Raw genomic sequence first — 144179 nt, 5'->3', positions numbered from 1 at the left:
TCGACCATCAAACATGGCTTCTTCCATGGAACCCAACTCCCTCCACCACAACGTGGCCACTTTCATCAACACAACCACCACTAATCTTCTCTCTTTCCTCTCCCCTCCCAGTAAAACGACGCCGTTTGTCACCATCCCTTCCTCCAAGCTCTCTTTCCCGCTTCTTAAATTCACTGACTCTTCAGTTCGTTCACCCCCCGACTCCGCTCAGCCCGAATCACTCTCCTCTCAATCCGACGTCAAAGGTGTCTCCTCCCCCGAGTCCTTCCCATCGACGGTCAGGATATCCGGAATCAATTCCAATGGAAAGGGCGGTGGGCCCGCCTTTGTGGGCCAGGTTTTCAGCATGTGCGATCTTTCTGGGACCGGCCTTATGGCCGTCTCTACTCACTTCGATATTCCCTTTATTTCTAAAAGGTATTTTTTTTCTTCCCTTTATCTCTTATCTTTTAGTCTTTACATTTACTGTTATGCTTACGTGTCATGTTGATATTTGGATACCATAGTTTGGTTCAAAGGTAGAAGCTTGGTTATTTTTGCACGTTTGAATGTTTTATAGGCTAAATTGTTGTGCTTTTTATACGTGTATAAAGAAGTTTCTTAATGTTCATTGGCCGGGGAGGGAGTGTAGTGGCTCAATTTGATTCTACTGGAAGGGAAAAAGGGTTGCAAAAAATATTCTATGTATTACCAATTTTCATATGATAAATTTGATAGAAGTGCCATTAAATTTACTGTTCCTTTTCCAAACACAAGACAAAGTGGAACAAGAAGAATAAAGACAAGCTTTACATTTGAATAAGAGTTCTAATTGGTATTTTAATGAAGACTGAAGCTATTTTTGAGTAATACTATAAACATAAATAAATTTTTCTAGTTTATCCATACGAACTGACATAGCTAGACGTGATTAGGTATTTTGAAGTGAGGGGCAAAAAAAAAAACAATTATAAACCCAATCACATATTATCATGTTAGTTTGTATGGATAAGTTAGTAAGATATGTTGGTACATGTAGTTTCATTCATTATTTTTATATCACCTTAGTATTTTTCACGTTGTTTTTTTTGTCAAATTCCAAAAGAAGGACCAAACTCTTTTTTAGAATTCAGTAGATATATTCATTGGTTCAAAACATTAGTGAATGGAATTCTAAATTTGGTCATTTGAATTGGCCAGTGATGAATGTATCAAGGTCTGGACCCCAGTTACTTGAGAAAACTTATAAGTTATGTTTGGACATGTGTGTATACGCATATATGTACGTATGTGCACACATGTATAGATGTTGCTTATTTCTGGTCTTTGTGTCCCCTTTGCAATGAATATAAGCATTTTTATAGTTTCATTAGGAGTATTAGGTGTTGTTTTTCTTACTTGATTCATCTTCATATTTTAAAAGTGGTTGACTGATTCTGTAATTATTTTGTAGAACACCTGAGTGGCTAAAGAAGATGTTTGCAACAGTTACTAAGAGTGAAAGGAAAGGTCCCGTCTTTCGCTTTTTCATGGATTTAGGTGATGCAGGTATGACTTGACGTTCTATTGGTGTTTTGTAATTTTATCCAATGAATTGATCTTGAAAAGACAATTCACAAACTCAAGTAAAAGGAGCTCTTCACCTTTGAATAGAATTGTTAATGATCCTTGGAGATACTGGGTCTGTTTGTTTCGGGTGATTTGACCATTTATTTTGGTCTTTTCCTTTTTTTGACATTTTCCTCTTGATGATCATCATAATCAACCTAACTTCTCTCCAGCTGGAAAATATCTTGCCTCCTGATTAAATGTTTGTTTTCAGTTGCATATGTTAAGCAGCTGAATATTCCAAGTGGTGTGGTGGGAGCCTGCCGACTTGATTTGGCATATGAGCATTTTAAGGTACTGCTCACTTCATTTGAATGGATTATATCCATCCATATGTTCAAGTTGGATAATTGATTTTGAACCTGTGTTCATCAGCTCAACGTCCTTTATCATTATCATATTATTGAAGAGATTAGATTATCAAACTGCATTTTGTTTGCTCTCTTTTTAATGCATTTGGATGTGATTACTATTCATTGTTGTGTTAGTGGTGCTATGAGCTGTGGTATAGAATGTTTGAATCTCATAGAAGCTTTAAAAAATAATGATGTTTGAGATTAATGGGATCAGCACTGTGCTTTGGGAACCCCAAAAATTGACCCATGTGAAGAATAATCTGGGAGGTTCATGTAAACATTGTGAGAACATTTTTCTCTGGTCTAGGTGGTAATATGTGTATAGATCTGTTTGCCTGTTATGTTATATTCTTGAGCAGCTCTTAGAAGGATATATTACTCATTTTAAATTATTTCATGCATTGGGTAGAATTTATGGGCAGCATGATGCAGCCTTGGGAAAATATAAGCAAATTACCACTGGTTTGAAAAAAAAAATTTGCTTCAAGCTGGCCTTAAAAATTATGTAGGGAGACAATTTTAACTAAGATTACATAGTTTAAGTTAGCACAATTTTGGAACACTATTTGTGTAGTCAGCAAAAATTATCAAGATTGAGGTATGTTAATTTGAGTGATGTTTCCAAAAAGTCATATCTGCAATTTTGTTTTGGTCCTGAAATAGAATGTGTAAACATGCATATAGAAAAGTACCAGATTTTTCTTGCTGTAAACTTTACAAGTAATATACTTAGTCAACTTCTTGTTCATGTTAAAGTTTTAAATTATGAATATCTTCATTGGATTATTTTCTTTACATTCCTTTTAAGTTATGGTGAAAACCTTGCTTGCATTTGCTTGTGATGATATTTCCTTTTGTGATTCTCCAAATTCTATTAATCATCTTTATAATGTGCTATGCAGGATAAACCTCACTTATTTCAATTTGTACCAAACGAGAAACAGGTAACGTACATGTAATGTGTTTCCTTTTTTGTTTTTTATATATGCCTCCTGTAATATTCTGGGATTCATTTTGAAAAATTAAAATTGTTTCCCTCAGGTTAAAGCAGCCAACAAGCTTCTAAAGACAATTCCTCAGAGTGATGGTAGAAGAAAGATTGATGGAGTACCTGTTTTCAGTGCTCAAAATTTGGATATTGCAATAGCTACAGCTGATGGAATAAAATGGTGTGTCCTCTGTGTTGTATAAAAACAAAGAAGATTAACAGTTAAAGTCAGTAGACTGTATAAAATTTCTTTGTGTAATGAGACCCAGCTGAATGAGGTTACTTTGACTCAAATTTTTTATTTTTGGTACATTGAGAGCCTGACTGATTGGCTATTCATCATTTTCATGCTTAGAATGGATCAATATGTTGATATCCTATTATTCAAGGGTACTTAGCCTATCACATCATTATTCATATAACCCTACTTTCCTCAGTTTTCTGAATTCATCTTAACATATTCTTATATCCCTCTACAAAGTGTCTGATGCTTAGTGTTATTGTTTCTTATGTCAGGTATACTCCATACTTCTTTGATAAAAACATGCTAGACAACATTCTTGAAGAATCTGTTGATCAGCACTTCCATACTTTAATTCAAACTCGACACATGCAGCGCCGACGTGATGTAATTGATGACAACTTGGCAGCAGAAGTGATTGAAGAGATTGGCGATAGTGTATGGGAGCCTCCAGAGGTACTAAATCTTTTTGTTCTCCATGCCACTGAAAGCTGGAAGGCCAGTGATGGCAGTAAATTTTGGTTGGGGATTAAGAAGTAATTATGGTTGCTATTATGATTATTCTTTAATATTTTTATATACGAATATTGACTAACTCTAGAACTGCAATTTTCTTTGTCTTCACAGGATTTGGAATTAGTTTTTTATTGTTAAAATTTTGTTTAGGATGATTACTTTTATTTCAAACAGCAGTCTGTGTGCATTGTCTTTGTTTACATAAATTTCGGCTTTATTTTTTTTAGACTGACAGTGGTATCTCTGCAGGTTCAAGAAGTGCTGGATGAGATAGGCCATCCTGGAATACCTTTAAGTGTCATTTCAAAGGCTGCTGAAATACAGCTTCTTTATGCCATTGACAAAGTACTTCTGGGTAATAGGTGGTTGAGGAAAGCTACTGGCATTCAACCAAAATTTCCTTACATGGTTGACTCATTTGAGAATAGGTATATCTTATGCAACTTTTGACAGGTCACATTTTAATATTTATATAATAAATGATACGTTCCTTTACTTGCGGATCAGAATTCCTTGTTACCAATTGCATGGGGTATGTTGGGTTAGCAGTTTAATGTCTTATGTGAATAGGTTCTGAATTTCTATAGTAGTTGATTATTGAACTTTCCTAACACTTCATGTTTCGGCCATTTTATGATCTTGACGTAAGAATCATCCAATTGTTTTGAAAACTCATTCAGACAGATTGTTGCATATTCATTAAATTAAATATAAATTTTCTTCATACGTTTCTTTGCGCAGGAGTGCAGCATCGTTTCTAAGAGCTTCTGACTCGACCAGCTGCCTTGCCAATTCTGAATCAGATAATGGCACTTCAGATCATCAATCAGAAGATAAGAGCTTAGGAAAACACAGGAAGAGACCAGATTTTCAATTCCCGCAACCTCAGAAGGCATCTTCTAGAGCAGACAGTTCATCAATAGAATGCACAAAGCAAAACTTGCAGCCAAATCCTTTTCTTCCAAAAATTACAATGGTGGGAATCTCAACAGGGGAAGCCGGGCAGATGAGCAAATCTAGTTTAAAGAAAACAATGGATAACTTAACGCGAGAGTTGGAGCAAACTGATCAGGGAAATGCCACCACTGGCAGTAGCAATGAGCTGAAAATGGAAGATAGGGATCCACTCTTTGTGGCAAACGTTGGTGATTATTATTCGAGCCTGGCAAAGACAAGGTCAGCTGCTCGGTTTGTTCGTGGAGGAAGCAACTAAATGAACCTCACTAACCAAATTCTTTCGTTTGGCACTATAAGGTAAAATTATTCAAAGTTGAAAAATAATAGTAGATGTAAATCTGATAAGCATTGTTCAAGAGGTCATAAGGTCATATATCAGTTATTTCCTAGCGAGCCTGATGAATCAGGTGTGATGTATATGACTGGATGGTCATTTTGCTTGTGCTGGTGCTGCCCATATGACCAGACCTTAAAGTTCTGGGATTTTGGTTCTTTATACATGCAATTATTATCACCTCATCTTGATCTTTGGACTCTGATAAGCTATTTCTTCTGTCCTCTTGCATTCAATAATTTTAAAGTTCCAGAAGGCTTTTAATCCAGTGTAAACGTTTCAATTTTACGTCCCAGTCATATTTTTAGAAAAAAAAAAAAGACATAAGATTTTGATCAAGCAAATGCAAAGATTCCCAGCTAAACAAGACCATGATAAATGGTTTAAGACCTTCACTTAAAAGATGGCATACAAGGGTGGATGCTGTCCAAGCCGGTTTAGGCTTGGCTGGTTGATCTGATTAAATAGGTTGAACTCGAATTAAAATTTTAGTTTATCGGGTTCTATTTGAGATTAATGTTTCGTCGGTATTGTCCTATTATGTCTTTTCTTATCCATGATTCATTTCTTTTTATAATATTATCTAACCGCTTTTGATGTCATTAATTGAACAATTTGAATTAAGCAAATTTAAACCTAAATTGATTATTTTAGATTTAAACAAAACTTTTAACTAATACTTATTTAGATTTGACTTGTATTCAGTTGGACATCAATATAATAATTAGAATAATATTTTATATAAATTTTTAAATACATAAATAAATATATATATATATATATATACATATAATATATTATTATATAATTAAATATTATTTTATTTATAATTTTAAAAAAAAGATTTATAGTTATACATCGTTTATTTATTTAAAATCATGTGGTTGAATGTAGAATAGCCTTGCGTGTCCCTTCGTTGGCAGTATGTGGGCTCCATCAAATCACAGAGATGTGTCACCACGTTTCTCTGATCAACGCTCAGGATTTATTTGCCTCTGTACACGAGTAACTGCCCCGTGAGGCCGTGTCTCCGGACACTGCAACGTGACAAACAAGAGCTTCAAGGTTTTGCACTGAATTTCAGTTATTTTTTCTTTTTCTTTTATATTTCTCCGTATACAAATACAAATCTCCAACCAGATCTCGAGTACAAAGAAAGTAGAAGGCAGCGTTTAGGGTGGTTTATTAGCATAGAGGAACCCAACCACTTTTCTCTCTTATTCCGTCATTGGGTCCCTCTTTGACTTTAAGTAACAGTCAATGAAAAAAAGAATGGTCTGGCTTCTTCTCCTTTCTTCATCATTTATAAATAATTAGTCATTACCTTCTCTCTTCTGAAAAAGAGTCAGGAACGTCGTTTGTGGCTAGTTTCAAGGTTGATTTGTGTGCTCAAATGGGTGAGAGAGTTGTTGCAGAGAACTGCCATCTGGACGCGGTGCTCAGAAGTTGCAGTTCTGCCGTTGATAAGAACTATGAAAGTTCTAGTGTTTCGGAGAATCCTTTGTCGTTTTTGGCTTCTTTGAAGTTTGAAGAAGAGGAAGATCCATTTTCTATTTTCAATATAGTTGTACAGGAGAAGAACAATGGTTTTGAAGAATTACAAGATGCTTACACTAACATCACTAGCAAAGATGGAGCATTGACCGGCCAACAACAACAAGAACAAGTTAAAACAAGCTCACCTGATCTTTTTGTTTTCGGAGAGCCCAAAAATCAGCTATCATCACGACATGTACAGCAACAAGAATTACAGCCTGAGCAGCAAGATTTGCAACAGAAAGAGCACCAGCATCATGGTCAATCTGGGGCCATTTCTTTGCGGCCCATGCAATGTCAGCCACCTCGATGTAGAAAGAGGTAAGTAAAGTTTTCTTCTTGTTGTTGTTGTTGTTCATGGCGGAAAAAGAGGAACGCATAAAATCGTCTGTTTTCAACAGGAAGTACCCGCAAAAGAGAATTGTATGTCATGTCACGGTCGAGGATCTCTCTGGTGATTTGTGGGGTTGGCGTAAATACGGGCAAAAACGCATCAAAGGCTCCCCATATCCGAGGTTTGTTCTCTTTTAGCCTTCAAAGTTATGCGGACGGCTCGAATCAAACAAGCATGATTCAAATTAAATTTGAATTAATTTTTTTATTCAATAATTCAGCTTTAATCATTTTATATTGATACTATTTATCATATTAGTGATATTATTTATCATATTTATCATATTTTATATTTCGTTAATTATACTATTTACCCTATTAATAACGAAATTCATCACATCATTAACTATTTTATGACATCTTTTATTAGTTTAAATTCGATTTGAATTATTTATAATAGATTTAAACTAAACTTGAGTCGGTCTATGTTTATAGTTAACTCCATTTGAGTCAATTCTATTTTTATTTTAAAGATAAATTTGGTATAAACTGGTTTGTACTGAATACATGATTTAGTTTGAATAAGATGATTTCAAATTAAAATAGTTTGATATTAACTTAATATTTTTATTTAATAATACTATTTATCTTTCCGATGACATTGTGTTTAAGCTCAACAGTAATATTATTCCTCGGTTTGAACTAGAGCGGACGTTATGTGGTTGAACTTGATTAACGTATGATTAATTTTATTACGCAGAAACTACTACAGGTGCAGTAGCTCAAAAGGCTGTGCAGCAAGAAAACAAGTGGAACGCAGCAGCACGGATCCCAACTTATTCATTGTGATCTATACAGGCGACCACACGCATGCTCGTCCGGCTCACAGACACTCACTTGCCGGAATTACACGAAACAAGTTCTCCACGACTCAAACTGCCCAGCCGCCTGCAACAAACAGTAACGCTTCATGCTTCTCTCCTGCCTCGTCCACAAGCCGCCCGCCAACGGCCATGGAGGAAGCGAAGAATAATCAATACGAGAAAGCTGACGTGGAGGGTGGTGAGATGGTAGAACCAGAAGAAGAGGCTGATGAAGACGATCTTCTTATTTCCAACTTAGCAGCTGTTTTGAATGAAGATATATTCAAAGGGCTTGAGGAGCTCAGTTCTTGCATTGCTAGTGGTTGAAGCAATAGTAATAGTAGAGGTGGAGAAGTAGGATAAGAGTGCAGCAGCAGCCCATTTCCCGCCGCAGGGTGGTTAGTCGCTGGAGCTGGGTTTCATATATAAAATCAATAAAACTATATGTATATATATAAATATATATATATTTGTATATATTATCGTATGATTAAATAATTTTAAATTAAAAAATAATAATTAATCATATAATAATACATATAAATGTATATATATTTATATATTTATATACATATAAAATATGTTATGGTTAAGTACAAAAATGGTAAACTTAGATAATTTTGTAACTCTCAAAGTTAAATATCTTATTAATATAACATCAATAATTACATTATTAATAAAAGAATCTTCATATCCACTATAGTGAACAATCTGTAATGTTCATTAGTCTCGATTGTCCTATCTCTTTACTAATTGATGGACTCATAATCTTGACATATTAATCTATAGATTTCTTTTTTATATTTTGATAAGTCCTAAACGAATCGATAGACACAAAATCTTGACAATTTTATCTCTGTGTAACAAAACCAATCAACAAACTATACCCTACCTACACGTGTGTCTCTGTTAAGGGTACAATTTATAATCTCATATTTTATGTATCGTATGTGTTGACTTATAATTACTGCAAGAAAATAAGCATTCAGTATTTAGGCAAATAGTTACTAAAAATTCAAATTTAGTTACAAATTACATTTAAGAGACGTTTGATTTAAGTAATATTTTATTATCAAAATAAAAAAATTACTTTGAAGATAGATTACTTTGAAGATTACTGGATATAAATGAGTACTATGTCTGATAAAATTTTGTAGGTATAAATAATTATTATATTTGGTTAAAAATAATAAAATATTACTAGTAAATTATTTTACTTAAATGTCTTGAATATAATTATTTTTAAATATTTTTTATATTATTTATCATATTAATTCAAAATAAATTTATTTTTGTCTCAAAAAATTAATAAATAATAATATAATTATAATAAAATTAAGATTATTTTGATAATCTTTAAATACCTAAGATGAATGTGGTAATTAGATTATCACCTATATTATCTGTCACATCAATATTAATAATAGAATATTACTATAATTTTTTATTACTGACAAACCAAATATGAGAATAAAAGATAAATTACTAAAGTAATCTTCAAAAATTAGAACCAAATGACCGTTTAAAGTCTATTACAAACCACTGACCTAAAAAACATGTAACAACTAATTTCAAATAGTTGCTAAAAACTATTTTTAATAACTAATTTTTTAATTATTAATTATAATTAAAATAGTTATAAATTAATCTAAAGAATAATTTATTTTTATTTTAAATGAATATCATTAATAATTAAATAAATTAATCATAAATGGATGCTACTAATAACTAAAAAAATTAGTTGCTAATCAATATCATTATTAATTAAAAAATTATTTGTTGATAGATGTCGTGGACGTCCTCTCCTTGAAATGTGGTTGTATTTGTTGATGACATGTGATTTGTTCAAGATGGGACAAGCGGTAACCATTCCTTGAAACGTGGTTGATCATTAGTGAGAGTTGTGTTTAAGACAGGACAAGTGATTTTTGTATTCCCCATTTAAATAAATAATAAAATAGTATAGAGGTTAGGGCTGGACTCGAGCTGAGCCAGCTCGAGCTTGAGCTCAGCTCGGCTCAATTCAAGCCCAAAATGAGTCGAGCTCTGCTCGGCTCCATCGAGCTCGAGCTGACTCAGATTAGCTCGGTATATATTTTTTTTAAATTTTTTATACAAAACGACATCGTTTTGATCCATATATATATACAAAATGATGTCGTTTTGATATAAAAAATAAACCGAATCGAGTCAAAAATGAGCCAAACTCGAGTCGAGCCGAATCCGGCTCGAATCGAGCTCAAACCGAACTCGAGCCAGCCATAAATAAACCGAACCGAGCCCGAGCTGGCTGTGAACTGAGCTCAGCTCGGCTCGAATCCAACCCTAATAGAGGTGTTTTTAATATATAATTTAATTTTATATATATATATATATATATATATATATATATATATATATATATATAATATTATTATATGATTAAATATTTTATATACATTAAAAATATATACACGTAATATTATTCTTTGAAATATATCTTCGTTAATACAATAATAATGAATAATGGTAAAGTAGTAATTTTCAAAGCTTAAAAAAAACTTATTCATTGATTTAATGCTAAATTCCATATAAATAAGCCTCTAAACTTGAAGTTGTTTTTTTGTAGGTCGTTAGTTGTTGGATGTTGTTAGTTACAAAAGATCTATCCAAGGTCACAACTTTTAAGAATTGATTTTTCAATAAAATCATATAACCAAATAATAATTCGATATTTTGATTATTATAATGACAAGGTAATTAAGTTAACAAAAACACTAATAGAAAAAAGCACTATATATATTTTTAATTAGTATATATAAATAATTATTATATTTAATTAATAATAATTAAAAAATTATGATATTATTTTATTTAAATATTTTCATACTAAATTAAAATTAACGTAATGATCTCTTGTTCATCAAACTAAACCGACCCATTGAAACAACTTCCTTACCTTTGATAATGACTTTATTGTCCATTTTGAAAGCCCTCTAATGTTCTTGTAAATGAGGGACAATTATTATTGCTAAAACTCAAATTGAATCTGTTTAGTTTCATTTTCAAGAGTTCAAGTTAGAAGAGTTAACTTGTTTAGAAATTAAGTTAAATTTAAGTTAGAAAAAGTTTAATTTAATTTGGTTTGAATTTAATTTAAATTAGTGGCTTAAATTTATAGTTAAGATTTATAAATCATTGATAAAACGATGTTGTTTTTTTTAATAATTATGTTTTAAAAATTTAATAAGTGAGAATACAATTATGAAAGGTGGACCGAGGAAGTAATAACATGAACTCTTATATGATATGCCCCATCACGTTAGTAACAAAAAACAGATTACCAAAGAATTACGTGTTATTGTTAGAGGTAAATATGAACTAAGCTGAACCCGAATGCCCCTTAGCTCAAATGAAAAATAGCTCAATTTAAATTTGTCAAACTAACATTAAAGGTGGTTCAGTTTTGATTTAAATAAAAATGATTTGATTCGAGTTTGACTTAAATTTATATTTTAAATTCATAACTTGAATATGTAGCTCAAATTTATGATTCAAATTTGTGGTTCATTAATAAAATAATACCATTTAATAATTACTTAATATAATTTGAATCGAGTTATGAACCAAGTTCGAACTGAATTGAATAATCTATTTAACTCGCAAACCAAATATCTCAAATTTAGCTCAGTTTTCAAACAAATCGAATCTTTTAACTAAATTTTGATTCAAATTTAAAATAAAAAAAATTCAAACTGAATCAAATAGAGTTGAGCCAGTTTTTAAAACCAAGTCAACTCAGTTGTGTCTTGCATTAGTTACTGCAAACCAAATGTCTCCTTACTTTAGTCTCTAAGCTATAAGTGAAATGGTTTTCATTTTAGGACAAGTTGAAAGCCCAATGCATGGTCCATTGGGCCTATCCATCATTTTTCTCATTTAAACGACGTCGTAAAAGCAATTCTCCATGTCCAATTCCAATTGACCCTATAAATATACAGTAAAAACAACGCAAATAACGTACTACGGCACCTGAGAAGGGAAGGGAGGAGAAGAGAAGAGAAGTGTGAAAGATGTTCCTACGCGTGATCGGACGGCCATTGATGGCCAAGGTGAAACAAACGACGGGGATCGTCGGACTGGATGTGGTTCCCAACGCAAGGGAAGTTCTTATCAATTTGTACAACAAAACCCTAAAAGAGATCCAGGTTGTTCCCGAAGATGAGGGATACCGTAAGGCGGTGGAGAGCTTTACACGACACCGTCTCAAGGTCTGTCAAGAGGAAGAAGATTGGGAAATGATCGAGAAACGTCTCGGATGCGGCCAGGTTGAGGAGCTTATCGAGGAAGCCCAAGACGAGCTCAAACTCATCGCCAAAATGATCGGTCCGTATACTTACTCTTCTGTAATGTGAAAAGTTTTATCTCTGAATTAAATTAATATTTTATCGATTTAAAATTTATTATGTTGTTTGTTATTCCGATTAGCTTTCCGGCTCTTTTGTTATGAGCCGAAATATGATTATCTAGGGCGATTCCTTTCCATGCAAAATTGCAGATTTTGATCGGAATTAACTATTTTATTGGCGTCCTAAAAAATATGAGATGCTGTGCATGAATTCTAGTAGGCTTAGTGATTTGAATGTGGTCAAAATATATTTTTTTGGTGTGATTCTCTCAAGTTTCAGATCATATGGTATAAAAGTTGTTATCATGTCTCCTACTTGCAATCATGTCCTGGTGATAATGCCTGACATTATAGTTTTTGCATGGGGTTAACAAAGAGCTAACGCTTATTCAACTAGTTTGAGTGTCAGGGTTGTGGAGTGTGGTGGTGTGCTAAAGACCCAAGTGCAAGATATGAGATTCAGATCCCACATAAGAAAGTAAGGGCTTATGTCATGAGGCTTATATGACTTAAGGCTTTCTAAACTCAACAACTAGTTTTTGGAGTGTGGTTCTTCCAAGGTTCGTATCATTGTATACGAATTCTTGTACGCATAGCCTCCTTGGTAGATCATTAACTAGTGGAGTGTTTTTCACCACTAACAAAATGTTGTTGATCAACTGGGTGTCAGATGTGGAAGTGTTATTATGAATGAGTTTGGATATTTCAGAGTTTTAATCATTGGAATTTAAGCTTCCTGTGTCAGTTCATAGTGGTGCTATCAAAGAAACTCAAAAGGAGGAATAGAAGAGCTTCTCGATGATCAAAAAAACATTTTTGAAGCTTTAATTGGAATGCAAATTTGCACCAGAAAAAAGCCATACAAAATGGGCTCATAGCCTACTTCTTCTGTTCTTCCCAATCTAATTTTGGGTTCCTTGGATGATTTAGTTTCTTTTCAAATTGATTCTAGATGCTGCTGGATTTACCTACTGGGCTTCCCGATGAGTAAGGAATAATCACTCTAAAGATGGCATCTAAAGCAGCATACGAGTTTGTGAACTGTCTGGAAAAAGGCTCTTTTCATTTTGTTCCTGTTGCACCAATTCTGTTTGATCAAATTGAAATTGATCCTTTTGTCATTTGACACCTTTGTAGCAGAATTATTATTATTACCCTTTTTTATCAATTCGGTCTTCAAGTTCTAGGAATGGTTTTGAGAGTGCTCAATACCGGGCAATTTTTAAGCAAGTGCTATATATATTTATCAGATGAGGAACCTGACTTTCTTTCTTGTATGATAATAGTAAGTTTTGATAATTACATGACATGTTTAACTTGACACCTTTTATGTAAAAGATTGTAATGTTCACTTGTCTAGACATGAGGCTGATGTTTTCCATTTTCTTCTAGTTCTTTATAGTAGGGCTACAAACATAATCAGTTAGTCATAACAAAATTACACCTAAAATTTTCGTCTACATTAGATTTTTGCTACCTGTTTTGGTATCATTTTATTCATGGAAACAGCTCACATTTGTTAGTAGCAGTGTATAATGTGCTGTGGTTGATTGCAGAGTGGGATCCTTGGGGTGTTCCTGATGACTATGAATGTGAAGTTATTGAGAATAATGCGCCAGTTCCCAAGCATGTTCCTCTGCATCGACCTGGTCCTCTGCCTGAGGAATTCTACAAGACGTTGGAGGCTGTTACCACAAAGGATGCTCCTGCTGTCACCTCTGGTGAGTCACTGTCTAAGGAATAATATGCTGCCTGGCACTTGTCTGGAGGAACAATTAGTCTCATGGTTGAATTTGTTTTTCTCTTGAAGATTATCTTGTTGCTTTGTGACCTGCCTGTTTTTGGGTTGAATAGGGTTTGATTTATGAGACAAACTTGAACCATTCGGTTAATAATCTTGACATGACCAGGTGTTACAAGATCTTTTTTGTTTTTACAAATCCTATTTGTGCATCTCTGTGGAACTAATATTACTTACTAGTCTGGCACAATCATTCTTTGGCTTTCAAAGTTAGCATCTGGCTGTTGTGTAGAACCAAACTTGTTTATACTTATATGATCAACCTCATTGGCTCGAAAGTTTGTAAATATCTGTATCTTGATTTACCCTGAAGTTGATGGTGGAGTGTTGCGAAACTAGTGAAAATGATGTGCACTTAGCTCAAGCTTCTTAGAAGTCAAATTGACAGGTCCGACCATATCTTTTCTACTATTAAATGAACTCAATCTCATTATGTTTAGCCTGTTTACGACTTGACTCGGGTATCTACTAGGCCTGGATATGAACAAATCCTGACTATGGACTGGTTCAAGTTTAGCTCAAATAAATAATAGGACAGTGCAAATTCAGCTCAAGTTTGTTGAGTTGTATTGAAGGGGAGCTTGAGTTTGTCTCGGCGGGGAAGTTCAAAACTCAAAGTTTGACTCGTTTTTGTGGCTTGTTGATTTGACTTGAGTTTTAATACATAAAATGACATCATTTCAAATATTAAAACGATGTTGTGTTATCATAATTAAAATGTTGAAATAACATCGTTTTGATAATTGTTTGAGTTGATTCAATTTAAGGTATAAATCAAGCTCAAACTAATTTTAACTGAATGATTAGCTTAAAAGTTAGATCAAGCTAAACGTTTATAACTTAAGTTTGGTTCAATTATCAGTTAAACCTAAAACTCTGGCTTGAACTTGATCCATATGAACTTGACACGAACCAAATCAGCCCAACTAGTTCTACTATCATCTTTCAGAATTCAAACGAGAAATTTTAAATGGAACTGAACTCTTATTCCTCTAACTCGTAAGACTTCATCTGACTTGCTGATTCAGCAACTATGAAACTATGACGTCAGATTATGCACTAAACTCTTCCTTGCCTTTACCCAACAAACTAAATGCAGGAAGGCGTATTCTCCATAGTGTGAAGAATCTTTTAGTACAAACTACTTTCATTGAAGTCAAACATGGAGGATTGGGCTTCATTTGTTTACCGTTGCAGAACTCATCAACTTAGGACGCCAAAACAGAACATGTAATTCAGAACGAGCAACGAATTTTCCAAAGGTTTACAGGGGCTAAAGCCTCTTGAAACTTAATAAGCCCGGCCATTTAGAATGATTGATACAATACCCATCAGCTTCGATTCAAGCTGCCAAACTGTTGAACATCTCACAACTCTTTTCCCATTTCTCCTCGTGAAAGAAAATGGCCTTGTCCAAACTGGAGAAGTGGAGAAAGAGATAATATCAGTGTTAACCTGACTGGGAAATGATCCCCAAGTTCTTGAAAAGTTAGTTCCAGAGTACAGACTACCACTGATCCTTGCATAGGCATTCATCATCAAGAAATGGAATCGTTTTCCATGGCTCACAATGCTCCTCAGAGTCCATGTCAGTAGTCTTTGTATTGATATATGTGATTCTTAAACTCTGTAATAGCTCAATCTATTTTCTTCATGAACGCCATCTTCATCATGTCCTGCAACTGAGAGATGAATCTTCTTACCATAATCCTTTAAGCTTGCATCACGATTCATCAAACCTCTTTCTCTCATCATTTGGAGAGTATTCACAGCTAGATCAGAATGCCCAGTATTATTATACAGGCTTGCAAGCAGCACATAGAATGCTGGATCTGAGGGATCAAGTTCTAGCCCTCGCCTTGCTATATCTTCCCCAAGAGGTACATTCTTATGCATCTTGCATGCGCCAAGTAATGTTTTGTAGATCAGAGTATCTGGCCTAAAAGGCATAGTTTGTAGCACACCCATTGCCTCTTCTAGCCTGCCTGCCCGTCCAAGAAGATCAGCTAAGCGGACATAGTGGTCAAATTGTGGCACTAAATTATACAGTTTTTCCATAGACTGGAAATACTCAAGACCCAAGTCAACCAACCCAGCTTGACTACAAACAGAAAGCACTAACAAATATGTAACCCAATCAGGATTGACTCCGGCTAACCTCATATCGTCAAAAGCTGAGAGTGCAGAGGAGATTTGTCCATTTGAAGCCAATCCGGATATCAAAGCATTCCATGACACGACATCTGGCTCAGTTATTTCCTTGAAAGCTATGCGTGCATCAGATAAGGATCCAGATTTCCCATAGAAGTCAACTAGGCTATTTGAAACTGAAATCCAGGTCACTAATCCAGATTTCATGGAATGGCAGTGAAGTTGCTTTCCAATTTCCACCGCAGCCAAGCTTGCTGATGCAGCTATGAAGCTGGCCAGGCTAAATCCATCCATCTTGACATTGTCATTAAACATGTGAGATATGATGTTCAATGCCACTTCATGATGACCCGTCTGATTCATTCTTGTGGCTAAACTTGTGTATGTGGTGGCATCTCGGTGACTCATCATGCTAATCACTTGCCATGCATCACCTGCTAATCCCAACCCAGCATAAGCATTTACTAAAGCATTCCCAATGACTATATCATTATCTGCTTCTGTTTTAATAACATATCCATGGATTTTCAATAGCTGGCTTGCAAATTCTACTGTACTGCAGGCCCTGAGGATACTACTGAGTGTAAAGGAATTTGGTTGCACTCCTGAAGCCTGCATCTCTGTGAAAAGTTGAAAAGCTTGTCGATGAAAACCATGTTCTACAAAGCCAGCAATCAAAGAGGTCCAAGATATGACATTAGGTGAGGTTATTGCTCTAAATGCTCTCAAGCCATTTTCAATCACATTGGAACACTTCATGTACATATCAACAAGTGCATTTCCAACAGAGACATCATCCTCCAATCCAGCCATAATCACTCGCAAATGAATCTGTCTTCCCAGATCCAAAGACAGAATTGACGAGCATGCACCCAAGATACTAGAATACGTGAAGTTATTTGGTGCCACTCCACAAACCTCCATATCCTGAAATGCAGCAACAGCCTCTCTAAACTTCAAGTTCTGAGTAAACCCAGATATAATGGTAGTCCACAACAACACATCATATTCAGGCGTCAAATTTGAGACCTTGATAGCATCTTCCATCCTCCGACATCTCGAATACATATCAACCAGGGCAGTTTTCAACACCACATTCATCTTCACTCCCCAAACTATCATGTGACCATGAACCAGTCTTCCATAACTTAAACCAAGAAAACATGAAGCAGCTAAAAATTTCACAAAAGTGAACTCATTTGGATGAACACCTGCCTCAAGCATATGAACATAAAACTGCAAAGCCTGGCTCCACTTTCGCTCTTTCACAAACAAAGAGATCATTGCAGTCCATGAAACAGTATCACCATTCTCCATACAAGCAAACAACTTAAAAGCTTCATCAGTGAAACCCCATTTGGAGTATAAATCGATCAAAGCACTGCTCGAAATGGGATTTGATTGAAACCCATGTTTGATAACATAGGCTTGAACCCGAGTTCCATAGTTGAAATCACCAAAAGCAGAACACGATTTCAAGACACTCGATAAAGTAAACTCATTGGGATATTGTCCTGAAATCATCATAGAATAAAACAATTCAAGTGCCTCGTAATGTTTTCTGTACTTAACATAAGCAGTCAAGATTCCAGTCCAAGAAACAACGTCTTTCTGAGGCATTTCATCAAAGAAGTGGCGGGCATTGTCTACTCCGAAGCATTTCCCATAAAGGGAAAGCAAATTATTGTTCAAGTATAAATTATCTTGCAGACCCAACTTAATAATTGGGCTGTGAATGCATAAACCTTCCTTGAAAGACTTGGAGTTGCATAATGAAATAAGCCGCGAACAAGCCTCTTCGATTCGGTATATTTCAGTTCTGTTTACGATGTGGGTTATTGATTTTGATATCATCTCCTGGTTTTGTTTGTGTCAAACTGGACGCACAATGCATGAATTAAACTTGAGTTAGCAAGGCGAAGGCGGGCATTGAAGATTTCCTTTACAAGCAGTAAATGTCAGTATAAAAAACTGGTGGCGCCTATATGAAGTCTAAATTGAGATTCAATAGGATAAAAATCGGATCCGATTGATTGATCTAATTAGTTTAACCGTTAATTATCAATCAAATTAATTGAATCATATATAAAAAATTAAATTTTTTTTCAATTTATTATAAAAACCATGACCAAGATCTTGAATAAATATAAACTAAATTTATTTTAGTTTAAGTAAATAATATAAAATTTTTTAATATTATTTTTGAATTATTAACTAGTTTGACAGTTGATTAACTGATCTAACTCACCCTCTCTATCGAATTGATAACTGTTCTAGTTATAAAAGCATGATTAGAATATATAAGTGTAGGTTTGTGACGGAGAAGATGGTTTTAACTCAAACGAAAAAAATTTAACTTTAGATTCAATTTATGTCGAATCGAATTTAATATATTTATGAAAGAGTAGTGTTATATACATAATTTTTTATTCAAATAACGATGTATTATTATATAATTAAATAGCTAAAGATTAAAAATAAAATAATATATAATTATATGATAAGATATTATTATTTATGTATAAAATTGTGTACAAAAATTATATACATAATTTTATTGCTTATAAAAATAAGTGTAATATTTGACTTAAATTTAATGATTTTGAGTTCATTAAGATTAATCGAGTTTAATGTAGACTTTTATACGTTTTATTCAAATTGGACCTGAATTGAATCCCCTAATTTTCATAAGAGAGAAAAATAAAAATAAGATAAATAAACAAAGATTAGTTGGTCCAATATCAAAAATCAATGATAAATCTAATTTGAGTTGTGACTGAGAAATCTCATACTCATCAGAGTGGATCGATTTAAGGTTGAAATTTAAGTAAGGTGAATCATGTCAAATTATGATTCAACTATCGAATCAGGCTAATTTGACTATTATGTCAATATTATATCGACATCGTAATTTGCCAATGAGTCAAACTAATTGGTTTTTTGACTAGGCAGCTAAACTTATCTAAAAACATTGCTACGTGCTAGAGAGGGTGAGCAATGAAAATATGTTATTCTGTGTGTCCTCAGACAGAAACATCATTATTGATGACTGAAGATGATGGTCAAAGAGGAAAAGACTATAAACATTAGGTTTGCATGGGGGAGAATATTACTTTTTAAACTTGAAAAACTTTATATAAGGATGAAATTGTTAGTTTTTAAAATTTTTGAAGGAATATTAAATTTTATATTTTTTTAATATGATTGGTAAAATAATAATTTTATTTTTTTAATAAAAATTAAATAAAAAAGTGAGACTTTGATTTTGACTGGGTCAAAGAGCTATGCTTATCTAAAAACATTGGCCGGAAAGTTGCATTGCAGCTTCATGGATTCTTGTAAGAAGCTTCAACTTCCTTTCTAAGCACCATCACCATAAAAGTTTGAATTTAAAATAATCTTAAAATTTAGGTTGAGATAAAATATTAATTTTTAAAATTTAAAAGAAAAATAAAATAAAATAAAATATTTTTAATATTATTATTAAAAAATAATTTTATATTTATATTTAATGATATTTTAAAAATAAATAAGTATTTAAATTTTTTATGTATTATGAATATATTTTTAAGATTAAAGGAAAAGTTAGGTAAAAAATTGCCTTTTCACCCCAAAATGAAATTTCCTGGGTGCTTGGATAAAGATGAATGTTGACTCTGAATCATGTGATTGAGGGAATGGAATTCTCCAGAAACGAAGGCGACTGCAATTGGCATTGAAATGGGGCCACTTTACCATCAAACAAATTTAGATAATAAATGACAAATATATCCGTTGCAAAACCCTAAATATTTATTCGAATTTTAGTTGGTTAGAATATATTTGTCAATTTTTTATTATAATTATTATTTTATTAATAATATTAAAATTATATTTTTTGATTTAAAAAATTAATAATTTTTAATTAAATTTTAAAAAATTTATTTATTCTTTAAAATACTAAATTTAAAATTTAGTCATTTTTTTTATAAATAATAAATAAAAAATATAAAATCGTCTAAAAGATAACTTTTAAACTACGAGTATTGTCCAAATTTAAAGGTATTTTATTGTCAATTTTATATTATAAGTGTTATTTTTGTTAGATGACGAGTATTATCTAAAAAATATATCATAATTTATTGTCGATGAAGGATAACAAATATTATCTAAATTTATATATTAAAATAATATTTAATCATATAATAATATATTATTTATTTCTCTTTTATATATAAAAAAAAAAAAATGCTACCATGGGATCTCATCAATCAAATTGAGAAGGATCAAACCGGATCTTTCACCTGTTCAATTATAAAAATACTGGTTTCGAATGACATCAACTGAAAAAAGGTCCAAAGTTTGAGGGTAAAATGGTCAATGTATACCTTATTATGGACTAATTGGTAATTTTAGATTTATTCGCTCATCGTCTTTATAATATAATGAAATTCAATCGTATTCTTTACCACTAATACACCACACAGTCGCTCCTCCGATTTGTCTTCTCTTCTAGACTCTTCTTTTCTACTCCTTCTCTGCAAACTACAGCTCTCTTCAATGGCTACCGATCTGGAAACGAAAGCCAAAGAAGCCTTCATCGACGATCACTTTCAGCTTGCAGCCGAACTCTACTCGAAAGCCATCGAGATTAGCCCTAATAACGCTGACTTGTATGTTGACCGCGCTCAAGCCAACATCAAACTTGGAAACTTTACTGGTATCTTTCTTTTCACGTTCTTTATTATTCAGTATCCTGGAAATCTATAAACTTAAGTTTGTTAATTGTCTTCTTACGCGCAGAGGCTGTGGCGGATACGAACAAAGCAATTGAGTTGAACCCTTCAATTCCCAAAGCCTACTTGCGGAAAGCGTGAGTTACAGATGCGAAATATCTGATCTTGATGGGTCTTTTTTTTTTCGTTTTTAGTTTTTTGTTGAGAAGATGTTCCTCTTTTAATTATTAATGCTAATTATAAAATCGTTTTAGTCATTTAATCACATTAATGGATGAATCTTGTGTGCTTATGAACTTGTGAGACATTGGACTGCCTAAGGAGTTAAAAGGGGCAATTAGTGAGCGACTCCGCCAGTTTTGTTGAAAATTTGAAATTCCACTTGTTTAATCTTTGCATTCTATAAGCTGAATGATGAGTAATGCTATGTACAGCTATAATGAATATCAATTTGGATCCTAATGATGATCTGTTATAATGTGATTTAGTGTTATTTTATTCTAATCATTGCGACCCAAATTGATACTCATTATAGGTGCACATAGTGTTACTGGCTGAATGATTTAGTTCTATTGGGGTCCAAATTTGGGTAATAATGATGTTTTCAGGGCTCATTATGGTTCAGTAGTTTTAAGGACCTTCAGTTACAGTTACAATTGCCATTTGCCAATTATGTTTTGAATAGAAAAATAAAATTGTGTGTTAGTCCTTTATATGGGTGTCGTGTTTTTTATTGTTTGACTATCATTTTCTGTTTATTGATATGATTGAAAGGTAAATTTTGTGCTTTATATGTTGTTCTTTTTTCAAATTCTATGTAATGGAATCTTGCTAATTGATCTTCCTTTTTCTGCTGTTATCATTTGCAGCCTTGCCTGCATGAAGCTTGAGGAATATCAGACAGCTAAGGCAGCTTTGGAAACGGGTGCTGCCCTAGCACCTGGAGAACTTAGATTCACCAGCTTAATAAAGGAATGTAACGAGCGCATAGCTGGTTTGTAGTTTGCTTCTGGCATTTTTGTTTGTTTCTTTGTTTCTTTGTGTGAGCAATGAAAGCTGATTGACCCATATCAACTGGAGATGTTGCTGAACCATTTGGGAACCAAGAAAGTTTGGGCAGAAAAAATAAATACCAAAGAGTGATTTTAGATTAATAAAAATATCTGGTGTCCTTCTAATCTTAGTCAAGGATTTTGCATTCTTTTCAGAGGAATGTGGTGATTCGCAAAAGGATTCATCGGAAAAGACCCCTGAAATATCTACAAAAGATGCTTTGGCAGAGATGAACCTTTCCAACCAGGAGCCAGTGGTACCAGCAGCCAAACCGAAATTCAGGTTCGTGTTCATCTGATGTTCTTGTTTAGGCTTTATGAATTTGGTATGGCTTGTACATGGAGGATTCAATATCATCTATTCTTCATAGTTTTCACATTCTTATTTGATAGCATTTACATTTTGTTTTTTCAGTGTGAATGAATTATGATGTTATTTTTTAATTCTTTCGCAATGTCATTGTTAGATTTGCAAAAGGACTAGAAGGAAAGGAAAACAGATTGAGAATGAAGGTGATTTATCTCTTTAGAATAAGGAGATAACCTTAATATAATGATCAACAAATGTTGAGAAATCTACCTAAGGAGTCTTGGTTTCATATATAACCCAAAATCTTATAATCTATCACTCCCCCTTAACTTGGAGTAAGATATCCAACATGTGCAGCTTGTTACAAAAATTAAACAATTGACCTGTACTCATAGCTTTGCATTCATGCCTACTAACTTATCTTATTGTTAGAACATAAGTTTTAAAGCATGCTTTTTAATTCCATTTCACAACAAAATGATAATTCACTCTTGTGTATTCTCTCCCATGACAAAACAATTCTAAGGGCTTGCCACAGGTCAGCCGCATCTCATGTATAATAGATTGCATCCTGAACTTTGTACAAGTTATGTTAACCTTGAATTTGTATTGCAATACTATGGTCAATTTATTAAACAAGTGAAGGAAAGGAAAATTGACTGATATAAGGACTGCGATTCTTCTAATTTGTGCTTTTAACTGTATAACAATTAAATTTGTGATTGGAAGTTAATAAAAAGGTTTAAGACTTGACTTTTGACCAAATATTGCCATTGTGTTGTTGTCACAATTTTGTATATGCTTGAATTAAACTTTAAAAGCTTATTCTAAAAGACGATATAAATGATGATGTTGAGTTGTTTCATTAGAACAGGGTGATAGTAAACGCATGCAAGTTTCCCAGTACATATCCATAGGGTATTTATTTTATTTTATTATGTCTAACTGGTTTTATGAATTTCTGCTAAAAATTCACATCAGATAGTACCAGTTGGTCAGAGTCACTTTTAAAGTCAATTTGATTTATTATTCCCTCAATTCCAATAAATGCAAATGGATCTAGCATGTATGAGTTGGAAATAGCTTTATATATGGATAGAATTTATAGCAGTATTTCAGAGTTTTAGATTAATATTTCTGTATAATAACTGTATTGGGATAGTTGGTTAACATATTAATCCACCTGTGCAGGCATGAATATTACCAGAAGCCTGAGGAAGTGGTTGTTACCATATTTGCAAAGGGGATTCCAGCCCAAAGCGTTTCTGTTGAGTTCGGTGAACAGATAGTATGATACACAGCAACTCTTCATTCATTGTGTTGTGGTTCATTTTTTCAATGTTTTTAGGTAAATATAGACATATCAGAGAATTGCTAATTTTATTTTTTTCTCTACAGCTAAGTGTTAGCATTGATGTTCCTGGCGGAGAGCCATATCATTTACAACCTCGCTTATTTGGAAAGGTATTGTAGTAGTTATTGGTTTCAATTAGTAATCAGAAGTATATCAACACTTGTGATTTCTTATTTTGTTGTAGAGAATTTCATCAGATGTTGACAATGATGTGGGATTAAGAAAAGAAAATCAATTTAAACTGAAGTTGTTATTTCCATGTGGAATAAATTCCTCACTCATGTTTAGTTTAGCCAGCAGTGGATTTATCTGGCATTTATTTTTTGGAACCATTTATCTGTTTAACTTATTTTTGTCTTTGATCCTTATTGTACTTTCTGGTGTTTGGACTTGTGCAAACAGATTGTACCTGCCAAGTGCAGATATGATGTCTTGTCTACCAAAGTGGAAATCCGTCTTGCAAAAGCTGAAACAATATTCTGGACATCTCTTGAATTCACCAAGGAAAATACAGTTTTGCGAAGGGTTAATGTATCATCTGGTAGGCTGATGTTCTTGTAGTATAACCATTTCTTCGGATCTTAACTTAATATCAAGGTTATCTTGCTGATGGGTCTCATTTTTGTCAGTAACTTTGCTTACGTAAAGACTTTACCGCACACCGTGCACATTTAATTAAAAAACTTAAAAGAAGACTACTTACTGAATCAATTTATAGGTTACTTAATGGAGTTCATGATGTAAATCCTTGTGGAAAACTACAGTTTGCTTTTAAATTCCTAATTGGTGGTCAGGGAAGCTAGGAGGAGTTCTTGTCTATTGCAGTAGTTTAGCAAAATTTTTTCATTGCAGACCATGGAACTTGTAGGCCCGCCTTTTGTTTTTGTTTGTCAAAATGTGTATAACTTAATGCTAGCATTATGAATTTTCTTGTCTCATGTATTTCAATTAAATATGGTAGCCGTATGTATGCTCTGCTACCGGACTGCGTAATGAAAATTTTATTTTGACTGGTTCACTTTGAAATTTGAATGGGCGTTTTAATGTTTGGTAGTCATACACCATTAATGATAAAATGGACTAGGTCTTTCTATCAATTAGTGAGAAAATAATAGAGGGGAGTCCATTATTTATTCTTGAAAATGGAAGGAACTGTTTGTGATGTTTGACAAACTGCTTAGTTTCAGGGTTTATGAGGGAACCCAATGGGGTAGACTAGGCTTTTTGGTAGCTAACGAAAAGCTTGTGCCTGAACATTTTTGTGGTTGCTTCGGTATTGATGTTGTGATCAGCTTTCCAACATGAACATTCTGCTTATATCCCTTTCAACAAGTATCATTCTTTCTACTGTTTTTGCAGTTACTGGATCTCAACGTCCTACTTATCCATCCTCAAGACCTACCAAAGATTGGGATAAGCTTGAAGCTCAAGTGAAGAAGGAGGTGTGCTCAAAATTTATTTGCTTTTAAATTGGTTTTTCTATTTATGAGTACTTCACTCTGTCAAAGGCATGATTCTTGGCCACCTGTCTTTCAGGAAAAGGATGAGAAGCTAGATGGTGATGCAGCTTTGAACAAGTTTTTCCAGAACATCTATGCTGATGCTGATGAGGACACAAGACGAGCCATGAAAAAATCTTTTGTAAGAAAATTTAGCTGTATCGATGTGTTAATTGTAACCTGTAATATATGCTAGATCTTAATGTAGTTGATTCTATTTTACAGGTGGAGTCAAATGGGACGGTGCTCTCGACAAACTGGAAAGAAGTTGGTACCAAGAAAGTAGAAGGAAGTCCTCCAGATGGTATGGAAATGAAGAAATGGGAGATCTAGACTTCTCCAATTGAATGTACTTGTATTTTAAGAGTTTGATTTTTGGTGTGAAGAAACTTGTCATCACTTGTGCTCAAAACCGGACATTTTTTATGTTTGGATGTCGACCTTTTTCTTTTTAAACTCATTACTCTTTGTTGATCTATCTTTAAACTCGCCCATGAAGGGGAAGAAAACTTGAAGAAATAGGTATAGGGATGGATTCTATTTAGCTTGAGTACAAACAAGATTTAGGTTGGGTATAACAAAGTCTAGTTATCATGTCAAAAATTTGATGAATTTTGCATGTAATGGCTTGAATAAGTTGATTGGGGGTTAGAGTTTTAGTTCGATAATTTGTTTATTTGAAGATAGCAATATTCATGACTTTGGTAGCTTTTTAGTAATACTATACATTAGTTCAGATTGATTTCATCCAAAAGACATGGCATTTGAGAGACAATATTTCGATGATGCATGGCATCCAAGACATAGCGATTTTTAGAGTTTAGGGTTTACTAATTGGGAATGATTTATATTTTGAAAGCTCATTGATTATTCAACATAGAATAATTTCACCACATTCAAATATTTCTCGGGTGGGAACAAGTCATTTACCCAACATGATTAGTTCCATAATTTTTCAGAGTTAGGCCCACCAACTATACCTATCACTGGCAAATTTTCAATGTAAGCACCAGCTACAGCATTCAGTACACTTAGTCCACCGACAGTGAACGTCACCACACACGCGCCCACGCCCTTGGCACGTGCCCATCGGCAGCATACCCAGTAACCCAGCGTTGAGTTCGTTACAGCAGCCAATCAAATTCAACCCGGGCTCTGCTATACGATGATCCAAGAGGGTCTCTCTCAGAAAAAGGCATAACATATCCATGGAGGCCATAGTTATGTACCCATCACCAGCCATCGGTCACCTCATCTCCATGGTTGAGTTATCTAAGCTCATCTTCAACCATAAACCATCTCTTTCCATCCACATCGTCATCTTCGAACTGCCCTACAACGACGGCTCTACAGCCCCATATGTTAACGAAGTTTCAGCTTCTCTTCCTTCCATTATCTTCCACCACCTTCCCACCATTGCCCTCCCTCCATCGACTATCTCCTCCTCCTCCCACCGTGAAACCCTCGTCTTTGAAGTCCTTCACCTCAATAACCCTAATCTTCACCATACCCTCGTTTCCATTTCCACAAATCACACCATCTCTGCTTTTATCGCAGACTTCTTCTCCGCCTGTGCTTTGCCTATCACGCGTGAACTCAATATTCCTGCTTACGTCTTCTCCACTTCTGGTGCTAGCGTTATGTCTTCCTTCCTTTACTTTCCCACGATTCACAAAAGCACAACCAAAAACTTCAAAGATATCGATGCTATTCTTCATATCCCTGGAGTGCCGCCCGTTCCCTCCAAAGATATGCCTATGCCGTTACTTGAACGGGATGATAAGGCATACGGGTTCTTTCTGGATTGCTCGATTAATTGGTCAAGATCGGCAGCGGGAATAATTGTAAATACTTTTGAATATCTTGAGCAAAGAGCTATCAAAGCAATAAAAGAAGGAAGTTGTGTGTTGGATGGCCCTACGCCACCCATTTACTGCATCGGACCTTTAACCGCTGCAGATGATCGGAGAGGTGGCTCCGGTGGAGATGAAAATCATAAAAGGCCCGAGTGTTTGACGTGGCTCGACTCACAGCCAAGCAAAAGCGTAGTTTTTCTGTGCTTTGGTAGCTTAGGATTGTTCTCTGTGGAGCAGTTGAAGGAAATTTCCATTGGGTTGGAGAAAAGCCGGCGAAGGTTCTTATGGGTGGTGAAAAATCCACCTTCTGAGGGTGAGACGGTGGCCGTGAAGAAACAAACAGAGCCGGATTTGGAAGTGATTCTTCCTGAAGGGTTCCTGCAGCGAACCAGTGAGTCGTTCAAAAGTCGTGGGCACCACAGGTGGAGATACTGAGTCATGAATCGGTGGGTGGGTTTGTGACTCACTGCGGGTGGAACTCGGTGCTTGAAGCAGTGATGGCTGGTGTACCAATGGTGGCTTGGCCTCTGTATGCTGAGCAAAGAATGAATAGGATATTCATGGTGGAAGAAATGAAAATAGCTTTGCCGATGTTGGAGTCTGAAAACGGCTTTGTGAGTTCGGGTGAAGTGGAGAAGCGAGTCAGAGAGCTGATGGAGTCGGAGGAAGGTGAGTCGATAAGGAAACAAGCCACTGAAATGAAAAACGAGGCGAAAGCAGCTCTGAATGTGGGCGGATCCTCTTTAGTTGCCTTGTCCAAATTGGTTGAGACACGGAAATGAAGAGATTTCCAATGCATTCAAGAATTCATTTGGAATGGCAGCTTTGTTAGAATTCATTTGGATCTCAAACTCCAGTTAAGAATGTCGGCTCATTTCTGAATTAAAGTCCAAACTTATGTTAGAAAAAGTTTAGTTTAGTCGGTTTACAAATAAGATAAATAATTCGATTTAGTTTAAATTTGGTTTGAGATTCAATTTTAGTCATATAAAATAATTATCAAAACAAAATTGTTTGTTTTATTATTAGATTAAACAATATCATTTTGTCAATAAATCGTAAATTTTAATCACGTATTCAAATTACAAATCTAAATTATGAATTTGAATTGAACTTCAAATTGGTTTAATCTTAATATAGAGCTTTAATTCAGTAGATCAGTTCAAAATTGATTTATTTATTTATTAATTTTATTTATTTATTTTGATAATATTATTTACCTCATTAATATAATACACTAATTCAAATAAATTTAAATTAAGTCTTATGAATTTGATTCGAATTTGATATTATGAATTTAAAATTGTCTCATTTATTCATTATGTATCAACGTCCACCCCTCTGAATATATTGTTCTTCCATTAGGTAACTTTTCAATGACACAATGTACCAGCTCAAATTCGCTGAATCTATCTCTAAGTTTTACTTATAAAGTTGTAAGGATATAAATATTTTCCAATGAAATATGTGGATCCTCTTGTATGTTTTACTAAGCTTTAGGGATGTTCCATAGCTAATGTACACATCCAACTCAACACCGTCGTCACCGGCAAAGCCAACCCAGCGTCAACACCAGAAATACCACCACCGCCATATCAAAAGATAATGTAAGTACCCGCTCTTAAAGTAAAGCAGGAAGATTTTATGTTGAAACAAGCTTATGAATTTCTTGCGAAAGCTTCCCATCCTTCGTGTCAATTAGGCAAGCAAGAGAACAGTTAAAAAATCATAATCAGATGGGCGCATCCCAATGCAATTACCTGGCTTCAGTTTAAATATTGACTCCGTATGTATATATGCACACACAATTTTCGCTGAAAGAGCATTTTCATTCCAGGTTTACTGTATTTTTAAATTTTTATTAAAAAAATTTTAAAACCTTAAAAATTTATTTATTATTTAATTTTTATTAAAATTTTTTGTTTGATGTGAAGATAAAATTATTATTTTATCAAAAAAATTAAAAAATTAAAATTTCATCTTATTTTTCTATCATAATTTTAAAAATTTACAACTTTTCTTCTATCATACGTTTTAAAAAATTATAATTTTTTTTTATAGTTTATTTTTCTTTTATACCTTTTTCGACCACCAGAATTCCATAGACAGACTATCTTCTTTAGCCTAGTATCTCTCCCTCTCCGATTAGAATCCCCCCTAGGTTACCTTCATCATGTGTTGTCAACTCAAAAAATCGTGAGACGAAGATGCAACTAGAAGATGTCGATTCATGACCATGAAGATGCTGATTGTGAGAATCGATTTTGAAGAAGAACAACAAAGAGCCAAGTTGAGACGAGATGTTCGAGATGACAAACACTGCCTTCTTCTTGTGCCAATGATGCACGATGAATGAACCTTGGAGGGTTTCTAGTCAGATAGCGGGATTGTTGGGAGGGAGAGAGATTGGGCTTAAGAAGGTGGCTCGTTGGTTTGATTTTTATAGTCTAAAAATCTTTAAAAAGAAAGTCCTAAGAAAAAAATTAGAATTTTTCAAAATTATGTTAGGGAAAAAATACTAATTTTTAAAATTAAGATAAGGAAATAAAATAAATTTTTATTTTTTAATTTTTAATAAAATTATAATTTTATTTTTATAATTAAAAAAATTTAAAATATATCAAATATTTGATAAATATTTAAGTTTTTAAAATTGTATAAATAAAAGTCAAAGAAAATAGGCTAAACGGTGGGTGGGCACAATTTTGGCCCAAAATCAATAAATTACCATTATTGCTTGGCATGTACAAATCAATAGAATATCATCATTGCTTCGCCGAGCAAGAAACATTCAGTGGCCTTAAGAGGAGGAGAAATTTGATCAACTGTACCTGAAAAAATACGTCTCCAAGCCCCATGGACGCCATAGTCATGTACCCATTGCCGGTCATTGGTCACCTGAAATCCACGGTTGAGTTAGCTAAGCTCATCCTCAACAATCTACCTTCACTTTCCATTCACATCATTGTTTTTAAACCACCTTACGACGATGGCTTGAATGCCCCTTTTATTAACAAAGTTTCAGGTACTATTCCTTCTATAATCTTCCACTATCTCCCCACTATTACCCTCCCTGCATCATTTATCTCTTCCATTAGGACCCCTGAAACACTCACCTTTGAAGAAGTTCTCCTCCTTAATAATCCTAATCTTCACCAAGCCCTTGCTTCTATCTCCGAAAATTGCACCATCGTTGCCTTCATCGCTGATTTCTTCTGCTACGCTGCTCTCTCGGTTACCGCTAAATTCAATATCCCTACTTACGAATTCTTCACTTCTGGTGCTGCTTGTCTCTCCCTCATGCTTTACCTTCCCACAATTCACAAAAATACCACCAAAAGTCTTAAGGATATGGATATGGATACCCTTTTTGATAATATCCCTGGCATGCCACCCGTGCCTGTCAAAGACATGCCAAAGCTATTACATGAACGGGATAGTAAGATCTATCAGTACTTGTTAGATGCGTCAATTCAGTGCCCAAGATCAGCAGGAATTATAATCAACACTTTCGAGCCCCTTGAACCCAGAGCTGTCAAAGCCATGACAGACGGGATAGCTGCACCAGACGGCCCCCTTTTATCCCTTCCACCCCTCTACTGCATCGGACCATTGATTGTATCAGATAATCGGGGAGGTAATATAAAATAAAATATATTCATTACTATTTTATCTAATTCTAACTTGATATAACTCTGGTTCGTTAAATATTATTTAACCTATTTTCAACTTTAGAAATTAGAATATTATATATCATACCATAATAATATTTATTCAATTCACGATACAATTCATAATTCTTCAGGTAACATCGGTGGTGGTGGTGAACCAGAGTGTTTGGCGTGGCTCGACATGCAGCCGAGCCAAAGTGTTGTTTTTTTGTGCTTTGGTAGCTTAGGACGCTTCTCTGTAGAACAGTTGAAGGAGACTGCTGTTGGGTTGGAGAGAAGTGGAGAAAGGTTCTTATGGGTGGTGAAGAATCCTCTTTCTGAGGAAAAACCAGACACGGGTTTAAATTTGATACTGCCAGAAGGGTTCTTGGATCGAACCAAGGAAAGGGGATTCGTTCTCGAGTCTTGGGCTCCACAGGTGGAGATTCTGAATCATGATTCGGTGAGTGGGTTCGTAACTCACTGCGGGTGGAACTCGGTGCTTGAAGCAGTGTGTGCTGGTGTTCCAATGTTGGCATGGCCTCTCTATGCTGAGCAAAGATGCAACAGGATATTGCTAGTGGAGGAGATGAAAATCGCTTTGCCAATGGCGGAGTCTGAGGACGGGTTTGTGAGTTCAGCTGAGGTGGAGAAGCGAATCAGAGAGTTGATGAACTCGGAAGAAGGTAACTCAGTTAGGAAGCAAATTATGGCGATGAAAAATGAGGCAAAAAAAGCAGTAAGTGAGGGCGGGTCGTCTTCTGTTGTGCTATCCAAATTGGTTCAGTCATGGAAGTTAAACTGAGTTGTGTCTCCACTTGGTTCACAACTCGTATCGCAGTGCTGTGTTTACGCCGTCGTTTTACATTGATATGAATAAGTCCGATGATTAAGTAATTGAAAGCCCTAAAGCAGCCAGCTATACGGCATTGCTAATGCTCCACTCGAGCCGAATCGGATTCTACTCAGTTATTATTGACTCGACCTTGTGTTTGAATTGGAATTGTTTAAGTATTTAGTTTGAATAAGATGTTGCTTGATTTAGTGAATTTGTGAGTTCAGTGGATTGTAAAATATTATTAAATTTATGAAAATTTAAAATATTATATTTATACTCGTAAAAACTTAATTTAATATTATAAACTTTTATATGTTAGATAAAAATTTTAATACGGACCTTTCGATTTTCAAAATTTATATGTATAATTTAATATTAAATTTTAAATATGAGGATCGAACCTGCAACTCTTAAGTTAATCGAATTCAAGTTTGAGCCTTGCATCTACTCTATTGAATTGAACTTGAACCCAACAACATTTGGCTAGACTTGATTACAACTTTACTCATAACTGCAGTACAGAATTGAATACTTGTTCGAAGGATTCAAAGGCAATTTGGTAAGAAAGTTGTCTAGTCCATTGTAGTCGAATTGGGTATCATACTGTATATCAAAACTTAATATTTTGTATTATGTATTATATATTGTATCATATAATACATTTTTAAAAATAAAATAATAAAATAGTAAAAAGTTTAAATTATCATTTCATTATCTTGAAAAATATTATAAACATTCATTAAAATTATAAATTTTCTTAAATACATTTATATCATATTATCATTATTTTAAAAAATATATCAATCTATTTTAATAATATGTATTATATTATATATTATGTTTATTGTATCGTATTAATTTTTAATACAATATAAAATATATATTACTTTTCATATATATTATATTATAATATATATATATATATATATATATATATATATATATATATATATATATATATATATATATATATATATAAAATAGAATATTAATAATCTCATTTTTTTTTTTAAATAATTGAGAAGAGTTTCCTCTTTGTTGACTTTATTTAATTTAGGGTAATACTCAAGAAGGTAATGATTATAAGGACAACATTTAGCTTATGTAGTATTTTAGGGAAAAGGACTATGTCCCACCCAATTTTTAGCGTAATTTCAAACTCACATCCACGAGAGATGAAAAATCTAAACTTCCACTTATGACTAAACTATCATCCAAATTTTCAGTAAGGGATAGAGATAAAATCATTATTTTATCTATAAACTTTAAAACTATAAAATTTTACCATTTACCCCTTTCAGGTTTTAAAAACTAACACTTCAATCAATCCTCAAAGTTTGAAAAGTTTAAATTTCATCTCTAGGGTTTGCTTCATTCTCTGGCTACCACCGACGACCGACGCATTCTATCGATCTCTTATCTTCGACTATAAAGGATGACAAAGGATGACCCTTTATCACTCAGATATGAAAGAACAGATGAAGGATGACATTTTATCATTGCATATAGATGACGCGATGAGTGACGAAGGACGACGAAACGTCCTCCTTCGTCGTCTCGGTGGAGTAAAGAAGAGAAATCTCTTCGTCGCATCGTGTGACGAAGAGATCTCCGTCTGTGCGTCGCATTGTGCGACGAGGAGATGAAGATCTCTTCATCACACCATCGTCTTCACACCAGAAGAAGGAGGAGGCTGGAGACGACGCTAGAAGATGAAGTTGAAGAATAAGAGTGAAACTGCTATTTTTAAAAGATATAGGGGGCGGTTGAGTTTTAAAAAATGTGAAAACCCTAGGTTTGAGGGTGAAAATGTTACTTTTTAAAGTTTAAAAACTTTAAGTAAAAGTGAAATGTTAGTTTCTAAAACCTTGGGGGTGAGGAGTAATAAACTTTATAACTTTTTAATATAAATAGTAAAATAACTATTTTACCCCTCCCTTTAACAGAAAAAATTAATAAAAGTTTGGCTATAAGTGGGAATTAGAGTTTTCCATCTCTCATGGGTATAAGTTTGAGAATGGACTAAAAGTTGAGTGAGAAATAGTCCTTTTCCCAATATTTTATTATCAAAATTGGAAGATTATATTAAAGATAAATTATTTCTCAATATTTTTATATCTTAAATAAAAATTTTAATATACCCCTCAATTTTTAAAATTTGAATATACAATCCAATTTAAAATTTTGAATATACAAGTGATTGATAAATTTATTAGTACTAAGTTTTATTGTAATTTCTTGAGTTAAGTTCAAGTAAACAATTTCTTCCTCAAGTTTGAACTTGCAACTTTTGAGCTAATTAAATTCGAGTTCGACCCTTGTATCTACACGACCAAGCAAAACTTAAGCCTTACAATACTTGCTTAGACTCGATTGCATGTAACTTTACTCATTCCTGTAGTATGAGATTGAATATTTCATCAATGAATTCAAAGGGAGGCAATTTGGTGAGAAAGTTAATTAGTTCATTGCAGTCAAATTATGTGTGATATTGTTTGTCGAAACCTATGTTTTCATATCATAACACTCATGGTATTGTATAATACATTTAAAAAATTAATAATAATAAAATAATAAAAATTCTAATTATCATATTGAAAAATAATATAAATACCCATTAAAATTATAAAATTTCTTAAATATACTTTTATCACGTTTTCACTTTTTCAAAAGGTATATTTATCTGTATTAATAATATGTATTGTATTATATAATAATATTATCGTATTAATAATATTATTATATGATTAAATATTATTATATTTTTAATTTAAAATTATTTAATTAAATAATAATATATTATTTATATATTAAATTAAATATATTAGATCATTTATATCAAATATAATAAACTTTAAAATTATTAATTAATTTTATAATTATTAAATTAAAGAAATTAAAATTTTAATATATTATTTAAAAAATTTAAATTAATTAATACAACTGTCGTGGTAGTTAGACTAAATCTGAATTAGATACGACAGGTGAGGTGTTAAATCTCTATATTAATTACACGGTTTTCTATTATTGGAAAGCATTTCAATGAGTACAGTCCTTGAAGGTTGTGCCTCAGAGTGAGAATTTTGAGAGGATTCAGATTTTTTTTTTTTTTAAATTTCATTCATTAAGAAAGAATATTAATATTATAGTTCTCAGTTGAGGTTGGTGATGTTACAAGGGTTGACACTGGGAAGAGGTGGGCTGAATTTCTTATTCAGTATCCCCATCTCTATTATGTGAATGATTGAAGGTTTCTCTTTCACGAAAAACACGTTTTCTTAATCTTTTATAAAAAAATCTTTTTTTTAAAAAAATAATTAGATATAGTATAAATATATTAAATAATAAAATTAATTAAAATTAATAAAATAATTTTAAATATATTAATTATCTTAATATGTAAAATAAAAACATAAATAAAATTTAAAAAATATAATAATATAATACTATAAAGATATATTAGTATTTAAAATAAATACATTAATAAGCGACGGGGATGGAGATAGAGATGAGGGCAAGACGGGGAGGAGATAAATTTATTTATGTCTTTGTTTACAGAGATATTTTTCATCCTTATCCTCATTTCCTTTTTATTTCTATTGGAGAATTTCCTCCTTGTTAAGGTTGAAGATCCAAAATTTGGATCGAGATTATCATCTCTAGAATTTACTTGCATTTAAAATTAAAAAAACTACTTGGAATACCTTTGATTTTAGTTTTGATTTGAATGAAAAATGAAATGGTTTGAGTTCGATGAACTTAGGTTAGAGATAACTCAAATTCAATTTAATTCGTAAGTTTGAAGTTTAAAGTTCAATTCAAATTCATAGCTCAAACTTATGACTTGAATTCGTGATTTATTGACAAAATAATGTTGTTTTACTATATGTTAAATTAATGACATTATTTTACCAAACAAGGAATAAAACAACATCGTTCTGATAATTGTTTGACATGACTCAAATCGAGTCATAAACCAAACTCAAATTAATTTGATCCATCTGTTTGGCTCGCGAGCCAAATCGAATTAAACTCTTTCTGATTAAAATTTGATTTAATTTAAAAAACAAGTCAATCTGTCCAATTTAAACTTGATTTAAATGAATTCAAGTAAAACTAAATTGAATTTGGGCTAGTTCAAACTGTAACTAACTACGACTAATTATTAATGGTTTTACATTTGAGAAGTAATATGATTTTAGAATTATTAATCATAATTAATATAATAATCAAAACAAGTACATTACTCAAAATTATGAACCTTGAAATGCTTAAAAATATTCTTAAGAAAAGAAAGCAATTCGTGCAAGCTTAGATATATCCCTTAAACTAATCTAACAAATCTTGATTAATTGAAAACCTAAACTTTGATACAAGCCTTGTCAATTTGCACACACTTTCTTAATCTTGTTCATGTTGTTGACGTCTCCACATTTTTGCATATCTTGAAATAGGATTAGATTTGAATTGATTTAACGTAAATTCAATAATGAACTCAGCTCAAATGATTTTGAAATAAACTTCATTTAGGTGAACTCAAATATAATAGTTTAATATTATAGAGAGTTCGAGTTTAAGAGGCGTTTGGTGTAACAAACTTATGACTTTGAAAAAAGTTTTATTTAAATAAATTAAGATGATGTCATTTCAATTAATACATATAAAAATAATATCTTTTTTATTTTTTTTATTCAAATATAATATTGAGCTAAATTCAAGTTGAACTCAACTTGCCATTATAGAGCTGAACGAGAATTAGAATTTTAAATAAAGAAGTTTATTATTGATCAAATAATAGTTTTTAATTGAGATATTACAGTAAGATGATTCATATTAATGAAAGAGTAATGTTATACATATCTACTTACGAGTATATATATATATGTGTATATATATATATATATATATATATATAATGTATTATTATATGATTAAATATTATTTTATATTTAATTTAAAATTATTTAATTATTTAATATAATATATTAAATATATATTTATGAATTTATTAAAAATTGATAAATATAATCGTATAATCGATAAAATCCATATAAATTCTATTTTAATACTAAAGGTAAGTAGATTCTGGTCGAGCCGATTTTGGCGTGCGTTTTTCAAGGTGCATTAAGAAGCCCCCCGGTACTTGGTTTTCATGTAAGACGTGAGAAGGAATTCTTTCCTTCTATATGAGTCTAACTGGTACCACCCACGCCTTTCAATGACACAATATATTAATTGAAGATGGGCAGGACAGCAGAATTTGATAGTGTTACGAGAAAAACCATTAAACCTCTTCCCCAACGCCCAACGAATCTGAAATAAATTTTGGCCAAAAGACTTGGTACTAATCTTGAATTCATTAATTCTAATTTTTAAAAATTTCAATTTTTGTCCATTAATAAAATTTTTGCTAAAAAGCTTATTTAATGTTAAAAAAATTATCATTTAATAAAAAATTTAAAAAACTAAAATTTTATTATATTTTTTTCTTTAGTTTAAAAATATAACAATTTTCTTTTACTTAAAGTTTAAAAAGTGATAATTTTATCTAGAGGTTTAGAACCATCACTAGAGATGACGAAGTTTGCCATCTCTGAGTACGTTAGCCTCTCTCCCAACTTATCTCCTCACACCAATTTGTTTCCATCTATCGAAGACAGTGATTTCTTCTGATAAAGAAGTTCGTCCTAGACGAAGACTATCTTTATTTGAAATGAAGATAATTTCGTCTTCATTAAAAATAATTGTCTTAATCGATGGGTAGGAAAAAGTTGGTAGAGAGAGGTAACCTTGGTGGGTTCATCGTTTCCAGCGATGGTTTCAAAACCCTAAGAGTGAAATTGTTTCTTTTCAAATTTTGGATGAGAAAAAATTTTTAGATTTTCAGACTGAAAGAGGGGGGGAATATGATAAAACTTTAGTTTTTAAATTTTTTGCTGTTAAATGATAGTTTTACTCTTAATTTTAATTGAGAATTTTAACATAATTTTACTTATGGGTGAAACTTTGAGTTTTTGAAAGTTGGAGGATAGAAGTTGGGCATTAAACCTAACCTTGGGTGGGAACAAGTCTTTTGGCCATAAATTTAAGATGCCAATGAGCCGTGCCAGGTTGGCTCCAGATGGCTCACCATTTCTAATTGTGGGTTGTGCCCCAAAAGGGTGTTTAAACTATGTCGCGGGTTAAAGCAAGGAAATGAAAAAATGAATCAAGTGATACCATACAAATAAATAAAAAAAGAAAATGATTCAATTCATAGTTATCAATATTTTCTGATATCTAATGTATATTTTATGATACAAATGAAAAATAATACGTATTATAAGATATACCAAATTAATATGATATAGTGAATGTATCATACGATATAAGATAAGACGTATTATACGATATAATACATATTATCGATACGATTAATACATATTTTTAAAGAAAATAATAATGTGTAGAGCTATATATAAAAAATTTTAAAATTTTTTAGGTGTTTATGGTATTTTTTTAAAATAATGATATGCTAATTTTATTATTTATTCTTTAAAATGTGTATCATATAATATGACATAATATATAATATAAAAAATTAGGTTTTGATATATAATATGATATACGATTCAATTACCCCAATTCAAATGCTTTAGAAATCTCCACCTAAGACTACAAACTCAAACTCTCAAAGAAAGCAAACGAGAAAACGAGCTAAAATACTCAACTTTTTTTCACACAAGCTGGTGCATGGAAGTACGATGAACACATTCTGGACCTGCGCTTGAGTCTAAAGACACAGTTCAACCTTAATATGTTAACACAGCATTAGATTTCCTAGGGCTGGATTCGAGCCGAGCCGAGCTCGGCTCGGCTTTTTAAGGGTCGGCTCGAGTTCGGCTCGAGCTCGACTCGAGCCGAATTCGGCTCGGCTCGTTTTCGGTTCGGTTCGATAACGGCTCGTTTCGGCTCGTTTATTATATCAAAACGACACCGTTTTGTATATATATATGGATCAAAACGACGCCGTTTTGTATAAAAAAATTTTTTAAAAAATATACCGAGTCAACCCGAGCCAGCTCGGGCTCGGCTCGAGCTCGATCGAACTGAGCTGAGCCCGGCTCGTTTCGGACTCGAACCGAGCCGAGCCGAGCTCGAGCTCGTGCTAGCTCGGCTCAAATCCAGCCCTAAGATTTCCCTTCCCAGGATTCATTAGTGCCTTCAAATATGTAGCAAAAGGAATCGTATTTAATACCGCAAATATCATTTGCCTAAGGGCTAAATTTGCAAGTAATCGTGGATTCAATCATTACATCCTGGAATTTATTTGTTCGACGAAATTGAGTAGAGTTTCGGTCATAAAAACAAAAATTGCAAGTGTGTCAAAACCAACTCAAGTAGAAGCCATGGCAGCACTCATTTGAAAATTTACAACCAAAGCTTCAATATCAAACTAGGGGGCCTCCAAGACTATTAATTTGTTAATGCAATCCATTAACATACGTACACTGGTGGATTCTTCATTGCCAGAGAACACATTACGAAATATTGTAGGACACTTTCCTGTCCGGACGAGCGAGAAGAAGTTAGAATTGCAATTGGTTTGTGAATTAAGAGAGGTAAGGAAGAATTTAGAAGAAAGGGTTCACAAAATAATTTTAAAGAGGAAGAGTTTTGACATTGGTGATTTATTTAACGTATTTAGGGTTAGATTCAAACTAACTGAGCTTGAACTCAAACTCGACCTCAGTTCAAAATAACCCTAGCTTGACTCATTTCAAAAAAGTCAAATTCGAGTTCAGTTTAAGTTTGAGTTTGTCATGAGCTTTGAGCTCAATTCGTTAATAAAACAACTTACCTCTAAAGCTTGAGCTAAAAAATATTAAATTTTCAGGTTCAAGTTCAAGCTCGCTTAAGCTGAACTCGATTCTTACAATAAATCCCTCAAATGTTGTTCCATAAAAAATTTTAATAAATTATTTGGATCCTCCAACATAATTCATTGTGTTGTCGTTACCTTGAATTCATTTTCTTTGGTAACGAACTGATGCATAACCATCTATTTTAATTATCAATCCTGCAATGACAAGTTTTTGAAAATAATTATTCATTTATAATAAAAAATCTATAATAACTATGTAAAACAGTCTTATAATTATTAATTTCAAAAAACCCCTCCAATTTTTTAATATTTCATTTAACCTCCTATAATTATTTAACAATTTATGTAACATCCTCGTATGTTATCTTGTATCAGAATGCATCTATATATTCTTAACATTCCATTTAAAACGTTTTTACAATGTTTAATATCAAAATACCCCATATATTTTTTTAATATTTCATTTAACCCTTTATAATTATCTAATATTTTATTTAATACCCAAATAATATCTTGTATCAAAATGTATCTATCTATTCTTAATATTTCATTAAAAACGTTTTTACAATGTTTAATATAAAAATAACTTATATATTTTTCTAATATTTTATTTAACCCTTATAATTATCTAACAATTTGTTTACCTTGTATTAAAATATATATATCTATTCTTAACATTTCATTTAAAACGTTCTTATAATATTTAATATCAAAATACCACCCATATTTTTTAACATTTTATTTAGCCCCTCATACTTATCTAATATTTCATTTAATACCTTCGTATGTTTTTTATTAATCAAAATACATCTATTTATTTTTAACATGTTAATTAAATCCTTCATATATTATGTAATATCAAAATACCCCTATATTTTTCTTAACATTTCATTTAACCCCCTATAATTATCTAACATTTCATTTAACACCATTTTATGTTGTCTTGTATCAAAATACATCTATCTATTTTCAACCTATTATTTACATCTTTCATGTATTATGTAATATCAAAATACCTCATATATTTTTTTAATATTTATTTTACCCTATATAATTACCTAACATTGCATTTAACACCTTTACATGTTGTCTCATATCAAAATACATCTATCTATTTTAAAATTTCACTTATAATACTTTTACAATGTTTAATATCAAAATGCCCCTCATATTTTTATAACATTTTATTTGACCCCTCATAATTATCTAACATTTCATTTAACACCTTTATATGTTGTCTTGTATCAAAATATAGCTATCTATTCTTAATATGTTATTTAAATCTTTTATGTATTGTATATTATCAAAATAACCCCCCATATTTCTCTAACATAACATTTAACCCTTATATTATTATCTAATATTCAAGTATCCCATTTACATGATATATAAACTATATTTAATAAATAAAATTAAGTTTTTAGGTTAAGATTCGTATAAATACTTTTTTATGAATAGTTTTTTTGATTTGAATTAAAAAATACGAATTTCTTCTATCTAAACAAATCTTTACTAATTGATATTGAGTAAAAATGAGAATAAAAATGAGTGTTTGAGTGATATAAGAAATGTGTGTAATAAAAGTGAGTGAGAGAATTTATATAATATAGTAAAGGATAATTTTGATATTTAAAAAAAAATAAGATATTTTTATTTAAGGATAGAAAAATTAGATACTTTTACTTAAAAATAAGAAAATTAGATATTCTTACCTAATAAAAAGGTAAAAAGCGCATTTAATATAATTTCCCTATTAATATTCTACAATATCATTATTGCTTGGCTGAACAGGCATGTACAATCAATATAACATCATCATTGCTTCGCAAGACGAATTTAGTGGCCTTAAAAGGAGGAGAAGCTTGATCAACTGTACCTGAAAAAATACGGCTTCAAGCCCCATGGACGCCATAGTCATGTACCCATTGCCGGTCATTGGTCACCTGAAATCCACGGTTGAGTTAGCTAAGCTCATCCTCAACAATCTGCCTTCACTTTCCATTCACATCATTGTTTTTAAACCACCTTACGACGATGGCTTGAATGCCCCTTTTATTAACAAAGTTTCAGGTACTATTCCTTCTATAATCTTCCACCATCTCCCCACTATTACCCTCCCTGCATCATTTCTCTCTTCCATTAGGACCCCTGAAACACTCACCTTTGAAGTTCTCCTCCTTAATAATCCTAATCTTCACCAAGCCCTTGTTTCTATCTCCGAAAATTGCACCATCGTTGCCTTCATCGCTGACTTCTTCTGCTACCCTGCTCTCTCAGTTACCGCTAAACTCAATATCCCTACTTACGAATTCTTCACTTCTGGTGCTGCTTGTCTCTCCCTCATGCTTTACCTTCCCACAATTCACAAAAATACCACCAAAAGTCTGAAGGACGTGGATATGGATACCCTTTTTGATAATATCCCTGGTATGCCACCCGTGCCTGCCAAAGACATGCCAAAGCTATTACAAGAACGGGATAGTAAGATCTATCAGTACTTGTTAGATGCGTCAATTCAGTGCCCAAGATCAGCAGGAATTATAACAAACACTTTCGAGTCCCTTGAACCCAGAGCTGTCAAAGCAATGACAGACGGGATAGCTGCACCGGACAGCCCCCTTCCATCCCTTCCACCCCTCTACTGCATCGGGCCGTTGATTGCATTGGATAACCGGGGAGGTAATATTAAATAAAATATATTTAATCTGATTCTAATGTGAGATGACTGTAATTCGTTGAACATTATTTAACCTATTTTCAATTTTAAAAATTAGAATATTTTATATTGTGAATTGAATAATATTTATTCAGTTTACGGCACAATTCACGATACAATTCATAATTCTTCAGGTAACATCGGTGGTGGTGGTGAACCAGAGTGTTTGGCGTGGCTCGACATGCAGCCGAGCCAAAGTGTTGTTTTTTTGTGCTTTGGTAGCTTAGGACGTTTCTCTGTAGAACAGTTGAAGGAGATTGCTGTTGGGTTGGAGAGAAGTGGCCAAAGGTTCTTATGGGTGGTGAAGAATCCTCTTTCTGAGGAAAAACCAGACACGGGTTTAAATTTGATACTGCCAGAGGGTTCTTGGATCGAACCAAGGAAAGGGGATTTGTTCTCGAGTCTTGGGCTCCGCAGGTGGAGATTCTGAATCATGATTCGGTGAGTGGGTTCGTAACTCACTGCGGGTGGAACTCGGTGCTTGAAGCAGTGTGTGCTGGTGTTCCAATGTTGGCATGGCCTCTCTATGCTGAGCAAAGATGCAACAGGATATTACTGGTGGAGGAGATGAAAATCGCTTTGCCAATGGTGGAGTCTGAGGACGGGTTTGTGAGTTCAGCTGAGGTGGAGAAGCGAATCAGAGAGTTGATGAACTCGGAAGAAGAAAACTCAGTTAGGAAACAAATTATGGCGATGAAAAATGAGGCAAAAAAAGCAGTAAGTGAGGGCGGGTCGTCTTCTGTTGTGCTATCCAAATTGGTTCAGTCATGGAAGTTAAACTGAGTTGTGTCTCCACTTGGTTTACAACTCGTATCGCAGTGCCGTGTTTACGCCATCGTTTTATATTGATATGAATAAGTCCGATGATTAAGTAATTGAAAGCACTAATGGAGCCAGCAATACCTAATTGCTAATGCTCCGCTCAAGCCCAATCGGATTCTACTCAGTCATCATTGACTCAACCTTATGTTTGAATTGGAATAGTTTATTATTTATTTGAGTTCGGATAGGATGTTACTCGATTTAGTGAATTCGCTAGTTGGGTCAGTTTTAAAATTTCATTAAATTTATGAAAATTTAAAAAATTATATTGCACCCTTTAAAATTTAATTTAATCTTATAAACTTTTATATCTTAGATAGAAATTTTAATATGGACCCTACAACTTTCAAAATTTACATGTACAATCCAATGTTGAATTTTAAATATGAGGATCGTACTTTCAACTCTTAAGTTAATCGAATTTGACTTTGAGCCTTGCATCTATACTATTGAATGGAGCTTGAGCCCAATAACATTTGGCTAGAGTCGATTACAACCTTACTCATAACTGTAGTACAAGATCAAATACTTGGTCGAGAGATTCAAAAGAAGACAATTTGGTAAGAAAGTTGTATAGTTCATAATAATCGAATCATGTATCATATCGTGTGTCAAAATTTAGTATTTTGTGTTATGTATCACTTATTATATTATATAATGTATCTTTTAAAAAAAATAGTAAAAAAATTCTAATTATCATATTTTTATCTTGAAAAATATTATAAACACCCGTTAAAATTATAAAATTTCTTAAATACATTTATATCACGTTATAACTTTTTAAAAAGATATATCAATCTATATTAATAATATGTATCATATTATATGATAGGTCTATATATTATTTTTCATATATATTATATTATAATATATTGTATATAATAAAATATTAATAATCTTGTTTTTTTTTTTTAATAATTGAGATGAGCTTCCTCTTTTGTTGACTTTATTTAATTTAGGGTAATACTCAAGAAGATAATGACTATAAGGATGTATTTGGTTTATATAATATTTTATTATCAAAATTAGAAGATTATATTAAAGATAGAGTACTTAAAAATTTTGGTTAGATTATTCTTATGTTTGATAAAATTTGATACATATAAATAATTATTGTGTTTGGTTAGAAATAGTAAAATAATATTAGTATATTATTTTACTTAAATATCCTTGGGTATAATTATTATAAAATATTTTTATATATTAATTAAAAATAAGATTATTTTTGATATAAAAATTAATAAATAATAATATAATTATAATAAAATCAAAATTATTTCGGTAATATTTTAATATGGTAGAGTTGATAATAAGATTATTTTTTATATTACTTGTCACAATATCATTAATAATAGAAGATTATTGAATTTTTTTTATTATTGACACATTAAATAAGATAATACTAGTAATATAAGATAAATTATTAGAATAATCGTTAATTACTATTAAGTGAATGCCCCCTAACAGGAAACAAACCAAGTCTATGAAAAGTAAAGCATAAACATCATTGAGTGAGGGTGGGTAGGTTAGATTCGATCTAAGCAACTCGAGTTTAAATTTGAATTTAAATCACATAAGTTGAGTTTAAGTTAAAGATTGCATTTGTTTCCATAAACAAACTGATTCAAACATTCATGCACATAACATTGATCTCGACTCTAGCTCAAATGAACCATTTCATTATTAGAGTTATCGTATTATATTTTTTTTAAATCCTAACAATGTGCATACATTTTGTATTAATTGACGTCATAATCACTAAACTTATAAAAAATTTAAAATTTCTCAAACACCCCTATTACATCATCATTTTTTCTAAAAAGTGTATTGATCTGTATTGATAATATGTTTTGTATTATATGATATATCTATTATATTATATTAATTATGATACATTTCATGATAAGTATCGTTTTCTATCTGTATCATATTGTATCATATGATATTGATAATTATAAATGTAATATTATGTTTGAGCTGTTATTTTACATTTACTGTTAAGAATAACTTCGAGGTTTAAGTAATTGAAAACATGAAAGGAGCCAGCCATACTAAGGCCCCACTTATCTCTAATCGAACTCTACTAAGGTATTATTGAATTGAATTTGTGTTTGAGTTTGAATAGTTCAAATATTTATTTGAGTTAAGTTCGAAACTCAATTTAGTGAGCTCGAGTTCAATGAATTGTAAAATACCATTGAATATCTAAAATTTAAAGTTCTTACACCTCCTAAAATTTACATTTACCTTCCAAAATTTTTAATCTTAAATGAAACTTTTAATATACCCCTCAATTTTTAAAATTTTTAAAATTTGCATATATAATCTAATGTATAATTTTGAATATATGAGTGATTGATAAATATATTAGTGAATAGTTGTATTGTAATTTCTTGAGTTAAGCTTAAGTAATCAATTTCTACGGCAAGTTCAAGCTTGCAACTCTTGAGCTAATTGAATTCGAGTTCAACACTTGTATTTTAGAGTTTGATTTTTGGTGTGAAGATACTTGTTATCACTTGTGCTCAAAACCGGACATTTTTTATGTTTCAATGTCAAACTTTTTCTTTTTAATCTCCCTACTCTTTGTTGATTTATCTATAAACTCGCCCATGAAGGGGAAGAAAACTTGAAGAAATAGGTATAGGGATGGATTCTATTTAGCTTGAGTACAAACAAGATTTAGGTTGGGTATAACAAAGTCTAGTTATCATGTCAAAAATTTGATGAGTTTTGCATGTAATGGCTCGAATAAGTTGATTGGGGGTTAGAGTTTTAGTTTGATAAATTGGTTTGAGATTAGTTTATTTGTTTGTTTATTTGAAGATAACAATATTCATGACTTTGATGGCTTTTTAGTAATACTATACATTAGTTCAAATAAATTTGAACTGAGCAATCTGAATTTAATCTGAGAGTCGTTCTATAGTGAGATTAAATCAGACTGAATTCATCCAAGACATGGCATTTGAGAGACAATATTTTGATGATGCATGGCATCCAAGACATAGCAATTTTTAGGGTTTAGGGTTTACTAATTGAGAATGATTTATATTTTGAAAGCTCATTGATTATTTAACATAATAATTGGGAACTCGGTGCTTGAAGCAGTGATGGCTGGTGTACCAATGGTGGCTTGGCCTCTGTATGCTGAGCAAAGATTGAATAGGATATTCATGGTGGAAGAAATGAAAATAGCTTTGCCAATGTTGGAGTCTGAAAAAGGCTTTGTGAGTTCGGGTGAAGTGGAGAAGCGAGTCAGAGAGCTGATGGAGTCGGAGGAAGGTGAGTCGATAAGGAAACAAGCCATTGAAATGAAAAACGAGGCGAAAGCAGCTCTGAATGTAGGCGGATCCTCTTTAGTTGCCTTGTCCAAATTGGTTGAGACATGGAAATGAAGAGATTTCCAATGCATTCAAGAATTCATTTGGATCTCAAACTCAAGTTAAGAATGTCGGCTCATTTCTGAATTAAAGTCCAACTTATGTAAGAAAAAGTTTAGTTTAGTTGATTTATAAATTAAATAAATAATTCAATTTAGTTTAAATTTAGTTTGAGATTTAATTTGAGTCATACAAAACAATTGTCTCAAAATGAAATCGCTTGCTTTATTATTTGATTAAACATTATTATTTTATCAATGAATAATAAATTTGAATAACGTATTTAAATTACAAATTTAAATTATAAATTTGAGCTAAACTTAAAATTGATTCATTTGTTTATTCTGTATCAATGTTCACCTCTTTTAATATATTGTTCCTCTATTAGGTAACTTTTCGATGACACAATGTACCAGCTCAAATTCATGATTTTACAATCATGATTTCAAATTGATTAAAAGAAGAGTAATATATTGTTTTAAATTTAATTAGGAAAAACAATTATTTACTATTCAAATTATGTCGGGACAATAAGTTTTTACTTGAAAGTTAAACAATGGCATATTCCCATTTTCAGTCCATTTTTCTGTAAAAAAAAAAAAAATCAACTTTTCAGTCAATTTTGCGGTATTAAAATGATTTTAATTATTTAATTTTAAATATGAATTATAAGTAAAAAAAAAAAAAAAAAATTGATCCGTCCAATTCTTCTTCTTTTTTTTTTTTTAACCTTTCTCCGGCTTCTTCTTCCTTTGCACTGATCCAACTCAACAGCGTCAGCACCACCAGAGCCAACCCAGCTTCAACACCAGAAATACCACCACCGCCATAACAAAAGATAATGTAATTGCCTCTTCATAAAGTAAAGCGGGAAGATTTTCTGTTGAAACAAGGTTATGAATTTCTTGTGAAATCTTCTCATCCTACGTATTAATTAGACCATGTTTCTGTTTGCAAGCGAGAGAACAATTAAAACATCATTTTCGGCCCAAAAACTTAAATATTGACTTTTTTATATATACATGCATGCGCACGCAAAACCATTGCCAAAAAACTTATTTCCACCCAAGGTTTTATACATTTCCAAATTTTTACAATAAAGTTTAAAAAACTTAAATATCTACCTATTATTTAATTTTTATTAAAATTTTATATTTGTTGTAAGAATAAAATTATTATTTTATTAAAAATTAAAAAAATAAAATTTATCTCATTTTCTCATCTTAGTTTTAAAAATTCATAATTTTCCTTTAATCTAAGTCCTAAAAAGTCATAATATTTTCTTAGGGTTTATTTTTCTTTCTTACCTTTTCTAGCCACCAAAATTCAGTCGACAGATAGCCTTCTTCAGCCTAATATCTCTGCCTCTTGGCGCTCTCTCTCTTCAATGAGAATCCCTCTTGGGTTCATCATGTGTCGTTAACTCCAAAAATCGTGTGACAAGAATGCAACTAGGAAGATGTTGATTTGTGCCGATTTGTGACGAAGAAGATGTCGATTCGTGAGACAACGAAGATGTTGATCGTGGGAGCCGGTTTTGAAGAAGAATGACGAAGAGCCAAGTCAAGACTAGATGTTTGAGATGGGAAAGGCCACCTTCTTCTGAATCCAATGATGCATGATAAATGTAGCCTTGGGGGGTTTCTGGTTGGAGAGAGGGACCATTGGGTGGGGCAGAGAGCCTGGGCTAATGAAGTTAGCCCATCAATCGGATTTTGATGGCTACAAAATATAAGAAAGAAAAAAAAATCTTAAAAGAGAAATCCTAATTTTTTAAAATTTAGGTTATGAGAAAAATTATGAGTTTTTAAAACTAAGGTGAGAAAATATGATAAATTTTTATTTTTTTATTTTTTTGGTAAAATAACAATTATATATTTATAATTATTAAAAAATTTTAATGAAAGTTTACTAATAAGTTAATATTTAAGTTTTAAAAAATTGATGTAGACAAAAATTGACAAATGCCGTAAACCCTGGGTCGGATTAAGACTTTTGAACCAACCAAAATCAATAGCATACCATTATTGCTGGTCCAATCAATTGAATATCATTATTGCTTCGTCAAACAAGACGCATTTGGTGGCCTTAAGAGGAGGTGAAAATTGATCAACTGTACCTGAGAAAATGTCTCCGAGCCCCATGGACGCCATAGTCATGTACCCATTGCCGGTCATTGGTCACCTGAAATCCACGGTTGAGTTAGCTAAGCTCATCCTCAACAATCTACCTTCACTTTCCATTCACATCATTGTTTTTAAACCACCTTGCGACGATGGCTTGAATGCTTCTTTTATTAACAAAGTTTCAGGTACTATGCCTTCTATAATCTTCCACTATCTCCCCACTATTAGCCTCCCTGCATCATTTATCTCTTCCATTAGGACCCCTGAAACACTCACCTTTGAAGTTCTCCTCCTTAATAATCCTAATCTTAACCAAGCCCTTGGTTCTATCTCCGAAAATTGCACCATCGTTGCTTTCATCGCTGACTTCCTCTGCTACGCTGCTCTCTCAGTTACCGCTAAACTCAATATCCCTACTTACGAATTCTACACTTCTGGTGCTGCTTGTCTCTCCCTCATGCTTTACCTTCCCACAATTCACAAAAATACCACCAAAAGTCTGAAGGACATGGATATGGATACCCTTTTTGATAATATCCCTGGTATGCCACCCGTGCCTGCCAAAGACATGCCAAAGCTATTACAAGAACGGGATAGTAAGATCTATCAGTACTTTTTAGATGCGTCAATTCAGTGCCCAAGATCAGCAGGAATTATAATAAACACTTTCGAGTCCCTTGAACCCAGAGCTGTCAAAACAATGACAGACGGGATGGCTGCACCGGACAGCCCCCTTCCATCCCTTCCACCCCTCTACTGCATCGGACCGTTGATTGCATTGGATAACCGGGGAGGTAGTATTAAATAAAATATATTTATTACTATTTAATCTGATTCTAATGTGAGATGATTGTAATTCGTTGAATATTATTTAACCTATTTTCAATTTTAAAAATTAGAATATTATATATTGTGAATTGAATAATATTAATTCAGTTTACAGCACAATTTATAATTCTCCAGATAACATCGGTGGTGGCGGTGAACCGGAGTGTTTGGCGTGGCTCGACATGCAGCCGAGCCAAAGTGTTGTTTTTTTGTGCTTTGGTAGCTTAGGACGTTTCTCTGTAGAACAGTTGAAGGAGATTGCTGTTGGGTTGGAGAGAAGTAGGAAAAGGTTCTTATGGGTGGTGAAGAATCCTCTTTCTGAGGAAAAACCAGACACTGGTTTAAATTTGATACTGCCAGAAGGGTTCTTGGATCGAACCAAGGAAAGGGGATTTGTTCTCGAGTCTTGGGCTCCGCAGGTGGAGATTCTGAATCATGATTCGGTGAGTGGGTTCGTAACTCACTGCGGGTGGAACTCGGTGCTTGAAGCAGTGTGTGCTGGTGTTCCAATGTTGGCATGGCCTCTCTATGCTGAGCAAAGATGCAACAGGATATTGCTAGTGGAGGAGATGAATATCGCTTTGCCAATGGCGGAGTCTGAGGACGGGTTTGTGAGTTCAGCTGAGGTGGAGAAGCGAATCAGAGAGTTGATGAACTCGGAAGAAGGTAACTCAGTTAGGAAACAAATCATGGCGATGAAAAATGAGGCAAAAAAAGCAGTAAGTGAGGGCGGGTCGTCTTCTGTTGTGCTATCCAAATTGGTTCAGTCATGGAAGTTAAACTGAGTTGAGTCTCAACTTGGTTCACAACTGGTACCGCAGTGCTGTGTTTACGCCGTCGTTTTACATTGATATGAATAGTCCGATGATTAAGTTATTGGAAGCACTAAGGAGCCAGCTATACGGAATTACTAATGCTCCACTCGAGCCGAATCGGATTCTACTCAGTTATTATTGACTCGACCTTGTGTTTGAATTGGAATGGCTTAAGTTTTTATTTGAATTGAGTTCCAATAGGATGTTGCTTGATTTAGTGAATTTGCGAGTTCAGTGGATTGTAAAATATCTTAAATTTATAAAAATTTAAAATATTATACTTATACCCCAAAAACTTAATTTATATGGACCCTTAGACTTTCAAAATTTACATATACAATCAAATATTAAATTTTAAATACATGGATTGAACCGGCAACTCTTAAGTTAATCGAATTTGAGTTTGAGTCTTGCATCTGCTCTATTGAATTGAACTTGAGCCCAACAACATTTGGCTAGACTCGTTACAACCTTACTCATAACTGTAGTGCAAAATTGAATACTTGTTTGAAGGATTCAAAGGAAGGCAATTTGGTAAGAAAGTTGTCTAGTCTATAATAGTCGAATCGGGTATTATATCATATATCAAAACTTAGTATTTTGTATTATGTATTATTATATAATGCATTTTGAAAAAAAATAATAATAAAATAGTAAAAAATTCTAATTATTATTTTATTATCTTGAAAAATATAATAAACATCTATTAAAATTATAAAATTTCTTAAATACCTTCATATCATATTATCATTTTTTTTTTTTAAATATCAATCTATTTCAATAATATGTATCATATTATATGATATGTTTATGGTATCATATTAATTTTTAATACACTATAAAATATATATTACTTTTCATATATATTATATTATAATATATGATATATATATATTGTACATAATGTTATAAAGTTAATTGATAGATAGTAATGATAATTGTAAATCAATAAAACTATGTGTATCCATTTTTGGTACACAATTTGTGTATACAGATGAGGTGTTATCATGTGATTGGATATTTTTTTATCATATGTTGACACATATTTTAAAATCACCTAATTACATAATGACACATCATTGTATACATAAATTATGTATCAAAAATAGGTATACATAGTATTGCTCATTGCAAATATATATAAAGAGAGAAGAGAATTAAAGAGAGAAAAGAAGCAGAAGCAAAAACAAAAATTAAGGGAGTGGTTTTATGAAAGAGAGTTGAGTGCTTTTTTCATATATCCACAAGTGATAAAAGGGGGGTTTATATAGTAGTTTGCCGCCACCCTTATCACCTAACACAATTGACTAGTTCTCTTTATTTGTTTTTCCCGCGTTAGCCCTCAACATTTTTCTTCCTCCATGTGCTTGCAATAATAAACGATTTCCCACCATTTTTTCTTGACTTGATTAGGTGGAAAGCCACCTGGATATGTAACACTCTCTCTTAGATTTTTATCACTTACAGATAATTATATTAACATTATTAAGAAAAAAAACTCAGTAGGATAAAAACCAAAGTAAATGAACATAATTATTTAATATCTTGTAAGTTGATGTTGAACGTGCGTAAACTGCCGTATTAAAAGTCTTACTAGAAAAATTCAGTGGGACAAAACCTAGTCAAGAAAAAGAGAGTACAGTGTACATTTTGTCTACAATATGATATACTTCAAAAATTGGTCTGATAAATGCTCCCTCTGATAAATACTCTTTCTCTTTGTAGTGTGATTAATTTGGTTATTTATTAAGCCGCTGCATACCAATGTTATACACTAACTTCTCAAATATTGATGTCGGTAGTGTTTTGGTAAACAAATTTGTCAGATTCTCATTGGATCTGATTTGCTTGACATCAATTTTTTTGCCCTAATGGAGCTCATGAGTGTAGAAGAACTTTGATGAGATATGTTTGGTTCTGTCTCCTTTGATGTATCATCTTCTAATTTGGGCAATACATATTATATTGTCTTCATATAATATGGAAGAAGTGTCTATTATAGAAGGAAAACTGCATACATTCTAGATATGATGGATAACAGATCGTAACCATATATATTCTCGATTGGCTTCATGGAGAGTTAAAATTTCTGAATGATTTGAAGATGTTGTAACCAAAGTCTGTTTGATAGAGCGCTGCGATATTGTTATGTCATTATAAGTAAAAACATATCCCGTCTGTGAACAGGCCTTATGAGGCTCAGAAAGATAATCAACATCTGAATATCTAATCAAACTAGGATTTTTAGGGGATTTGACAGAGTAGAATAATCTCAAATATTTAGTTTCATATAGGTTACGAAGTATGTGTTTAATTTCGTTCCAATGGTGACGGGTTGATACAGAGCTAAATCTGACCAACAAATTAACTGTGAAGGATATATCTGATCTCGGCACTGGGCCAAATTCAATAAGACTCTAATGACATTAAGATATGGTACTTTAATACCGAGTATTCTTTCATCTTCTTCTTTAGGACAAAATGGATTATTTTATCGATCAAGAGACCGAACAACTATTTGAGTGCTCAAAGGATGAGTCTTATCCATATTAAAACATTTTAATAATTTGTCAATGTATGCTAATTGATAGATAAGTATTCTATTTGAATTGTGCTCAATTTGTAGGCTAAAACAATATTTTATTTTCATCAAATCCTTCATTTCAAATTCTTTTTTAAGATATTCAGTAGTTTTTGAGAGCTCTTCAGGAATTCTAATTAAATTCATGTCATCAACATTAACTGCTATAATGACAAATCTCAATTTTGACCTTTTGATAAAGACACAGAGACATATAGGGTTATTTACATAGCCCTTATTTTTCAAATATTCACTGAGGTGGTAGTACCACATTCGTCTATATTGTTTTAATTTATTAATAATCTTTGTAATTTGATGGAGTACATACCTTTTGGATTATCCCCTTTCACTTCAGGTAATTTATATCCTTCAAAGAGTTTCATATAAATTTTAATATTCAAATTTTTATACAAATAAGTAGTAACTATGTCCATTAGATGCATATCTAGTCTTTCATATATTGTTAAACTGATTAAATATCTTAATGTGATTATATTCATCACAAGTGCATATGTTTCATCATAGTTTATACCGGGCCTTTGGGAAAACTCTTAGGCTACAAGCTTGACTTTATATTTAACAATTTTATTTTTCTCATTTATTTTTCTTACAAATACCTATTTATATCTAGCGGGTTGTATGTCTTTCGGTGTTAGAACTACAGACTTAAATACTTGACGTTTTGCTAGAGAAACTAATTTTATTTGAATTACTTTTCCCATTTAAGCTAATCATGTCTTTGTTTGCACTTATTTACAGTACATGGTTTAAAATCATCATTATTCAAAATTTCAATAACTACTAAAAATGAGAATATATCATTAATTATAATTGTTTTACGATTCCACATCTTTTGTGTATAAGCATAATTTAAAAATATTTCAATTTTCTCATTTTTCTATTCTTTAGGATTTTATACCACTTCAGAAGCTTGTGTCACTTCAGGGGCTTGAGTCTCTTTAAGGATCATAACATCTTTTGGAGGAATATTAGAGAGTGTAAATTTTTTATTTATCGTAGGATCATCATGATTGTTTGCCTTTCTTTTTCAAGGAACCGTATCCTTCGATCCAATAAGTCTATCAAGCTTCTGACATATAGTAGATTGATCAGTTACGACACGAATAGACTGTTTAACAATCACATTGATTTTTGCTAGTGTATTAGCAGTTGAAACATGTGATCTTATCATTTTTACTGTATCTATAAATGTATTAGACATTTGGTTGATAATAATTTATAGACACATTATCCTCTATACTTTAGTTTCACTTTAAGATGTGCGAAGATCTAAATGAGACATAAGAGATACATACCAAATAAGTTCATGTCTAACTTCAAGAAACATTTTCTTTTTTCCTAAAGATGAAAAAGTTGTCTCATCAAAATGACAATCTATAAATCGTGCCGTAAAAAAATACCTGTTAATGGTTTTAAGTACTTGATAATGGATAATAAATTATATCTAATATATATTCCCAAACGACGTTAGAGTCCCATTTTTGTGTGTTGAGGAGATGTAATAAGGACATATATAACACAACAAAATATTCTCAAATAAGATATATCAAACTGATGATCAAAGACCAATTGTAAGGGAGAATATTAATGATAAGAAGAATGTCACAAACGAATTAACGCTGCAACATGTAATATAGCATGTCCCTACATATAAGTTGGTAATTGATTTTTTAGTAATAAGGTATGTGCAATTACCTGAAGTTGTTTTATAAGAGACTCAGCTAATTCATTCTCTATGTGGACATGCGGGACTAGATGTTCAACCTTAATCGCCATAGACGTGTAATACTTGGAGTTGTATTGACTTGATCGAATAATCTGTGAAATATGCCTTTAATTTGATAATTTGTGCCAACAATTTAACAAATATAACATTTCGAGTAAACAATAAATAAACATAAGATCATTATATAGATGCATCAATTAAGGCCATAAAATAACGAAATAACCTACTTGGTGGATTAATGGGTCCACATATATCCCCTTGAATCCTTTACAATAATGATGAAGATTCACCTCCAATTTTGGAGGGAGATGATCTTATTAATAATTTGCCTTGACAACAGGTGGTGTAAAATTTTTCACTGGACAATAAAGTTTTATGATTCTTTAATGTTTGTCCATGTGAATTTTTAATAATCTTTCGCATCATTGTAGATTCTGTGTGGTCTAAACGATCATGTCAAAGCATAAATGCTTTTGGATCATAGAACTTTTGGTTTGATATCGCATAGATTTCAATTACCTTTATGATTGTATAATACAATCTAGATGATAAAACGAATAATTTTTCTAGTACATGGGTTCTTTCGGAGGTATTATTAGTTATACATAGATATTATACACCATTTTCATTCATGGTTTCAATATGATAATCATTGTTTCTTATATCTTTAAAACTCAGTAGATTTTTTTTGGATCTACTTGAATATAATGCATCATTAATATCTATGTATTATGGTTCTTTTAGAGTCTTCAATCATATTTATTGATCATGATATAATATTTACTGTTGGTGATAAAGTTAAGAAGAATTTCTTTTCTTTTAATATAGTGTGGGTGGTTACATTATCGACCAAACACATATTTCCATCACCAGCTTTTGAAGTTAACACTTCAATTTTGGAGTCAATTTCCTTTCATTTTAAAATTTACATTTGCCATTAGTTATTACAAAATTTGAAAGGAAGAAATATATATAATACTAATTATACACTATAATGTACATAATCTCTTAATCTTGAAGAAATTCTGAAATATCGAAGTTTGTCAAATCGATAGGGTCTGGATTATCAACACAATTTGATTCGATCTTTTTGTCTGCATTTTTAATATATGTTTGATATAAATCTATTAAATATCTTGACGTACGATAGGTACGCGACCAATGACCTTTAGAACCACATCAATAATATTTACTTTCATGGTTTTGTGATTTACTCTGTATCATTTTCCCTTTATCCTATTTTGCTTCATCTCTGGTCCTTTGAAGGTGGAAAGATTTTCTATTATAATCACCTCTGAATCAAAACTTAGTTCATCGAAGACCTCATCTGCGCCCACGATGACTATTACTAGTAGTTGTGTTCACTTCAGGAAACGACACAGTACCAAGGAGGTGTGTCTGATTGTTCCTTAATAATAATTCATTGTTTTGCTCAGTCATCAATAAACAGGATATCAATTCAAAATATTTTTAAAAATTTCTTTTCTTATATTGTTGCTGTAGGAACATATTTGAGGGATGAAATGTAGAGAAAGTTTTTTCTAACATATTTTCTTCAGTTATTTTTTCTCCATATAGTCTCATTCGGGAGATAATTCTGAACATAACAGAGTTATATTCACTTATAAATTTAAAATCTTGTAAGCGTAAATAAGTCCATTCATATTGGGCTATTGGTAATGTTATTGATTTATGATGATTGAATTTTTCTTTTAGATTTCTCTATAATTCTAGTGGGTTTATAATATCCATGTATTCTGTTCGTAGCCCTTCGTGGATATGATGACGAAGGAAAATAGTAGTTTTAGATTTTTCTTGCTGGGATGTGTGATTCCTTCTTTTATTGTTTCTCTTAGGCTCATTGATTGTAAATAGAGAACTATGTCCAAGGCCTATTTAGAATAATTTTTTCTATCCAATCGAAGGACAACATATTGAAGTTTTACAAGATTTGTCATTTTCACCAACTGTAAGTTGATGAAAAAAATAAAAATTAGTGATGTGATAAGGAAAAATTATGTGTGAACTTCGAGTTTGTATTTGTCATATATTCACAAAACTTCTAGTTTTATGATTAATATTTATAATATTATAGTATGTAAAACTTACATAATATTTTAGGCTTCTATTTCATTATTTTCATCACTTATGCAATTTTTAGGTTGCAAGTGGGATATAGTTATAATAAATATTTCAATGAAATTTAGGACTTCAGACATATATATATTTTCTCATATTTTGTGATCTTCAGGTTATAAATCATACCGCTTAATCATATTTAGGACTTCAAATCTATATTCATAATTGTGTAATTTCAGGTTACAAATAATGTTTAAGACTTTGGATCCAAATTTATGATATTTTGAATTGTAAATACGATATAATTATAATTGAAAAATTAAATAAAAGTATAATAAAAAATAAAATATATATAATAATTAAGAGATTATAATAATATATCAGCGTAGATTGTGTTGATAATGTGTTATAAAGTTAATTGATAGATAATAATGATAATTGTAAATATATATAAAGAGAGAAAAGTAGTAAAAGCGGAAACAAAAATTAAGGGAGTGGTTTTATGAAAGAGAGTTGAGTATTTTTTTTTATATATCCACAAGTGATAAAAATGGGTAAAAAGGGTGAGGGATTTTATACAACAGTTTGCTGCCACTCTTATTATCTAATACAATTGGCTGATTCTCTTTATTTGTTCTTCTTGCGTCAGCCCTCACCATTTTTCTTCCTCTATGTGCTTACAATAATAAATGATTTCCCACCACTTTTTCTTAACTTGATTAAATGAAAAACCACCTGAAAACGTAATACATAATAAAATATTAATAATCTTGTTTTTTTTTTCTTTAAATAATTTAGATAAGCTTTCTCTTTTGTTGACTTTATTTAATTTAGAGAAATACTTAAGAAGGTAATGATTATAAGGATGTATTTGATTATCAAAATTAGAAGGTTATATTAAAGATAAATTATTTAAAAGATTTGATTAGATTATTATTATGTTTAATAAAATATGATAAAATTTTATACATATAAATAATTATTGTATTTGATTACAGATAGTAAAATAAAATTAGTATATTATTTTATTTCAATACATTTAGGTATAATTATTTTAAAATATTTTTTATGTTACTTATTATATTAATAAAAAATGAGATTATTTTTGTCATAAAAATTAATAAAATAATGATATAATTATAATAAAATCAAAATTATTTTGATAATATTTTAATATATAAAGTAAAGTTAGTAATAAGAGTATTTTTTATATTACCTATTATATCACCATTGATAATAGAAAGTTGCTAAATTTTTTTATTACTGTTAGTAATACAAAATAAATTATTAGAATAATTTTTTATTATTACTAAACAAACACCCCCTAACAGGAAACAAACCAAGTCCATGAAAAATAAAGCATAACATCATTGAGTGCGGGCAAGTAGAGTTAGATTCGATCTAAATAACTCAAGTTTAAATTTGAATTTAAATCACACAAGTTGAGTTCGAGTTAAAGATTAGATTTTTTTTTTTTATAAACAAACTGATTCAAACATTTATGCACATGACATTGATCTCGACTCTAGCTCAAATGAACCATTTCATTATTAGAGTTATTGTATTATATATATTTTATCCTAACAACATGCATGCATTTTGTATTGATCGATGTCATAATCACTAAACTTATAAAAATTTAAAATTTCTCAGACACCTTACTACATCATTATTTTCTCTAAAAAGTGTATCGATAATACGTTTTGTATTATATGATACATCTATCGTATCATATTAATTACGATATACTTTATGATATGTATTATTTTCTATCTGTATCATATCGTATTATATGATATTGATAACTACAATCGTAATGTTATGTTTAAGCTGTCGGTTTACATTTATTGTTAAGAATAAGTTCGAGGTTTAAGTAATTGAAAGCATGAAAGGAGCCAGCCATACTGAAGCCCTACTTATCTCTACTCGAATTCTACTAAGTTATCATCAAATTGAACTTGAGTTTGAGTTTGAATAGTTCAAACATTTATTTGAGTCAAGTTTGAAATTCAATTTAGTGAGCTCAAGTTCAATGAATGGTAAAATATCATTAAATAATTAAAAATTAAAAATTCTTACGCCTCCTAAAACTTTGCTTACCCTCCAAAATTTTTATATCTTAAATAAAAATTTTAATATACCCCTCAATTTTTAAAATTTGAACATACAATCCAATTTAAAATTTTGAATATACAGGTGATTGATAAATATATTAGTGATAAGTTTTATTGTAATTTCTTGAGTTAAGCTCAAGTAAGCAATTTCTTCCTCAAGTTTGAATCTGCAACTCTTGAGCTAATTGAATTCGAGTTTGACCCTTGTATCGACACGATCGAGCAAAACTTAAGCCTTACAATACTTGCATAGACTTGATTGCATGTAACTTTACTCATTCCTATAGTATAAGATTGAATATTTCGTCAATGAATTCAAAGGGAGGCAATTTGGTGAGAAAGTTAACTAGTTCATTGCAGTCGAATTACGTATGATATTGTTTATTGAAACCTATGTTTTCATATTATAACACTTATGGTATTGTATAATACATTTAAAAAATTAATAATAATAAAATAATAAAAATTCTAATTATCATATTATCATCTTAAAAAATAATATAAATACCCATTAAAATGATAAAATTTCTTAAATACATTTCTATCATGTTTTCACTTTTTCAAAAGATATATTTATCTGTATTAATAATATGTATCGTATTATATAATAAACCTATCGTGTTATACTAATTTTTAATACACTGAAAACCATATTTAATTTTTTATTATGTATTATATTATAATATGATATATCATTATGTAATTGAATATTGTTTTATTTTTTATTTTTAATTATTTAATTACATAGCGATACGTTATTATTTATATACAAAAATTATGCATATAACATTATTTATAAATTAATATTAAACTCATTCATTTAGAATTTCATCAAATTTTAAATTTAAAAGTCTGTTGCATCGTTCCCCCCGCTTACTAGCATAAAACAATTTTTTTCATAATTATTTTTAATAAATCAATTCAAAATATTAAAATACTTAGAATAATTTCCACATAATTTATCATTCATTTCTAAATTTTAATATAGTTATATTAGTTTAAAAAAAAAAAGACTTGTTACCAAAATATGATTATAAGTTTAGAGTTGATTCTATGGATTTAGATATCAACAAAACTATATGCTTAATTTTTGTGTATAATTTTGTACATAAATAACGATATATTACTATATGATTAAACATTGTTTTGTTTTTAGTTTTTAATTATCAAATTATATAATGACATATCATTATTTTTTCATAAAGTTGTGTAAAAAAATCATTTACATATCACTACTTTTTAGATATTTGAGTGAAGGATTAAGAAAATAGTTTTTAACTGGTAAATGAACTCGGAAGAAGGTAACCCGAACGGGAAACAAAACAAGCTCAGGAAAAATATAACATAAACATCATTTGAGTATGGATGGGTAAGGTTGGATTCAATCTGAATAATTCAAGTTTAAGTTTGAATTTAGATCAAATAAATTGAATTCGAATCGAAGATTAAACTTGTTTATTCAAACATTCGTGCATATAACATCGGCCTCGACCCTAGCTCAAATGAACCATTTCATCATTATGAGTTATTACATAATTATTCCTGTTAGAGTTAATCATATAAATTTTAAAAGTAATACATTGTGTGTTGATGAAATGTTATTATATGGTTGAATATTATTATATTATTAATTTAAAATTATTTAATTAAATAATAATATATTATTTATATATTAAATTAAATATATTAGATCAATTATATCAAATATAATAAATTTTAAAGTTAATAATTAATTTTATAATTATTAAATTAAATAAATTAAAATTAAAATTTTAATATATATTTTAAAAAATTAAAATAAATATTTTTTATATATAAAATTTTGTCTTTTTATTACTCAAGACTGAAGGTTCCAGATGAGTGAGAATTTTTATATCTTCTCTTTAAGTTTTATTGTTTATATTAATTACTGTAACTGTCATGGTGGTTAGACTAAATCTGAATTAGATACGACAGGCCAGGCGTTAAATCGCTATATTAATTAGACCGTTTTTATCTTTATACCCACAAGGAAGAAAATTTCTTTTACATCGTTATTAATAATATAAATATATTAAATAATAAAATTAATTAAAATTAATAAAATAATTTTAAATACCATAAATAAGATATATTAATTATCTTAATATGTAAAACAAAAACATAAATAAAATTTAAAAAATATAATAATATAACACTATAAAGATATATTAGTATTTTAAATAAATACATTAATAAGCGACGGAGATGAAGATAGAGATGAAGGTAAGACAGGGAGAAGATATATGTATTTATGTCTCCGTTTGTAGAGATATTTTTCATCTTTAACCCCGTTTCTTTTTTATTTCTATCAGAAAATTTTCTCTTTGTTAAGGTTGAAAATCCTAAATTTGGATTGAGATTGTCATCTCTATTTGACTTTAGTTTTGATTTTAATGAAAAATGAAATGGTTTGAGTTCGATGAACTTAGGTTAAAGATAACTCAAATTCAATTTAATTCATAAGTTTGAAGTTCAAAGTTCGGTTCCAATTCATAGCTCGAACTTATGACTCGAATTCGTGATTTATTGATAAAATAATGTTATTTTACCTAATAATAATATGCTAAATTAATGACATCATTTTACCAAACAAAGAATAAAACAACATCGTTCTGATAATTGTTTAACATGACTCAAATTGAGTCACAAACCAAACTCAAATTAATTTGATCCATCTATTTGACTCGTAAGTCAAATTGAATTAAATTCTTTCTGATTCAAATTTGACTTAATTTAAAAAATAAGTCAACTTGCTCAATTTAAACTTAATTTAAATGAATTCAAGTAAAACTAAATTGAATTTGGGCTAGTTCGAACTATAACGAACTACGACTAATTACTCTAGTTCTTCTTATTTAAGACCAACGATGACTAAATGCTTTGGCTTTTCTTGTTGAAGACTAATTACGACTAGAACACAATTAATTTGTAATTTTACCTTTCAGAAGTAATATGATTTTAGAATTATTAATAATAATTAATATAATAATCAAAACAAGTATATTACTCAAAATTATGAACCTTGAAATGCTTAAAAATATTCTTAAGAAAAGAAAGCAATTCGTGCAAGCTTAAACTAATCTAACAAATCTTAATTAATTGAAAACTAAACTTTGATACAAGCTTTGTCAATTTACACATACACTCTCTTATTCTTGTTCATATCTCATTGACATCTCCACATTTTTACTCTCTTTAAAATATGATTAGATTTGAATTGATTTAACTTAAGTTCAAAGAACAAATTTAACTCAAATGATTCTGAAATAAGTTTAGGTTAGGTTCGCTCAAGTATAATAGTTTAATATTTTGTAGAGATAGAGTTTAAGGGGTGTTTGGTTTAGCAAACTTGTGACTCTGAACAAAAATTATATTTAAATAAACTAAGATGATATCATTTTGATTAATATATATATAAATAATATCATTTTAATTTTTTTATTTAAATATAATATTGAGCTAAATTCAAATTAAACTCAACTCAACATTATAAAGTCGAGCTCAGACTAGAATTTTGAGTAGAAAAGTTTCTTATTGATCCCATAATAGTACTAATTGAAATGGGCAGGACAGCAGAATTTGATATTGTTAGGTGAGAAACCATTAAACCTATTCCCCAACTTCCAACGAATCTGAAATAAATTCACGCCAAAACAACTTGTTCCCATCTGTGGTTAAAGCATAACCTTAAATTCATATTTTTTAATTTTTAAAAAATTAAAATTTCACCTATTAATAAAATTTTATTTAAAAACCCATTTATATTAAAAAAATTATCATTTAATAAAAAATTGAAAATTTATTATATTTTTTTCATTTAAAAATTTTCTTTTATTCAAAGTAAAAAAAAAAAACAATTTTATCTAAGGTTTTGAAACCATCACCAAAGATGACGAAGTTCACTGTCTCTAATCGCGTTGGCCTCCCTCCTAGCGTATCTTCTCCCATCGACTTATTTTCCACCCATCGAAGATAGTGATTTTCCCCAATAAAGAAGTTTTCCTTTGTTTGAGAGTATCTTCATCAGAGATAATTACTTTAATTTAAATTGAGAATTTTAACATAATTTTACTTGTAGGTGAAACTTTGAGTTTTTTAAAGTTGGAAGATGGAAGTTTGAGATTACACCTAACATTGCGTGGGAACAAGTCGTTTGGCCATAAATTTAAGACGCCAATGAGCAGTGCAAGGTTGGCTCCAGATGGCTCACCATTTCTAACTAGAAATTGTATTGAATACCGCAAATATCACTTGCCTAAGGGCTAAATTTGTAAGTAATTGTGGATTCAATCACTATACCTTAGAATTTATCTGTTCGACAAAGTTGAGTAGAGTTTTGGTCATAAAAACAAAAATTGCAAGTGAAAGTGTGCCAAAACCAACTCAAGTGGAAGCCATGGCAGCACTCATTTGAAAATTTACAGCCAAAGCTTCAATATCAAACTAGGGGGCCTCCAAGACTATTAATTTATAAATGCAATCCATTAACATACGCACACTGGTGGATTCTCCATTGCCAGAGAACACATTACGAAATATTGTAGGACACTTTCCTGTCCGGATGAGGGAGAAGAAGTTAGAATTGCAATTGGTTTGTGAATTAAGAGAGGTAAGGAAGAATTTAGAAGAAAGGGTTCACAAAACAAGTTTAAAGAGAAAGAGTCTTGATATTGGTGATTTATTTAACGTATTTAGGGTTAGATTCAAATCGAATTGAGCTTGAACTTGAGCTCGACCTCAGTTCAAAATAACACTAGTTTGACTCATTTCAAAAGAGTCAAATTCGAGTTCAATTTAAGTTTGAGTTTGTTATGAGCTTTGAGCTTGACTTGTTAGTAAAACGGCTCACCTCTAAAGCTCTAATTAAAAAATATTAAATTTTTAGGTTTAAATTTAAGCTTGCTTAAGCTGAACTCGATTGAACCGAGCTTAAGCTCTCTTAAGCTGAGTTCGAGTTCGAATAAACTTAATTTGAATTTAACCATATACGTATTGTTAAACTTGATATTTAAATATATTCCTCTTCCATTGGTGGAATTGTGAATGCAGGCAGATTACGTGGAGCCAAATTAAATATTTTGTCTTTTGTATTATTGGTGATTTATTTTATATATTGTTAATCTTGACACATGATATGCGAAGAATTCCTATCAACCAGCAAAATGATTTATTTGAATTAGCCAAAATTTGCAAAATAAATATACATAGAATTCAAATATGGTCATTTACAGAGAATAAATAATATAAGTGGATGATATCCACATTTCAAAATCAAGGATATATTTGTTAAACCTCAAAGCAAAAGATCAAACATGAATTAGAAATTAAAGTTACAAAAGAATGAAAAAGGATAAAACAGTAAAATTACATGCACTCACTTTTGAGTACTCAGTTTGGAATTAAGATGATATTGAATGATTTTGAATTACGGATAAAATAATATTTAATCAAATGATGACAACTATCTGAGTACTCAATTCAAAACTTAAAAATGAATGCACATCTCATCGCTCAAAATGAAATAGAATTACTAATATATGTTAAGATCAAAACTGAGTGTACTTAGTTTTTAGTACCTAATTAAGTACTCAAATAATGTATTATCATGTATTGAGTGATTTAGAATGAAGAATAAATTAATATTTAATTATATAATGACACATCATCTGAATAACCAATTGGGTACTCAAATATGGGTGCATGTAGCATTATTCAAAATCAAATAGAATTACTAATCCATGTCAAGATCAACCAACAGCCAGAAATTAAGAAATTGCTAATTAATCTTCATTCCTAAAGACGTGAAACAAACCCTAAGTGATTTGGTACTGACAAGGCACTTGGATTGTAATCTGCAAATGCAAGCAGCTCTGGATCATGTTCAAACAAAGCCATGTCTTCTTGACACAAAGTCACCAACGCTTCTAACCCTAGGCCATCGCTGGTGGACACCAGCATAACCATATTATGCCTGTAATTTGGAACGCTCACCCATAACGGTCGTCCCCATCCATAATCTATTTCGTATGCAGGAAATCTACTAATATCTGAGAACATATAGAAATCTTTATGTTCATTTTCCACTTCGTTGCTTAACTCTTCTGGGTTTGTCAGACTTTTGTTCTTTAGAAGAATTTGAAGACCCTTTTTACGAAATTCTTCCTTTCCTTTCCTTAATTTTAAAACCAAGTCTTCTAAATCTAGCTTCTTGTCTTTTGTTTGAGCCAGAAAGTCCCCTATAATATTACCTGCTGCATAATTCGGCAATGGCGGCACCACCATTTTTCGTAAATTCATAGAGTGTGATGTTTGAGATACCCTTGGAAATCCCCGGTTGGCCCTAGCGGCGGTGGTTACACATTTCCAAATGAGCGCTGTTACAGCTTCTACACGGGTTGGTTTAGGGACATTTGCACTGGAAACTTTAGCCCTAAGGGCTGCAATCTTTGATTCATATAAAACAAACCTCTTGGTTACAAAATTAGAACCGATTACATCCATGTAAGGAGCCAAAGAATGATCAGGTGGAAAAAGCCCAGAAGCTGCAATGAATAGAGGAATCAACGCCTTATTAGACCCGCGAGAATTTGCACCCCAGCTAGTGAGGAAGAAACCTGTTGTATTTCCATCTGCCATTTTGTGTGAAAGGCAATTTCCAAGAGCAACTCCGCCACATTTGAAAAAAGTTGCTTGAACAAGAAGCAGCGGGCCTGTGCCAGCTTTTGGAGATTCAATCTCAGTCGGAAGGAATTTTCTTAAAAACTTTTGATCAGGTTTATGAAGAATATCAGATAAACAACAATCTGCATAAGCTTCAACGAATACAGCTCCATTGTCATTACATTCCACCGTCTTATGATCTTTAATGCGCCCAGCATATGGATAAAAGCTCGAGAGAGTCCGTGATAATGAAGTCTTCAAACGTTGAGATTTTTTTGCGGCATTATTAACATCCCCATTGCCCGTGTAGAAAAGAACCACAGCTGTGTATTCCACAGGCACAATTTGATCAAGAAGGGAGAGGTTAAAGTTTCTCAGATGATCGGGAGTTGGAGAAGATGGCTTGATCATTTCTGTGGTGCCCTTTATCTCCACCTCCAATGGCTTATCCATCTTAGAAATTTGCAATGGTTTGGCCTTGTCAATAAGACCGGCCAAATATAAATCTTTATTCCTAAACCTGCAGAGACAAAGAATATTTATATATATAAATGTTTTAAATTTAGAGCAACCCTTCAAAAAATGCTATCAGGCTTAATACAGAATTGTATTATAAATAGAGTTCGCGGATTTTTAAATATAGATTCTGCAAATGAAATGTAGACCATTTATATGTATAGGCACTTTCTTTTTTCATGCTCTGGTTATCTTTTTATTGCTTTCAATCTTAAAACGCATCCTGGAGTAAGTTCTTATCCTCCCTTAATTATGTCTGTTCGAAAAGAAAACACACCTTCTCCAATTTTGGAAATTCTTTTTATTTTCTTTTTATATTTTCTATTCTTTGTATGGACCTTATAATCTTTTTTATCTTCATATATTCTCTTGAAATATCATTAAGGGGAAATATACTATTACAAATTAAAATTTTTTCAACAAAAGGTTTTTTTTGATAACTGGAGACTTTGTCTATATTTGTTGAAAAGATAAACCCAAGACATGGTGACCGAATTCACAACTACTATATCGAATAAATCAAAGTTTTATAAACGTGACAGAGACTCTAATATAGACCTTTACCTTGAAAGTTCTAATATTCCATCAGTTTTACTAACCCTTGAGATCAATAAAGTTATTTTTTTGGTTAAGACTTAGGTTTATAATTAAAACTAAAAAAGATTTAAAAAGTATAGATCAAACCCCCTTATTCCTACTCGTTTCCTTCAACTTGCTTTCACTAGTCCGCTTCCTTCAACTCAATTCCTTTAGCATGTAGATGTGATGTTCACTTGAGTGAAATCACTAATTCTGAAATTTTATTTTTTTCGGTCACTGGAGTGAAATTTTATTCTGAAAGTGAAGGAAAATGAAAGCAATGAGCAGAGACAATGAGCAGCTATCTTAGGCTGTAACTTGTACTGATACAATAAAGGCCAAAAGATTTGTACCCACCCAAGGTTTGATATAATACAAGATCCTTTTACCAATTTTCAAAAACTCAAACACCCATTTATGAGTTAATTTTTGTTAAAAATATCTATTAAAGTTAGAAGTAAAATAATCATTTCATAAAAAATTTTATAAAATTAAAGTTTTATCATATTTTTTCCTCTAGGTTTAAAAATCTATCATTTTCACCCCACCTAAGTTTTGAAAAATAAACATTTCCCCCTAAGGGTTTGTTGTTTTGCTTGCCACTACTCTTTCGATGACTGGAGCCGACCAACAACCACGTTAGCACTCCTCACTCTCTTAGAAGATGACAAATCATTGGATTGAAGAAGAAACAAATTTGTGTATCACACAAATTTATTTCTTTTGATCGATTTGTGTGTCGATCAACATACATATCTACAAGAAGAAGACTTTATTTCTTGTTTTGGTTGATCTATATGTCGATTGAAAGAAACATATCTATGCGACACATAAATCTGTTTCTTCTTTAAGTCGGTGAATCATCGACCCATCTCTGATTGGCCGACAATTTGTTATTGTCCGAGAGAGGGAGGAGAGATGGTATGGTGGTTGGCCGGCTCCGACCACTAGAGGAGGAGGAGGAGCAAGGCAAAACAACAAAACCAAGGGGGAAAATGTTTATTTTTCAAACCTTAGGTGTGGGTGAAAATGATATTTTTTAAACCTAGAGGAAAATATGATAAAACTTTAATTTAAAAAAACATTTTGTTAAATAACGATTTTATTTATAACTCTAATTGATATTTTTAATAGAAATTGATTCATGGGTAGATTTTAGGATTTTGAAAGTTGGAGGATGAAACTTTGGAATTATATCAAACCTTGGGTGGAAACAAGTCTTTTGGCCCATATTAAATAGTCTCAACTGCCAAGTCCACCTCATTTAGATAAACGATTGATCATATATGGACATTGAAACCGAAACTTTAAAATTTGTTGATAGGGCATTAGAAAATGATGTTAAGTCTCTTCCATCCAAAACTTAACATAAAAGGTAAAGACTTTCCTTAGCATTTAGATAAAACAGCATCAGTCTGATACCATTCAAAGTAAACTTACACTCCCAAACCAAGGAGTAAAAGGATTGAAACCTTCTCTCAATTAGACCACTAGAGATAAGACTGAACTTAAACCGAGTCAAATTGACTTAAATTAGTGTTCTATTCAATACAAATTGAATTTGAGTTAAAGTTTTAATTTAATAGTTTATCTTAAATTCAATTTGAATTCTCCTCTGATGATATTGATTACCTGTCAAAAATACTATTTATTCCATCAGTGATAATATTTATTTGTTTGTAATATTATTTACTCCACCGATAACATTATTCATCCCGTTGACGACTTTTCAACAAGTAAACATAAATTTAGTTTAAATTTAATTTGAATTACCTATAATAGATTAAAATTAAACTCGAACCAACTCATATGCATGTTTGACTCAACTCAAATCTAACCCTAGGCCTATCTAGGGATCGGTAGAGTCGATGCTAGAATTACAAATACCAAAAGCTTCCCCTTTCTCGGATTATTCTTTTGTACCTTGGTCTCTGATGTACTAACATTAATATATGCAAGATTTTCCCTATCCAAGCTTCACAAACTACCTCTGCATCTCAAGAAAAGAGAAGAAAAATGAAGCCATGGTGAAGGTCTTGATACATACACTGAATAAAGATTAGAGAGATTGTGATGATGCCAATTCTTCCATAACATTCTTAGCACAAGCCCAACAAAGCAGAATACATAAACTCCATAACACAATCAAATAACTTTAACAGCAGAAAGAAAGAGCTCAAAATGATTACCTGATTAATGCAGTGTCACTGCCAAATGAGCTTCTTTTTGTTCCAAGTGTTGAAGTAAGTGCAACTATGATTCTGCAGAATCAAGAAACTTTCTTTTTTTCAGTACGAAATCAGCAATGGCCTTATCTGCGTGCAATCATGGTGTAAGCCCATATCAGTTTTGAGTGTTGATTGATTTGAATCGTTCATTCCTGATAAGATGTGGTGAAAGGGAACCTTACAATCAGGGTGATGACAGCATGTGGCTCCATTAACACCCTGGAGCTTCCCATTTTCACCATTCATCAAGGCTCTGACAGGTAGCCCACGTGAAATAACTAAAAGTCTTAAAATAATGACAAATGCCTGTGTTTTTTCACATGTTTGTTCTATATTTACTTTTTTACCTTACAACATTGTCGAAGAATTAATATTTTCCATGGGATTGATAAGTGTTGGCAGACATATGATTTAAAGTATAACGATTTTTTAGTGGATAATGAGTTGATAAGAGGATGGAAAGCAGTTATGGGGTGCCTAAGGGTAGCTTTAGTGACGAAAGATGATATGTTTATTGATGATTTTTATATAATTGACATGTACTTGTTTAGTATATTCATTGTGTTATGTAAGGATTATAAAATCGTACTAAACTGATGGATTGGACTGATCAAATTATAAATAAACATTTAAAACGGTTTTAATGCATAAAAAATAAATCATTTTCTTCAACTTTCCAGGCTAGGCGACAGCTAGACCGCCGGTGTAACGTCGATTCGCAGTCTAGTCTGGTTCAATGACTTAACTTGTCCATTAAAATTATGATTTATACACGTTTTCCACCGTTTTATGGTTGAAACTTTTTATAAACTAGTATTTATACACGTTTCCGACCGTCCCATAGCTCGCCGCCCAAGGTTAATAGATCGGTCGTTTTCTTCAGGGGTGGGAAAGCTTCCTTAACAGGTGGGAAGCCACCTCATATTACAACTTTTATATCATCATGCTTGAGTCAAAACATTAATTCTGCTACCACTAAAACTTATATAATTCTGTGTAATTCCGCATGATTATATAAATAATGTATGATAAATAGTATTATTTTAAATAGTATCATTATTCCGAGATCAGTGGCCTTGTGCTTGACATAAGTTTTAAAGATTTTATTTATGGTAAATAATATAGGGAAATTCATTAAAATATACACCAAATTTTTCATCTAATTTTTTTTGGTAAACTCGGAGTGATTTTATTTTTTAAGTAAATTTAATTTTTGTTTCAGTAATACTCTTTACCTTATTACTTCATATTTAGAATATTTTTTATTAGACAATTTTTTTCTCTAGTATCATTATATTGAATATACAAATTAATTTTTGTGTAATTGTTGATATTTACGAATGAAAAATATATTAATTTATGATGCAAAAGTTGATATTTACAAATCGTAACAAAATAATAAACAAAACTATACAGAGTGCGTGTGGGTGCGAAAGTGTGCATGTGGGTGTAAAAAGGAGCAAACGGGTGTGAAAAGATGTGTACAAATGCGAAAGTGTGCAAACAAATGCAAAAGAGTATGTGTAGATACAAAAGATTACAAATGAATCGGTGAAAGTACAAGTAAGTGCATGAGAACACATATAAATATGCACAATATATTTATATAAAAGAGATGCGAAGAAGTGCGAAGGGGTGCACACACTTCTTTGCACCCCTTATTTATATAATTTTTTTTTTACATATATATTATAATTAATATATATAATATAATATAAAATATATTATATATAAAAATATATATTATATTATATTTTACATATATATATATAAATAAAATCAGAGTGTAAAAATGTAAAGGGGTGCGTGCACACTTATATGCATTCTCATGCACCCGCTCACATCAACATGCACTTGTTTGCACCTGCAAGCATCCTCACACATCTGCTTACACTTTTTCATATCCGCTCGTATCCTTTCGTACCTATACACACCCTTTTATACCCAAGTGCATCATTTCACATCCGCTCACATCTTTTCACACTCGTGTGCACTCTTTCACACTAGTACGCACCATTTCACACTCACATGCACTTTGTGTAGTTATATTTATTATTTCGTTACGATTTGTAAATATCAACTTTTACATTAGAAATTAATCTATTTTTCATCCGTAAATATTAACAATTATACAAAAATTAATCTGTATACTCAATATGATGATACCAAAGAAAAAAATTGTCTAATAAAAACTATTTCGAATTTAAAGTAATAAAGTAAGGTATATTATTAGAATAAAAAATTAAATTTGTTTAAAAAAATAAAATCACTCCAAGTTTACCCAAAAAGGTTTAGACAAAATTTCGTACCTATTTTAATTAATTTCTTAAAAATTTAATTCTATATGATTGAATGATTATAATTCCTTAGTTATTAAATACAGTGATTATAATTCTACCACTGCATGACTATAAATTTATAATTAACTTTTATTGTAATTCTTCAAATCACGACCAAGTAAATTTTATTGCATGATTATAAATGTTTCACTTGTCATGAAAACAAGTTCTATCATTCTCTTCATAGGTTTTATAAATGTTCAATGCATAGAGGACATATAATCAGATCAAATTTTTTCATACTTTTATATAAAACTGAAATTTTGATTGGATTAGTTGATCAAAACCATCCAATCAATTTTACTAGAATTAGACCTTAAAATGATTTATGGATCGATCTAGTTATGAAAACCTTAGTGTTGGGGTAAATCAAAACATTTATACTTGTCTAGGTGCATCATGATTTTTAAGTTTTTAGCCAAAACTCTTTCTAAATTTGAATGATTATTATAACCAAGAAAAATTTAAGCAATAGATGATGGAAAAAATTTAGAAAGATATATCAGTAATATTCGGTCCATTAAAGATATTATTTGTTATCTCCGCAAAAATATAAATACCATTTATGGAAGTGTTGTTTATGGCTCATTTGAGTCATTTCTTTTATAAATTCATTCACTTTCTGCTGCATGTTCAAAACTAAATACGAAAATGGAGAGTTAGGCTTTGACTGGTAAATAATGACAGAGTCTTGAAGGGTCAAAGACTATATTATATTTTATTAATATTTAATATAAATTATAAGAAGACTATACTGTTTGATATGATAAAATGGTCTAACTTTCCGTGACAGAAATTAATATTAAATCAGTGACAGTGGTAGGCTTGGATTGTGGGACATGATATGGCTAACTTAAATGGAAGACAACCTGGGTGGAGTTGGTATTGTCTTTTAGAGTTCAGTTTCTACTGAAGAACCTCTGGAGCTGGTAGACCATAAACTAGATGACAATGAAGTAGTTGTTATGTACAAAAATTCAACTCATTTTCTGGCATTCTTTTCCACAAGAAACCATGATTGACGGTGTGTTTGGTCTTGCTATGACAAGATGGATTTGACACTTCCATCTAGTCATAGTTCTTCCTCTTAGATTATAAAACATCGTCTTAAAATCTGAATCAAATTTATAGACTCAGCCGATGATTTACAGTTCGATCATCCAGTTGCAGCGATTAAATCGTTATTGCTAGAATGATCATATTTCTACAGTTTAATCATCGGCTCACATATTAAATTGGTTAGTTCAACCGATTTAGATAAAATTAATAATTTATGGTTTAACTGTTAAATCATAGAGATGAAACCATTATTATTAAAATGATCTCATCTATACGGTCTAATCATCAAGTCATTAGGATTAGAGTGTTATGCCAAAATGGGCACATTTCTATATATAATTGATTAGGTATTAATTTTTTTAATTATAATTTTATGATTGTCAAACCATTAAATATAAATAACGTTTTAGATTTAATGATTAAATTAACAAATTTTTTTAAAAGATTATTTTGATATTTATTTAAATAATTTATCGATAGCTTAATAAAATAATTCTTTGATCCGAACATCGGTTCGACAGATTAACCTGACAGTAGACTCATTTCAAGAGGGTTCATCCACCACGTTGACTTAGTCATCCTTGTTTAAATGATTCGGCTAACTTGGCTAAGGCGACACGAGATGACCCACCGTCGCTGGTGGCCGCCGCAGCTCCCTCTTTCATTGCTTTGACCCGCTCTCTTACTGCTTTACCTTTGTCCCACTCCATCAATTCAGTGACTCGTTTCTCTAACTCGGCTGCACTCACCAACCCCTCCTCTGACGCCTTAACTGGCAAGGCTACCTTCATCTCCTCGACCAAGAAGGTTTGATTCATCTTTTGCTCTGCGTATAATGGCCAAGCCAACATAGGTACCCCAGCACACACCGCTTCCAGAACTGAGTTCCAACCACAGTGACTGACGAACCCGGCTACTGAGTCATGACTCAGTACAGCCACCTGTGGCGCCCATGATTTCACTACGTGTCCTCTATCTTTTGTCCTCTCCAAAAAGCCTTCCGGCAAGAAAGACTCTGTGCTTGGATCAGTTTCTGCTAACTTTTCCACTGTCTCATCGTTCGGCGGTGGAGTACGCACCACCCACAAAAACCTAATGCCGCTTCTTTCTAAACCGATTGCAATTTCTTTCAACTGCTTTGTAGAGAAAACTCCCATGCTTCCAAAACATAAAAACACTACGCTCTGACTCGGTTGATTGTCAAGCCAACTCAGGCACTCGTGTTTTTCTTTACCACAGCCGTCATTCTTTTCATTCACCACCGGGCCTATGAAATATACTGCTGGCATAGTGTCGTCTGGTGCACATTCTCCATTGGCTAGTGCTCTACAGGCTCTTTCTTCAAACAATTCAAACGAGTTTACTATTATCCCTGAAGATTTCGTCATGTTGAAGGCAGTTTCCACGAAGCATCGATACTCATAAGTCGTACGATCAAGCGTTATTTCTGGCATGTCTTTTGCTCTAATGGATGGTGAACCGGGGACTTCTAATTTCATGTCATCAAGATCTTTCAAGCTCTTGTTTAAGCTTCTATGAATCTTGGGGAAGTAAATCAAATATGAAAAGTTGTTTGCTCCAGAGGTGAAGTAATAATACGTTGAGATATTGAGACTTGACGAGACTTGGAACGAGGCATTGCAGAAGAAATCAATAACAAAGGCTTTGATATTTGAGCGCTTGGAAATAGCCAAGAGGGTTTCATAGAGATTAGGGTTGTTGAGTTGACCAAGCTGGTAAACTAGGGCTGGGAAATCCTTTGCAGAAAAGAAAGCGTTCTGAGGGAGAACGACGGATGGGAGGTGGTAGAAGGTGATGGAGGGTATGGCAGTGGATACGGTGGCTATATAGTCGTGAGTGGCAGCGGTTTCAAAGGGTGCCGTGGGGATAATGATGGAGATTGAGAAAGAAGGATGGTTGGAGAGAATAAGCTTGCCTAGCTCAACCATGGAGACTAGGTGGCCGCTTCCTGGACAGGGATATAGAACAATTGCGCCGTCCAACATCGTTTTAGTATTTGAATAGAAACTTGAATTTCAAGAGCAATATTATGTCGTTGTGCTCGTAATGCTTTGTAATTAGTCTGCTTAAATAGAGTTGTTTGGAGATTTCAAAGGATCAAGGTTAATAAAAGTAAAATATAGAAGGATTAATTAAGAAATAACAATAATATGTGAAACCTACTCATCCATACATGTCATTACAAGATTGAATATTATTTTATATTTAATTTAAAGTTATCCATTTATATAATAATATTGTATACATTTATATACTAAATTTCATAAAAAATCTTGTGTAAAGTTCTATAAAATTTATAGAAATATTTCTTATGTAAATAAGTCACTAACAAAAGATAAAATCAATATTAAAAGAGGAAGGATTTGTTGGAGTAGTGAATTCCTCAAAATTCAGTAACATTTGAAAAAATATAATGTATAATATTTTATATGTAGTTGTGTTTATTCATCGGAGTCTTTCAACCCAAGTCAAGCAGCCCTGAGTTTCCATGTATAAGATAAAATTCTTTATTGCTTAACTTGGACTTTTGTGAAGGCCATGATAGTACATTTTTCTGCAATTTTCCACAAAAAACTAAATGTGAGAAAAAGAAGTATTTACTTTACATTGACTTGGCCCATTCAATGTGTATCTTTGGAGAAGCATCAAATTGTCTTCTACTAGCATCGGCTTTGGGCATGGGAAAGGGGAAGAGACTTTTGTTAATTTTCTTAACCGCATTTCCTATCATTAGATGACCGCAAACCTTGGATCTTACATATTTTTTGCATACTAGTTGAAGCCATGACGTGTTTTGTCGTGTAAAAAAAAAATAGTGAGTTCTATTGGAATCTTCCTCCTTCTAGAAATTAGATTTGGGATTTTTTAATTTAAACAACTGTATTTTAGAAGACTTTGGGGTAATATTTTATAATATCTTTTATCACCAATCGAAAGTACGGAATTTTGAATCTCTGTACAACACTGTTATATCTATTATATGAGAAAAAATTAAACTGCAGCCAAATTGGACATGATGAAGTTTTTTAGGTAATCGACTTGTTATAAATAAAGCTGGAAGAATGGATGTCCTAAAGAGGATGCAGATGATTAGAGATCTCTAGTTAGAATATTTATGTTTTTAGGAGGGTTTCCTCATCTATCTATAGATATCTTTTGAAAGTTTATCCATGGATGCTTGTCCCTTCCTTTTGAATAATCTTTTATATTTCTAAGATGCGGAAGAAGTGTTACAGTTCTGTTATAATATTTACCCAAGATTTGTTGATTATTCAAGATTAACAGAAATAAGCAAAACAAATAAGCAACACAAGCGAATATTTAGTTTGGATTTCGTAAATAAAATCTTACATTTAAGGCAAAGGTGTTTCCTTTAGTCTAATTTACTAATACCAGTTTAGTTCAACCATACAATAAGAGTTCCCAAAATTAACAATGCAAAATTACAACAATAACTAAAACAGAAATGAGCAAAGGAAGACACGATCTTCTCACCAGATTGAGAAACTCATAACCAATGCAATCATAGCAAACACTAAAAAAAAAAACGTTATAACGATAGAAAAATTAGTTATTAAAAATTAATAGAGAAATGTATAATGAAATGAATCTACGTAGATAATGCATGAAAAGATGAATCAAACGGCAGTGCCATGTCTCATCACATAGGTTTTTTCTCCACTAATTAATCACTTAAAGAACCATCCACCAGAAACGTACCAACAAGTCCTGGTATGCTGCAAAATATTGTGGATATCTTGCCCTCGGTCCTCCAAAAGCTTCTTGCCAAGTATCTATTAGACTCAATATCTTCTCCTTGACGTGAAAGTCAGGCTACAATACAGAATCATGAGAACCATGAACAAACTTCGACAAAAAGAAATAAGTAAACCACAGAAACACAACAAAAACTACTCAAGAAACATTCTCACCTTTTTCTTTACTATTTTAACCATCTCATGAAGAACATCTCTCTCTGCCACATGCATATGGGCAATGTCCCCACGATTCTTCAAGATCGTTTCCAACAACAACAATGTAGCCACAAGAGTAAACTTAGATAAGTTTACCTTGTTAAAAATAAAAAGACATGAGAAGATAGACAATAACTTTCCATCAGACATAACAACTCATTTATACTCTATATTTGGATCAGAAAGGATATTTAAGGATTAAAAATTTTAAGCTGAAAGCCCAAGTATGCGTACACAATATGATCATTGATGGCAAATGGCATATATACCTTGTAGTTAAGTTCTTCAATCCTCTTATCATATCCCAAGCAGCTGAAACAATGAAGTGTTCCATATAAACATTTGTAATGATAAATGAGGAAAAACAACCGGTAATGTGTTAGGGTTTCAACAGAGCATCAAATTTACAAGCAAACACTATGAAAACATTTTCAACTTCTTATTCGCAAGATCGGCAACAATGTGTCAGGGTTTCGACAGAGCATCAAATTTAATCAATGTTCAACTTCACAAACATGTAACAAGCTGAAATTTCTAAAAAAAAAAAAGCATAAAATCCAAAAAAACCCACTCACTCATACGTGTCATCACATAATTAAATATTATTTTATCTTTAATTTAAAATTAGACAATTATGTGATGATATGTGTATACAAAAAATAGATACATATAGTTTTATTATTTCAAATTAACATATTAGTCATCCATGCACCATACTTCAAGTAAGTTTATAGACAAAATTCCATAGTCTTTTGTCATTATGGACACATGGGTACCTTTGTCATTCTGGTGTGGGTTTTTTTATCGTCTTCATTGTCCCTCTTTCATCATCGTCGTCTAGATTTGTTTTTGTTGCTATTGTAGGTTCTAAATTTTAAAATTTTAAAGTTTAAAAGAAAAACATAAATTTTTTAAAATTTAATTTTAAAAAAAATTTATTAATTGTCCAAACTAAGGGTTCAATTGGAATCCTTAGTTTGGTTAGTTTTCTTAACCGCATTTCCTATTATTAGATGACAGCAAACCTTGAATCTTATATATTTTTTGCACAGTAGTTAAAGCCATGATGTGTTTTGTCGTGGAAAAAAAAAAATAGTGAGTTTAATCGGAATCCTACTCACTTCTTCTAGAAATTGGACTTTGCGCTCACATATTGAATTGGTTAGTTTAACCCCGATTTGGATAAAATTAATAATAGAGATTAAATAATTATTATTAAAATGACCTCATCTGTACGGTCTAATCTTCAAGTCATCACGATTAAAATGCTATGTTAAAATAGACACATTTCTACCGATCAACCGGTCAGTAGACTCATTTCAAGAGGGTTTGTCCACCACGTTGACTTAGTCAACCTTGTTTAAATGATTCGGCTAACTTGGCTAAGGCGACACGAGATGACCCACCGTCGCTAGTGGCCGCTGCAGCTCCCTCTTTCATTACTTTGACCTGCTCCCTTACTGCTTTACCTTTTTCCCACTCCATCAATTCAGTGATTCGTTTCTCTAACTCGGCTGCACTCACCAACCCCTCCTCTGACGCCTTAACTGGCAAGGCTACCTTCATCTCCTCCACCAAGAAGGTTCGACTCATTTTTTGCTCTGCGTACAATGGCCAAGCCAACATAGGCACCCCAGCACACATCGCTTCCAGAACTGAGTTCCAACCACAGTGAGTGACGAACCCGGCTACTGAGTCATGACTCAGTACAGCCGCCTGTGGCGCCCATGATTTCACTACGTGTCCTCTATCTTTTGTCCTCTCCAAAAAGCCTTCCGGCAAGAAAGACTCTATGCTTGGATCAGTTTCTGCTAACTTTTCCACTGTCTCATCGTTCGGCGGTGGAGTACGCACCACCCACAAATACCTAACGCCGCTTCTTTCTAAACCGATTGCAATTTCTTTCAACTGCTTTGTAGAGAAAACTCCCATGCTTCCAAAACATAAAAACACTACACTTTGACTCGGTTGATTGTCAAGCCAACTCAGGCACTCGTGTTTTACTTTATCACCACCGTCATTCTTTTCATTCACCACCGGGCCTATGAAATATACGGCTGGCATAGAGTCGTCTGGTGCACATTCTCCATTGGCTAGTGCTTTACAAGCCCTTTCTTCAAACAATTCAAACGAGTTTACTATTATCCCTGAAGATTTTGTCATGTTGATGGCAGTTTCCACGAAGCATTGATACTCATAACTCGCACGATCAAGTGTTAGCTGCAGCATGTCTTTTGCTCTAATGGACGGTGAGCCAGGGACATCTAATTTCATGTCGTCTAGATCTTTCAAGCTCTGGGTTAATTTTCTATGAATCTTGGGGAAGTAAATAAAATGAGAAAAGTTGTTTGCTCCAGAGACGAAGAAATAATACGTTGGGATGTTGAGACTTGACGAGACTTGGAACGAGGCGTTGCAGAAGAAATCAATAACAAAGGCTTTGATGTTTGAGCGCTTGGAAATAGCCAAGAGGGTTTCATGGAGATTAGGGTTGTTAAGTTGACCAAGCTGGTAAGCTAGGGCTGGGAAATCTTTTGCAGAAAAGAGAGCATTTTGAGGGGGAACGACGGGTGGGAGGCGATAGAAGGTGATGGAGGGTATGGCGGTGGATACGGTGGCTATATAGTCGTGAGTGGCGGTGGTTTCGAATGGTGCAGTGGGGATAATGATGGAGATTGAGAAAGAAGGGTGGTTTGAGAGAAAGAGTTTGCCAAACTCAACCATGGAGACTAAGTGGCCACTTCCCTGACAGGGATATAGAACAATTTCGCCGTCCGACATCGTGTTAGTATTTCAAAAGTTGAGTTTCGAGAAAAAAATTATATTGTTGTGCTCGTAATTCTTCATCACGTCTGCTTAAATAGAGTTGCTCAAGTGACATAAGGATTTGTAGTTAAAGCTTCCCACCATAGTGGCTGATCGAAACATAAAATTTTTCTATAGCATTGTATAAAATTATGAGATAATGATTTCAATTGTAACTGAATGTACGAGTGTGTAGCCAAACACCCCTCGGCTTTAGTTAGACTCGTATTAAAAAACGAGCTAAATTTTTTTGCTCGAATTTGATTCAAATTTTATCAAATGAATTTGAGTCAAGCTAAATTAAGACAAATCAACTTTCGAGACCGAGCTGACTCAGGTTATATCCAAACCGTATTAGAAATTGAAGATCATCTCATCTCTACGTCCAATTGAAATATTCCAAAAATGACCTCCCTATTTAAAGGATGATAGGACAAAAATGAAATCTAAAGAATATAAAAATATAAAAAACAAGTTTGAAGATAATTTGATGGAGTTCTTACTGTAGTAACAATTGAGTCCCCACAGCAACAGTATTTGCACAAGAAACTATACTAGGACATTATTTAATCGAGCTGAATTTGAGCTAAACCAAACCAAACACCCTTTGACTCAAATTCGGCTCTAATTAAAAAACTGACCAAATCTTTTGATTCAAGTTTAGTTTAAATTTTAATCAAACGAATTTGAGTTGAGTTAAATCGAACTGATTCGACTTTCAAGATCGAACCAATTCGAATCATATCTAAGCCTAATCCTAGACATAAACAGTTGTATACCCTTTTTCGAAAAAGTCCAATGTAACATATTACCCATTTGGTTGATATGATGTCAAATGAATATGTGTGCAACTATACCCTTTATGCATATCCATTTATTAGTTTAAAATCCTCTAAATATGCACGAATCAAGCCTTAACCTATGTCACTTTCACATATAAATATAATTACATAGGACAAATTATTTAACCATTGAAACGCTCCAGTGAGTGCTACCGACACTAATGGTAGGGCAGTGATCAATTGAAGATAAGAGAGCGACCTTCTACCACAAAAATAAAAATAGCAAACGAGTGGCTACCATTCTTTCTCTGCACCTTTCATGGCAAATCAATGCCACGTCCTCACTTTTTTGTTTTTATTTTAAAAATATTTCTTTAAATATTGTAAAGACTATTAAATTTAATAATAACTAATTCTAATTTATGTATATTCAATGTACTTTTCAAACTTGCGTCTCTTAGTTGTAAAAATGTTCTCCACTTATTTATAATGAATTATCACTGCTCCTAAATATATTACTTGACCAATTAAATTATGTATATTTATTTTTTTATATAATTTATATTTATAATTAATATAATTTTATATTAAAGATAAAATAAAATTTAATTGTCGATAATATAATATTTATATACATAAATTATATATCAATTTTTGATATACAATTTGTTATTCTATTAAGGGAAAAGAACTATTTCCCATTCAGGTTTTAGCTAAAATTAAAAATCATATCCATAATAATTGAAAAACCTAAACTCTCACCTATGACTTAATTTTTTATAATTTTTTTGTTAAAAAATAAAAGTAAAATTGTTATTTTACTGTTTATATTAAAAAGATATAAAATTTATTACTTTTTCTATCATAAGTTTTAAAAATAACAATTTTACCCTTGCTTAAAGTTTTAAAACTTTAAAAAGTAACATTTTTACCCCAAACCTAAGGTTTTCATATTTTTTGCATTATTGTGTGACAAAGAAAGTCTCTTTGTCGCACTCTATTGTGACACCAAGAGAATGATGAGGTTAGAGAGGACATTAAAAGAGATGTCGAAAGCTGAAATTGAAAAGTAAAGGTGAAACTATTATTTTCCAAGGCTACCGGGGGGTGATTGAGTTTGAAAAATATGAAAATTTTAGGTTTAAAGGTAAGAATGTTATTTTTTAGAGTTTAAAACCTTTAAACAAAGATGAAATATTAATTTTTAAAGTATAGAAAAAAAGAATAAATTTTATATCTTATTAATATAAATGATAAAATAATTATTTTACTCGTATTTTTAATAAAAAAATTAAGTTATAGATAAAAGTTTTAATTTTTTAATTGCTATGGGTGTAATTTTGAAATTTAATTAAAATTACGTGGGAGTAATCCTTTTCCCTTCTATTAATAAAATATTAAAAGATGATGGCTGGGTGCAGAATCCAAAATGTCGTCCTCGTCATAAATTGGGTAAAGTAGTGCTGTTGGGTCTCGAAATCTTAAGCAAAATTTGTTTGCTTTCGTTGTGAATCAGTGCAGGCTCACGGGCTTCCCTTTCTGTGGTCACATGTGAACTTCTCTAATGCCTGGCTTCTCCTTCATCAAGCATGCTTATAATGTTAAAAATCTCATTGACATAGACCCTAATATGGTATTCGACATATGTATTATATTATGTATTAAAAATTTATTTTTTTAATCATGCATCATATCAAATGTTTGATTTTAAAAAATAAAATATAAAATATTATAACTTGGTTGTTTTTATTGCCATCATGGGTGCTTTTGTCGCCATCTACATTTGCTTTCATTGTCACTTTGGATTCTAGATTTTGAAATCCTAGGATTTAGATTTTGGGGGGAGGGGGATGGTCCGGAAAAAATAAATTTTTTAAAACTTAATTTTAAAAAAAAATTGTTAATTTTTCAAACTAAAAAAAGAATAATATAAAATTTTAAACGTTTAATGATAAAATAATAATTTTATTTTTATTTTTAATATAAAATTTTAATAGAAATTAACTTAGACTTGTGTGATGGCCATGATTGTACATTAGACCACAATTTTCCACGTAAAATTAAATGTGAGAAAAAGAAGTATTCAATTTACATTGACTTGGCCCATTCAACATGTGTCTTATATCACCAATTATATTTTTTTGTGGTGGAAAAAAAAATATAGTGAATAATATTTTTTTATCACCAATTAGAAGTATGCAATTTTGAATTTGTGTAAAATATGGTTAATAACAGTTAGAATTAACTAAAAAATCTTATATCTATTATATGAGAATAAATGAAAGTGTGACTGAATTAGATATAATAAAGTTTTTTATGTGATCGACTTATTGCTCGGAAGTTGATGTCTACAATGTTGTTATTTAGCTTTGGGAAAATATTTTAATATAATATATAAAATTGAAAGAATACATGTTTTAATGAGGATGTAGATGACTAGAGATCTCTAGTTAGGGTATTTACGTTTTTCAGAGGGTTTCCTCGCTTATCTATAGATATCTTTTGAAAGTTTATCTATGGATGCTTGCCCCTTTCCTCTAAATAATCTTTTATATTTATAAGACGAAAAGAAGGGTTACACCTCCATCCGTTACAATTCGAGAATTAACATCTTATCTCATTTTGCTAAGTAAATAACTCATGTTTAAGTGATTAATTAAGATCAATCATAACTATGGATGTAAACTCCTTGAGCATCTAATATCATAATTAAGATCAGTCTGATTTCATCTTAAATTAGGTGACAAGATCTTTGAGTCAAGCAATTTCCCTAGAGACTTTTCTTTAGAGTCAAGTCCTCCTTTGGACACTTTTCTTTAGTCTCTATACTTACTTTATCGAAGTATCTCCTTGAGTATCCAATATCATAACTATAAACGTAAATTCTCGAAAAACAAATTAAATCATGTTAAAAAAATCATTTCATGTCCAATTTTTCCATTATATCTACTTCAAATAATGTGGTAGATATTAGGCCCATTATCATATTCCCAACTTTACTACCTACCATAATCTATCTTGTATAATATTTTGAAATGCATAAGTCAATTTGTCACAAGAAATGTTATCAACAAGATGCATGTAATATCTTTTATTACTTGTTCTTAAGTTTTTGGTGTGAGAGAGATTTTTGGTATACAATTTAGATAAACAGATAATGTGTTTTTATATTATTGGATAATTTTGAATTAAAAATAAAATAATATCTAATTATATAATGATATATCAACTATATACTTAAATTATATATAAAAAATGTATATATATAATATTACCCATCTGAAAATGATCGAATTTTGTGTTAAGTGTTGGCAGATAATAGGGCAAACAGTTATTTATTTAAAGAAATTAGAAACAGAAATGTAGGTCCAATTGTTATACTAATTATATAAAAACCCTCAAAATATAATTATTTAAATTAAAAACCTGTTTTATAATGTCTTAATTAAGCCATAGATTATAATAAAAACTCGTGAAGAGGCTTGATTGAAGAGCCCAATGCATTTCTTTCATGAAGTTGCAATCTCTAATAATGAAAATATCATAATTACTTGAGTAGGACTTTGAATTGAAATGGTTTCAGTTCAAATTCGATTTAAATCAAATTGAATAATGATTTAAACCCGATCAGACTCATTCAAAACTAGAAATACACATATTGTCGAGTTAGCCCTTGAAGGTCTGAGTCTCAGAGGTGATACAGATGATGTAGTTAACAAAATTGTCTCTTTTATTATCATATAGATGATTCTAGGTACATTTTTTATTAGGTGGTGCCATCACTGTATTATGAAAATTGATTTGAAATTGTCCATACATAAATTTCTCTATTTCAAAATATAGACTAGACTTATTTCAAGTTAGGTCTCCATTATTGGGTTAGAATCGGCATTTGGTTTGAACATATCGAATTTAATTTAGACTTTTAGTTTGATATCTTGATTTGAGTTCAAGAGTTCTTCTACAACTTTTCATTGAAACTTTTCTTTTCCTTTTTTTTCTGAAACTTTTTTCTCCAGTGAATTGATCTCTTCTTTATCAAACAAGACAAACTTTAAATTCAATGACTAACCTCACAACCATTAAACTAGATAAATTAATAATTTAATCTTAATATATAGTCAGAAACAACTTGAACTCATATTCTCTTGTACATAAAATTTCCTCTTTTACTATTTAAGTTATTTCTTAAAGGTTTTTTTTTTTTTTTTACAATTATTCTTCTTCTCTTATTCTTATATTACTATTCTCTGGCCAAATCACTGTTTACCAACAAACCCGAAGTAAACTTTTTTGTATTCGAATTAACCTTTGTTCGAATTTGGTCTAACCCAAATCAACCCGTATCCATAATCCGTTTAAACTAGACTGGATTAGGTTGTCATCTTCAGGATCCATATCAATGAGAGTTTTTAACATGATCAACATGCTTGACGAAGGAGAAAGCAAACTGACAAGACGTGAGAGAAGCCAGGCATTAGAGAAGTTCACATGTGACTACAGAAAGGGAAGCCCGTGAACCTGCACTGATTCACAACGAAAGCAAACAAATTTTGCACAACATTTCGAGATCCGACAGCACTACTTTACCCCATTTATCATGAGGACGACACTTCGGATTCTTCACTCAGCCATCATCTTTTAATATTAATAGATTGAGACCCGTGACTTCAAAGTTCCAGAAAGAATGGGGTCACCGATCTTAATGAACTTATCAACTATCTTTTTCTAAATAATTTGAGCCCACTTTGTTATTCTATGCTGTTGAGAAGATGGGTAACATTCTTGTAGAGATCTCAATTTCAAAAGTTTTGGAATCACAAATCAAGAACAAGCAATACGATAAACCGTAATCGAATTGTACCAAGATTAGAAAATTAGATAAAAAAGAAATCAACCCCATATATTTGATGAATCACTCAAACAATAATAATAAAAAAATTCTAATGTTTTTAGAGCTAAAGAGTCTTTAAATGCTTCTTAAAACCCTAGTCTCGAAAAATAAAGGAAAAGAAAACCAATTAAAACTAAACTAAAAAAATTATAACGTTTCCAAACATATAAAATATTTGCAAATATAATAGAATGTATATTCTAGAATCCCCATTGTGGTCATTTCAAGTAAGAACGAACTGTTCCTCTAGACGTTCAACATTTTATCAAAATTTTTGGAATTTTGCGTGGAGTGATTTGAGAATACATATAAATGAAAATAGAAATTATCTCGTGAATAAGTTTTAAAGTTACTTACCCAAAAAAAAAAAAAAAAAAAGTTTTGAAGTATACAAGTGCGAATTGAACATGCTTTACTTGCATATTAATTTGAATTTATTGATTTGATAGAGAGATCAATGAAGCCTCATAATCCAAAACAACATCTTCAAATTTGAAGGAACAGATTCAAAAACATGTTGAAAGAAAATTAAGATGTAGATTCAACAGCTTCACTTCTTTGATTGTGAAACCCTTTTAAGCAAAACCATGAAACAAAGCACACGATAAAGCACGAAGAATCCTATTAAGAAATAGATGTTTGTCCATCTCTGCCTTTCATGGAGTCCTCTTTTTTGCAACACGTCTCTTCCTGTCACCATGCACGTGCTGTTCTCTTCGTACCAAATGAAACACCTTGACGCCAGGCAAGAATACTCATTGATGAGGAGGGCGTCGAGGGCATATTTATACATTGAAAAGAAGTGCATGAAGAGCCAGTACTTTGGCAAACTGTCTTTGGAAATGAAGTAGCCGGAGAAGAGAAAGAAAGCGCCGAGAAGTATTGTTACAAGGGAAGTTCCGGCGATGTAATTTGGTGCAAGAGAGCTCAAGAAGAGAACAAATGAATTAGCCATTAGAACTATGATCCACATGACCAAAACAAAGTAAGCAAAAGCTTGCCAAGAACCACAAAGCCCCACTAAGAAGTAGACCGAGAAGGAGTATATCATTGCAACTGCAAGCAAGTATGGCAAAAAAACAAGGGAATTTGCTATGAGATAACTCGACAGCCGGTAAACCCCACTTGAAGTTTCTCGCAGTAGAATTGCCCTTTCATTTATGAAGATCGGAAGAGTCTCAGTTGTGGAGGAGAGAAGGAAAGTAAGAGTGAAGGCAAAAAGACCGAACCTTTTCTCTATTCCTTGCTTGTCATAGCCAATATTGATGTAGATTGTTCCTAGAACAAGGCCTACAATAAGAGCTTCTAAGGTGTTAGTCAAAAGCAGCTGCCTTGTTCTGTAAATGATCTTCCAAGATCTGTGATATAGAGTGCAGATTTCCTGGATCCTTGAGCTTCTATGCCTGATATTTTTCACATCATGATCGGAAGAAACAGAATTGCTTGTAGTATGCGTTGGTGATGAAGGGAGAGATGGCGGTGTAATAGATTTATGGCTCTCCTGGAGCTGGTTTAGTATTTCCATGGTGTATTCAAGGGCGTTAAGTTGAGGGGGAACAGTAAAGCCATTGGAGAGCAATAAAGTTTGTAGCGATGAAAGTGTTCCATGGTGCACAACAGTCCCTTTTGACAGCATGAGAATTTCATCAATTGTAGAAAGGATCTTGAAACTTGGTTGATGTATGGATAAAATCACAGTCCGGTGGCGTGAAATAGCGATGGTTTTGAGGATCTGCATCACGTTGTAAGCCGAGCTACTATCCAGCCCTGAAGTGGGCTCATCAAGGAGCAAAACAGCTGGGTTATGGAGGAGACTCAGGCCAATGGAGACTCTTCTACGCTCACCACCTGATAAACCATGAGCAAGCCGAGTATTGGCCAAGTGAGTCAACCTGAGCTCTGTGAGAAGATAAGAGACAATGGTGTCAATTTGCGATGGATTAGGAACAAGAAGGCGTGCTGAGAAGGCGAAAGTTTCAGAGACAGTGAGCGAGGGGATACAGGCATCATGTTGAGGGACATAAACGGAAAGCTTGCGGAATGAGGAAGGGTTGATTGGGGAAGAATTGAGAAGAAGAGTGCCATTTGTGGGTGAAATTCGGGCTGCTAAAATGTCAAGAAGAGTGGATTTTCCTGCTCCACTTGGACCAACAATGGCGAGGATTTGAGATGGATAGGCAGTGAGTGAGACATCACGGAGAATGTGAGATGGAGGTGTTGATGTGCAAGCTTTGTAAAGGAAGGAAGGTACAATGGAGGAACTTGATTTGATATAAGAGATCGAGGATGCTGTTAATTTGTAGGTTTTGAGTGGTGTTGGTGACTGATCTTCCATGGAGGAATATGAAGAGACAGTTGGAGGAAGATAGAATTTGGGATATAGAGAGGGAAGTGGAGAGAGAATTGTTGAAGAAAGTCTCCATGAGTATTGAGTATTATGTTATTGGGGCTAAGAAGAAATAGAATAAAAAAGTTCTACGGCCAGTAATTTGATCAGTTCTCAATTTTTCTAAAATAAAAAGTTTCAATTTTTGCTGTAAATGTGGGGCGGTGCAAGATGATATGGGTTCAAAACTCGTTGAAAGAGTTTTAAGGTTGGTCATTAAATTCAAGGCTTTCTCATGGTGACATGATGAGAGCACTAAAATAGTGCAAAAGATTGTCAAAATATTAGTGAGACGAGGGACAGAGATTTACTCTAGAAATGGGAGAGTCCAAGAGTGAAGTCAAGTGCTACACTGAAAAGAGATTTGATTGCCCCTCTACAAATTGGATAGAAGCTTGAGTTGCTCTCCTTTTGAAACTATAAAAAAATGAAACCAACAATAGTCTAAACCTCGAAAATGTCAGAGATGATAATTTTTAATACAACGTGTTAATCTAATATGATATAAAAAAAATCAAATTAGAGTTAAATTTTTTTACACAAAATTTATCTCTAATCACTCTAACACAATTCAAAATTAAATAGAGTAATATTAGAGTTTAACTTGATATAACTCAAATCGATTCGAATGTTTAGAAGAAATAATACTTTAATAAAATTTATTAGAGATAAATTATAAAAATGTTGAAAAAAAATATAAACAACAATTAAAATCTTTATCAATTATATATAGTTGTATCTTTATATAATTATAATTACTCATATTATTTTTTATTTTATTTAAATATTTTATTTTATTATTAAGTGGTAAGAATGTGATTTAGTTAATCAAATTATTGATATATTTTAAAGCTCTTAGTATATAATTTTCAGTCTATATATAAACAAGATAAAATGTTATATAATATGTTTTATTAATAATAGATTGAGGTAATTTTGTAAAATAATTAATAATTTCATATCAGATCAGATCGAGCCAATTTGAATATTTAATAGTTGATCTAAAGTTAAAAATTTTGATACAATTTTAATTCAAATCAAATTAAAATTGATAATCTCTAATACAAAATATGAACTGATACGATCGACGTATGATCTTATAATATAAATTGTTAGGTCTAGAAAATGGGTATGATCAAAGATGGGACATTCTATTGTGCCAAACCTTCATGCCCGTGACAATAGAAATATTTTTAAATCAGGCATTCGACAAAATTAAATAAAATCAATGAAAAAAAGAGATACATATAAAAGACAAATAATGGTTTAAGATTAATAATGTAAAGAGGCCATTATGGTGAAGGTTGAGAGAAATTGAGCAAAATACAAGAATGGCGTTTGAGAATCTTGTGAGGGTGAGTAATAGAAGACAAAAGACGTGCTTCTTGTGATATACTCAATCATTCGCCCTAATCAGTCACGAGCTCACTGTTCTCTCTCTTTCTTTCTGTCTATGGAGATTTGGCCAGCCTATATTAAAGTAGACGATGACATAAAAGACAAATAATGATCTAAGATTAATCAAATAGGTGAAGTTGTTAATTATTTAAAATTAATATTATAAAAATTGTATAATATATCAATTAATATAGAGTTTAAATTATTTTAATATCAAAACAAAGTTAATTTGGTGATACATGCCTTTTTAATTGTTAAATAAGGTTTTTAGTTCAAGTCTTAACAATGAATTACAAAAAATTGATTTTTTATGTTGATCAGATCAAATCAAATCTAGTTTTTTATTTGATTTCATAGTTTGAACTATTTGGTTCAATATAGTTTAACTCAAAAAACGGTTTTTAAGTAAAACGAAAACATTTTTACTAATAGGTGACGGTTCAATCGGTCGAATTAGCTAGTTGATTAGATTTTTAAAACCACAATAAGGGTTAATTTGAGTTTAATTCGAATACAAGGTGGCTAGCTCCGTATCTTTTTTATCTCCTTTGAATTGTTAAGTAGAAGAAGAAGAATAATAATTGTTGAAGAAGAAGAACAATGGTTCAAATGTGAAAGAATTATGTGAGAAGAAGAAATAACATCGTCGGTGAGACAATCTCTGGTGTGATGACATCACCAAGGCAAGAGGGTTTAAGTCAATTTAAGTTCGAAGTAAAATTTGTTTGAACTAAACAGTAATTTGAGTTCGATAAGTTTGGTCCAAATCCAAATCTTGTATGTATTACTTTGGGCATCATGCTCATGGTAGGCTTTAGGGCCATAATTCAATCCTTTAACACCAACCAACCCAAAAGTGAATTACGTGATTATATAGAGGTCAAAAGTATTTTCCACCCAAGGTTTGCTAGAATGACAAATAATCATCTTTAAGTTTCAATAATTCAAATTCCCACTTATCGTTTATTTTCGTTAGTAAATACTGCTAAGTGAAAAAGTAAGAGGCTATTTTGCATAAATTTTTTTATTTTCTCTTTCCCTTTATTCTCTTTATTTTTCATTTCTTTTTTATTTTTAGTATTTTCTATTTTAAAAAATTTAGAGGGTAAACTATAAGTTTTTAAAATATTAGGAATTTTAATAAAATTTTTAAGGGGTTTTGAAAATTAAAAAAATCCAAGGGTGTTTAAAATCAATCCGATCTAGTTTTTAAAATTATGACAAAGGTTAGTTCACGCTTAATTTGAATTTAAGATGGCTAACTCCAAATCATTTTTCACTTATTTGAATTATTTAGTAAAAGAGAAAGAATCATTGAAAAAGAAGAATAATCATTTAAATATAAAAGAATTATTGAAAAAGAAGAAAAAAACATCGTCAATAAGATGATACTTAGTGTGATGACATCAGTGAGATAAGACGGTTCAAGCTAAGTTGAATTCAAACCAAAAATTCTTTAATTTGAAATCAGTTTATTTGAATTGAATTATAATATGAGTTTGACAAGTTCAGATTAAATCTAAATCTACTGTGAATTACTTTGGGCATCATGTTCATGGTAGGCTCTAGCCCATAATTCAATCCCGTAACACCATCGGCCTAAAAGTGAATTATGTAATTATATAGAGGTCAAGAAACCATTTTCCACTAAAGGTTTGCTAAAATAACATTACCACCCTTTAAGTTTTAAGAACCTATTGCCACCCTTTAAGTTTCAAAAACCCAAAATTTCACCCATCATTCACTTTCGTTAGTGAATTTTGTTAAGTGAAAGGGTAGAGAAGTTTTTTTTTTTGGGCGATTTAGGGATAGGAAAGTTATTTTGCCTAGATTTTTTATATTTTCACTTTCTCTTTATATTTTTAATTTTTTTCTCCTTTATTTTTAGTTTATTTAATTCTCGAAAGTTTAGAGGGTAAATTATAATTTTTAAATATATTAACAGTGTTAATAAAATTTTCAAGGTGTTCTGAAAATAAAAGAAAAATCCAAAGGTGATTTTAATTTTTTTTTTAATTTCAATATGTCCCTTAATAGTTTCAAAAAATGACAACTATACTAAAAAAAAATTTTCAAAATATAATATTTTAAAACTAGTTAGAGTTTTGATATTTTATAAATTTTAACGATAAGTTTTAAAATTAATAAGAATAAATTGATAATTTGATACTTATATTAATTATTAATAACAATTTTATAATTATAATAAAAAACGAAACAAGTAATTTGCAGAAAACTTAAACATATTCAATGGTCCACTTTTTAAAATGTAAAAGAACAAAATTTTTTTTTCATCAAACCTTTGGCGGAAAATAGTCGATGTTTTTAAAATTAGATTGATGGTAAAATCAGTTGTTTTACTGATTTGTAGTTTGATCGATTCAATTAGACAATCAACCGATTTAACTTTTTACTAAATTATTATATATTTTTAAATGGTGTCAAATATTTATTATATTTTTTAACCTAAAATACATAAACAATATAAAATGTAATTTTAAATATATTAATTAAATAATTAAAATTCTATTACATAAATAAATAAAAAACTGATTATAAATTTTATTATTAGTTTAATTAAGGTATTAAAAATTGTAATTTTTTAAGTTTCAATAAGATAAAAACTATGTAGTATTATGTAACTTTGTTGGTTTTAAATAATTTTTTCAGTTCAACGGGTTATTAGGTTTGACATAATTTCAAATCAGTTAATATTTATATGTAAATCGGATTAGATCTTGAAATTAAACTAGATAATACATTACTTCACGGTTTAATCGATCAAGCCGATCTGTTTGGTTTGATTTTTAAAACACTAAATGAATTTGAATTGTTGCTTTGAAATCGTTTGAAATTTCGATCCAGTATAACTATAAATGATAAGAAAAGACATAGAAACTCTTAGAAATTTATTAATGGATCATTTTAATGGAGAAATACAAAAACATGGCCACAAATTCTTCTCTTTCACTATGTAAAAGAAGAGTAGCACTGGTGCCACAAAAACATACCCACCGTATGATGGCGGAGCAGGAGACCCATAAGGAGGTGCGTTATACGCATCTCGTGGAGGATATCGGGGTTCAATGACTCTTATGTTTTTTACGTCAACTTTCCCCTGAGGCCTACCAGATGGTCGCTTGAGAGTCAAAGTACGGGCATGCCTGACTTCATCAAGAACTTCTTTGAGCTTAAGACGAGCGGAGCCGATGAGTTTCTTGGTATCCTCCTCTTTGCCAGCATGGACAATGTCGACGAAGAGAGTGGTTTCACTGTCGACGGGGCCAGGTAAAGGGATGGTAAGTATGTCGCCCCAGTGAGGACAAGTGTCACCGTCTTCGTCGACCTTGCAGGAGCGCTTTTCGTTAGGATCGACCCAGACGACAGCGTATGGCCTATTGGGGCCGTAGCGCCAGTTGACGTTCTTGAGGTCTTGGGCGGAGGAGATGGTCACCTCTACTTGATAGCCAGAAGATGCCATTACGAGAAAGAAGATGAGAATAGAATTGCGATTGTTTTGCCTTGGTAGTATTGATAAGTATTTATAGGCTGGCTGCAATGGATGGAAGACTTAGATACTAAGCATTGTATCTTTTATGGAAATATAATCTGGCAAATGCCGGCTTTAGGTTTTTACTGGGGAAGGGCAAAGGAGAGAGTTGATAGGGTGAAGAGTGATGAAATATGTAAAACTACTAATTTTGATATAACATTGCTATGCATACGTGATTATCTACAGATATATATCAAATATATATTCATTTGTGTATTTAAAATAGATTCAAAATGATTCGATTTTCATATATTATTTTTCTATAACCAAAATTCGATGTCAAAGTATTGTCCAACCTAGTTTGAACAACCCCATTAGAAGGTGCACATAGTTTTGATTGCTAGTACATAGTTTTCTAACTTAATGTTAGAATCCTACAAAATCTGGTCTGGTTTTGCCGTTTTGGTACATAATTAAAAGGCCAAACGACTATTTCCCACCTAAGGTTTGATGTATTCTCAAAAGTCTCCCCTTTAACTATGGAAACACCAAATACCCACCCATGGCCGGTTAGATTTAACCAAACCCTAACGCCTGAAAATTTTATCTCCTTTTGCCCCCCTAAACTTTAAAAACTGAAATTTTCCCCCCGCCTAAGTTTTAAAAAATTGCAGTTTCACCCTAGGGTTTGGTTTTGAAATCTCCGACAACCTCTCCGGCTCCGTTGCCGACGGTCGCTCCCTCCCGAAGCAACCTCTCCTTCCGGCGATCTCTTTCCTCCCATTTGGAGGTCCGATCGGCGCCCGGAGACGTCGTGGGAGACGAAGAACTTCGTCGGGAAGACGAAGTTCTTCGTCTTCCCAGAGGTCTTCTTCTGGGAAGACGAAGAACTTCGTCTTCCACACGAAGTTCTTCGTCTCCCACGGCGTCTCCGGGCGCTGATCGGATCTCCAAATGGGAGGAAAGAGATCGTCGGAAGGAGAGGTTGCTTCGGGAGGGAGCGGCCGTCGGCAACGAAGCCGGAGAGGTCACCGGAGATTTCAAAACCAAACCCTAGGGTGAAACTGTAATTTTTTAAAACTTAGGCGGGGGAAAATTCAGTTTTTAAAGTTTAGGGGGGCAAAATTAGATTCTATTTTAGTTTATTTTTAATATTATAGCAAAAATGACGATTTTACCCCTACCACCGTTAGGGTTTAGTTAAATCTAACCGGCCATGGGTGGGTGTTTGGTGTTTCCATAGTTAAAGGGGGAACTTTTGAGAAAACGCTAAACCTTGGGTGGGAAATAGTCGTTTGGCCTAATTAAAACCTAAATGGATCCATAAATATCCATGTCCACGTCATTTTATTAGTATTTTTGTCTTTACTTTTATATTATTTTATAATGTATTTATAGAGATAAGTTTCTCTCAATTGTAGATTCTCAATTAATTAGCTCTTAAATACAATTAATGACCCCTAAAACAAATTTAATTGACTTAAAAATATGATGAATTTTCATTAACATATATTGGTGTGATATTTTACAAAATATAAATTAATATTTATTAGAGTGGATTACATTTTCTCAATCCAAAAATACTTTTCTATTCTTGGATGGTTTAAATCAATTTTTTTTTTAAATCTAAAATCAAATTCAATTTAAAAAATAAGGATAAAATATATTTTTTCAGCCAAAAAAATTCTTAAAAAATAAGAAGAATAATCCTTTTATAGATCTTACATTGACATATTAAAAATGATAGTTTGATCATTTTACAAGTTTAAAAACTTACAATCCAATATTTACAATTTTGAAAATTCAAACTATCACCCCAACCACATCCTTACAATTTATCTCTTTCATACAAGAGATCAACATATTAATACCAATTTGATGAGAATTAAAATTCATTTAAGATTGAAGATACTTTTGAGTCCACTTGTATATATATTGAGTAGGATGCGGGTTCATATTTTATTACTCATGTAGATTTTTGAAATTTTATTGTTCATGTAGATCGAGTAGGATGTGGGTTCCCCCACCTTGCGGATCATGCTCTACCTTTGGAGATTATGTGTTATAATCAACAAAAATGATCAAAACATATATTTTAAAAAAGATACACAATTAGGAGGTTTGGGTACAAGTTTCAGAGGTTAATGATGTCATTTATCGTGACACATGAGAGATGGATGATGCAAATTTAGACAAAAAATTGTGAATCATTCCCCCGCTCTTGAGGGTCATGTGCTATAGTCTACAAAAATAGTTAAATGAGAGATTTTTTGAAAAGCAATGATTTAGAGGGGATCGGGAACGGTTTTGGGAATTGTCAATAAATTCATCTACCTTAACATATGAGAGGTGGATGGTGTGAAGGATAGCCTAAAAACCCTTGGTTGTTTCCCCACCCTCAAGGATTATGTGTTACAGCCCATAGAAATGGCATTAATGGAGAGTTTAAAAAAAAAAAATGTAGATTTAGGGGGGTTTGGATGCAAGCTTATGAGATTGTTAGTTAGGTCATTTATCCTGACATGTGAGGGGTGATGTGAATTTGGACCCAAAAATTATAGGTCGTTTTGCCACCCTCAGTGGTCATGTGTTATTGCCTATAAAAACTCAAAACAAGGGGTTTGGAAAAGCACGAATTTATGGGGGTTTGGGTGTGGGTTTCAGTGACTGTATGTGAGGTCATCTACCATTACGCATGAGGGATGGATGATGGGAATTTAGGTCAAAAAGCTATTGATCGTTCCCCTACCCTCAAGGTTGTGTGTTATATAGCCCACAAAAATAGCCAAAATAGAAGGTTTTTGTAAAAGTGCAAATTTGGTGGAGGGGTTTTCAAAGTAGGTTTAGAGGCTATTAGAGTGATCATCTACTTTGACATATAATGGGTGGATGGTGCAAATTTAGGCTAAAAAACCATTGGTTATTCCCTCACCTTCAAGGGTTGTGTGTTATAACCCGCTAAATTGTCTAAACTAAGGGTTTTTGGAAAGCCTTTTTTAAGGAAGGGAGTTTCAATGCAAGCTTCAAGGACTATCAGTTTGGTCATATACCTTTATGTGTGAGGGGTGGATGGTGTGAAGGGTTGTTAAAAAGCTATTGGTTATTTCCCACCCTTAAAGGTCATGTGTTATAACTCACAAAAATTACCAAAATCGAGGGGCTTTTGAAAAAAAAATGAATTCAAGGGGTTTTGAGACGATTGGTTTGGTAATCCACTTAATATGTGAAAGGGTGACTCAAAAACCACTAACTGTTCCCCCACACTCAGGGGTTGTGTGCTTTAATATACAAAGTGGTCAAAAATTGGAGGTCTTTGGAAAAACATAAATTCAGGAGAGAGGGTTCTAAGCATCCTTAATGTTAGCTTAACGAACTTAAGCTAAATTCGAGCTAGAGAGATTTGGTTCGGTTTGACATGTAAGCTAGGTTAAAGAATATTAAATAATTGTTAAATGACGTCATTTTCTCATTGAGTTATGAATTTAAAATATGAATCTAAGTCACATATTTGAACCATGAATTTAAATTATAAACTGGAGTCAAACTCGAATCGAACTTGAAATAAATCATTTTTATTTAAGCCAAACTCAAGCCACTTTTAATGTTAGCTCGACAAACTCAAATCGAATTATTTTTTATTTTAATTGAATTCGAGATAAGGAGTGTTCAAGCTTGATTTAGTTCATATTTACCCCTAAAACCAACATCAAAATTACAGTACTTATTTTCTTATGCAACAAATTTATGTTTCGGTTGTGTGGATTTCCTTTAGTTGGATTGACATTCTTCCAGTTGATATCATTTTTTGGTATCGAGAAAGTTTGCATTACCCTTTTCATAGCTAGTTAGAAATTATATTTTTAACGCCAACGAGCAAGAATTGATTACACAAAATAGAATAAATTTTGGGTTTAATGACGGATCTCACAATTTTTACATGAAATAAGTTAAAAGTTTAAGTTTAATATGCCTTTAATTAGGGTTGGACTCAAAATAAGCTATGATAGTCTTGACAACCAGCTCAACTTGACTCTGTTTAGTTTGAATTCATTTTGGCAGAATGCAAGTTGAGCTTGAATTGAGAGAGTCGGTTTGAATTTAAACTCAAGCTAGAGAAAGTTTGACTTAGCCCAATTGAATTCAATTCGAACTTGACTTATGACTAGATTTGAATAGTATTACAAATTATCAAAATAACATTGTTTTTATCAACGAGTCGCGAACTCAAACCATAAATTTGAACAACAAATTTAAGCTACAAATTCAAATCAAGCTTTGTATTTCAAACTTTAGGATCGAACTGAGTCAAAGCTTAGAGTTCTTTGAGTTCGATTTGGTCCCTAAATTTGAAGTTTGATATCGATTTGAGTTCATAACTCAAATTCATAGATCAGATTTGTGGATAGAGTTTGCAACTCATTAACAAAATGACATCTTTTATTCAATAATGGGTGAAACGTATTGTTTTGACAATTTTTTTACATAACTTGAATCTAATTGTAAATAAAATTTAAATTGAATCGAGTCATTTGCTCAACTTAAGAGTTGAATCAAACTGAACTCCTTCTAACTAGAATTCAATTTGATATAAAAAATAAACCTGTCTTCCTGACTTGAACTCAGCTTGTATTCAATCTAAATGAATTTAAATTAAATCAAATCAACTTAGATCAATTTTTAAAATCAAAGCAACTCAATTCGTGTTTGGCCTTAGGCTCCAATGAGAGGGAGGGCTAGCAAATCAAACTACCCGGGGGAATCAATGCTGAATCCTGGAAACACAGAAGCATCTGAAAACGAAGAAGAATCTGAAAAACCCAGAAAAAAGAGAGGACATTTGGGCATCAAGAAGAGGGAGAGGGATTCATGAAAGCAGGGTTTCTAAGGCTATAAAGATGAAGGGCCTCCGCGCAGAACACTATTAGTACGGAATTGCTCAGAATTGTCTTAACTCTCAAATTTTAATAAGTAAAATTATGTATAAATAATATATATAAATAATAATATATTATTATGTAATTGAATATGATTTTATTTTTAATTTAAAATTATTTAATAATATAAAAATATATTATTATTTATATAAAAAAATTATGTATATAATATTGTTATTAATCCCATGCGCATCTTTCTTTCCTCTCTATTTTTTCCCATTTGTATATTGACAAATCTTTCTTCCTGTCACTCTTTTATCTTCTATTTTTATCTATCCTGTAACAAGAGTTAAAATTTATCTTTGTGGTTTACTTTTATAATCAAATTCATAATTCATCGGCAAAATAATATTATTTTATATAATAATAAACAAAATAACAGTATTTTGATAATTGTTTAACATAAATTGGATTGAATCACAAGTTAAGTTCTTACCAAATTAATCTATATACCCAACTCACAAGTTGAACTGAACTCATAATTTGAGTTTGATTTAAATAAATTTGAATCAAATTTAATTTCGAAATCAATTCAACTCGTCAAACTCAAATTCAGCTTGCGATCGATGTTGATATCAAAACTTATTTCGTTAGTGATTCTTTTCTTCTTCTTTGACCATTAATATTTTCCTTTTTTTTCAATAATTTTTTTCCTTCTTAAATGTTAGTATTCAACAAAAGGAGTGAGCCAAACTTAATCTTGAGCTGTTCCGCTCATACTCTAATCCAGCTCTAAAGTGAAGAACGATTCATCAAAAATTAATATTTTAAGATTTTCTTTTTTCAGAAAGATGGGTTAGTGGGTATGGGGGCCGCAAATATAAGCCCAATAATGAGAACGAAACATAACCAAGGTTTTTTTAACCAAATCACTAGCACTATAAAATGCAAGTCTAAATAATCAGTTTATTTAAGCTTTTGTACTAATATGTCATCAGGAGATGACAACCCAAGGCTTCAGACGGCCGCACCATGGATGTGTTAGGTTTAAAACGACCCTTCAATCATAGCTCTTCAAGCCTCTCAAGGTGGCTAAGTAGCCACTACAAGCCAAGGATGCATAAGAAGAAGTTAATCAACAACACTAGAGATGTCTCAGGGGCTGGCCCGGACAGTGGCATTGGCCAACCTGCTAGAAAAAGACGCACCTCACGGGGGCACAGCTTGCAAATTGTAGATTGTGCAAGCCCGGGAGTTGTGTTGCTGGCTTTAAGGTTTAACCCATAGGCACTACAGGTTGTGTCTATAGCCTTGTCATGCCACAGGTCGACAAGCCCACAAGACCTGACCTCCGACAAACCTTGGCTCTCACAACCCATGAGAACAACAAACTGCACCAAATTCGGTTTAGCACAGCTCACAACCCTATGTAGACAACACCAAAGTAAAACGAATGCTGAAGCACAAGTCAAGACAGAAAAATTTGTTTCGATGGAAGCCTATCAGGTTACCAAGTTGGTTCTGGTAGCGCACCGTCCCCTCACCGTACCAATCTAGAAGTGGAAAGGGAAAGCAAAAGAAAGGGGTCCCCCCTCCTGTCTCTGTCCCCTTCTTGGCGCTTTTTAACCTGCCAGCACTACTTACAGATTCAGTTGTGGGTATCTACGGAGCTGCAGGCGTGAAGCTTCGAAGGCCTGTCGGGTAGCATAGCATGGGGAGGAAGGCCAGAATTAAGTTAATGTAACTTTACGGAACTGAATGATCAAAATCTAAGTCTATTTCAGCAAGAAGAATGGTAAGTTCACATGCGTTTGATCCTTCAAGACAATTCTTTAAATAAAATAAATGACATATATAAATAATCCCAGAGAATGTAAACATCATTGCAATAACATAATCATTTAGTTTAACATGTGTGCACTCAACCACTATTTTAAAACATAAAAAAGGAAAACAAAGATTCTAACGGATAATAAACTACAACACCACATTCGTCAAAATGCAAGGAATTCAAAACCTTCATCCACTGAATGTATCTATTCCTTCTTCTTGTCCTTAAATGCACCTTTGGGAATTTTACTCAAAACTTGCCTCAAAACCTTTTCGTCGAAGACAGCATATTGCTTCTTGATCTCAATCAGTGCCTTCTCAGCAAATGGATCAATCTGGTCCTCATACTTCTCGTAAATCACAGGAACAGTGTGGAGCAAAACAAAGGCTGTTTCCAAGCAATCAAATTCAAAATCCAATTACTACGAACAAAAAAATTCTTTCATGTATAAAAGAGAAAAATAAAATAAAATAAAAAATGGATCACTTACATATGTAGAACAAGGTCAGGAAGTTGCACCAACTACCCACAATTGACAGAACCCACAAGCCAGCAATGGCCTATTACCAAAAGAACAAAAATATGTCAATTGCATAAAAACAATGAAATAGTTGTCAATTTACTACATACTTTGGGTGGACCATGGAGTTAAATAGTTAAGTTCATAGACATTTATGCTTTTTGTTGCCACTGGATTTTGCTGTGAATCCATAAAATTCAAGGAAACAACAAATACAAGGAATTGGAACCATAGGCCCATCCATAAAGCTAATGTCTAAAACAGTGGAGCTCTAAAAGCAACATACACCAAGAAATTTCTTCAAATCTCTCCCAGATGCAATTTCTCGCAGGACAGTCAAGCCCCAGTTAATTTCATATGTCAGAGCAGAAGCAACTTCCAAAACATGCTTTTCAGGGATTTTAACGTCTGGTATTTGAGGAGTTGATCTATTTCAAAAAAGGACTAAAGTCAAGCCTTAATAAAATTCAAAAGACATTTAAGAACAGGAAAAATAACCAACACCTTACTTGTTGATAAACTTGGATGCATTGGACCATAGGAAAAGTACAGCAAGAGCAAGTATCAATATATGGCAGACCAATGTAAGTAAGTGGTATTCAAGTAATTCAAAGAGAATCCACAGAGCAGTGGCTCCACCAAGCACACCTGCAGAGATTTTCTTGTTCCTCCATAGTAAAACATCAGCAGCTGTGACAAAAGCGTATGAATCATGATCAGCAAATATAGTTCATACATTATCTGTGCATTTGCAAGAGAGACCATATCTTTCAGCACAACCTTTTCCCTATGTTTGATTTTGAAATGAACAAATTGACATCCAAAACACAATTTCTGAGAAAGATAATTATTTTGAAAGAAATTCTTTCAAAATATTCCTAAGAGGCAACATTACAACATAAATTAGCAAACTGAAGCCCACATTTCAAACAATAGATATATGCGCATAATTCGTTAAAATTAAGCATTGCCAAATAAACCAATCAGCTAAACCACTTCAATCTTCCCATTTGGAAAGGCAAAGGACCACTTTTTCTTATTATGAACCACATAATCACGAAATCACAGAACGGGATCACATCCCGTGTGCAATTGAATCAAACTCCCTGCAACAATGATATGAAATCTGAGCCACTCATATTCCAGAAATAATGTGAGACACGTATAAGATCCCTTCCCACAAGAATCCACAAGTCCTAATTGCAACACACAAATAATCATACTAAGTCTTAGTCATAAGATAAGATCCGTAGTTTTATTATTTAATCGTATAAAGCTAGTTCACTCAGATCCTCATTTTCACAACAAAAAATAAATCATTGTACGAAATATTCACACATATATTGAAACAAAGAGAGACGGAGAGTTCAAGAGAGTACGTTTTCCACCACCGAGAACCTTGTGAACAGGTTTCTCTCTGCCGAAGGGCCTCCACTTCTTGGTCGTAACGGCTTCGACTTGCGATGGCTTATCGTCATCGGAATCAGAGGAGGAGGAATCATGATCTTGGATCTTATCAGCGATCTTCTCCAGAAAAGATTTGCTCTCCGCCGCGTGCTCCGCCATAGATCTCCGCTCAGACAGTACCTATCAAATCGACTAGATTCCAGTGAGCGCGTAAACGAGACGAGAGTTACGTTCCTGCTTCGAGCGTGACGTTTTGAGTGAAACTTGGCGAAGAAATCTCAGCCCTATGAACCTGCAATGATTCCGAACCTGAGGTTCGGTAACGAGCCTACGGTTCAGAATAGAAAACGTAAAACGAGGATTGTAGAGTGAAATCTACAGTCACATGACTGTGATGGCGATGACCTCTCCTCACTATTAAACTAGGAGATCTATTTAGTGGGCTCGAAATAAATTCGGCAAAGCGGTTTCGTTTAATTAAATAAATGACTTTTGCCATAAAAATATATATAATTAATATTGTTATTGTTAAATATGTTAATTGACTAAAATATAATTTATTAGCATCAAATTTAATATAATTTATAATTTTATCTAAATACAATTTGTTAAATATTGTTTTGATTGATGTGGGAAAAGGTTTAATTCAAGATCATTGAAATTTGAATTTATTTAAGAAATAATTTAATTTTTAAATTTAATTCAAATTTAAATCTTTGAGCCAATTTAATTTAACTCGGTTATAATTACAGATCCAATCTTGTCTTACAAAATGATTCATTTGATGGGAACTTGAATACAGCTCTGGAAAAGTAAAAGCCCTGAGGGGAAAAGGAAGATCACAAGTCTGTGATGAATGCGGCTGTGACTTTAGAACAGATGTGCGATAAATTTCTCATCTCACGGCTCGAGGCTAATGGACGTTAATTTTGACGAGCCTCATTTCCCTTTCCCTTAATAAAAATTTGACGCCGTTTGCTTGCCGTACATTCTAACTTGACTGGACCCTACGTTTGCCGTCCCCAGTGATCCCGGCTATCTGGGAGATTCTTAACGACGTGGCGGCACATGAGTGACGGAGTTTGAAGTAGACGTCCCCTCGACAACCCTTATTAAAAAATGAGACTCCATTAACAGGCGACACGTGGCGCTCTTCCAGCCAAACTCACAGATTTTTTGCTTTAATTTTTTTTTTTACATAAATAATAATTTTCAGAAACATATATAGTATAATAACCGTGGCACTTGAATTATGTAAAAAAACAAAAAATGTAATTTCTCGTATTATTCATAAGATACTGAAGGATTTATCTTTTATTGATTTGTATCATTAATTAATTATATTGTATTGTATGATCAATATGCTGAAATTTGAAAATAATTTAATTTTAAATTTAATTTAAATTCAAATATTTAAATTATTTTGAATTTGATTTATTTATAAAAACTATCCCAATTCTTATATTTAAACTTAAACCATTTAATTCAAAAATATTATAAAATACGTGTATATATATATATATATATATATTAAAAAAACGGTTTACAATTTAGTTTAGTTTGAAAATCACATAAATCACAACCCAAATTAAAAATTGTTTTTAAAAATTTATCAACTCAAATTAAATCATTTTATCAAACTAAACCAAACCGTAATTTTTACATAATACTATTTTACATATGATTGCAATCATTCACCTATAAGAGCAAATTTAGGAATTCTAGCATCAAATTTACACAATACTAATTTACAAATACTATTAATGAAGTAGTTTTTACACTGCACAACATCATCAAAACAATCCAATATGAAGTTCCAAGCATCCCAGTTACCTCAATACATTCACATAATGTACCTTATCCACACCCAGAACCCTTCCCTAATAGTACTTTCCAGGATAATTTCCTAATTACAGGACAGATACTGAACAAACAGCAAGTGCTTTTTCAGGATTTCTGTTGCTAACAATGCCACCATTTCTATCCCTGGAGAAGTTGCATGATAATTCCCTTCTAAAATCTTTCTTCATTCTCCAGGTAAAAGAGTTTGTGTTGTTGAGACTTGAGAAGTTTCCAGCTTTCTACAATCTAAAGGAAGTAAGTTAACTGCTGCTTCTTCCTTGAACCTCCTTCCCCGTATAGCTCATTCCATTGCTTTAGCTCGCTCATTACTGCTCCCTCTGTAGCAAAACTTGCAGCAACCTGCATTGTAACATTGGACATATAATCTGTCATGATTTTGCTTTACAGTTTAGGAATTCATAGGTTATTTAACCAATATTGTTTGAGTATCCAAAGCCAAGTGGGATGTTCATAAGTTACCTGATTTTTTGCTTGCCTCAGATCCTCCATGTTCAGAGGTCTTAATTCAATTACACGCTCCTCTTTGTTTTCTTCTTTGCCTTCTTCTATCAAGTCTGAAGCATCCTCAGAGCTCTTGCCTGCTGCCTCTCTTTTCTTCCTTTCCTGGACAAGGTTAGTAAGAGCAGAAATTTAGATAGAGTAATACTACATGTATAAACTCGTTTGTAGAAATTGAGACTGATTGGGTGATTTTGAAGTGAGAGAAAAAGTAAACAATTCTTGTCACCCAATTACAAATGACACCTCAATTTGTATAACTTGTTTGTATGCATAATTTTATTCACTCATCTAATGTATGATATGGGGTGAACAAGAGCAGAAATGCCATTGATGTGGAGAAATAGTTTTGCAGTTACCATATCCTTCGTCCTCTCCTTCTGTATCAAATCCCTTACAGGTCGATATGCTGCTGTCACACACAAGTTCTGTTGCAAACAATTTAGTTGTCAGATTTTGAGCTGATTTAGTCAATTTGTCATGTACAAATAAAAATGGCAAACCTTGAGATCACTTCCAGTATATCCTTCTGTCATGACTGCAAGCTCCTTGAAGTCAAGATTTTCCACCTTTTCCTTTGACAGAAGAGTTCTCAAGATCATTTCCCTGTTTTCCAGAGATGGAAGACCAACCATGATTCTGCTCAACATATAATAAACATTGGTTAGTAAACATGAAGCTGACCTTTTATTATGTCAGCAATGCAGACCCCTGACATGAAACTAACCCCTAACCCTTTTCCCAACTGTTGTGGGACAACCCAACAACCTTCCCCTCACACAATGGACAATTGGTTCGATATTTCTCACAACCAGTTATCTAGGCTACTGGTTAGATAATCATGTCTAACCAAACACTCCCATGAACTCGTGGGTAGAATTGTTGCATCCGGACTCTAATACCATTGTTAGGTGTTATTACATCTCTTTTCTCTCAAATGCTAGCTCAAAGGTTCAACTTTTTCTCACATCTATACTAATACTTAACCTTTTTTCCAATCGATATGAGACAACCTAACAAAATTGAAGTGTCGATAATGTTTTGAGACAGAAGATACAAGGAAACAAATATGAACTTTTTTTACCTTCGTTCAAAACGCCTAATAATGGCTTCATCAAGGTCAAATGGTCTGTTGGTTGCAGCAAGAACAAGAATCCTCTCACTGGCTTTGGTCAGCAAGCCATCCCAGTGAGTCATGAATTCATTTTTAATCGTCCTCATGGCCTCATGCTCTCCATCTCTGGTTCTCTGTCCAAGCATGCTGTCAACCTCATCCACGAAAATGATGGTTGGGGAGACCTTTGCTGCTAGAGTGAACAATGCTCGAACATTCTTTTCATCTTCTCCAAACCGTTTTGAAGTGATGGTTGACATTGACACATTGATGAAACTTGCCCCAGCCTCATTTGCAATGGCTTTTGCCAGCATGGTTTTCCCAGTACCAGGTGGCCCGAAAAGTAAGATGCCTTTGCAGGGCTTAAGAAGCCCACCTTTGAAAAGGTCTGGCCGCCGCAGAGGGAGCATCACAAGCTCCTGTAGTGACTCTTTGATCTCCTCCAATGCTCCGATATCAGCAAAAGTCACTCCAATCTCATTTGCAGGGATAACATCTGGCCTAATCCGTTTCTCGAACTTGTTGTCAGGAGGAACTTCCTGTGGAACGTCGTGGCCGAGAGAACTAAAAGAAGTAAAGTAATCTAATGTAGTCAAGCATATCAGTATTTGATTCACAACCTTGGCTGATGGAGCATTCTCGTCTATCTGGGTTTTGCTTTCCGATGCAGGATTTTTAGATTCTGATTCAGTCTCTGCAGTTACAGGCTCTCCCCCACCAGTTTCCTGCCATTGAAGAAGAAGATTTAAATCATTAACTCTTGTTCTACTATGCTTAAGTTGTTAAAAAGTAAAATTTGAGAATAAAGCTGACCTTGGAACTATCAGCACTGGCCTCCAGTTTCAGGGTAACTTTCCCAGAACTTTTGCCATCCTGAAAGATGTTGAGTCCATGGGACAAGCTGTTCCAGAGACAAAACAATGATTAACAAGAAACAGAACAAAAATGCTGATCAAGAAATAAGAATTTGCATCTACCTCTGGGATGATATAACAAGCTTTCCATTTCTGTATTCAGGATCCTTATTATTCATTAAATGATAAGATATAGCTGAAACTACAATCTCTTCCATGTAATTACGGAGAACCACTGGGTCTGCATGGCAGATTGAACCCAAATCATCACATTCAAGATCATTTGCTGCAAGAACCTCAGCAATATGGTTCTTGTTATCTTGATACTTGAGAGTCTTCATATCCTCCTCCAGTTGAGCTTTCCAGTTAACCAGATCGTTTTCTTCTTCAGGGGCTTTGATTTCAATATTGTGAGGAAACAACATGCGAGCCTCTCATCCACATCCCTGGAATCATCTCCTTGTTCCAACATCCTTGAACCAAGTATCACCATTGAACCTGGAAGTTTCTTCAACATTTTCTCAAACAAATTGTAGAACCTTTGAGACTGAAGGAGAAGCCTATCAACATCCCTGAGGTATAAAATGACCGAGCCTGTTTCTGACATTGAAACCAATGCCTGTAGAAGCATAAAAAGGAATTTCAATAGATTGAGAAGCTAAGTGTCAAGCTATTTCTTGTTTCTGTTTCCCCATAAGCAATTTCAGCATCTAAAATACCTTGTGGAGTGACTGCAGAAAGAGTTTCTCATCAAAGCACCAGCTGCTTGAGCGTTTGTGGGAAGCTGAAAATAATATAAGAATCCCAAAAGAGCATTAAGCACACTATCCATATTCAAAATGAATTGATCAACTATGCATTTTCAGTAGACAGAATTCCAAATTTGTGGTCTACTAAGTGTTCTTACCAAGCAAATACCTATTTGAATGGAAGCCAGAAATAATAAGAAGAATTTTTCAGTATTATAAATTCATTTCTTCCATGCTAGGAGAGATGTAATAAATGTTCTGCAGGATTTCATTTCTATATGTTCATTAAAATGATGGGATTCCAGGGAGAAAATCTCTGTGACAAGATCCCAACATCTTGAATTTAATGTGTGTTATATAACAGAGTGATGCTGCCGTGGAAAGAACAAAAAATCTATAAAACCTCCAGACGAATCTTGTATTGGCAAAACATATGAGAGAAGTTAGACGTTTAGGGGCATCCCACATCGCTTGGTTAAATAGTATAAACATGTTTTGGGTTGCTGTGAGCTGGGTTATTGGACCATGATGTTATAAAGAGCCTTCCATTTAACATTCAGGATAGAATAGTATAATAAAAAATGTGATACCTGTATTTGTTGAGGCAGAAAGAGAGGAGATGCTACTCATATCAGATGCAGCAGAGGCATTTCTGTGAAGTGGACGATTACTAGAACCCTCCACACCAGTCCCTTGCCAGAGCAATGTTGCTGTAAAACAGAATCAACCAAATGAATATGGCAAAAGAGAAACACACCGCAGTACAAGTACTTTTTGAAGAACAAAGATGTTGAACTTTGTTGCGTACCCTTTGCTTCTTCCTTCGAAGAAAGTGGTGAAAAGAATCCCAACAAGCTAGACATTCGCTCTAATATCTTCTCTGAGATGGACCTCTTGAAGGCCTACAAGTAGAAGCAACCAAATCATATTTCATATTCAGCTGAAACCTGCTAGTTTTTCTCAGTATTAGGCAGGGAAAACTTACATTTTCCTTTCTGCCAACGCCATATTTATGTTGCATCTGTAGGAAGGAAACCATGACAATTCTATAAGAATGACTCTACAGATATTCAGTTACAGAAAAAGATTGAACTTAAAAGCTGTAAATAGTCACCTTTAAAGAAAAATCAGGAATATCTAACATCAGTAGCTTTGCTTCAAAGAACTGGGCTAAGGCCTTGGCAAGCATTTGCTGATAAAGTTCTTCATAGAATTCAATTGCAACCAGATAAGAAAAGAGCTGGGTAGATGCTTGCTTTAATTAACAGATAAAGATTAATTGCATATGTTAGAATCTTACCAGCGGGTCCAGAGAGCAAAATAGTTCTACTAGTCGGTGAAAGGTTCCTGGTGTGCTTGGAAATGTCAGAGTTCTTTAAGTGAACAAATGCAGCACTTGTCAATAACATCCGAGTCCTCTTACTGCAATTGTCATCAGCATCATCAGAATCAGGACATCTCAGTTAGTGCATTCAAGGATCCAAGTTCTAGCTTCTTGTAACGTATTTTATTGGAGATAAGATATTTCACAGTCAAGTATTCAGAGGAAAACCATTTCAAGTTGAAAATTTTCATGAAATTTTTGACTTACACCAGGTAAAAATTCTTGAGTCCAAGATCTAAGAGTACTGAACAACAGCTTATAATAAAACATGAGAAAAGTTTATACTCCAGTATAGGATCCATAATATTCAAAGATACCAGTCTGAAAAATAAAATATACACACACAGAAGTTGTTCCAGTCGATGCTTCAAATTGAAATGGAAAAAATAAAGAGGAAAATAAGAAACCAAACTCAACATATCACAGACTTCACTTAAATTTTACTTAAAAATGGACTTGGTACAAGAGTCTTTGAAAATGGGGAAAACCAATTCCCCCCCAATAAACAGAAGCTAAAATCAACAACCAATTGGAAGAAGAAGAAGAAGAAGAGAGGCGTTTATTCACAAGATAATCATAACATCATCTATATATTTCTCTCAAGATCTTAACAATCTTCTAAAATTTAGAAGTAGAAGAATTTTACCTCAGATAATTAGGGAATTCATCAAAAGTGATCTTGCTCTGCTTGCCATCAATCACCAGCCTCATCAGCTCCTGAAAAATCTCCTCACCTGAGAAACCTGCCATGGAAGAACCTGAAGCACCCCATCTACTCGAACTTTGCCCTGAAGCTAATCCTAACCCAACACCAACACCAACACCAATACTCAAAGCGGATAACAAAAGGCTCTTCTGCTCCATCTTCACAAAAAAACCAACCCCTTTTTTATCTTCAAAGCAATTATGATCCCAATTATAGTAAAAAAAAAAAAAAAAAAAACTATAAGAAAGTTAAAGAAAAATGCAGCAAGAAAGAAGATATTCAAGAACAATTAAAAGAAGGATAAAAAAAGATGAAGTGATGGATTAAAATTTGGGCGGCAATGACTAGTGTATTTATAGCATTCTGGAAGAAGAAATTACTATTAAAAGAATTATAATAATAATATTTATTTATTTATTCATTACTGTTTGTAGTTACTTTTCCAACTTTGACTATCATTCTTATCAATATGATAATGAAGTCAAACTCTCGGACAATAAATTAAAGGGAAATTTTAAAAACTAGGCAAAATTAAAGGGGTCTAAGCGAAATTGTCTAAAAAATTCAGGTTTAAACAAAAATGCCCATATTTTGTGAAATGACGAAACTGCCCCCATATATAAACACAGTAAATTTTCACTGTGCAATTCAAAGAAAATTCGAATTTTTTTCACATCCCACGGTAATCCCACGGCGAACGTCATTTCCGTCGATTTTCTTGCTTTCCGGCAACCGAAAATGGAAAATAATGTTATCACATCTCCCGTAATCTTGTTTGGATCAAGTTATTGCTCATATTATTGAGATTTGATTGAGATTTTTGGGTTTGAAATTTTAGGGTTTACGGTTTGAATAATGCTTAAAATGTTTCAATTTTTGGTTGTTTTTGTTGAATTGATTGAGGGGTATTATGTTATACAATGTGTAGATTTGATTTATGAAAAAATCGGAGGTCGAAACGACCAAAAATTAGCCGAAATTGGCTGCCGAAAGGATCGGCAGTCTGCCGTGGGAACGGAGTTTCCCACGGCAAGACGAATTCTCCCACGGCAGTTGAATGGACAATGGGTTTGGGGGGGTAAACTGGCTTTTTTAACACATTGGGGTGTCGGGGAAATTCTTAGCCCACGTCGGGTTTTTTTGAAATTTCGCAGGTTGTCGTGGGAAAAGCCAAATTACGAAACTGCCCCCTTTATAAACACACCAAAATTTCACGAAAATCCCACAGCAAGTTCTTGTTTTACTGTGCATTTCCACGAAAATTCCACAAGTTTTCCTCCTCCCACGTCAATCCCACGGCAAAGGTCATTTTCGTCGATTTTGAAGCTTTCCGGCAACCGTAAATGGCAAAGAAGGTTAGTATATCTCCCGTAATCTTGTTTGGATCAATTTATTGCTGATATAATTGAGATTTGATTGAGAATTTTGGGTTTGAAAGTTTAGGGTTTACGCTTTGAATATTGGTTAAAATGTTTGGATTTTTGGTTGTTTTTGTTGAATTGATTGAGGGGTTTTATGTAATACAATGTGTAGAGTTTATTTATGTAAAAATTGGAGGTTGAAACGACCAAAAATGAAGCGAAATTGGCTGCCGAATGGATCGGCAGTCTGCCGTGGGAACGGAATTTCCCACGGCAGGACGAATTTTCCCACGGCAGCGTCCTTTGCAAGTCTAGTTGGGGGGTAAAGTGGATTTTTTAAAACCTTGGGGAGCCGGAAGATTCATTTCAAAAGAGGGGGTTTTATCGATATTGTTCTGTTTCCAGGCACCCGCATTAATTGCATGCCAGTTTCCTGAAAAAGCAAAATAATTATGTGTACAAAATCTTTATTTAAGTCCGATTAGGACCTAATAAATCATTAAATAATTTTTACAAGGGGTTAAATTGCGAATTTTCTTATCCACGGTTTCCGATCGTGTAGTTTTCGAATTTTATATCCGTTTTCGAATTTTGGTGCTTTTTGACACAATTTACGATGTAACGACGTTATTTCAACTTAATATTTTGATATTTTCATTTATAGGATATATCAAATCGATTTTTTCAATTTTTCAAATGATTTATCGGTTAGCGACATTCATAAGTATTTCAACTGATAGAGTTCGAATTTTAGCTCTGTTTTTCCGAATTTTACCATTTCAGGATATATCGAATTGTATTTTCATGATCTCCGAACGATTTTTCAATTATCGTCATTTTAAGGTATTTCAGCGTATAGAATTCGAATTTCAGTTACGTTTTTTGAATTTCACCATTTTAGGATATATCGATTCGTATTTTGACAATTTTCGAATGATTTTCCGAGTATGGTCACTTTAAGGTATTTCAACGTATAAAATTCGAATTTCAGTTCCGTTTTTCCGAATTTCACCATCTTAGGATATATGAATTTGTACTTTCATGAGTTTCGAACGATTTTTCGATTATCGTAACTTTAAGGTATTTCAACGTATAGAATTCGAATTTCAACTCCATTTTTTCGAATTTCACCATTTCAGGATATATCGTATCGTATTTTCATGATCTCCGAACGATTTTTCAATTATTGTCACTTTAAGGTATTTCAGCGTATAGAATTCGAATTTCAGTTACGTTTTTTCGAATTTCACCATTTTAGGATATATCGATTCGTATTTTGACGATTTCCGAATGATTTTCCGAGTATGGTCACTTTAAGGTGTTTCAACGTACAGAATTCGATTTCCAGTTCCGTTTTTCAAATTTTACCAATTTAGGATATATCGATTCATATTTTCAAGATTTTCAAACTATTTTTCGATTATCGTGCCTTTTATGTATTTCAACGTATAGAATTCGCTTTTCATTTCCGTTTTTTCGAATTTCACTATTTTAGGATGTATAGATTCATATTTTCAAAATTTTCGAACAATTTTCTGATTATCGTCACTTCAAGGTATTTCAACCTACACAATTTGAATTTCAGTTTCGTTTTTTCTATTTTTCGTCATTTCATGATAACTTTTTAGATTGTTAACATTCTACGACAGTTGAACGTATAGAACTCGAATTTCAGTTCTTATTTGTTAAGTTTTGTCATTTCCTTTTTAATTATTTAGTATTTCTCATCTTTTTATGTTTTTTTCACTAATACATTTGTTTACATATTTATTTTTATGAATGTCTAACAAATTTTATGTAATTGTTACAGGATATTTCTCGCAAAAGAAGACGGGTTGACACAGAGCTGCGCATTCCCGACGAGTCCAGACACTTCCAGGCAGATGCGATATCTCGTGCACAGCGTACTGCATTATCCCAGATTTCTTCTACATTGACCCCTCGACAGCTGCGACTATTTGAGAGGACATGTTTCGGGTCCTTCCTTCGTTTACCCGAAACCAAATTCTGCGGGATATTGATGTATATATTTAGCGTTATTCCTATGTTTAGATGTATATATTTATTGTATGTGCATATGTGTATGATATACTTTATTTGTGGTTATATATGAATGTGTATCGTATTTGATTTCATTTTTTAAATAATCTTATCATGAAAAAACAATAAAAACGTATGATTACTCAAACATTTACACAATTGAAACAATTAGAGAAAATAAAGTAATACTGAAATAAAGTAACACTAAATTTATTACATCAAATGACAATACAATTACACATTTAAAACAATAATAAAAATATATCGATTACATAAACCTGAAGTATAACAATGAAGAATCATATAAAAAACAAAAATGAGTATAAGTATGTCAAGATCTCATTCAAAAATCTGGAAAATACAAGTCCATATCTCGTAAAATGATGAAATTCAAAAAAATGAAATTGAAATTCGAATTATAAAAGTTGAAAAACCCTAGAATGGCAACAATCGAAAAATCCTTCAGAAATCTGAAAAATACGAGTCGATATCTCGTAAAACGGTGAAATCTGAAAAAACAGAACTGAAATTCAAATTCTAAAAGTTGAAAAACCCTAGAATAGCAACAAACGAAAAATCCTTCAAAAATCTCAAAAATACGAGTGGATATCTCGTCAAACGGTGAAATTCGAAAAAACTGAATTAAAATTCGAATTCTAAAAGTTGAAAAACCCTAGAATGGCAACAATCGAAAAATCCTTCAAAAATCTGAAAAATACGAGTCGATATCTCATAAAACGGTGAAATCCGAAAAAACGGAACTGAAATTCAAATTCTAAAAGTTGAAAAACCCTAGAATGGCAACAAATGAAAAATCCTTCGAAAATCTGAAAAATACGAGTCGATATCTCGTCAAACGGTGAAATCTGAAAAAACGGAACTGAAATTCAAATTCTAAAAGTTGAAAAACCCTAGAATAGCAACAAACGGAAAATCCTTCGAAAATCTGAAAAATACGAATCGATATCTCGTCAAACGGTGAAATTCGAAAAAACTGAACTAAAATTCGAATTCTAAAAGTTGAAAAACCCTAAAATGACAACAATCGAAAAATCCTTTAGAAATCTGAAAAATACGAGTCGATATCTCGTAAAACGGTGAAATCTGAAAAAATGAAACTGAAATTCGAATTCTAAAAGTTGAAAAACCCTAGAATGGCAACAAACGAAAAATCCTTCGGAAATCTGAAAAATACGAGTCGATATCTCGTCAAACGGTGAAATTCAAAAAAACTGAACTAAAATTCGAATTCTAAAAGTTGAAAAACCCTAGAATGACAACAATCGAAAAATCCTTTAGAAATCTGAAAAATACGAGTCGATATCTCGTAAAACGATGAAATCCGAAAAAATGGAACTGAAATTCGAATTGTCAAAGTTGAAAAACTCTAGAATGGCAACAAACGGAAAATCCTTCAGAAATCTGAAAAATACGAATCGATATATCGTAAAATGGTGAAATTCGAAAAAGCGGAACTGAAATTCGAATTCTAAAAGTTGAAAAATGAAAATGCCTTTACAATGTAAAATATCTAAAAACCCCTCATATTTATCTAAAATTTTTTAACCCCCATAATGAGTGAGGGGAGTTATATAAATGAAGAGAAGGGTAGTTTTGGTATTAAAAAAAGTTATAGGCATTTTTTTTTGGAACAGTGATTTTGGGCATTTTGGCTTGAAAATAGTGATTTTGGGTATTTTTGCTTAATGGGAGGGTATTTTGGCCATTTTTTAAAATTTCCCTAAATTAAATTACTTTCAAAACAGTAATGGTTTTCGTCACCAACCTGTTTTCTTACACAGTAAATCTGATTATTTTTCAAATTAATTACGTTATGTGTTATTTCTTAAATTACTTATTCATAGATATTAAATAAAATAATAATTTCTGATAGAGACTTATCATTTGAAGTTTAGGAATTAAATGGTGATTCGTACTTCCTTTATAAACTTAATTAATTAATTGAATAATTTAATTTAATTTAATTTATCCTCTCCTTTTACAGAGCAGCACAGGGTGGACTCAGATAAGGTTATAATTTTTAACTTTCTTTATCAACTATTTTTTAATGAGGCCGCCTTTGTTGAGTATAAGATTATGTAAATCTAATTATAAATATTTAATTGAGTATAATATAATATGTCATCATATGATTGACTATTATTTTACTATTAATTCAAAATTATTATATTACATAATAATATATTATTTAAGTATTCAATTGTGTACTGAAAATTTGGTATATTAAAATTTTGTTCAATTTTGATAAACTGTTTATGGGAATATACCCTATGTCTTTGATTGAAAAGAAAACTACATCGTATATAAGAGATTATACTAATATATACTGAAAGTTTCACTATCCGGTTAGTTAGCGAGGGTGGGTAACACCCTCAAACTTATAAATAACGTTTAACTATCTGTTATAAGGGTTTTTTTTTTTATATGAATGTGATATTAATTTTGAAACAAAAATATTTATTATAACAAGTGATGAAAAAATATTAAATAATACTGGTTTTGGATATAACTTGATTTTGAATGAATTAAAATAAATCTCGTGTAACAAATATATTTATTGTAATAGTTTAGAATATAGCGAATATATTCATCGTAATGACGTCACTTCATTTGTCGTTGTTAATACCATGACGTTGGTAAGGCATGCAAGTTGAATGGAATCTTTTAGACAAAAGGTTCCATGAAGAAGACAAGGATCAACTAGTGCTGACGCAGCAAGGAATAAAGAAGAAGAAAAAATTAAACAAGTTTGGTCGGTGTGGTATGTTGATGGGCGAAATATGTCAAATCAATCTTTTTCTTTCTTTGGATATTCTGATGTTCTATGGACTCCTCTTTAATCTTATTTTTTCCACTTTCCACACTTGGATTTAGTTGGAATCTTCAGTAAAAATTTTGACGCCGTTTTCTTGCCGTATATTTTAACTGGACTGGACCCTACATTTGCTTCCACAGTGATCCCGGCTATCTAGGAGATTCTTAACGACGTAGCGGCACATGAGTGACGGAGTTTGAAGTAGGCGTACTGATTAAAAAATGAGACTCCATTAACAGGCGACACGTGGCGATCTTCCAGCCCAACTTAAAATTTTTTTTCATAAATAATAATTTTCAGAAACATATATAGTATATAATAACCGTGGCACTTGAATTATGTAAAAAAACAAAAAATCTAATTTCTCGTATTTTTCATAAGATACTGAAGGATTTATCTTTTATTGATTTGTATCATTAATTAATTATATTGCATTGTATGATCAATATGCTGAAATTTGAAAATAATTTAATTAAAATTCAAATATTTAAATTATTTTGAATTTGATTTATTTATAAAAACTATCCCAATTCTTATATTTAAACTTAAATAGTTTAATTCAAGTTTGAGAACAATTTAAATAGAATCCAATCTAAGTTAGGTACCTCATGTTTAAGAACATAATAAAAGTGCAATACATATACTCACTCAACTCCAGAAGTGAGATAATCCTGTTTTTACGGTTAATAGATAGTTTAAATGATAAAAATAGTTACATCCAAATAACAGAGAGAGTATTAGCTTGAAACATTTTAGTGACATCTTAAGATTAATCTTGACTCAAGGTTTTCACTCAACTCCTTGTTAATAAAAAAAAGGAAAGAAAGTGAGATTTTCTTGCATAACATTTAACTAATTAAGGTTGTACACGATTCAGTTTAATACAGTTTGACAGACTTTTCAAATCAAATCAAAGTAAACCATTTTAGATTTTAAATCAAATTAAACTAAATTGAAAAAATATGGTTTGATTTGTAAAATTTTTCAAATCAAACTAAAAAAATGTTTAAAAAATTTTCAAAAAAACCAAACAATTTTAGTTTTCAAATGAAGTCAAACCAAATTAAAAAAATACAGGATGGTGCAATTTGGATTACAGTTAAAATTTTTTTATTTAATAGAATTATAATTTTATAGAACATAATATAAATATATAAAATATTATGAAATACATATATATATATATATATATATATATATATATATATATTTATTTATTTAAAAAAAACGGTTTACAATTTAGTTTAGTTTGAAAATCATGTAAACCACAACCCAAATTAAAAATTGTTTTTAAAAATTTATCAACTCAAATTAAACCATTTTATCAAACCAAACCAAACCGTAATTTTTACATAATACTATTTTACATATGATTGCAATCATTCACCTATAAGAGCAAATTTAGGAATTCTAGCATCAAATTTACACAATACCAATTTTCAAATACTATTAATGAAGAAGTTTTTACACTGCACAACATCATCAAAACAATCCAATATGAAGTTCCAAGCATCCCAGTTACCTCAATACATTCACATAATGTACCTTATCCACACCCAGAACCCTTCCCTAATAGTACTTTCCATGATAATTCCCTTCTAAAATCTTTCTTCATTCTCCAGGAAAAAGAGTTTGTGTTGTTGAGACTTGAGAAGTTTCCTGCTTTCTACCAACTAAAGGAAGTAAGTTAACTGCTGCTTCTTCCTTGAACCTCCTTCCCCGTATAGCTCATTCCATTGCTTTAGCTCGCTCATTACTGCTCCCTCTGTAGCAAAACTTGCAGCAACCTGCATTGTAACATTGCACATATAATCTGTCATGATTTTGCTTTACAGTCTAGGAATTCATAGGTTATTTAACCAATATTGTTTGAGTATCCAAAGCCAAGTGGGATGTTCATAAGTTACCTGATTTTTTGCTTGCCTCAGATCTTCCATGTTCAGAGTTCTCAATTCAATTACACGCTCCTCTTTGTTTTCTTCTTTGCCGCCTTCTTTCGAGTCTGAAGCATCTTCAGAGCTCTTGCCTGCTGCCTCTCTTTTCTTCCTTTCCTGGACAAGGTTAGTAAGAGCAGAAATTTAGATAGAGTAATACCACATGTATAAACAAATTGTATAAACTCATTTGCAGAAATTGAGGCTGATTGGGTGATTTTGAAGTGACAGAAAAAGTAAACAATTCTTGTCACCCAATTACAAATGACACCTCAATTTGTATAACTTGTTTGTATGCATAATTTTATTCACTCATATAATGTATGATATGGGGTGAATAAGAACAGAAATGCCATTGATATGGAGAAAGAGTTTTGTAGTTACCATATCCTTCATCCTCTCCTTCTGTATTAACTCCCTTACAGGTCGATATGCTGCTGTCACACACAAGTTCTGTTGCAAACAATTTTGTTGTCAGATTTTGAGCTGATTTAGTCAATCTGTCATGCACAAATAAAAATGGCAAACCTTGAGATCACTTCCAGTATATCCTTCTGTCATGACTGCAAGCTCCTTGAAGTCAAGATCTTCCACCTTTTCCTTTGACAGAAGAGTTCTCAAGATCATTTCCCTGTTTTCCACAGATGGAAGACCAACCATGATTCTGCTCAACATATAATAAACATTGGTTAGTAAACATGAAGCTGATCTTTTATTATGTCAGCAATGCAGACCCCTAACATGAAACTAACCCCTAATCCTTTTCCCAACTGTTGTGGGACAACCCAACAACCTTCCCCTCACACAACCGACAATCGGTTCAATATTTCTCACAACCAATTATCTAGGCTACTGGTTAGATAATCATGTCTAACCAAACACTCCCATGAACTCGTGGGTAGAGTTGTTGCAACCGGACTCTAATACCATTGTTAGGTGCTATTACATCTCTTCTATCTCAAATGCTAGCTCAAGGGTTCAACTTTTTCTCACACCTATACCAATACTTAAACCTTTTTTCCAATCACAGTGAGACAACCTAACTGAACTGAAGTGTTGATAATGTTTTGAGACAGAAGATACAAGGAAACAAATATGAACTTTTTTTTACCTGCGTTCAAAACGCCTGATAATGGCTTCATCAAGGTCAAATGGTCTGTTGGTTGCAGCAAGAACAAGAATCCTCTCACCAGCTTTGGTCAGCAAGCCATCCCAGTGAGTCATGAATTCGTTCTTAATCTTCCTCATGGCCTCATGCTCTCCAACTCTGGTTCTCTGTCCAAGCATGCTGTCAACCTCATCCACGAAAATGATGGTTGGGGAGACCTTTGCTGCTACAGTGAACAATGCTCGAACATTCTTTTCATCTTCTCCAAACCATTTTGAAGTGATGGTTGACATTGACACATTGATGAAACTTGCCCCAGCTTCATTTGCAATGGCCTTTGCCAGCATGGTTTTCCCAGTACCAGGTGGCCCGAAAAGTAGGATGCCTTTGCAGGGCTTAAGAAGCCCACCTTTGAAAAGGTCTGGCCGCCGCAGAGGGAGCATCACAAGCTCCTGTAGTGACTCTTTGATCTCCTCCAATGCTCCGATATCAGCAAAAGTCACTCCAATCTCATTTGCAGGGATAACCTCTCGCCTAATCCGTTTCTCAAACTCGTTGTCAGGAGGAACTTCCTGTGGAACGTCATGGCTGAGATAACTAAAAGAAGTAAAATAATCTAATGTAGTCAAGCATTTCAGTATTTGATTCACAACCTTGGCTGATGGAGCATTCTCGCTATCCTTCTTTGCCCCAGGAACCAATATTTCTATCTCGGTTTTGCTTTCCGATGCAGGATTTTCAGATTTTGATTTAGTCTTTGCAGTTACAGGCTCTCCCCCACCAGTTTCCTGCCATTGAAGAAGAAGATTTAAATCATTAAACTCTTGTTCTACTATGCTTAAGTTGTTAAAAAGTAAAATTTGAGAGTAAAGCTGACCTTGGAACTATCAGCATTGGCCTCCAGTTTCAGGGTAACTTTCCCAGAACTTTTGCCTTCCTGAAAGATGTTGAGTCCATGGGACAAGCTGTTCCAGAGACAAAACAATGATTAACAAGAAACAGAACAAAAATGCTGATCAAGAAATCAGAATTTGCATCTACCTCTGGGATGATATAACAAGCTTTCCATTTCTGTATTCAGGATCCTTGTTATTCATTAAATGATAAGATATAGCTGAAACTACAATCTCTTCTATGTAATTACTGAGAACCACTGTGTCTGCATGGCAGATTGAACCCAAATCATCACATTCAAGATCATTTGCTGCAAGAACCTCAGCAATATGGTTCTTGTTATCTTGATACTTGAGAGTCTTCATATCCTCTTCCAGCTGAGCTTTCCAGTTAACCAGATGGTTTTCCTCTTCAGGGGCTTTGATTTCAATATTGTAAGGAAACAACATGCTGAGCCTCTCATCCACATCCCTGGAATCATCTCCTTGTTCCAACATCCTTGAACCAAGTATCACCATTGAACCTGGAAGTTTCTTCAACATTTTCTCAAACAAATTGTAGAACCTTTGAGACTGAAGGAGAAGCCTATCAACATCCCTGAGGTATAAAATGACCGAGCCTGTTTCTGACATTGAAACCAATGCCTGTAGAAGCATAAAAAGGAATTTCAATATATTGAGAAACTAAGTGTCAAGCTATTTCTTGTTTCTGTTTCCCCATAAGCAATGTCAGCATCTAAAATACCCTGTGGAGTGACTGCAGAAAGAGTTTCTCATCAAAACACCAGCTGCTTGAGCGTTTGTGGGAAGCTGAAAATAATATAAGAATCCCAAAAGAGCATTAAGCGCACTATCCATATTCAAAATGAATTGATCAACTATGCATTTTCAGTAGACAGAATTCCAAATTTGTGGTCTACTAAGTGTTCTTACCAAGCAAATACCAATTTGGATGGAAGCCAGAAATAATAAGAAGAATTTTTCAGTATTATAAATTCATTTCTTCCATGCTAGGAGAGATGTAATAAATGTTCTGCAGGATTTCATTTCTATATGTTTCATTAAAATGATGAGGTTCCAGTGAGAATATCTGTGACAAGATCCCAACACCTTGAATCTAATGTGTGTTATATAACAGAGTGATGTTGTGGTGGAAAAAACAAAAAGACTATAAAACCTCTAGTTGAATCCTGTATTGACAAAATATATAAGAGATATTAAATATCTAAGGGCATCTCACATCGCTTGGTTAAATAGTATAAACATGTTTTGGGTTGCTGTGAGCTGGGTTATTGGACCATGACGTTATAAAGAGCCTTTCATTTAACATTCAGGATAGAATAGTATAATAAAAAAATGTTATACCTGTATTTGTTGAGGCAGAAAGAGAGGAGACGCTACTGATATCAGATGCAGCAGAGGCATTTCTGTGAAGTGAAGGATTACTAGAACCCTCCACACCAGTCCCTTGCCTAAGCAATGTTGCTGTAAAACAGAGTCAACCAAATGAATATAGCAAAAGAGAAACACATCGCAGTACAAGTGGCTTTTCAAGAACAAAGATGTTGAACTTTGTTGCATACTCTTTGCTTCTTCCTTTGAAGAAAGTGGTGAAAAGGATCCCAGCAAGCTAGACATTCGCTCTAATGTCTTCTCTGAGATGGACCTCTTGAAGGCCTACAAATAGAAGCAACCAACTCATATTTCATATTCAGCTGAAACCTGCTAGTTTTTCTCAGTATTAGACAGGGAAAACTTACATTTTCCTTTCTGCCAACGCCATATTTATGTTGCATCTGTAGGAAGGAAACCATAACAATTCTATAAGAATGACTCTACAGATATTCAGTTACAGAAAAAGATTGAACTTAAAAGCTGTAAATAGTCACCTTTAAGGAAAAATCAGGAATATCTAACAACAGTAGCTTTGCTTCAAAGAACTGGGCTAAGGCCTTGGCAAGCGTTTGCTGATAAAGTTCTTCATAAAATTCAATTGTAACCAGATAAGATAAGAGCTGGGTAGACGCTTGCTTTAATTAACAGATAAAGATTATTTGCATATGCTAGAATCTTACCAGCAGGTCCAGAGAGCAAAATAGTTCTACTAGCGGGTGAAAGGTTCCTGGTGTGCTTGGAAATGTCAGAGTTCTTTAAGTGAACAAATGCAGCACTTGTCAATAACATCTGAGTCCTCTCACTGCAATTATCATCAGCATCATCAGAATCAGGACATCTCAGTTAGTGCATTCAAGGATCCAAGTTCTAGCTTCTTGTAACGTATTTTAATGGAGATAAGATATTTCACAGTCAAGTCTTTAGCTTCAAGTTTTCATCAATCTTGAACAATTATTCAGAAGAAAATCATTTCAAGTTGAAAATTTTCATGAAATTTTTGACTTAAACCGGGTAAAAATTCTTGAGTCGAAGATCTAAGAGTACTGAACAACAGCTTATAATAAAACATGAGAAAAGTTTATACTCCAGTATAGGATCCATAATATTCAAAGATACCAGTCTGAAAAATAAAATATACACACACAGAAGTTGTTCCAGTCGATGCTTCAAATTGAAATGGAAAAAATAAAGAGGAAAATAAGAAACCAAACTCAACATATCACAGACTTCACTTAAATTTTACTTAAAAATGGACTTGGTACAAGAGTCTTTGAAAATGGGGAAAACCAATTCCCCCCCAATAAACAGAAGCTAAAATCAACAACCAATTGGAAGAAGAAGAAGAAGAAGAGAGGCGTTTATTCACAAGATAATCATAACATCATCTATATATTTCTCTCAAGATCTAAACATCCTTCTAAAATTTAGAAGTAGAAGAAGAAGACCCAAAGAAGAATTTTACCTCAGATAATAAGGGAATTCATCAAAAGTGATGTTGCTCTGCTTGCCATCAATCACCAGCCTCATCAGCTCCTGAAAAATCTCCTCCCCTGAGAAACCTGCCATGGAAGAACCTGAAGCACCCCATCTACTTGCACTTTGCCCTGAAGCTAATCCTAACCCAACACCAACACCAATACTCAAAGCGGATAACAAAAGGCCCTTCTGCTCCATCTTCACAAAAAAACCAACCCCTTTTTTATCTTCAAAGCCTTAACTTAATCTTCTCAAGTAGTTATGATCCCAATTATAGTAAAAAAAAAAAAAAAAACTATAAGAAAGTTAAAGAAAAATGCAGCAAAGAAAGAAGGGATTCAAGAACAATTAAAAGAAGGATAAAAAAGATGAAGTGATGGATTAAAATTTGATAGGCAATGAATTCCCTTTGTGGCTCTCCCTCTATTTATAGCATGCCTTTACTAATGAACGTCAAATACTTGCATGCTGGGAAAAGAAATAATTATTAAAAATATTATAATAATAATAATATTTATTTATTTATTACTGTTTTACTTTTTTAAGGCTTAACATGGAAGACCCTTTTTTCTGGGTTCACCTTTTTGGTAACAATAAAATTAACAATTATACATGATTTTATGATCCATTATTAGTTTATTTTTAATTTTTAATTATCTAATTATATTAAAATATATTATTATTTATATATAAAAATTATACATAGGTAATTTACTATTATAGAACGCTTAACTATGCTAACAATATGCGACAATTAACCGTATTATTTACTTGTAAGTTAGCCCAAAGCACGAATAGAAACTCTTTGTGCCCAAAAACAATAGAAAAGATCAAATCTGGTAATGTCGGTAGACACTTAATCACCTTTCACCCCTATTTCAGACAGATACGTGATAACGATCATGATATCATTATCTCATATCTTATTAGGATAATGTAATCAGTAAATTCTTTCTAAATTAGTAGATCTTGATCTTATACATGAAGTATTGTTCAGAGGTAAGGGGGGCTCAATTCGGGAATTCTCCTAAGTAACTCTTTTCATAACTCTTTGGTAACACTTTGTGATGTTTTTAAATTACTTATTCATAGATATTGAATAATGTAATTTCTGATAGAGACTTATCATGTGATGTTTAGAAATTAAATGGTGATTCGTGCTTCCTTTATAAACTTAATTAATAATTAATTAATTAATTAATTTATTAATTAATTAATTTATTTATTTTATTTTATTTATCCTTTTCTTGATGGCTTTACAGAGCAGCACATGGTGGATTCAGAAAAAAGTTATAATTTTCAAAGCATGTTGTTTTCTTCGGTTCGAGCTGCACTACAAGACTAGTTTGAGGCGGCTCCGCTGAAATGCAAATGAATGGCAACACTTAAAATGCTTCACGCTTAAGTATGTGGTTAACACTCTTTCTCAGATTAAATCAGGAAACTGAATTGAATGGTTTAAAAATTATAATTTAGTTTGTGAAAAGATTTGATTAGAGTTAAAAAATTTTTAAATTATTTTATTCAATTTAAATTACGATTTGAACGCTATTCAAATTATAAATCATATTTTTTTAAAGTATATATATAACTGTATTTAATAAAATTTTTTAATAAACAATTAAGTGTATATCTTTTTTTATATTTTATTATATTATAGAAAATTATAATTCAATTAAATTTATTAAATAATATATATTTAGAAGTGAATGATTTTATAATAAAACGATGTGTAAAACTTTGTATATAAACAATGACATATTACTATGTAATTGAGTATTACTTTGTCTGTAATTTAAAACTACCAAATCATATAGTGATATGTCATTGCTTGTGCACAGATTTGTGCATATTGTTTTTTGTACATAACACTAAATGATTTTAATACGTTTAAACTATAATCTAAATCATAGCAAATCGTTATTTTTTAGTTTAGTTTAATTTGGTTTAAACCTTAAAATGGTTTTGTTTGGTTTGAAAATTTTTCAAATAATTTTTTCAATTTGATTTGAAAAAGCTTTCAAATCGGATCATGCACAACCCTAAACACTCTGGTGTGACTCAAGTTTAACGGTTTGCTAATGTCATCGTATCGGCATTCTTTTCTTCTTCTTTGGTAACTTTTATTCTCTACAATTTTTTTTTTCTCTTTTAATTATTCTTTTTTCCTTGGTTGACTCTTCTTTTTTCTAATGCCATTGTCAATGTACAAGTTAATTCAAGTTTGATTTTGAATTAATTATTATAAATTTAAACTAAGCTCAAATTAGCTCTGACTCAGTTAAATCTATCCCTAGTTTGGTGATGTTTTTAAGAGTAATAGGTCAAAAAGTTTTAATAAAGTTTGATGGTGGAAAGAGACCAGAAAAATAAAGAAGACAGAGATCAACTTAAAGCTATTGAAAGTCTTGCACTTTCATTTACCACTTTCCATGTAAGAAGTTTTTCGAATTTTACTAGTGATTTTTTAATTTGGACAATTTTACAACTATTTTGCCGACATTTAACTTTAATTAAACATGTGTTCAACTTTTTTTGAAGGAGCTAGCCTTTGTTGAAAAGGGTTGCAAATGTTAGATATTATATTAGAAAACATCAATTTTGATCAACAATATTATGTATATCTAGTTATAAATATTTAACTGAGTATAAGATAATGTGTTATTATGTGATTGACTATTATTTTACTCTTAATTCAAAATTATCAGATCACATAATAATACATCATTTAAGTATTCAATTGTGTACTGAAAATTCGGTGTACAAAATTTTGTTAAATTTTGACAGACTGTTTATGGGAATATACCTTAGGTCTTCGATTGGAAAGGAAACTACTTCGTATATAAGAGATTATGCTAATACATATTGAAGGTTCCACTACTAGGTTAGTTAGCGAGGGTGGATAACATCCTCAAACCTATAAACAGTGTTTAACTATCCGGGTATTCTCTTGTATGAATGTGATATTAATTTTGAAACCAATACATTTGTTATAACAAGTGATGAGAAAATACTGAATGATATTGACTTTGGATATAACTTGGTTTTGGATGAATCAAAATAAATCTCGTAAAACAAATACATTTATTGTAACAGTTTAGAATATAGCAAATATATTCATTGTAACGAACTCCATTAGTTGTTGTTAATATGATGAAGTTGGAAAGGCATGCAAATTGAATGGAATCCTAGGCAAAAGGTTCCATGAAGAAGAAAAGGATCAACAAGTGCTTAGGCGGCAAGGAATTAAGAAGAAGAAAAAATTAAAGTAGTTTGGTATGTATATATGGTGATGGGTCAAATCAATCTTTGTCATTCTTTGGATATTCTAATATTCTATGTACTCCTCTTCAATCTTATTTTCTCCACTTTCCACACTTGGATTTAGTTGGAATCCTTGAGGCCTCCCCACGTTGCAAATACGACTCTCTTTGTTTTAGTTTCTACCGGCCGGGTACATACAATGGGACCTCATTTATGTCAACAAGTAATTAAGGATTTAAACGGGGGATGAACTTAAAACAAATTGAGTTTAAGGTGATTCGAACTCAAATTGAAATCATAATACACAATTTGAGCTTGAGTTCACTAAGTTAGTACACGATGTCACTAAAAGTTTGTTGATAAGATAAATAATATTGTCACAAAGGTGGATAATATTATCAGTAAAAAAAGACAATATTACCAGATAAACAAGTAAATTGATCTCTAATTGAATTAGAGGTCTAGCTCGATATCAACTCATTCGAACTGTACCATGGATAGATCTAAACCAGCTTGGACGGGAGCCACCCTAGATGTAAGCTGTTGATGAATATTGTAGAAGTGAAGTATCCTTACTAGAAGAAAAATGTTTCATGTACTAATAGAGGGGAACTATTTAGTATTAATGAATTAATATGTCATCATGTAATTGAATCAATTTAAATTAAAAATAAAGGAAATAATTATATGACTTAATCATAATATCAACTGTTAATACTAGTTAGTAACCATCTATTTGTACATAAAGTATTAGGGGTATATTCGAATTTGTGACTTGACTCAAATGAGTCAATCCTAAGCTAGAACTTCAGCTCAAGATCGTCTTTTTTGTTTATCTAGTGATATTATTTATTCAGTTGATGATTTTGTTTATTTTATCAATAACCCTTTGATGATACTTTTTATTAGTTTGAACAAGTTTGAACTCGAATGAGATATTATGACTTTGATTCAAACTTATGCCAACCCCAAACTTGGCTCAACTAGGGTTGAATTTGTTTAGTATTACTCTTTTTGAAAAAAAGGTGATGATAATGGGTTTAGCGAGTAATAATAAATTGATGAAGATGGTTGGTAGGATGGTAGGTAGGGTGGTAGGTAAAGAGAAGGATGGGAAAGAAAGTGAATTGTGCGGGCTCTTATCATATAAGTAATGACAATTTACAAGGGCAAATTAACAGAGAGACTCCTTTAAATTGACAAATGGAGATGAAAAAGAAAGGAAAGGCTGAGTGAGATTCCTTTGAGGCATTTGTCTACATATTCGCCATGTCTTTCGAGCCTTTTTCCAACTCAGCTTCACGTGCTTTCTTTCTGCAACATCGTGATTTGTGGGTTACACGCCATTGCCACTATACTTTTTTCACTACTTTTATATAAAAATTTATGGACAATGCTATTTGATGAATAAAGTTGTTATCTCTTGGATTTTATTACTTAATGTTCTTGCTAATTTACTCTCATTTTCACAAGCATGGCTACTATATTTTCTTATTGAAACTTTGGACATGATTTGACATTAGTATAGTAGAGCTTGAGCTCAAATTAAAACTCAAAATCACCTGTGAAACTATAACTTGACTCAATAAAGTTCAGTGCCTAATCACTTAGACCAAAACAACGTTGTGTCACCTCTAATTTATACAAAAAACAATGTTGTTTTGCCATGCTTGTGGACGTTGCTTCACTTGTAGTGTCCTTGATTTCTAAATCTCAATGCTTGGTGTCCAAGGAAACTTCATAGGAATGTAACACTTTTGGTAAATTTTATATTGACAAAACACAAAAGAGATATTGGGTATACAAAGATATCCTAAATCACTTGAGAAAAATAAGAAATTATTGGTTAAATGGTCTTTACCCTTATAAATTGTCAAGGTGTGTTTTGTGTTACAAAACCTAAAAGCAAATTATGACAGGTTGTGTTCAAAATGGATAATACATTAACAGTGAGTAAAATTTTTCTACTGTTATATGTATATAATTATTTGATTTAGTGATTTTGAATTAAAGAGAAAATTAATAATTAAATTATCTAATCACATGATGACATACTAAATATTGAAATAAGACGACGGTTTTGAAACATGTTCAGAGGCCCCTCACAGATCGTAACTTCATCTAGTCATCTTGGGATCACAGGGTACTCCTCAAAGGTCAATCCTTTTAGCATGTCAGGGTTACCTTTAGGGCTTTGTGGGCATGACGAAAGATTCTTCTTATTAGAGATTGGTGTTGAGGCCTTATTGTCAACTGCATTGGTGATGAGCGGGAAATCAAAGCTCTAGGACTCTTATGGCTTGACCAAGTTTCTCATGGTTCCCTCTAATTAACTAGCATCTTTGCACCTTATAGGAGGGACTTTAGACATGCTTTATCTTGGGTATCCATATCTGCTACTGTATACTGTCATGGTATGAGAGAAATTATCAAGTGTTCCATTAACATTGCAGACATCATCGTGAGATTGTTTCAGATATTTGTGACATGGTTCATGCCAAGATCATTGGCTTGGAGCCTATGTATGAGATCTCACCTTAATTTTGAGCTATTTAATAGCTATCTAATTAGTTTTCTATAAAGTCTGCTTGCTCATTTTGTCTTTTTCTTTTGAGTCTTTTATGCATTTTCTTGGTTTGTTTCTGGAGTTTGCGTACTCATTTTTGGCATGCCCCTCGTATTTTTTGTACCTATTTTTTTCTTTTATAAAATTTCTTAATTTTTCCAAAAAAAAATTATTCACTCATCTAACAACATTATTCACCCTATCAATGGTTTTGCTTATCTCATTAGTAACCTTTCCACAATATTGTACACTATTTCAAATGAGCTCGAACTGAGTATTATAGATTTGAGCTGAACTCAACTGGAATTCAACTGTAGTATTTTATCCTACCTAGTGATGATCATGCAGTGTCAAGAGGTGCCTAAGTGATGGTTCATTTCATATATATGCATTACAAATTCTAGTATGAATTGAGGCATAAATATTTTTCCATTCTTGCTACCTTTACTGAATAGCTAAGTAACCACTATTCCTCTTTCATGGCCAACAATAATAGGAAAAAAAATAAATAGATAAACCATTCTCAAAAGCATTCATCAACAAACCTTTTTGACTTACTAATATAAATGAACTTTACATTTGCAGAAAGTTTGAATCTTCAAAAACATGAACACAATTTAGATCATTCAACTAGCAAGCCAATATAATTCCAAAAATGAACCCATTAAATTTGTACTGTTCATTATAGTCATTAATATCGGTCACTCGATTATAAATTGAAATAATATTGACAATAAACTATATGTACTTAGTTAGGCTTACTAAAAAGAAGTTTTGAATTTGAACCTCTGTCATGTTTGCGAGACTTTGAATTATTGATGTAATAGTTATAAATTTTATTATTGTACTTTAGATTTATCCGTCCATCCAATTATATATATATATATATATATATATATATATATATATATATATATATATATATATATATATATATATATATATATATATATATATATATCACAACACAAAATCTCATAAAGCATGAAAGATGGCCATAAAGACAATTGTCTCTTGTACCAAATAATTAATAATAATAAATTAATTAAAATAAAGATGTTGTGAATTGCTCTTAATAGTTTAATCCAAAAAAAAGGTTGGTGGAGATTCGAGTACGTAGCTAAACTAAAATATCTTTTTAACGACACTTAAAAGTTATTTATCTAGATGATAATATCATTTATTTTGTCAAAAAAACTTTTGATAACGTTTTTAACTATTTTGAATAAATTCAAACAAATTAGTATGAATTTAAATTAAATTTAATCAAATTTATATTTGAGTTAAATTTGATCCGAATGTTGGAACTTATAATTTAAAGCTTTCATATTCATAAAAAAGGAAAAATAAATTAAAAAAGAAGAGACAATGCTACAATTTAATCTATCATATCACGGGTGTTCACCGTCTTGCTCTTTTTCCAAAGCATTCATCAAATGGGAAGACACAAGAACACATCATATGGCTTTGTATGAAATTAGAAAGCTCAATAACCAACCACAGAACCAAAATCAAGACCTAATCCTTGACCATGACTGGCCAAAAGCTAAACCAGGTTGGCCCAGCTAGGACTGGCCCACTCTCAATTTTTTTGTTGTTATTGGTGTGTAGTGGTGCTAGTGCCAGATGACACATCGCCATTGCAGAATGCAAAGAGTTAGGTCTCACTTTATAAAGCCTCTGCCCTACCATAAAGTTGAAATGACCTCTCCTCAACACTCATTTTTCTTATAAATATTCACTTCTTTTCTTTTAGCCCAGTGTATTAATATAATATAATTTGGATTATAATCCATGTATTATTATATAATAAAATATTTTATAATTTTTAATTTAAAATTATTTAATTATTTATATATTTAAATTATATATAAAAAAATTGTATATATATAACATAAATATAATATAGTTGTATTGTTATTTATATCTTATCATTGCCTATAATTAAAGTTTTTTATGCTAATTAATGAGTTTTAAGTGTGAAAAACGATTAACCTCGTGATTTACCCTCATATGAATTCAAAGATATATATGCTTTTTTAAATATATTTTTTTTATTGATTTGACATACGATCATGATAGGATGATTTTACACATATTTCACCATTCAAGTTCTAACATTTTTTTTTTTTTTTAAAGTAAACAATGAAATGGAAATTTCAACTTTTCAATGACAAAGAGAAGGAAATTCCCATTTCCACTTTTATCATTTTTTTTTTTCTTTTTCTAAAGAAAGAACAAATAAGATAAACAAGAATAGAAGATAGTTATCAATAACAAAAGGGAAACATTGATTCAATGTATGGTGCACAAATGCTGTGGTAATTGTTGTGTAGATTTTGGGTAATAGAAGGCAGTATAGAAACAAGATAGCTTCATGATTCTTTCTCATTTTTTTTAATTGTCAAATTCAAGCTGAAACTTATACTCAATAACTCAATACAAGCACTTATTGAAAATTCTTTTGGTTAATCTTTTTCTTCTTTTTTGACAATTCTTTTTTTCCTGTTTCTCTAACAATCACAAATTCGTTGTACTGTCCTACTTTGTGCCCAAACAGGCCGAAAAACAACCTGAATGTTATAGTTTTGACATCTCGGCTAGTTTTCTGGAAGTTTTGGGAGACCCAATAGTTTAGTTAGTTGGGCTGCATAAAGCTTAGTACTGGCCCAAACTTGGTTTTGGTTGTTTAGTTTCAACGAACCAATGTGAATTCCCAAATGGTGAGCACACCACAATTGAAAAAGCCTTTATAACAGTGCATGTGGTTGAATTTATCTGAGCTATTCGAGTTCGAATTGAATAAATTGAGTTTAAGTTAAGAATTGAACATATTTTTATAAAGGAATTGAGTTCAAAATCGTTTCAATATTTAAGTTTAAGTTAATTTGGATTGAATGCAAAGTAAAATTGTTTTAAAGTAAAATTCAAATCTCAGTTCGTGAATTTCAAACTGATTCTTTTGGATTTGAGTCAATCTTGAGCTAACCTCGACCTAAATTGAATCAAACCCTAATCATGTTATTACTTATGTTCAAGTGGCCAACGGGGTGTGACTAATGGGAAAAAAAATTGATTTGGGGTAAAGGAAATGTGAGGGTAAGAGCTTCGAGGAGATCAAAAGTGAAGATTTTTTTATTTTTTTCAGGGAAGGGGATACTTGAATATCTTTTAGTCAGGACGAGAATCTCCGAGGAAAAAGGCTAGGACAACTGGGGGCATGCCCAAGCTAAATTTCGGAATAACATTTCAATTTGAATAATATTTATACACGATGAATAATGATGTATATAAATAAATATATTGATATATTGATATATAATTAAATAATTAAATTATTTATTTATCACCTATTTAAAATTTTATTTGAGTCAGATTATTATTTTTAGGATCAAACTAATTATACTGAATAAAATAAATTTTGAATTTAATAACTGATCTTATAATTATTGAACTAGATGAATCATATAATGATTGCATATTTGCATTTTTGAGCAAAACATGAATGATCTTGTTCTATTTAGAATACCCTAGGATTGAAGCTTTGGTAAAGACATTCAATGAATCCAGCAGAATTTTATAAATATTCAAGAAAACATGATGAATGTTCTATCCTAGTTGTTTGTCGTTTTTAGTAAAATAATAAATTATATTTTGATTATTAAACAATTATTTTTGAATTTAAAATAATTGTTTATGTCCATTTAAAAGCCCAAGGGTGTGCCCGTTTTTAAGGTAAAAGATATGTTCACGCACATGGTTGTGACCATTCAAATTTGTCCAATTATAAAAGTGTCTTTTAATTTCCTATATAATAAAATTATATAAATATATTTTTGAGTATACAATTAAATATATAAATAATATATACTCAAATATATACTAAAAAATATATGCACATAACATTACTTTTTCTCATATAAGTCATGGTCAAATGCGTAATAAAACACTTCTGTGTACACTAAACATACTTGATGTACTTTAATTCTCCCTCTTTATAGAATTTCTCTTGGAAATATTCAGTTGTAAACTTATAACAATAAAATTATATGTATTCATTTTAAATATATAAATAGATATATATTTGATATGTATCATCAAATAATCGAGTGATTTGAATTAAAAATAAAGTAACACTGAATTTTATAAGTAAATTTTGTGTTATCTCAAAATTGTAAATAGGGAGCAAACTTTAAGGATACTCTTTCTTGTCTCAAAGTCTATTCACTTAATTTCCTTTCATATTTTCCACCACCCTACTCATAAGCTATTAGAGTTGAAAATCTTGAAACCACTTGTTTCTTGTGTTGGCCAAAGGACTTATTCCTACCTGAAGTATATTGTTTTTCCAAGTTTTTACCTCTTATCTTTGAAAATCCCAAACACCCATCCATGAGTGGTTAAAGTTAATGCTTTTAGGAGTAAAATTGTTATTTATCTGTAATATTAAAAATAAACTATAATTTAATCTCTTCCCCCCCCCCCCCCCCCCCCCTCCCCTTCCAAACCTTAAAAACTAAAAGTTTCCCTTTAAGCGAAGTTTAAAAAAAATGACGTTTTCTCCCTAGAGTTTAGTTTTCAGATCTTCAACACCATTGCCTGCCACAAATATCTTTTGAATCCTCTCACTCTAGCAGCCAAACTTCTCCTATTTGGAAGCTTGGAAGATGTCGAAAAATACCCCCAACTTCCTTCGTCTTCCCCGATGAAGATGAAATTGTTCATCGAAAAATACTCCCAGCTTTTTTCTGGTGGCAAATTGAATTTCCCTTTTCATTTCTTGAGAAAATTTGTAGATGGATAATAAATTTACTCATTTTCTTGTTCAAAGATATGTCTATAACCAAACTTGAAACTTTCATCAAATTGATTCTCAAGGGCGTTCACATAGCTGGTTATAAGGTCAAAGAGACCCGAGAGATGATTAACAATTCGTAGATGGATGAGACAAGATACAAATAGGACACAATCTCATCCACAAGTAATAAAGAGAAAATAGGAGTCACCAACTATCACAATTCCCATGATCTCTTCCAAGTTAAATTACCGTTTCCTATTATTATCATGGATCCACTTGGTACAACTTCAACAATTATGTGTAATTACTCCCCTGTTATATCGGGATTATAAGATGATAACAAAACTTATCAAGTTGCATGATATTATATTTTAGTAATGTTGATATATACACATGTAACCCTAGTTTCCACTAATATAAATTCAAACCTGTGGAAAAGGTTAAGGGAGGATACACTACTAATAATATCTCTGTGTAAGTACGTAAGTTTTTTATTCATCGACCAAACTAAGTTAAAAACCTTGTTGCATGTCTTTTTACTTTCTTGTAGTATTGAATCTTATATCCATTCAATATACTTTTCGTCGATGCTAATTTCATCACTAACACACTCTCTCTCTCTCTCTATATATATATACATATATATATATATATATATATATATATATATATATATATTTATTTATGTATGTATATGACAAATTAATTTAATTACCACTAGAGTGTAGGTGCCTGCCTTGATATTATTTATCTCAATTGGCCTTTTAGTTTATACAAGGGTGGGCGGAGTAATTTTATATGTACATATGATTGGTATCATTATCTAATTGGGAGACCTAATTATTTATTTTATTTTTAATTTAAAATATCCAATCATATGATAATACATTAATTTATTTGCTTTGTTAATATCATTGTCCAAAGTTTAATGTTATTTGCAATTTCAACATTAGATTGACCTCACATTATCATCATTCATTGCTAGTTAACCCAACCAATAGCCAACAATATAGCTCGAACATTCAAATAAAAAATTATCAATAAAATTATATATATACACAATTTAGATATATAATTTGGATACATAAATGATATGTCATCATATGATTAAATGATTTTGAATTAAATATAAAGTATCACCTAACATATAATGTAACATTATCTGTGTATACAAATTATATAAAAAAAAAAAAAATACATGAATAATACATTACTAAAAAGTTATTTTTGATGGGACAAGCAATAGTTAAAGAAGTTTATAAATTTTAATATCTACATTTAACATGTGCCTCTCTGACTAATTACTAGTGCTTGAAAGAAACATGATTAATTAGGGAAATATGGCTTAACTTATCGATAGTGGAGAATCTTTCAACATGTACTGAGCAATGAACTAAAATTAGTTGAGAGTATTATTTTGAATAAAGAAGTTTATAAATTTTAATATCTACATGTAACATGTGCCTCTTTGACTAATGACTAGTGCTTGAAAGAAACATGATTAATTAGGGAAATATGGCCCAACTTATTGATGGTGGAGAATCTTTCAACATGTATTGAGCAATAAACTAAAATTAGTTGGGGGTATTATTTTGAATCTGACCACTATTTTTAGTTAGAGTTAGATTTAAACTGAACTAGTTTAGACTTTAATCCATGTTCAACTTCAAACTTGAGTTGAAGCATTAGCTCAACAGTTAGACTCAACTTCGACTCATTTGTCTCTTTAATGAAATTGTTTATTCTGCTAATAATTAAATTATTCATCTTATTGACAATCCTTCAATGATACTGTATACTAACTTGAACTAGTTCAAACTTGAGCCCGTTAAGGTTTGACTCGAATTGAGTTGACTTGGTCTCGAATGCTAATTCGGTTTGATTGAATTTATTTTTTAAACTGAACTGAACTCAAGTTAGAGCAAATTCAATTTAGTTAGGTTTACAAGCCAAATGGATGAATCAAATTGATTTGAGTTTAGCTTGTGACTCGATTTGAGTCATTTTATCAAACAATTATCAAAATGACGTTATTTTGTTCATTATTGGTGTTAGAATATATAATTTCCGAGTTTATTTGTTATATATTTTGTTTTCTATTATATGGTTATTTGTTTTCCTTGTATAAGATATTATTTATGTATAAATTCATCATTTATATACTAATACATTAGAGATATATACAAAGTCTATTCCACTAAATTGATTTCACAATTAGGTAAAAAACAATATTTTGTTAATGAGTCATGAACTCCAACTACATATCCTGGTAATGAATTCCATTTATAAACTTGGGTCGAACTTCAAACTTAGAGATTGAGCCGAACTCCAACAACCGTTAATATTGGTTCAATAAATTCAAGTTAAATTTAAACTAAACTATTTTTTATTCAAATCAAACTTCAGTTAGGAGATATTCAATTCCAACCGGGTTTGTACCCACGCTCATAGTTGACTCTTACTTAAGTTTGACTTGGTTTGAACCCATCTATATTTCTAGTATGGATACATGATAACTAGTAGTTGATGTGATGAATACTCAAAAGCAAAGGCTCAAAAGTTAGGTAGTCTTTTAGGTTTTGTCACTTCTCGTCTCTGTTGAATTGCAATTGCATGTTTCATCGATCTTCCACCATTAATATTGGGTTCCAATTCATCGGCGACATTCTTTTAATTTTACAAATTAGATCTTTGGTCGATATTCCATGAACTTCCCACCTCTAACATCACAGACAGACAGGACAGGATCCAATTCTTTTCCTTCCACTATATGGTCAAAAAAATTTGGCCTATTCCTTGTAATTTTAGCCGGAATTCTTAAAACCAATCAATTAATAAATGAGAATTTCTTGGTAAAGCTAAAGTGGACATTCTTCTCATGCGACTTTCAGAAGTTTCCAGAGATGGTTAATGGAAGATGAACCTTGAAAGTGGCTAGTGGGATGCTGTCAGATTCCAAAAAAATTTCTAATAGTGCGGCTGTCGAGCTTTATATTAAGGCCAAAGGATTAGTGTGGTTTCAAACTCAGATTTGCAGAGTTTGAAAAACCAAAACTCTCACCTATGAGTTAACTTCTATTAAAAAAATAAGAGTAAAATCGTTATTTTATTAATATTAAAAAAATATAAAATTCATTATGTTTTTTTCCCCCCTAGTTTTAAAAATTAACAACTTTATCCTTGTTAAAGTTTTTCAACTTTCAAAAGTAACATTCCCCCCGCCCAAAAAAAAAAAAACCTAAAGTTTATTTTCCCAAGGCTCTCCAACCACGACAAAAAACGCTTCAACCCACCATCTCGCCGACCACCTTTAATCTCTATGAACTTCCAGATGATGCAACGAAGATGCATTTTTGTTGATTCCAAAATAATCGATGGATTCCAAAAGAATCAACGAAGACGAGTCTTTGTTGACTCAGTCCGTTCTTCTAGAATCATCTTTGTTGACTCCGTTGATTCTTCTAGAATTGACAAAGTCTTTGTCGCTTCTTCTTGCGCTAGAGAGTGAAAATCTGGTGGTTGGCGACATGGTGGGTTGAAGCGTTGTCACTGGTTTTCGAAGTTAGTGGCCGAGAGCGTCTAGAAAATAATCTCTATGTTTTGGGTGGGGGGAGGGGGAATGTTACTTTTGAAAGTTAGAAAACTTTAAATAGGGGTAAAGTTATTAGTTTTAAAACTGTGAGGGGAAAATATAATGAATTTTATATTTTTTTAATATTATTAATGAAATAACAATTTTACCCTTACCTCTTTTAATAGAAGTTAGCCTATCAGTGAAAGTTTTGGTTTTTTAAACTTCACAAATGTGACTTTGAAAACATACTAGAACTTGGGGGGAAATAGTGCTTTGGCCTTATATGTAGTCACCCATGTGAAAGCCCCGAGAAGAAACAAAATTTGAGACCTTGTCTCACCACAACTGTATATCGACTCATAATACAATTTTTTTCTGCAGCTTTTACGTACTTGTATCACTAAACTTGTGAGCTACTTACACCTCTGGCTCGTATAGAGCCTAGTTTGACTTGATTATTATCAAATCAAATTTGAATAGTTTGTATAGTTGTTTTAGGAGTGGATATGAATTGAATCAAATACAAATATTTCTTAACTCAAAATTGGTTCGAATAAAATATACTCTAACCTGAGTTTGGATTGAATTCATAGCTCAAATTGGTTTTTCAAATTTGTGGCTCGGTTTGACTCAAATTGATGACTTAGATTCGGGGCTTATTAATAAAACGACGTCGTTTTATCTAAATAATAGGCAAACTCACTGATTCAAACTGAACCAAATCACAAATTTGAACCACTAATGCCAGTTATTCGAACTGTGAATTTGAATTACCAATTTGAACTATGAATTTGAACCGAACTCTAATCAATTTAAACCGATCACTTCTTAGCTTGAGTTTCGTTTGGTTTAAAAAATGAGTTATATCTTTTGACTCAAATTCAAATTAAACGAATTTGAGTCGAACCAAATCTATTTGGTTTGGATTCAACTCTAATTTGTTTGATCTGAGCTCAAATTTGTTGTTTTCTTATTCGTTGAAATCACGAGCTTGCGAATTAGTTTGAATGTAATATCAATAAACTATTAAAAATTTAAAAAAAAATGTGTTTACACCCATGAAAGCTTACATGTCCCCCTAAAACTTACACTCCCCACTTAATTTTATATCTTAATATGAAAAATTTCATCTCACCTCCTTAAATTTGTAATATGGGGGTAACTAATATATGTATAAACTATAAAGTTTAACTATAATTTATCGAGTAAAACTTGAGCTAGTAGCTCATATATTAAGCTTGAGCTTTAGTTTTACATATATGATACATTGTAGTTGAGTCGAGCTTAATCCCAACAATATTCGGCTTGACTTAGCTTGGTTGCAACCCTACTAGCAGCTCCTAAACTCTTTTTTACACAAAACTATTCTCTTCCTTTGTGCACAAGCCATTGATTCATAAGAGCCAGCTGCATCTTGCGAGAACATGGGAACATTCTTAGAAGTGGTTCAACATTTTGGAACAGGAACAAAAACCAGACATAATTATCAGCCACCAAATTTGAGCCATAATGGACCATCGCTCTGCCAAGGTAGATCAGATTCAACACAAAATTTATCCTACTTTAACCACTGAAAGGCCAAAAGACTTGTTTCCACCCATAGTTTAGTGCAAACTCAAACTCATACCAGTTAACTTGCAAAAATTCAAATACTCATTCGTCTATTAAATTTTACTGTTATTGTCAGAGGTAAAATTGTTATTTAATAAAAGTATTTAAAAAAATAAAATTCATCACATTTTCCCCTAGCTTTAAAAATTAATAATTTCCCCCACACAAAATTTGGAAAATGACTATTTCCCCCTTAGGGTTCGCACTTTCTCCCTTGTCATTTCTTTGGCGACCGGTGCAAGCCAACCTTAACTCCTCGCTCTGTGTGTTGCATAGACGTGCACCAACAAATCATCTACCCACCTAAGGTTGGCTAGCCCTAGTCGCAGAAAAGTGGCAAGGGAGAAAATGCAAACCCTAGGGGGGAAATAGTTATTTTTCTAACTTTCGATAAAAGAAAATTGTTAGTTTTTAAACCTAAGAGGAGAATGTGATGAATTTTTAGTTTTTTTAAATGATAGTTTTACCCCTGATAGTATTAACAAAATTTATTGGATGGATATTTGAATTTTTGAAAGTTAGCAGATAGAAATTTGAGTTTGCACTAAATTTAACAGTTTTTTTTTTTTTTAATAAAAGGGACTAATTTTTCAGTACTTCCTATTTCAGATATTGAACAAACATAATTAGTATCGCTTGTTTTGTTTTGTTTTAGAAGCAATATAATTAATTTGGTACCTTCAACAAGAAATAACAAAAATAATGTGTTATCATGTGATTGAGTATTGTTTTATCACATGATGACAAATGTTTCAAAATCACTCAACTACATAATAACACATTATATATATATATGAATTGTATACCAAAAAATGGGTATACTTGAAATGATTTGTCTATTTTATGGTGGTGTCTTTCTCAAATAATGTAAGAAAATACAAGTGCATTTGACGTAATTGTTTCCAAGATCATGGCCCATTTTATACAATTTTTTTCGGATTTCTGTAGCTGGAAATACGTGTTAGTTTTTGTTACTTGCATTTTGGACCAGATAGCTCTCCTATAAATTCTTCTGCTTCTGAGTTTTTCACCACACTCTGAAGAGAAGAAATCGCATAAAAAAGAAAACAAAAGCAACATAAAAAATCTGATTTGGTGATACTGGCTGCAGAGATTTCACTTGCAACGTCCCACTTTACGCCAAGAACTCTGCTTCTGCTTCTTGACAGATTAAGGTGAGTTAATGAAGTTTTGGCTTTTCAGAAATGGTGATTTTAACTTCTTTTTGGAAAATGATGTGATGGGCAGTTGGGGTTTTGCTTTTCAAGTTCAGAATGGCCTGTTGAGTTTTTATTTATTTATTTTTTTTCTGCAAATGTGTTTCATGGTCTTTCTGATATAAACTTTGTTTTAAGATCTGTTTAAGTGGATTCTGCTTGATTTTTTCAGAATAAATCATAATAAAGTCTTAAAAATTTTGTTTTCAGAGAGTTATATGGACATGAATCACGGAAACTGTTTGTGGAAAATTTGAACCACCTTCTTGTCTATGGCTAATATTTTTCATTGAGCACTAATTTGAGCTCCTGTAGCCATGTTTACAGTGCACTACATGCTTGAATCAGATAAAAAGTCCCAATAAGTTACAGACAGTTTTTGAAAATCTTAATATCTCTGTAGAAGCTTTCTGTAAAGTTGATAGCAGAAAATGAGCCTTGAAAGTGTTTTCTTGAAGTAACACGTTATGGGTTTCAGGTGGATTTTGAATGGTAATGGAGAAGAACAAATTCATGGATCCGGCAAAGCAGAATTGCCCTGAAGAAATTCCAGCTCTCCTCCAGTTCATATCATCAAATGAAGTTGAGGGCTTTGACAGTGTGAGTGGAAATGAGAACTTAAATTATCAGATTCAATCAACTGTCAATAAACCCCTGAATTCACCACCTATGGTAAGTATACATTCTATTTTGCGTCATTTAGAGAATAGACTAGCTCAAGTTCAACTCTAATCCTAACTTGCCAGTTTGAACTCAAGCTTGTTTAAACTGGTAGGAGATATGTCAAAGGTTACCGACAAGATATCACTGGTGGAATAAGCAGTATCGCTGGAGAGGATTGGAGTCCAGCTAACGTTTTCATTCTTGACAGGTTACTGACATTGCTGATGTCCAAAGCCAGAACAAAGAGTCTGATCATGGGAGGAGGGGTTCTGTTTCTAGAAGCATGCCATCTTATCCTTTCAGGACTGATGAACAGGAAAATCCTAAAAGGGTTGGTTTTTATTTAAAGGGAAAAGAATCTAGCAGAATGGTTTCAGATTCCGCTGCCAGTGAAATTCCAATGCATGCAAGCTCTTATTCTCAGCCAATACCAACTGGGTCTGTGGCAGGAGGGCCAGTTGAGAATATAAACTTGAGCCAGCAGTATCCAAGTATGGCTACGACGTTCCAGGATAGAACGTTTGATTCTTCCAAAACCTGGTCTGGAAAACTTGAGAGGCAGCTCACAAACCTTCACGGTGGACAGCCACAGCCTGAAGCTCAACCAGAAGAGAAAACCAAGAAACCAGAAGGGGAGAATAATTTGCCTGTTGACAGATACTTTGATGCCCTGGAAGGGCCTGAACTGGACACCCTCAGAGTATGTATTTTTTTATTTTTTGTCTAGGGACCAAATTTTGTTTTTTAAATTAAAAAAAAAGGTAATTTTTCGATATGTTTAGGTGTTGTTATCTCATCCAGTTCTATGAATTACATTAACATTGTACAGGCTTTGGAGCAGATACTGCTTCCCCAGGATAAGACTTGGCCATTTCTTCTCCGTTTTCCAGTTTCTTCATTTGGAATCTGTCTGGGAGTTAGCAGCCAAGCAATTTTATGGAAAACTTTGGCCATTTCTGAATCCACAAAGTTTCTCCACATAAGCCCTCTTGTAAATCTTGCTCTTTGGTGCACAGCTGTTGCCCTTGTGGTTTTAATCTTCTCAATCTACCTTATGAAAGTACTTTTCTATTTTGAAGCTGTTCGTCGCGAGTATTACCATCCGATTCGAGTCAATTTCTTCTTTGCTCCATGGGTAGCCCTGCTGTTTTTAGCTCTAGGAGTCCCACCTTCAATTGCTGAGAGCTTACCTGAAGTCCTTTGGTATGTGCTTATGACTCCAATATTTTGCTTTGAGCTTAAGTTGTATGGGCAGTGGTTGTCAGGAGGCCAACGCAGGCTTTCAAAGGTGGCTAATCCTTCAAATTATCTCTCAATTATTGGAAACTTTGTGGGGACATTACTGGGGGCAACCATGGGGCTAAAAGAAGGGCCTCTTTTCTTCTTTGCCGTTGGCCTGGCTTACTACATAGTTCTATTTGTTACTCTTTACCAGAGACTTCCAACAAATGAAACGCTCCCAAAGGAACTCCATCCTGTGTTCTTTTTGTTTGTTGCACCGCCTAGTGTTGCTTCCATGGCTTGGGCAGCGCTGCAAGGTTCGTTCAATTATGGAGCTCGGATCGCCTACTTCATTTGCTTGTTCCTTTATTTATCACTGGTTAGTGTTCAATCACCAAAACACATAGGTTCATTGATCTTTATTGCCTAGCCTATGCCCATTTTTCTTTTCTGAAATGTGATTACCAGGCTGTTCGGATCAATTTTTTTCGAGGATTCAAGTAAGTTACATGAATAATTTCTTGTTAAGCTCTTCTTTTGTCAATTTAAGTATAAGATATTATCTAATTTTAGATATATAATTTGTCACAATTTTGCTTTTAGGGTTTCACAACTCAAAATGCACCTTCACATTTTAAGAGCTTACAAACTATTTAGTTAGTCTTTGTGTTATTATCCTCAAATAATATAAGATGCTCATACATATCTAACATTTTTTTTCATATTACAAATATTAATTAAATAACATATGAATTCTTAAATTGTCAAGATACATTCTGGGTTACTAATCATAAAAAACAAAATTATAACGAACTATGTGTCCAAAACTAATAATATTTTGTAAGTGGGTTGAACTATTGGACAACGATGTTACAAATAGCATCAGAACCATTTTCTTTGTCCTCTTGAATAATGGTAGAGCAAACCTCAACATGCTAAGTCCCCATAAGAAGAGATATATTAGGTATGTAGAAGTATCTTATATTGTTTGAAAATGATAAAATAAGACTATAATTAAATAGTTTGTGAGCTCTTAAGTTTTCACAACTGTTCAACTGTAATGAAAAATATCTTGACAATAGGTTGGACTATGTGTCCGGACTATTGAACAACACTGTTGCATTAAGTTTAAGTTTTCTTATGACTTCGTTATCCCTTGAATTTGCAGGTTCTCATTGGCTTGGTGGGCATACACATTTCCAATGACTGGAGCTGCCATTGCTACCATTAGGTACTCAAATGAAGTCACCAATGTAGGAACTCGAACTCTTGCTGTCACACTCTCTTTCATTTCCTCCACGGTAGTAACAGCTCTGCTTGTAACTACAATTTTCCATGCCTTTGTGATCCGAGACCTCTTCCCGAATGACACCGCCATAGTCCTAAAAGGTCAAAACACCACCACCACCGCCACAACAGAAAATGGCTCCATCATCTGAGACATGGAAGCCCAGATCACAAAGATACTGAAAATGTCCTGAAATTTTCTCTGGAACCTGAGGATACAGAAGCTTATGTAGACTCTCCTCCTGAGAATAAAGTGTGAGCTTTCTTTTTATTTGCCCAATTACTGCCTAGATGTATATGTTAAATGTTTCATCCTTGCCATTTACTGAATCTTCAGCATTGAATCATGTGAGGAACATAAAATATGTATAATCTAGGTAGTCTTAATAGTTCCAGTGAACATGCTCAGAAGGAAATGAGGATTCATGCGGCAGGGGAGGTGTAATATATATAGAACAGTTTTATTAGTTAAAAAAAAAAGATCACCGTTCTCGACAGCTTCCACACCAGATACTCTAGCATTATTTCTTAAATAATATGTGACTTTTTTTCGTTTGGAATCCAATCAAGTGAGAAGAAATTAGAAATAAAAAGTCAATCACACAAAATAAAAAAGATTTGCGTGGTTTTTTACTCTGCCTCGAATGTTGAATTTCATTTAAGAAATTTGAACCAAGTAAATATTCTTCTGCAATATTTCTTTATATTTTTGTTATTTCTTGCATATTATAGTTACTGGAATCCGAATCTATTGATCATTAAGAAATCAACACTATCCGAAAGCAAAGGCAAAATGCACAAAATCAGGTAACCTGACCATATCATTTTGCGAGGCCCAAACTATTGATGAAATGGGTCCATGAGAAAGGCTAGTTGAACCATCAATTCTATTGGATCATTCCAGGGAGGCAGGCAGCCATATTATGAACTGCCTCAGCAACCTCCTACTTAATTTTAACTTTTGCAAAAATATTTTCCTCATTTCCAACCATAAAACTTTCGTTAATTTCTTGACACATCTTGTGAAATGAGGCTGGGCTTATGCCGATTTATGCAAGAACATTCATGCATTTGCTGAATGGCTTGACATGTCTCTGCAAAAAGGATGCTAAGGATGAAAATAAGGGAATTGCTATGTGGGTTGTGTTTGAAAGAACATCATCCAAATAGAAAACCAAGAATTTACGTGAAAACTCCAATATAGGAAAAACCACGGGTAGACAACATAGAAAATTTCACAATGGATGAAGAAAATTATAAGAAGTGATTATTTTGTTTTCTTTATTTTTGGCACACTCTCACTTTACATACACTTTAATACAACTTTTACATAAAAATCCCTAGTTACTAGATACTTGATACTTGTACTCGAAGGTTTCATATTTGCAGTAGCCAATAGGTAGCATATGTTCTACACGCAGTTCATAATCGTTATACTGTTTGTTGAATTTACTTAAGTATAATGAGAAGTTTGTCTATTAAGTCATGTGCCTCTCGACCTAATCTCTTTGCAAACACCAAAAATCTCTTTGAAAATCCACTTTGCCAGTGCTCACTTCTTGAATTTATATAGCCCTTTTCAAAATTCAAGTTACCACTATACAACATTTCCCATTATTAATTTGCATCATATTCGTCCTCCAAACAACTCACTGATGTAGACCTTGTTTGATTAGTGCAATGAATAGTTGTGAATTGCTCATTGTCCTGAAACTCATGACAACGACTTCAGGCCTTGCTCGTCCGACACAAAACCTTGCAACAAGGTCTTCTTCGTCGCCTAGCCTGTCATGTGTTGTTGCATCTGTCTCAAGTCATTCCAAATTAAACCCTTCACGGGTAAGCAAAGTTGCCCTTTTTACGCGTATTAGGAGTCCTTACAACGCAATATAAAAATTATCCAAGTTTATATATTGCTATGACAAAAAATGAAGGGATAAATACGAAGGAAAAAAAAAACAAATCAATAAATTCTCTACACAGGAACACAAGTATACACATGGAAAACACAATACCGAAAAACCACGACGAATAAACAACGGAGAAAATATCCCTAAAATAAAGATTATTATAAGATGAAGTCTTTGATTGAGCTCCTAATCTCTTACCTCAATCTAATTTTTCTGACAAACTCTCTCTATCTTTGCCTACACTTTAATATAGTTTTTATATGTAAAACTTAGCTTGCAGATTCTTTGCATATGTACTCGTAGGTCACACTTGTTCTATATGTAGGTTGTACCAGCCTAGCCACAAGTTGCTCTTATTGTTGACCGTTACATTCACTTAAGTGTAATGAAAAGTTTATTTGTTTATAGTCATATGGTTCATAACTCCGCTATCACCACAAATCAAGCATTTCTTGAATTTGGGTATATCCTTACAAAATTCAAGTAACCATCGTATCTACACTTTTTGAATTCAGATGAACACTTACAGAACTTGGCTCACTGTTATATAACATATATAATTTTGTCTCTAGGTGCATCTAAAAGAATGCATGCTAAATCAAAAGAGTCTCCAAAATATATCAAACTCTTCCATTGAGCTAAAATAAAGTCAATTATGGCAGAAAATTTAAAGATACACACTTTATGAGGTATTGCTTTTTAATGTTTTTTAAGGTCATATGATGCTGCCTCAGCTTATTATCCAATTCATGCAAGCATCTTACACATTGCAAATTCTAAATTCATGAATTATCTTTGTCATAAGGAGAAAACTCCTTGATTAAATTCATGCATATTGTATCCGTAGAGACAATAAACAATTAGTGGACAAATGTCGTACCAACCTGATTGAGATAAGATATAGATAATACACGATCTCATCCTACTACCATAATAAGGAAACATGCGTCTCAAACATTTAATTAATAATATTTTTCTACTATCTTAGAAACATTTCTCATAACTCCATCAACTAAAATCAAAGTACAATTGTAATACTGGCCTTGACTAGACAAATGGAAAGGCCCAAGAGGACATTAAATCTGGCATCTTGTATTCTAGCATTATAATATTACTCATCTCTTCATATTATTCATATAATATCGCTATCGCGGACATTAACTCTTGGTTTTTTGGTTGAATCACGCTAAAAATCAATTATTTCTTAATCTTTTGTGTCTCTTCGACTTCATGCACAATATACTTCTCGTTGATGCAAATTTCATCACCAACGAACATGGGGCCTTATACCGATTAAAGCACCTTGTCAGGCAAGTTCATTCATGCATGCATTTACTCAAATTTTATAAAGACGTTTGTGATGTCTTTGTAACAATGACGCAAGGCATGATAACATAAATTTGTACGTATATGATGAGCTGATAGCTTTGGAGAATATCATGGTTCCCCCAACTAGGCTGCAAATTAAAGGTAAAAAATGTTGTCTGTTCACAAAAGTAGCGGCATTCAAAACTTGAACGTGCCTCTTTTCACAACATACAATCAATAAGAAATTGATAAGGTGAATCTTAACACACAAGGTTAGCTTTCACTTTGTTCTTGATGTCTTCAATATGTCCCAATACTTTCATCTCCGTAACTCATTGATAAAGACCCTGTTGCCTTCTTTGT

The 144179-nt window shown here is 32.3% G+C and overlaps 15 protein-coding genes and 3 pseudogenes across 15 annotated transcripts in view; 9 read left to right on the top strand and 9 right to left on the bottom strand.

The window, feature by feature from the left end:
* The window catches only part of LOC123224826, a 5209-nt gene extending 45 nt beyond the window's left edge, over positions 1–5164 (top strand). The window contains exons 1-8 of the mRNA XM_044648552.1: positions 1–417; positions 1433–1527; positions 1802–1881; positions 2846–2887; positions 2985–3112; positions 3448–3628; positions 3938–4116; positions 4430–5164. The exon at positions 1–417 is cut by the window's left edge and continues 45 nt beyond it. Of these exons, the coding sequence (XP_044504487.1) occupies positions 14–417; positions 1433–1527; positions 1802–1881; positions 2846–2887; positions 2985–3112; positions 3448–3628; positions 3938–4116; positions 4430–4901 (1581 nt within the window). The 5' untranslated portion in view covers positions 1–13 and the 3' untranslated portion in view covers positions 4902–5164. The remainder of the gene's footprint in view (positions 418–1432; positions 1528–1801; positions 1882–2845; positions 2888–2984; positions 3113–3447; positions 3629–3937; positions 4117–4429) is intronic.
* A 738-nt stretch (positions 5165–5902) lies between these two features.
* Positions 5903–8144, top strand: LOC123226495 (probable WRKY transcription factor 27). The gene is made up of 3 exons (XM_044651022.1): positions 5903–6836; positions 6917–7030; positions 7609–8144. Exons 1-3 carry the CDS (start codon positions 6373–6375, stop codon positions 8036–8038), a joined length of 1008 nt encoding a protein of 335 aa, XP_044506957.1. The 5' UTR covers positions 5903–6372; the 3' UTR covers positions 8039–8144.
* A 3548-nt stretch (positions 8145–11692) lies between these two features.
* On the top strand, positions 11693–14019 carry LOC123226212 (probable NADH dehydrogenase [ubiquinone] 1 alpha subcomplex subunit 5, mitochondrial). Its single transcript, XM_044650747.1, has 2 exons — positions 11693–12076; positions 13655–14019. The coding sequence occupies exons 1-2, from the start codon at positions 11764–11766 to the stop codon at positions 13840–13842; spliced, it is 501 nt and encodes a 166-aa protein (XP_044506682.1). The 5' UTR covers positions 11693–11763; the 3' UTR covers positions 13843–14019.
* Positions 14020–14993: 974 nt separating this feature from the next.
* Positions 14994–18040, bottom strand: LOC123225278 (pentatricopeptide repeat-containing protein At5g52850, chloroplastic). Its single transcript, XM_044649202.1, has one exon. It carries the CDS (start codon positions 17902–17904, stop codon positions 15520–15522), a length of 2385 nt encoding a protein of 794 aa, XP_044505137.1. The 5' UTR covers positions 17905–18040; the 3' UTR covers positions 14994–15519.
* A 2446-nt stretch (positions 18041–20486) lies between these two features.
* LOC123225228 (protein SGT1 homolog B-like) lies at positions 20487–25458 on the top strand. The gene is made up of 10 exons (XM_044649136.1): positions 20487–20749; positions 20833–20902; positions 21635–21759; positions 21974–22100; positions 23319–23415; positions 23526–23591; positions 23884–24022; positions 24841–24923; positions 25018–25122; positions 25206–25458. Exons 1-10 carry the CDS (start codon positions 20590–20592, stop codon positions 25311–25313), a joined length of 1080 nt encoding a protein of 359 aa, XP_044505071.1. The 5' UTR covers positions 20487–20589; the 3' UTR covers positions 25314–25458.
* Positions 25459–25827: 369 nt separating this feature from the next.
* Positions 25828–27796, top strand: LOC123225225 (annotated as a pseudogene).
* A 1802-nt stretch (positions 27797–29598) lies between these two features.
* Positions 29599–31601, top strand: LOC123225226 (UDP-glycosyltransferase 88A1-like). Its single transcript, XM_044649135.1, has 2 exons — positions 29599–30473; positions 30642–31601. The coding sequence occupies exons 1-2, from the start codon at positions 29693–29695 to the stop codon at positions 31289–31291; spliced, it is 1431 nt and encodes a 476-aa protein (XP_044505070.1). The 5' UTR covers positions 29599–29692; the 3' UTR covers positions 31292–31601.
* Positions 31602–41049: 9448 nt separating this feature from the next.
* On the top strand, positions 41050–43142 carry LOC123225227 (annotated as a pseudogene).
* Positions 43143–48202: 5060 nt separating this feature from the next.
* Positions 48203–50178, top strand: LOC123225405 (UDP-glycosyltransferase 88A1-like). The gene is made up of 2 exons (XM_044649345.1): positions 48203–49029; positions 49199–50178. The coding sequence occupies exons 1-2, from the start codon at positions 48237–48239 to the stop codon at positions 49846–49848; spliced, it is 1443 nt and encodes a 480-aa protein (XP_044505280.1). The 5' UTR covers positions 48203–48236; the 3' UTR covers positions 49849–50178.
* Positions 50179–64090: 13912 nt separating this feature from the next.
* Positions 64091–68640, bottom strand: LOC123225465 (BAHD acyltransferase BIA1-like). The gene is made up of 2 exons (XM_044649414.1): positions 68365–68640; positions 64091–65600 (listed from the first exon to the last, which is right to left on the bottom strand). The coding sequence occupies exon 2, from the start codon at positions 65531–65533 to the stop codon at positions 64214–64216; it is 1320 nt and encodes a 439-aa protein (XP_044505349.1). The 5' UTR covers positions 65534–65600; positions 68365–68640; the 3' UTR covers positions 64091–64213.
* A 3593-nt stretch (positions 68641–72233) lies between these two features.
* Positions 72234–73888, bottom strand: LOC123225354 (UDP-glycosyltransferase 88B1-like). Its single transcript, XM_044649289.1, has one exon. It carries the CDS (start codon positions 73805–73807, stop codon positions 72377–72379), a length of 1431 nt encoding a protein of 476 aa, XP_044505224.1. The 5' UTR covers positions 73808–73888; the 3' UTR covers positions 72234–72376.
* A 3096-nt stretch (positions 73889–76984) lies between these two features.
* LOC123225297 (UDP-glycosyltransferase 88B1-like) lies at positions 76985–78713 on the bottom strand. The gene has a single exon (XM_044649229.1). The coding sequence runs from the start codon at positions 78575–78577 to the stop codon at positions 77147–77149; it is 1431 nt and encodes a 476-aa protein (XP_044505164.1). The 5' UTR covers positions 78578–78713; the 3' UTR covers positions 76985–77146.
* A 5980-nt stretch (positions 78714–84693) lies between these two features.
* LOC123225120 (ABC transporter G family member 4-like) lies at positions 84694–86850 on the bottom strand. The gene has a single exon (XM_044648987.1). It carries the CDS (start codon positions 86610–86612, stop codon positions 84828–84830), a length of 1785 nt encoding a protein of 594 aa, XP_044504922.1. The 5' UTR covers positions 86613–86850; the 3' UTR covers positions 84694–84827.
* Positions 86851–90953: 4103 nt separating this feature from the next.
* On the bottom strand, positions 90954–91641 carry LOC123226540. Its single transcript, XM_044651068.1, has one exon. It carries the CDS (start codon positions 91540–91542, stop codon positions 90982–90984), a length of 561 nt encoding a protein of 186 aa, XP_044507003.1. The 5' UTR covers positions 91543–91641; the 3' UTR covers positions 90954–90981.
* Positions 91642–98259: 6618 nt separating this feature from the next.
* LOC123224766 (reticulon-like protein B3) lies at positions 98260–100463 on the bottom strand. Its single transcript, XM_044648473.1, has 5 exons — positions 100159–100463; positions 99289–99469; positions 99066–99207; positions 98750–98819; positions 98260–98646 (listed from the first exon to the last, which is right to left on the bottom strand). Exons 1-5 carry the CDS (start codon positions 100343–100345, stop codon positions 98465–98467), a joined length of 762 nt encoding a protein of 253 aa, XP_044504408.1. The 5' UTR covers positions 100346–100463; the 3' UTR covers positions 98260–98464.
* Positions 100464–101918: 1455 nt separating this feature from the next.
* LOC123225483 (ribosome biogenesis ATPase RIX7-like) lies at positions 101919–107659 on the bottom strand. Its single transcript, XM_044649441.1, is given in 16 exon segments — positions 101919–102388; positions 102509–102652; positions 102907–102975; positions 103051–103186; positions 103632–104200; positions 104282–104386; positions 104475–104562; positions 104639–104939; positions 104942–105134; positions 105235–105299; positions 105855–105974; positions 106073–106166; positions 106250–106285; positions 106379–106467; positions 106565–106686; positions 107295–107659. Coding segments are annotated over 16 exon segments (2463 nt in total). The 5' UTR covers positions 107513–107659; the 3' UTR covers positions 101919–102274.
* A 7353-nt stretch (positions 107660–115012) lies between these two features.
* LOC123225482 (putative cell division cycle ATPase) lies at positions 115013–120792 on the bottom strand. Its single transcript, XM_044649440.1, has 15 exons — positions 120384–120792; positions 119602–119723; positions 119416–119504; positions 119287–119322; positions 119110–119203; positions 118892–119011; positions 118272–118336; positions 117675–118171; positions 117511–117598; positions 117287–117421; positions 116637–117205; positions 116054–116189; positions 115910–115978; positions 115499–115642; positions 115013–115378 (listed from the first exon to the last, which is right to left on the bottom strand). Exons 1-15 carry the CDS (start codon positions 120593–120595, stop codon positions 115265–115267), a joined length of 2490 nt encoding a protein of 829 aa, XP_044505375.1. The 5' UTR covers positions 120596–120792; the 3' UTR covers positions 115013–115264.
* Positions 120793–137247: 16455 nt separating this feature from the next.
* LOC123225409 lies at positions 137248–140942 on the top strand (annotated as a pseudogene).
* Positions 140943–144179: the final 3237 nt, after the last annotated feature.

Source organism: Mangifera indica, chromosome 9 (genome assembly GCF_011075055.1).
Source record: "Mangifera indica cultivar Alphonso chromosome 9, CATAS_Mindica_2.1, whole genome shotgun sequence".
In the NCBI taxonomy this organism is placed as follows: Eukaryota; Viridiplantae; Streptophyta; class Magnoliopsida; order Sapindales; family Anacardiaceae; genus Mangifera; species Mangifera indica.
Note: the sequence above shows the minus strand (reverse complement) of the source record. Positions and strands in the feature narration are given on the sequence as shown.

Bases quoted from the DNA above. Each gene is read 5' to 3' on its own strand.
- LOC123226495 (XM_044651022.1), top strand. From the start codon at position 6,373: ATGGGTGAGAGAGTTGTTGCAGAGAACTGCCATCTGGACGCGGTGCTC. The intron at 6,837-6,916 runs GTAAGTAAAGTT...TGTTTTCAACAG, and splicing joins CCACCTCGATGTAGAAAGAG to GAAGTACCCGCAAAAGAGAA. The intron at 7,031-7,608 runs GTTTGTTCTCTT...TTTATTACGCAG, and splicing joins AAAGGCTCCCCATATCCGAG to AAACTACTACAGGTGCAGTA.
- LOC123226212 (XM_044650747.1), top strand. From the start codon at position 11,764: ATGTTCCTACGCGTGATCGGACGGCCATTGATGGCCAAGGTGAAACAA. The intron at 12,077-13,654 runs GTCCGTATACTT...GGTTGATTGCAG, and splicing joins ACTCATCGCCAAAATGATCG to AGTGGGATCCTTGGGGTGTT.
- LOC123225278 (XM_044649202.1), bottom strand. From the start codon at position 17,904: ATGATATCAAAATCAATAACCCACATCGTAAACAGAACTGAAATATAC.
- LOC123225228 (XM_044649136.1), top strand. From the start codon at position 20,590: ATGGCTACCGATCTGGAAACGAAAGCCAAAGAAGCCTTCATCGACGAT. The intron at 23,592-23,883 runs GTATTGTAGTAG...TTGTGCAAACAG, and splicing joins AACCTCGCTTATTTGGAAAG to ATTGTACCTGCCAAGTGCAG. The intron at 24,023-24,840 runs GTAGGCTGATGT...CTGTTTTTGCAG, and splicing joins AAGGGTTAATGTATCATCTG to TTACTGGATCTCAACGTCCT.
- LOC123225226 (XM_044649135.1), top strand. From the start codon at position 29,693: ATGGACGCCATAGTCATGTACCCATTGCCGGTCATTGGTCACCTGAAA. The intron at 30,474-30,641 runs GTAATATAAAAT...ATAATTCTTCAG, and splicing joins TGTATCAGATAATCGGGGAG to GTAACATCGGTGGTGGTGGT.
- LOC123225405 (XM_044649345.1), top strand. From the start codon at position 48,237: ATGTCTCCGAGCCCCATGGACGCCATAGTCATGTACCCATTGCCGGTC. The intron at 49,030-49,198 runs GTAGTATTAAAT...ATAATTCTCCAG, and splicing joins TGCATTGGATAACCGGGGAG to ATAACATCGGTGGTGGCGGT.
- LOC123225465 (XM_044649414.1), bottom strand. From the start codon at position 65,533: ATGGATAAGCCATTGGAGGTGGAGATAAAGGGCACCACAGAAATGATC.
- LOC123225354 (XM_044649289.1), bottom strand. From the start codon at position 73,807: ATGTTGGACGGCGCAATTGTTCTATATCCCTGTCCAGGAAGCGGCCAC.
- LOC123225297 (XM_044649229.1), bottom strand. From the start codon at position 78,577: ATGTCGGACGGCGAAATTGTTCTATATCCCTGTCAGGGAAGTGGCCAC.
- LOC123225120 (XM_044648987.1), bottom strand. From the start codon at position 86,612: ATGGAAGATCAGTCACCAACACCACTCAAAACCTACAAATTAACAGCA.
- LOC123226540 (XM_044651068.1), bottom strand. From the start codon at position 91,542: ATGGCATCTTCTGGCTATCAAGTAGAGGTGACCATCTCCTCCGCCCAA.
- LOC123224766 (XM_044648473.1), bottom strand. From the start codon at position 100,345: ATGGCGGAGCACGCGGCGGAGAGCAAATCTTTTCTGGAGAAGATCGCT. The intron at 98,820-99,065 runs GTATGTTGCTTT...TTTTGGTAATAG, and splicing joins ATTTGAAGAAATTTCTTGGT to GCCATTGCTGGCTTGTGGGT. The intron at 98,647-98,749 runs GTAAGTGATCCA...GCTTGGAAACAG, and splicing joins CCTGACCTTGTTCTACATAT to CCTTTGTTTTGCTCCACACT.
- LOC123225482 (XM_044649440.1), bottom strand. From the start codon at position 120,595: ATGGAGCAGAAGGGCCTTTTGTTATCCGCTTTGAGTATTGGTGTTGGT. The intron at 117,599-117,674 runs GTAGATGCAAAT...TCTCTGGAACAG, and splicing joins CTTGTTATATCATCCCAGAG to CTTGTCCCATGGACTCAACA. The intron at 115,979-116,053 runs GTTTGCCATTTT...TGTTTGCAACAG, and splicing joins ATACTGGAAGTGATCTCAAG to AACTTGTGTGTGACAGCAGC.